The sequence below is a fragment of the Vigna unguiculata genome, chromosome 10 (assembly GCF_004118075.2).
Source record: "Vigna unguiculata cultivar IT97K-499-35 chromosome 10, ASM411807v1, whole genome shotgun sequence".
NCBI classification, from domain to species: domain Eukaryota; kingdom Viridiplantae; phylum Streptophyta; class Magnoliopsida; order Fabales; family Fabaceae; genus Vigna; species Vigna unguiculata.
The window spans coordinates 36,159,285-36,303,463 of record NC_040288.1 but is presented as its reverse complement, the minus strand read 5'-3'; the positions used below and the strand labels follow the sequence as shown (position 1 = coordinate 36,303,463).

The window sequence follows — 144,179 nt, the reverse complement described above, 5'->3', positions numbered from 1 at the left end:
CAAGCGACGCACATGAAACCTAATGCATTCTTTGTGAATAGTTCACGAGAAAATGATGTAACCTCCACATCCTAAACCCTAAATTTTAACAATAGTTAGAATCTATAATTGTCTTCATTTTTAAATTTTTTAACGATGGTACAAAATCGTCGTAGATTCCTAACTTTTTAATGACGTCTAATATAACAATGGTTAAAAACATACTTTAAAAATCTTGTTTAATTGTTGTTAAAAACGTTTTACTTAGTAGTGTCTCATTTTATCCAAAATTACTATAGTTCTTATAGTATCATCTAAAATTGGATTCAATACTCTAAATTAATTCTAAAATTATTCATGGAAATAGTAAGTTTGCAAAAAGTTAACACCAACCCAACTTGTTATCTAAAACGAACCTTTTACATTTTCATCAAACACTGAACTCGACCAAACAATTACTATTTCACCTTCGTCACCACCATGATACCATGATGTTAGATATGTTTGAAATTGTTGTTATTAATTACAAAAGGGAGAAATTTTTCAAGCATTTGAATTTTCTTTCATTTCCTTTTCCTTTAATAAGATATTATCCTTTAGACATTACAATACTCCATAATACTTAAGGCATCAATACACATTGTCTTATACATATCCACCTCTTAAGGCATCCATAATACTCCACATTCTCTTTATTCTTATATATTCTTATATATAATGTGTGCTTTCATACAATATCTTGTTTATGACTAACCAAACTTTGATTTCTTATATCTCGTTAAGATAAAATAATCAATTCAAAACTTATAGTATTTGAAAAAAAAGAAGGAAATTGTTAAAATTCAAACAATTTAATACATAAATAGTCTAAAAGTATTAAACGACCGTATGTTAATAGTTTTAATGATAGTAAAAAAAATATAACAAATCATTAAACTAATTGGGGTTAAATATGTTTTTTGTCTCTCAAGTTTGAGTGAAATTTGAAATTAGTCTCTCTTCGAAACTTTTGTCCAATTTAGTCCTTTATTTTTAAAAATGCATGAATTTAGTCCTTTTAACCAAATTTTGTTAAATTTATTTGACGTTTCAAACGTGTTTTGTGATAATATTTGAGTTAACATTGAAGAAAAAATGTGTCAAACAGGGTAAACAATTCAAATACTATCATGAAATGCGCTTGAAACGTGAGATAAACTTAACAAAATCTGGTTACAAGGACTAGATTCACTCATTTATAAAGATAAAAGACTAAATTGGTTAAAAGTTTCAAAAAAAGATTAATTTCAAATTTCTCTTCAACTTAAAATACTAAAAACATATTTAACCGAACTAATTATTTACCACTGTCTTAATGGACCTATATTGTTGTGCTTCTATCACTAATAAATAACTAGTCAAGTGTTAATAATAAATAAATATAAGATGCAGACTCGTGTAGGAGAATATATAATTACTACAATTTTCATACACGTTCAAGTCTAATTAGTTTATTTTTCAGTGTCTCGGTGTTTATATAAGTAAGAAGTGTGAAAATTTGTTTATATTATCCATCTTCTGAAGTAAACAACTTCGAAAGGAAATTTCTTGTTATATATTCTCTCTACGAGAATTACCCTTTTTGTGTTCAACTTTATTTTATTTTAATTATAACCAAAAATGAAAAATAAAAATAATTCAAATTCTTAATATTAAAAAATAACTAATGTATTAATATAGTTAATAACAACGTATATATTTTATTTATAATTAATTTTTAGTTAGTTAATTTTAAAAAAAAAATTAAAGACAAAATGAATGTAATTCAGAATCAATAAAAATTCTTTATACTCTTGTCACTCTTTTAGATTATTCATGTTACATACACCCATATTAATAAGCGAGACAACAAAACAAATAGTATAAATAAAAAAAAAAAGTGTGTTTTATCAAATACAAATAATAATATTTGATTGCCTGTTCGTAGCGTATATCTGATGTGGATATCACATATCATAAATGTTGTATCTTCAAATTGCATCAGCTATTTAAAAAAAAAAAAACGTTGAAAGAAAAAGTATATTATCAAAGATAATTTCAGGCTTTAATGTTATTAAATTTATCTTAATAATGTATCCATTAAATGTCAAAGGAGCACATGAATTATTAAAATAAAACTATAATTTTAGAACAATTAATAAATTTATATATGATATTGCGCTTAAGCTTTATTATTTTAATACTACACGAAATATGACAAACTATTTGAAAATCCGCATTTGAATTTTCTGGTAATTTTTTTATTTTATTTTTTATATTATATTAATTAAGTGTTTTAAAATATATTACAAAAATTGTAATATATTAATATCATTGTATTTCTAATGTTCAGAGAAAAAAAACAATACTAAAATTCAATAAAAAAAATTTGGACTTGTATATCACTTATATTAGTGAAATAAAATATACTTGAAAACATCATAATATTATTTTAGAAATTTAGACGAAATTGAAAAACAATAATTATAAACAAAAAAAGAAAAGGTTTAACCCAACAAAAATCTACTTTATCAATGTTTTTTGGTTGAAAGTATGAACAGATGTTGTTTAAAGACATTAAGGCTTGAGTAAATTGTGTTCACTACTTTCTCCTAACATCAGCATCACATATGTTTAAAAGTAGACATATTAGATTCACAAAACCATGGGCATGAGCAAAAAACCAACACCAACCAATTTTCAGCCACTTAAAATGAAAACAGTTTAAACAATTATAGAAAAATAGTTTCTGGTAATTCTGGAGAAGAAGGACATGTAACAGTAGCAGCTAATGTTATCTTAAATATCACGTAAACTCAAGTAGAAAAAATGGACCGACCCAGAAAACAAAATCATTGGAATTTTGCTGCTAATGGATAAGCACAGGGTGTGCTACCTCAGCTTCCAAAACCTCATTAATCACTTTGAGATAACCTTCTTTTTATTATTATTCTTTGCTCAATAAACGTAAAAGTAAATTTCTTCACGACATGGTACTATATAAAACCTTTCGTACTTTTCTGATTCAATCAGGTTCCGTGACTCAATGTCAAAACCTACTTCACCGCATCACTGGAATATTCCATACCTCTCTTTAGGTGAATTATATAGATTTTTGAATTTTTTTTATTAAATATGTTTTTTTCCTTAACTTTCATTAAATTTTGAAATTAGTTTATTTCAAAACTTTGAACTAATTTAGTTCTTCATCTTTCGAAATACGTGAATTTAGTCCTTTTAATCAAATTTTGTTAGGTTTATTCAATGTTTCGTACGCATTGTAAAATTATATTTGAGTTGCTTATATTGTTTGACACATTTTTACTTTAATATTAAGTTAAATACTAGTATGAAATGCGCTTGAAATATCAAATAAACTTAACAAAATTGGATTAAAAGGACTAAATTCACGTATTTTGAAAGATGAATGACTAAATTGGTCTAAAATTTCGAAATGGACTAATTCCAAAATTCACTGAAAATTAAGAGACCAAAAACATATTTAAACTTTTTTTTCATCAATAAATTTTAGTTGTTAGTTTTGTTAATGAGAAAAGTTGAATCAACAACCTCTTCCATTCCACCCTCCCTTTTAAATCCTCTAAATATGTCAGTATCTAATAAAACACAAGTAAGAGAAAGTTAGAAGAGAAATACTTTATTGAAAGTATGAGAATTAGAGTTTGCATACTAATTCATTAGAAACTTGTCCATCTGATATATAAAGTATAATGTCCCATGATATAAGAAGAAAAATAAAACCTAATATGAATTATCATAAAATAGAATATCTAGAATATATGATAATGATAAAAGAGAATAAATTATATAATATCTTTATCAATCAAATTAAAACTAAAAGATACATCATATCTTTATCAAAACCCTCTAAATTAATCTTATTTTTTCAAATCGTTAGTAGAAATATCGAACTCACGACCTTTTCTTCTTTTTTCTTTCATATCAACCTTTTCTTTTTCTATTTAAGGTAATACTTAAACTCACACTTAAATTCGTAATAAAATATGTTAATTAACATATTCTAAAGATGATTATCATAATTGAGGGATGAAAACCCTAAGCAGAGTAATGGTTTGAAGAGAAAAAAGGGTAATAAAGAAGAAGAAAAGGGCAAATGAGAAAGAAGAATGAGTTAATCTTATTGAGGAAAGATTGGGAGAGAGAGAGAGAAGCAACATGGTTGTGTTGGTGGTGATGTGGAACATAGGTGTTAGAGGGAGAAGAGATTTGAGACATGAAATTAAAGTTGTGTTTTGGTGCACATGGGTGAGAGTATGGGTTGTGGTGGCAATAGAAGAAGGTATATATTTTAGTTTTGGAAGAGCAAGAGGAACCTAACTTTAGTTTAAACTTATTAGGGAAATTATTGGAAGGACCACAATGTATCAATTTCTATCACCTTTCTTCATTGTGTCTTCATCCTTTGTGCTTTTGTAACCACTTGGATCCCAGAAGACAACTGCTGGACACACTTTGGCTCTTTTGCTTCCTCTATTGGGCCCTCGTCTCCAAACCCAACAAATTAATTAATGCTAAATTTCTCTTCCCTTCGATTTTACCTTTAATTCTATTTTTCATACACACTCTTAATTCCTTAAATGTGTAATTTTATTCCATTTTTTTGTTATAAAAAATGTTAAATTATATTTAGTCCTAATAAATGAACTTTAAAATTAATTTAACTTTACAAAATCGATTTGTAAGATAAAGTTTACACTGATTAAACATTCAATAACATGTTTATGTAATCATTAACTTTTACAATTCTATACTATAAAAAAAAATTGAATATGTGCAAGTTTTTTTTCAATTTCTTAATATCATGTCCAAAATGATAAAACATTATGGAGTAAATAATACTTCTTATGATAAAAAAATTGTAGGAATGAAAAGAAATTCATAGATCAAAATTATGGGTAGTTAAAAAAAAAAGCAAGAAACTAAACTTGTATACAAAGTGAGAAATAAAGTTACAAATTTGGTAAATATAGAAAGTAAGATTATAATTAGATCGAATTTTGAATATGTACTTCAACGTTTTTTTTTAAGTAGGGAAGTCGTCGTAATGTATTGATCTTTAAATGGTGCTATTTTTAATGTGAGTTGATAATCATGAGGTCACTCACGTTTCCTTAAATTGAATTCAAATTTATCGATAAATTCAAACTACTGGATAGAGATACAGAAAATAGGTTTGAAAAAGTTCACTAAAATTTACGGGTCAAATTTTGAGAAGAATAAAAATTAGGTAATTAATTAAGGCCTTATTATATATTTTTTTTCTAAGTTCACCTTTAGAGACCATTACATAGTTACCACAGGATAGTGATAATTATTGTCTAAAATTCAAGAGAAAACAAAAAGATATAGTATCATGTTTGGTAATAAGAATGCAAAATTAAAATCAATGGTTATATAATTAGTAGTAATTCATTAGAATAAAAGTAGAAACTTTAATGATATTTAGATAATAAGGATTAATTATATATTTTTACATGATAAAGGAAAACAATGAGTTCTGAAAGCATGTGAATGTTTGAGATGGAACTTTGGATCTTCATTTGAACCCATCAAGCACTTGCGTATGACATTTTCCAACCTTTGAAACTATACAAACATTGCACACATTTATACCCAAATTCCTAAGATAAATTTATTATATATCAGTTTAACTAAAATCACTACAGAAAAAAAATCATTAATAATGATGATTTTAATAGTAAATAATATCCTTTTTTCACGATATATTATATAAATTTGAAATAAATATATAGGCCAACTCTCATGCCATGCATGTAATTAATTCACTACAAAAAATGTTGTTAAATACAGCAGTTATTTGAATTATAAAATGACGGTTATAACTATCATATTTTGCGCGTATGGCAGGTATGAGTACCCCCATATATCCTGTCGTCACAATGCATAATATGGCAGTCTTCGACGAAATGCCGTAACGCCCGTCATTTAGTGCACTGTGCAAATAATGGCAGTTCAGACCGTCATATTTTTTGCGCAAATAATGACAGTTAAAATCGTCCTAATTTATTTATTTTAAAAGAATTCTAATGCAAATACGACACTTAGAAATGTCATTATTTATACTATACTGACGCGTTACACGACGTTTCAATTGTCATAATTTGAATGTGAAATTATTATTATTTTATTTCATTATTTATTTAACCTATTTTTTCCATTAATATTTAACCTACTCTCCATAAAATTAGAAAAAGTAAAATCCAACATATATAAATAAATCCAAAATATATAACCAAAATCTTGAAGTATCTTTCAATTGCTCATTAAAATACTTAGTTATTATAAAGCTTCGAAAAGTAACAAATAATTATTAACACAATAAAAGACAAGAATTTGAATGGAGAGAATATGAAGGATTGTGGGGTCTTTCCACTGTTCACAGCCACATGCAACACAATCAATTAATTAACAAAAGAAGAAACTTTGTGTGAATATTAATGTCCATGCAAAAAGAGTTGCACCATCATATAAATAGAAACTAAATTGTGGGTCATATTGTTAATTAAATATTACTTAAAAAAGTGTTTATTCTTTAATATTAAGTACTCTCTATGATTCATGGTATTGAGGCAAAAAGGGTGATTTATATATTATTATGTTGTAGATACGATGAGTTAAATTATGATATTCCTTTGTAAAGAGGTGCACTTTAGAAAATATCCTAATGTCCACTTTCATATATAGTTTTCAATATATTAGTAGTGTAGTGTGTGTTCAATTCATGGTATATAGAAAGGGACATGTACTTTGGTGTAATCAACATATGATATCATAGCTAAACTTTCTTATTGCATGATCAAGTTAGGTACCAAAAAATTAAAAAAAAATGGGGTTTTAACTTTTAGGGTTTTTAAGTATTATTTTTGAGGTAAGTGATTAGGGTATTTGGATGCTAAACCTACCCATAACTAATTTTATTTTGTACTATATTTAGTGAGATGTTAAAAAAATGGTTCCCCAATTGAACCCTATTAAATTCATATTTAAAGATAGAAACTTTATTATTAGTTCTAATATAATAATATTCTATGTCCATTATTTTTTCAATTTGTATATATTAACCCTAACTAAATATCAATAAACACGACGAAAGTAATATATAGTAAAAGTTATTAATATTTTTTTTTTTCAAAGTTAAATGAAGTGGGCCTTAGGGTATGCACCCTATGTTGAGTCTCTTAGAATGTTTTGGTAAGTGAATTTCTTGCAAAAGGCCTACATTTTGCAATAGCCCAGCCCATTCCTACACTAAGCCATTTGAAGAGTAATTGTGATTATATATATATATATATATATATATATATATATATATATATATATATATATATATAATTAGAATTGTAGTGTATAATTTTGAAGACTGAGTTTATATACTAGTTCAGAAACTTCTTTAACGATAATAGAGTAGATTTTAAAAACTGACAATTCTTAAAATATAGTTTCTAAATCAGTTTATATATATATAAGAGTTAATTTTATTTTTACCTCTAATTTTGTTTCTATTTAATAAAAGTATTTTCAAAAGCATCTAAATACTATACTATCACATCATTTGTGTCCTATTACACCATGTACCACATTACAAGACACCATGACCAACTTTAATAATTGATCCTAAATAAAGTTAGAAACTTTAAATTATTTTTCATATTTGTGCCAAAGTACAATTACTTTTAACAATTATTCATTTAAGTTTATGGCTATTACTAACCTAAATTAACCCCTTCAACATATAAAATATGATTTTGCTTATTTTTAAAATAAACAAATTAAGCAAACACATACTATTTTATTAAAAAAATTCAAATAAACATGCCCATGTTACATTGTTTTTTTTTTCAATTTTCTAAATTTGGAATTTGTCTTTGACTCAAATTTTGATATAAATTGATCTTTAAACTTATAGTTCCTTCAACCCAACAATGATAACTTTTTTTTATGGGTTTATGTTAGGTATTATCACTTTCAACTCAAAACCTGAAGATAATGAGTTTATGGGTCTAAGTCGGTTTTAACCATCGGTTCTGATACCACTTGATGGGTCTATAGGAGGTTTTATTGAGGAGATACAATACCAATGAGATCTGAGCACAACCACACAAGGTATTGGCACCATTTTCAATCCAAAACCTTAAAACAATAAATTTATGGGTCTTTATCTTTATATGGTGCTCGACTTTCTCATTTGTAGCTAACGTGAGATTTAGACTTACACTTAGATTCCTAACAAATTTAAACGGATCAAATAATATAAACGAGTCAAACCTTAACTTAAAATATCGGTTAACACGTCAAATTGTTTTTACACAATTGGGTTATAATTGAGTTGCTCTAAACTAATATTGCAAATGACAAATCACTAGAAGAATTAACCCTAGTTTTAGTTTAGTACCTAACTGGAAGTAATCTCCATAAATTAATTGGATGATTCACCAAAAACAACCAAACTTGTCGATTAAATAATTTGTTGTTGAAACAAAATTTGGGGGCAACACAACCATATTCAATTCATGATAAACGCTCGCACAGATAATATAAGATCATTGTTGCAAGCAAAAGGGTTGTAGCACATATAAATTTGCTGTCAATTCATGCTACACAGTGGACACCATGAAGGTTGAAGATTAAAAAAATGAAGTTTCAGAATTAGAAATGAAAAACACCATGTCCACTCACAAGCATGATAATTGGACCCAGATATAATGGAATTTGATTGAATGATGAAGACATTATTCAACCTTTTCACGAACATCTATGGTCGGAATATTATGAGAAAAAAAGCCCTTGCTTTTGTTTAACTTAGTGAGGTTTTCCTTTTTATTTTGTTGTTATTATGCCTTTCTTTTTTTCCATCACTGTTCCATTTTTTATGTAAAGAACAAACACTCTACTGAACTTGACTTATATAAACATTTAAGACTTATATGCTTTTATTTGACAGATTCTGGTACAAAACTTAACTAATGAATCTTTTGCGTAAAAGTTGGACAAATGTTTATATTAAACTAACTTAAACGACCTTTATATAAAAAATAGCTCTTTAATGTGTTTCTTTTTTCTATTTATTTGTTTATCTTTACAAGTGGAGTTGTTAGTGAGAATGATTTGGAAAAGAAGAGCATGTCAAGAAGATGTTAAGAAGAGTCCTGCATCTTATTTTATCAAAGGTTAAATATGTTTTTAGTTCCTTAATTTTTAAAATTGGAATTAGTTCCTCTTCGAAACTTTAGACCAATTAGTTCCTCATATTTAAAAATTGGGTAAATTTAGTTTTTTTAACAAAATTTTATTAAGTTTATTTGATGTTTTATACGCGTTTCTCAGTCATCATTGAAGCAAAAATGAATTAAACAATATAAACAAATCAAATATTATCATGAAATGAGTTTGAAACGTCAAATAAACTTAACAAAAATTGGTTAAAAAGACTAAATATACACATTTAAAAGTTGAGGGAGTAAATTAGTTCAAAGTTTCGAGGAAGGACTATTTTTAATTTTCACTGTAAGTTAACGGACCAAAAACATATGTAACCCTTTTATCAAAGCATGCATTTAGTAGAAATTTTAGTTATTTTATAAAAATCATTAAATCACAAAGTGCAACTCGCCAAATATATACATTTACTATTATATATATATATATATATATATATATATATATATATATATATATTACCAATTGATATTAGGAAACATAATGTTCAATATTTAAACTTTAAGAAAATTTCATAATATAGAAGTTGTATTTCTAGTTTTGTTTATGACCGACCATTCCTTTAACTTACCACATCGTTTGCTTTTACATTAAATATTATCATAATATAGTAACAATGCCTTATATTGTAATACAATCTCAACTTTTCCATGCTAAGGTGGTTGTTGCACTTACTCCATAAAACTTAATGCAAGAAACTTCGGTTGTTTATCATCGGAGACTATTTATCAAAACAATATTAATAATTCAATATCAACTTCAGTGCTAGGGTTATTGTACCTAGTCATCAAAGAATATAAGAATTTTCATTAATTTTTCATTATCTTAATCTATACTACAAAAATAATTAACCACGTCGACACCTATGATAGACGTGATAGTTACTTATTTTTCATGTTTGTTAGAATCCATTATATGTTTTTATATCATACATTCTGTGTTATTTTCATGGAAAAATTTATGATATAAATATTTTTTTTAAGATATATGTAATTACTTTGTTTTGAACTATTTTATAGAAAAGTGAAAAATAGAGAAGAATGAAGAATGACCAATCTAGGATCTGATCGCTTAGTTGAAAGATGACTCGTCCAACTAAAAGAATACTCATTTGTCCAACGACTCATATCCTCACTTAATAAGAAGATCATATACTCGCTCAAAGAGTAAGATATTTGCCCAACAAGAGAAGATAGTTAGCTCTGACACAAATACAACCTCTCACCCATAAAGTGGTTATGCTTACGATTTAATTTCATCTTTTGTAAAATTTGTATAAATTCATGTTTACATTCATAGCTTGAATAAATAAATATACACAGTCAACCAAACAAACACAAATCCCTTTAAAAAATGATATTTGAACTTTTCGTTTTACTATTTTGTAAAATCTAGTACGCATGTCGTAATTAGGTAAAAGTCACTATATTCATATATTTTTAAAGTTTAGGAACCAAAATGTATCGAAGTTTCGGACATGGACAAATTCCAATTTTTGATCAAAATTCAAGGACTAAAAACATACTTAACATAAGTTTATATATTTAATCATTGTCACTGATATATCAAGAGTATATATAATTTAGTATTGAAATCTCTTTATATGTTTCTATTTAAAAAAATGATAATTTTGAAGTTGTATTTGATATGAAATCCATTTCAAATAAGCCTTTTCTAATTTAATCTCTTCCCCCTCATTGCATATTCCTATATTTCAGAACATTTTCTTTATACCTATTTAAAAAATAATATGACTTAAAAATATTTTATCAAAATCAAGAATTGAGAGACGTAATTACTAAAAGAAAAATACATACTAAAAAATGGTTATGCAAAAACATATAGGACATAACTTTTTCTTCTATATCCATACAAAAATAAATATACAAAGAACTCATGAGATGAATAAAATATTAAATATCACACTAATATTTTATTATCAATAGACAATAGAGAATTATCTTTTCTATCTTAAAAAATGGAAGAGAACTGAAATGAGAGCACAAAAAATGAATTTGTGTGTAACTTTCTATTTTTTTTTTCAAAAACAAAAGATATGCAAAAGTAGAAGATGAATACAATATGTGAGAAACTTAGAAATAATAAGAGAGAACAAGAAAAATATCTCAATATAATTTATTATTCTTATATATTTAATTTTATATTTTTATTTATTATATTAAATATTATATTTTATTAAAAACATAAAATTCTGTCTACAAAATTTAAAAATTTATTTAAAAAAAATTAACATATATTCTTAAAAAAATTTAAAAATTTTGGGGGCCATGCCCCTCCCATGCTTCTAAGACCCGTCCCTGCTAATTCTCATGCCATATGTTCATACTAGACTTATAGAGTTATTATTTTCTTATATCTTATATAGTATTAGAAAATTTTGAGTTATGAATGTCTTTCCATTATGACAAAGTTTATTGGTTTGATTATAAATTATATTGAAGTCATATTTTGTAAATTGTGGGTTGTGATGAATTTTGGTCCAATGGAGGTTTGATTAAACTAAGTTAATCAACACAAAATAGAACTTCAATTAAAGAAAAAAAGTAAAAAATGACAATGATTATTTAGAGAATTATTGTCATGTGTACACCTTCGACTATAGTTATGGTGGTAATTATCATCATGTTATTGCATATGATTGAATAATTATATACAACGAAAATTCAATACTCAAACTTTGGTCACATGGAACATAAGTATCATCGATTATATTATAATTGTCATCATAAGTGTCACATATAACCAAAAATATGCTCAATTTGGACTAAAACTCAACATTTTATGGTCAAAACATTTCTTATTAAAATCCAAATTGGTTTTAGTCTAAATTGATTTTCAATTCTCATATTAATCATCAAATATAGATATTGTATTTCAAGCTAGTTTTTATAGTTGAAAATTACATTTAAATGATAATCACAATTCCCAAACATCTATATATAATCTCAATATACATTTTAACTCAAATATAAAATATAATTTTACTTGTATTAGTTTAACATCTTTGCGGTTTATCATCATCAACTAACATTCAAATAATAAATTTTAAAATTTAAATCTACAATTCAACCCAAAATTCAATAATGTAAACAAAATTAATATAAAGTTCAAAATTCTTAATTCCTCTTAGCTCACATGGTCACTTGTAAACTAAGACTTTTTAAGGATACTCTAAATTAATATTAAAAGACCAAACAACAAACAACCATGTTATCAAAGATTTATTTTTTTCTCAATATATCATACATGTGGGGATTAAAGGATCACATGCATTGAACAAAAGAGAAAGAGACATGAAAAATAAAGAGAATTTAAAAATTCACTCTAATGAAGATTATGTTCATTTGAAATAGGTCTAATCTCAACCTTCTAGTGACAAAGAAAAAATGAAAATGATCATTCAAAGTTTTAAATAGAAATTAGAAAACTTTGGTTTTAGAAAAATAGAAAATTTGAAGAAATGAAGAATTAAATTATTTTAGTTTCTATATATAACCTTTTAAAATTAAAACTCAATTATCCTTTATTAATTGAGTTCTATTTTCTAATACTCCAAAAAGAATAGTTAGTTACACTCCTCGAGTAAATAATTTAAAAATATACTTATTTTGATAAATATTAAATGAATAATCTGTTTATTATATATCTTAATTTTTATGAAGAATTCTTACATTATCAAGTATAAATACGAATGATTATAGGTAATATCTATTTTTTTAAATAAATTATAAAAATAAAATAATTATGTAAATATTCTTTTCGTCTCTATCTTATCCTTATATTTATATATGTTTTTAATCGTTAAAGCATTTATAATTTATCAGGAACTTCACAAGTTTATCCTCATTGTTCATTCGTAATCTTTTCTTTAACAGCACATTTTGTATTTTTTTTTTCTCAACTATTGTTTCACTAGTTCAATATTTACAAAGGTCATTCAAATAGATATTTTTTTTATCACAAACTTAATTATATATTTTTTCTTGATTTTATTAAATCAAATAATTTTAAAATACGCATTTAATTATTTTTATCTTTTTTAATATTTTTATTTATTATTTTTTTCATTTCAAAATATCTCAATTTCAATTGAGCTGCAATAAAATATTATAATGTGGGATGTTCTGAAATATAAATCCCATAATCATTATTGATAACACATTGTCCATATGAAATGTCACTTTAATTATAACTTTAATAACTACACTCTTTATAAAAAAAAAAGTAACTTCCTTGCATGTGATAATAATTTAATGTCAATTAAGATGTTCTTTTAAACATAACTTCTGTAGTTATTATAAAACTTACCAACTTTTATTTATTGTATTTTTCTTATTAGATGGCAATGAATTCAATGAAGTTAAGATGCAATTACACAACAAAAATAATTAATTTAGTTGACTTTGTGAATTTTTGAAAACTGTTACCAGTACATGAAACTTATTATTGATGACTTTTAAAGTTCTCTTATAAAAATATTAATATTCATAATATTTAAAAAAAGTAAAATAAATGATATTATATAAAGAAAAAATCTTATAAAAGTAATAACTAAATTATTTGAAATTGCGTCTTATATTAAAATCAGAAGAAGAAATAATTATTAATTAATTATATGAACTTATATAAAACTGATTTTATAATAAATAAAATATCTTTTTGATTAGAAGACAACACACAAGAAATATCAGTATTTATTCATAATTATATTACATTTCAAACACAAACAAAAAGATATATATATATATATATATATATATATATATATATATATATATATGCACACACAAAACAATAAAGTAAAATTACCTTTCATTTTCATAATAGTCTATTACTACTAATAATATATTCAGTATGAGTAATAGCTATTTTGGTGAAAAGATGGAATTATTTTTATCATATAATTATAACACTATAAGAATTAATAAAAATATTTTTTATAACTATTTTTAATGTATACGTTTTTTTATTACTTTAACATCAATTTTAGTAACAGCTTATTTTAATAATTATCATAATAATCCATTTTTTAATTATATTTTTATAATAAAAAACATACATGACATCAAATAGTTATAATAAAAAATAAAATTATAACATAGCCCTATGTATAAAAAGCTTCAAGTGCAAGACACACAATTTTCATATTTTACAAAAAAAGGTAAATATTTTTATATATTTGCAATAATTTTTGTAACACCAAGTACTTTTCCTTCTTAAGTGCTAAAAGTACTATCTAGGCATGATTTCAAATGAAGAATGAATGGAGAAAAAAGTTATCAAATGAAGAATGAATGGAGAAAAAAGTTAGTATTATGGACTGCAAAAGTATAAAGGAAACTACCCCACAAAACAAAACACAACAATTTGTGACTCATGACTCATGACCTTCTGTTACATATAATGTAACATATATATATATATATATATATATATATATATATATATATATATTACTTCTCTTTTTCACTTTTCATATGTTATGTGTTACAACTTCCTTTGTCTGAGGCTCGGTGTTGCATGTTCTTCTTCTTCAAGCACCAAACCTTTCATTTTTTTTTCTGGGTTTTCTGCAACAATTCTTCTCTCTGTAAGTATTTGTTCTCTTTAAGTTTACTTGTTGTTATATTTTTCAATTCCATAGATAATACATGTGTAGGAATGCATAATGTGTGTTTTCCACCACCCTTTCTTCATGCTTATGTCTCTTTCTTTTCTTCACTTGTTTATTTTCTGTCCATAAAAGTTCATCACCGGGAAAATGATCATGCATCCTTTGAATTTGTAAAAGCTCTGTAAGAGAGAAAAAAGAAGAAGGAAGAAGGTGAAGAAAAAGGAATGGAAATTATAAATAAAACAGATTTTAGACATTTTAGATGTTAGTGAAGAGAGAATAAAATATAGGTTTCATCATTAATTAGTGATATGATGTAATTTGAAAGGAAAAAGAATTGAGATGAGTTTATATGTGGTGTTTTAAAGAGAAGTACCTAAAAATCTATACTCAAATGATAAAATTTATGGTTATACATCGACACAGAAAGAGAAAAAAGTTTGTGTATAAATTATATATTAAATTCATGTTTTTGATATTGTCTAATTTACCTATCAGACATTTTATAATAATAAGATAATAAAATTCAATTATCTATATTACATGAAAAATAGTTAGTAACACTACAAGAAAATTACTCTTTACCTACGGGATCATTACTGACGGATTAAGAGTATGAATATGTTTTTAGTTTTTAAACTTTGACACAAAATTAGAATATGTTTCTATCTCAAATTATGACTGACGTGTCTTCAATAATTCAGATTGACGTTGAATTGTTTATATTGTTTGATACATTCAACTCTAATGTTATTATGAAAAACCATTTAACACAAAAAAAGTAACAGATTAAAAAAATTATATCCATTCAATTTTAAAGTTTGATGTCAAAATATATCAAAATTTGCTAAAAAAAACAAATTCTAATTTTGTGTTCAAGTTTAAACTACAAAATCATTTAACCATTTTTAAAATAAAAACAAAGATTAAACTAAGGAAGTTGAAAATATGTTCTAAAATATAATTTTTTATTGGATGTATTACTAACATTAGAGTGATTGAGTTTTGTGTTTAAACTGTTTCCCTGTATATGAATAGTGCAGAAACTACTGAAATGAATGAATCAATTCATTGAAAAATCATGTTTCACATAATACACACTACCAACTTTACATTCCTATGTTAATAATTTTCCTTTAGAGATGTGAAATCAAAGCATCTTTTTCAGGGACACGTGTGAATGAAAAATATGCATTCATAACTATTAATATTCTCTTTAAATTGGTCAGTTAATGTGAAATGAAAACCTCTTTCTATTACTTTAATGCATCTATTAATGTGAAATAATGTTTTTTCAAGACATTAATGCAATATTTTAGTGTTTGATTTAGCTGTTCATTGATTCAGATGCTTTAATATATACTTTTTCTATGCTACAGGGTTATTATAAATTAAAGCCACTCATGTATTAGTTAATGTTTCGTATGGTGATTAAAACTATTTATTTCAAAGCACATGCATGATAATTAAGAATAATATTCATTTGATAAATATTTTAAGTAATTTATTTATGTTGATAATTGAGTTGACATTTGCAAATATACCATGGATTTAAAAGATGTGTAAGCAATGTTAATGATGCTAAATTCTAATTATTTATGTGATTACCATTTTAAGAATATACTAAATAATAATGCATCTCTTCACACTATCAATTTAAAATTTTCACATATAACATTTTTGTTTGATTTTTTAAACTATTATTAAAACCGTATCGACTATAGTTTTTAATTGATCGAGAATATTATTTTCTTATTGTTTCGGTTCATGAAAATTAAAAAATGACCCAATACATGTTCTTTGTTTGACTTATAAAAGAGTATTTATTTTTCTTACATATAAATATATTAAGAAGTAAACATATTTATCTTTCACAACACTTATACTTCTTAATTTTTTATTTTAAAAAGTCAAGGTGATTGATGAAATGCCATATATGGTCCACTTCCTTAATTATTTCCCAAATTAATTAATGTGTTTACACTATTTCCAGAATCCCACAATTTTATTAAGAATGATCCCTTTCACACTTATTACTCAATTGTTTATTAAGAATAATTGATTTTTTAGGAAAAACTATTTTTATTTTATAGAGGCAATTACTATCGTTTTTCCAACGGTAGACTATCGTATTAATCATGTTAAAAATAATATATATATATATATATATATATATAAATAATTTATTTATTTTTCATTACTTTTAAAAATGTGCCATTTTATTCAAATCGTTTGTCATCTAAAAACATTGAAGTGTTCCTTGGTGTGTTCTATTATTGTTAGTAGTATTTAGTTAATAAGTTCTCTCAAACCTCAAAACAAAAAATATTATTTAACAATGGTTAATTGTAAACTTAATATATAAAAAAATTATTTAATTAAATGCTTCATCATTGTATATACCATCACCACTTTTTATATCTTTTTTATTTTCTGAAGTGGATGAATAATTATAGATAATATAGGTACAGCCAAAACAGAACCAATTTTTATTTGTATACAAAGATCACATGATCTTCGTAAGAAATATATTATATTTAATATTAAGGGCATCACAACCTTTAGACAGAAAAGATGCATTTGTGGCTGTAATTTTCTTTTATTTTTTCTCTCTCCATAGTGGAAAACATGACTCATTGTTTGTTCATAAGATCTTATTGACAACTTTTACATTAATTGACAAATTTTATTTTATTTTATGTATTACCTAGAAAACAAAAAACTATAGCTACGTTATTTTTTATTTTCAAAAAGTAATTATGAATATCCTTCCCTTTTACTTTTTTTCCTTATACTTTTATATTTAGGGTAAGAATTCTGTATTTACTATTTACAAAACGTTAAGCAATGTTGACACGGAGAATAAAAATGAAATTACAAAAAAAAAAAAGAATATTCGTCTCAGAGTGATTTCTAATAGAAAATTATTTATTGATTCCTCAAAAAATCTTTTTAAGGTACTAACTAGTTAGCAAGATTCTTATACCATTTTTATTATTTCGATTAATTATAATAGTCTAGTAGATAATACTAAGTGTTTTCATTTTTTTTTCTCTGTATCAAAACAAATTTACAACATACAAAAGAAAACATAGTTTCAGAACACTTTTTGTTGCAGAACACATACGAAAGTAGTATCAATAATGCAGTTGTAAAGTTTATGCTAAAAAAATGGACAAATATTTAAATCTTCGGTTGTTGCATTCACTTATATATATATATATATATATATATATATATATATATATATATGTAAATTTGACTTTATTTTTATTTCTGATTGCGGGATTTCGAACAACAATGCATGTGAATCATGCATAACATCACTTATTATTGTAAATTAAATACTATACCTTTTGCTTCTCTTTATGCTCTATATATTCATCTCTGCAATCCATGGCATTCCTTCTTCATCTATTTTCCATATACCTCTTGTGATTCCATAATTGGTTAACTTTATCCCTCAACTTTGTCACAACGAATTTGTAGCCACAAAAAGAACATGGGTTTTTTCTATTCATTGAATTCTCCGAGTTCATGATGTGGAAACTTCTGCAAAAATAAGGAGCTCTTTTTCTTCTGAAAAGATAAGGGTATGTCACATGGTTTTCACTTTCTTTGCACAATTGCACTTCGTGAACAATAAGAAAGTTCAAAGCCAAAGGTAGCCTTTAAAAACAAAAGCCTTGTGATAACTTTCTATATTCTTCTTTTTAACGGTCAACTAACACAAACTGCATATACCTGTTTTTGTCTCATTTTCTTTGGTTTTTAAGACTCAGATTAATTACCCTTTACTGTAATTAACACCTTTTTAAACTTTTATTAAACAAATTGAATGTAAAATTTATTGCTTGGATGCATATTAAAAGCAAGACATTATTTCCACCATTAATTCTCTCACTAACACTTGAATGCAGGTAGCAAAGATCAGTTTCTGCTTGACTATATTTTACAGTATCTCAGATGGGATACTTATCACAACCATCAGAACATTCAAACATGAAACCAATCTCACTTGCAAAGATGGATGAAAATGAAGAATTATGTTCTTATGCTTCTTGGCTAGTAAGCTTCAAACTTTCATTTTCATACCAGTAAAATTTACTCAATATACTTAGTGATGGTTAAACTTATTCTCATATTCTGTAACTTATACATACATGGTGTATCTGCAAGATTTCAACCAATTATGCTTTGGTGTATCATGATCTATATGAATGGCTCAATAGTGCTGGCATTGATGTATATATATTGACCTCTCTTTCTGTGGTTGTTGTTCTCAATTATTATTGTTGTGGCTGAAAGGAAAAACATCCTTCTGTGTTGGACAATTTTGAGAAAGTGATGAGCGTTGCTGAAGGGAAAGAGATTGTTGTGTTTTTGGACTATGATGGAACACTTTCACCGATTGTAGATGACCCTGATAAAGCTTACATGAGTGATGTTGTAAGTGCTTTCTATAGGAAAATCAACACCACAAGAAAAACTTGTGGTGGCTTTTTGAGTCCTAACAAGTTCTGTAGTTTTTGCTTTCATTTTCTCAGAACTTAGTTGTCAATGTTGTATGGTTTGCATTTTGCAGATGCGTGCAGCTGTGCGTGAAATTGCTTATTGTTTTCCCACTGCCATTGTTAGTGGAAGGTGTAAGGATAAGGTAATCCACTCACACTCAACAGAACAGTGAACTATGCAGACATGAGACAACATCCTTATTTTGAGGATGCATTGTTTTTCAGTGCCTTGCATTTTCATTTTCTTCTTGACATGCAGGTGTATGAATTTGTGAAGTTAAGGAATGTTTACTATGCTGGAAGTCATGGTATGGATATATCAACTCCATCAGGGTCTTCAAAATGTGAAGATCAGAAGCATCAGATAAAGGGTGTTGATGAAAAGGTTTTTATATATGTTTCTCTTCTCTCTGTACAATAATTTTGTTGTTGTGCCTACTGTTTGGACAAAACCACACCACAGTTGAAAAAGATAATGAGAGTTAATGATGCTTGTGACAATTTGATTTCGTCATTCATGTCTCATACTGTGTTACCTTTGTAGGGTAATCATGTTGTTCACTTTCATCCTGCAAAAGAATTTTTGCCAACCATTCAAGAGGTAACTCCTTTTCTGCTCAAAATGAAACAGTCATTTCTATAGCAGTTTCTTCTAACTTGCATTTAGAGTTACATATGAATAACTTGTCAATAAATATTGCAGAAGAAAAAATTAAATGAGAGTTTAATTCCAATATACAGCCATTTTAGAGGGTCTATTAATCATAAATCATTATTAATATCAATTTGAAAACAGTTATTGCAATATCAGTGTAAAAAAATATATAGACTGTTAAATTATTAATTAAAGAAGGAAAATAAGTCAAACATTTTTGCATAAAAAATTGTTCAACTTATACACTTCAATTTTTTTCCATGAATAAACATTAATGAAGTTTCACAGTTGAAAGACTCTTATAAATTTTATTATATTGTGCCTTAAATTTCTCTCTTGCACATGTGAAGAGAATTGAATATGTCCATTAAATTTTCTTTTGCTCATGTTATGCGATGCAGATAATTAAGGTTTTGAAAGAAAATATAAGAAGAATAAAAGGCTCTATGATTGAGGATAACATGTTTTGTGTCACTGTACACTACCGGTGTGTGAAAAATGAAGAGGTATTATGACAAACACAAGATAGGCATATACAATATAAAACCATGAGGCTCATAATCTAAGCTTATGCAGTTGTGTTGCTTCACAAAATTGTAGGATATTAGTGTTCTGAGAGAAATGGTGGAGTCCACAATGAAATCTTACCCCAGTTTCCACATATCAAGTGGAAGAAAGGTACCAAAAAAAGATTGGCATTGATGAATACAAAAATGTTGGATTCTTAAACTTGACCTTCATCTTTGATCAGGTTATGGAGATACGTCCAAATGTAAACTGGGACAAAGGGTGTGCTCTTATGTATTTGCTTGACACTCTTGGCTTTGACAACTTTAACAATGTTCTTCCAATCTACCTCGGAGATGACAGAACTGATGAAGATGCTTTTAAGGTACGGTTTGATAAAAGGAAAATTATACTATGATTTCTATTTTGACTTTCATCCTTTATTTTCTGATGTGATTTAGTGTTAATGATTGATTCTTTTAAAAGAAAAGACAATAGTACATTAATCAATGACTTACATTAAATCACGTCAAGGAAAGAATAAATGGTGAAAGTCAATAAATGAAGTCATAGTATCATTGTCCGAAAATATAAGATAGATAAAATGATAATGGAGGTTTTTTGTGGATGAAATGCATGTAGGTTATAAGACACATTGGACAAGGTTTTCCCATTGTTGTTTCTTCAATTGCAAAGGAGACTCAGGCTTCATATTCTCTGCGTGATCCTTCTGATGTGCTCGCTTTCTTGATTCGTTTAGCAAGATGGAAGAAGAACATGTTACACAAAACTAAGTAAACAACCTCAGAAGGGAAAAAAAATAGTGTAGGCTAATTTGGTGGTTTTAAATTTGACAAATTGGCCTATTTTTTTCATTTTTTATTTTGTAAAGGATAGAAGCATATAAAGATGATACTAACAAAATCATTTAGAAGATACAAAATTTAGTTTCATCTGTTTAGATTTCTATAAAGTGCAACTGATTCATATTTCTGTTTTCACTTTTGCTTTCTTCAACTCAAGTGCTCATTAAAGGAAACCTTTTACAGTAATTGTGTTAAAACTTTTGAAGCATAAGTTGAAAGTCTTACTTCAAATAAAAATATAAAATTATATGGTATATAAGAAAAACAAAAATTATGAACATTATATATGTCGCAAGTGGTGTTAAGTTTCTTATTTTCAATAATTCATACTCTAGACGTGATTAACCTCTTTTATCTGTATCATTTAACCAATGTTGTTTTACTTACTTGAATATTTTTGGGTTCGTAGTAAAATTAAAATAATGTGCGTTAAAGTCGATTTAAAAGGTAAAATAAGTAAAATACTTGTTCTAGACTCCAAAATAATAAAAACAAATTTAGTACTAATATTTATTTATTAAATTAGTTATAAATTATGTTTAAGAAAAAGATATTTCAATTTTTTTAGTATTAATATATTTTTATTAAATTAATTATAAAATTATGTTTAAAAATATGTATCAATTTTTTGTATTAGTATATCTTTATTAAATTAATTATATTTTTATATTTAAAAATTAAATTTAATAAAATTATCACCTGTGTTTTTTAATTTTTATTCGTATTAAACATGATATTTAAGAAGTTAAAATATTTTTTCAATAAATTATAATTTGTATAGAAAAGATAGAATGATTGGTTATTATAGTCATTATATTATCTTATCATCAATTCTAATTTCTATTTTTTTTATCTTTCTACAATTTTTTTTATATATATATTAATTTCTTTTGAAATTTTGACAAATTTGATCCTTTAAATTTTATATGTTATATTTGTATATTAATTTTTTTATCCTTCTTTATTTTTAACGTGTTTTTCTCTATATTTGTGTTGTTATTGTTTTTATTTGATTTAATGAATTTGTATTAAGATTAGAGATACCATTTCATCCTCCGATAGACAAGAGATTATGAAATATGTTATGAACATGAATTTAAATGAAAAAAAAAATGAAAATTAAATAAACTTAATTACAAAAATTTAATAGATGACTTTATATAAAAAATTTTAATGAATAAATTTTAATTAAAAGACTTCTTTAAATCGCCCTTGTTTTGGTCTATGAGTTAAAAAGTGCATTGAAATAAAAATTTAGAACAATGAACGAATGTGTGACTACAATTAGCAATCAAATAAGTAATTAAAAAATATAATAAAAGAAAAAAAATATAAATAACAAGAATAAGTTGAAGTTAACTTTTTCTATAAAAGTTTTGGTAATTTTATACGATATCTTTTATCATATTACTATATTAGTCATATAAAAAAGTACTACGTATAAGAGTTAATATATTGAGCTCCAATCCTTAATGATTATACAATTTATAATATACATTAGAAATAGTATATCAGAAATAATATGTTATGTTATTAGACTTAATTTCTTGTGACAAATAAATAACTATGCAACTATTTAAATATATAAGATATTTAAAAAAGTAACATGATAGATAAAATTATTAATTGTCTTACATAAATGCCATTATTTTTTATTAATTGTCTTAAAAATATTAAATAATAAATCTTATCAATAATTATTTGAATTGAGTTTTTAATTATTAATAATTGGACTTGAATGAAAAACCAAGTTGGATGATACAAAGTACGTTTAAAATTTTCCCTTTAAGATTTTAAATTTTTAATAATTACGTATAGTAATCGTTTAAAATTAAGGAGGGTTGGTAAAGGAAATTTAGTATTTGAATAAACAATGTAACTTTGTGTATTCAATCACCATTGGTCAGAAATATCATTATTCATTATTCAAAATAAATTTATATGTTAAAAACATTATTGGAAATATTATTTTAAGTATTAAAATGCGGAATAAATTATATAATTTATAAAGTTAAATAAATATTCACTTTGATAATTTTAACATTTGAGTGAATTTTCGGTTGAATGTCTAAATTTATGTAATAATGTAAATCATACAAAATTAGCATAAACAATTATTACCAATTCAAAACCTATTGAATATTTATTGTAGGTCTTAATGAATATATTTTTTTTCAAACAAAGACAACAGAGAAAGAAAAACACATTTGAGTCCTATTTTCATATTCTGTTATTTATTTCTACGAATGTCAAAAGACTCCATGATTGAATACATGTTTTCGTATTTAAATTAATTGTATTAATTCCACTTTTGCACAGTAATTTATTTTTTTCCATGAATGTTTTTTTTGGTTGAACGTACTTCAAAATGCGATTCTTTTTTAAGAAAACAAATTATATTTTCAATTACTATTTGTATTATTTTTTTAAAATATTGGAATATAATTTTTCATTTAAATTTGTTTCAATCTTTACATTTCTAGCTCTATAAATTATAAGTCTACATTTTCATATCTCATAAACACCTCCAATTAAAAGGAAAATAGTCGATTTTCACATTTCCTTATCATAATTTTTAAAATTTAGTACGAAACATTACGAACTTTCATATATTAAGACATTCTTCAAATTCTGAAGAAAAACAAGGGTGTTCAAAAAGAAAATCTAAATCCTTAAACCCTAATTCCCTGCACAAAACCCTCGTTGGTTCTAACTTCGAAACGCACCCACACAAACACACACTCTATCTATATCTTTTTCTGCTGCCATGCATACAAAGCTGTTAACCCAAATTCGTCTTCTTCATCCCCTTATTCCCATGAAGCCTCGCACTCTTCCTCTTCTCTCACGCGCCTTTTTCTTCCCTCCCTCCAAGTTTCTCCGAAGCGCACCGTTTAAAGCTCGCGCCTTTTCCTCCCGGGTCCACGCTCACGCCCGCGACAAGCTTCCGGTTCGCCCCTCCAAGAGCCTCGTCGACGACGAGGCTGACCTCAGCGATTGGGTCGATGATTTGCGGACCGGCCGGGTCGACCGCTTCTCCAAGCGGTTCAGCAGCGACGACGATGAGGACCGAAAATTCCCGCCGCCGCGGAGGAACAACAATAGGGCTTCCACCAATTTGGGGAAGAGGAGGGGCGAGGATTTGCGGAGGGGAAGGCAGAATGTGGGCGCGAGGAGAAAGTTTCAACCGAGGAGTGACGACGATGAGGAAGTGGTGGAGAGTGGAAGGAAGCTCAAGGGAGGTGGCGTTGGAGCGTTTCTCAGCGAAGATGAAAGTGAAGATGAAGAGAGTGATGGGAGTGAGGAGGAGGAGATATTGAACAAGAGTAGAACCGCTTTGTTTGGTCAACAAAACGGTCTGAACCGGAGGACGGTTGAACCGACTCCTAGACCATCTTCTCCTGGAGGTTCTGATTCTTATCTGAGTGAATCAAGGTGTGTTCATTATACCATTAATGTTTCTGTTATGCTACTTGGAGTAGTTTTGGAGTATGTTTGAACAAATTCCTCCGTTAAACATTTTTAGAAGAGAAAGAATGATAATAAAAAGTATAATTACAAGTTAAGATATGTTTATGTGAAGCTTGTCTGAACATGCTCTAGGTGTTTATTTCTTTGCTTATATGAATGTATCGAGTCTGTTGGTTATTGTTGCACAGTATACTTGTTTGGCTAGCTGATACGGGGTTACTTTAGTTGGTAGTACATGTTTGAAAAGTGTATGTAGACTTGAGTTGACAAAATGAACCCAGTTTGCTGGAATTTATTAATGTAGGCCTTGAGTTAAGCTGAATTAAGTGTGGCCTCTTTAGCGTGTTCTGATGATGCTCTGGTCCAGGATTAACTCTCCCCCTCTTCCAAACCTGCAAAGCCCTAGGAAAGCTGGGCTTTCATTGGGGTTGGGCTTCAGTTTGATTATCCAAATTGAATTTGGATTTTTTGACTTGACCACTGACTGCTCTCAACGCGTATTGGACTGAGTTGCCTGTCTTGCTATCTTTCAAATTGTGAGCTTTGAGAACTGGAACAAAGTTAAAAAGAAAGGGAGGAGAGGGTGTCTATTTTTCAATACAGTTTTTTTCTAGATTGAATGGATATTGTCTTCTTTGTGTAATTGGTGGGATTATGCAATTGTACTTACTGGGTAGTTGTTGTTCCATACCTTCCATGCATGAATTTGGAAATTGGTTATGGATACTCTCATGTTGGGCACATGTTAAATGTCAGTTATCTTGTATTTATAGAGGGATAGGAATGAAATTGATACAAAGAGAAAGGTGAGCCTTTTGCTTTTGTATATTTGTGATGTTTATCGAATGTACACTGGCATATACTTTAATCTTATTATGTTACGCTGCCTTTGAGTTATGAATGTTTGATTTTTGAGGTATGATGCCACAGATTTGACCAATGTTCAGTCTCCCAGCTGTCACTTAAAGGAGTAAAGGATGCTGGATATGAGAAAATGACAGTCGTGCAAGAGGCTACTCTTCCAGTAATTCTAAAAGGTTGGTCTTTTTTGCTTGGCCATGGAGAATGGAACAATAAGAAAACAATTTTAAGATATAATGTTTTTTTTTATGGGTATGTTTTGCCTGTTTGTAAGAGATGTCATGTCATATGATTCTGTCAAACCCTCTGACCTTTTCTTCTCTTCCTTTTTGTGTGGGGGTTATGATTTTTGTTGCAAATATCATTCTATGTTAAGAATCTATATTTAAATTATTAGACTATTCCTAATATATAATATTAAACAAGAAAGGAATTTATTCCAGCTTTGGTCCACATTGTTCTCATATTTCTTGAGTTTATTTATTATTGGGGCACTTATTCCAATTAACATTTTTAGGTAAGGATGTCCTTGCCAAGGCCAGGACAGGCACCGGAAAAACAGTAGCATTTTTGGTAAGTCTCTTGATTTGTGTTTGCCAGAGTGAATTGGTGGTTAATTGCCTCTTTGTTATTGGAATGTTTCTTCATATTCCTTTATGGGTGACAATTAATGTAAGAAATATTTGACACAAGGGATACATTTTGAAATTTGTAAAGTACTTCATTGGATCACTCTGCTTAATTTCGTGGGCTTTTGAATCAGAGCTGGATATTTTATCATGACAATTGGGCAATTCTTGCTTCTATTTTCTTTTCAATTGTTTTTTTAAGCATGGTGGCTGCTCTAACTTTTTTTAAGTGGTCTGCGGTGGGAATATTAAAGAATATTCTATGTTGATCAACAGATGCCTTTAAAGATTTTAAAATACTGATTTTAGTGTCTAATAAAAGAAAACACAAAATGGTCTACTTGAGCTTCAACAAAATAGCACAATCGTTGAGCTAGAGTTATGGATAATTTTTTACTTGATAAATAGTAATTTTTTACTATGCTTAATTTTTGAAGTGTTTTTATTCAGCTTCCATCAATTGAAGTTGTGGCGAAGTCACCTCCAAGTGATCGTGATCACAGGCGGCCACCAATTTCTGTTCTTGTCATATGCCCAACTCGAGAACTTGCAAGTCAGGCTGCTGCAGAGGCCAATAAACTGCTGAAGTATCATCCTACCATTGGTGTTCAAGTTGTGATTGGAGGCACAAGACTTGCTTTAGAACAGAAACGAATGCAAGCAAACCCTTGCCAGGTAAACTCTTCTCATTGCTACCAAAGTTTATTTTATGCTGTTATTAGTTACTGTACGCCTCCATATGACCCATGGTCAAATAAATGAAAATAGTCTGAAATATCCCTACGCTACTAAACAGTTTTGATATAAATACGCTGAGCATATTCTTGTTGGCACATTTATGTTCCAGCCGTCACAAATTATAGGATCTTTTGTTCTTTTTTCAACTGAACATATTAGATTATAACTTATTTTTATCATCATCATAAGTTTCTTTACTAATTTCTGTTAAACATTAAGAGACAAAGAGAAACAAATTTATGTTGGTGATAAGTGTTTTAGCAAAAGATTTTATGAGTATCACCTGAGGGTAGCCTAAAACTAGTCATCTTGATATTTTAATATGATTGAAGGCTTTTGATCTATTATTTATTTGCTTCCTCAACCTTATGTAGCTAACTACTAACTAGTTTTCTAGACTTTGTTGATGGAGTATTTAGTTGTGATAATAAGGCCACATGTTCTGTTCGCGTACATTGTTAAGTTCCATTTGCATGCTGTACAGATCCTTGTTGCTACTCCTGGAAGGCTTAGAGATCATATTGAAAATACTGCTGGTTTTGCAACTAGGCTTATGGGTGTGAAGGTTTTGGTGCTTGATGAAGCTGATCATTTACTTGACATGGGATTTCGCAAAGACATTGAGAGGATAATTTCTGCTGTCCCTAAACAACGACAAACTCTTATGTTTTCTGCCACAGTTCCAGAAGAGGTATGTCTTTTTTACCTTTTTATTTTATGGTTGTTTCTTGTTTAGAAAATATAGAAGTATTCAGCTTATTCTGGTATTAATATTTTTGCAAAGGTGCGTCAAGTTTGTCACATTGCTTTGAGAAGGGATCATGAATTTATCAATACAGTTCAAGAGGGTTCTGAGGAGACACATTCACAGGTAATTGTTTACAATTCACCTAAATAACTACCGAGGTACTTGCATAATGAATGTGCATTTGCATGAACCAGCATATAATATCTTTTTATGATATTTATTTAGAGTTTTTAATCATTTCAGGTCCTCCAGAAGCATTTAGTTGCCCCATTGGACAAGCATTTCCCTTTACTGTATGTTCTTCTGAAGGACCACATTGCAGATGATGTTGATTACAAGGTATGTTTTCCAATATACACCTGTATTACCTTTTTTTTGGTACTTTTGCTTCAGCGCATATAACATGGTTAACAAGCAAGATAATAATTTTTTATTGCTCTATTTCTAGTTAAATTCTATGTGATTAGACAACAAAAGATTTTACATTTTCAATCACATTTCATATATTTTACGAAGATATGTAATGTAGCTATTGGTTTATCAGGTTCTTGTTTTCTGCACAACTGCTATGGTCACTAGACTTGTTGCTGAACTTCTTGGTGAGTTGAACTTGAATGTGAGAGAAATCCATTCAAGAAAGCCTCAGAGTTATAGAACCAGAGTCTCTGAGGAATTTCGGAAGTCAAAGGGTCTCATCCTGGTTACTTCAGATGTATCTGCTCGTGGAGTTGATTATCCAGATGTCACTCTTGTTATACAGGTAATACATACAGAACATTGGGTCATTACACATTTGTATGGCGTCTTGTGCTGCTCTGCTTGCAATACACATTCCAAATATTATTCTGATAATTGTAGCTATCACCCCTTACAAACCATAATAACAGGCATCCTAGAATGCTTTATGGATTATATTTTCTATGTTTTAACTTTTTATCATGAAAACCAATGAATATTTGAAAGAATGCTCACTACATTATACGTTTGCTGAAAGACGACACCTGTTGGCATTGTTGAGAAGTTAAAACACAGGCTTAATATGATAAAAGTAATTATTTTGTTTCCTGGTTCTTACATTTGTCAAATGGGCAGGTTGGTTTGCCAACAGATAGAGAACAATATATACATCGCCTGGGTAGAACGGGCCGAAGAGGGAAAGAAGGGCAGGGCATACTGCTGCTGGCTCCTTGGGAAGAGTTCTTTTTATCTACTGTAAAAGATTTGCCTATCGAGAAAGTTCCCGTGGTACCTTCAGTTGATCCTGATACTAAGAGAAAGGTATATTACTATTCAGTGGAGACATATTTTCAAATCAAAACCTTATTTTAGAATTGTAGTCCCTTTGATGGTAAGCCCTTGCGCTTGCATATCTGTTCCTAAGTTGATAAAATCTTCGCTTCAGTCTCCAATTTTAGGTGGTGTTCACCGTGGCCCTTTTCTACTATTTTTCCACTTTTGTTCCTTTGGTGGTTGGCGCTTGTCATTTTAGGTCCTAACTTATAAATTAAAACCTCATTTTAGAATTTTAATCCATTTGATAGTAAGCGCTTGTCATATCAGTTCCTAACTTTTGATAAATCCTTCGTGTCAGTCTCCAATTTTAAGTGTTGTTCATTGTAGTCCTTTTCTACTATTTTTCCACTTTTGTTCCTTTGATGGTTGGCGAATGTCATTTTAGTTCCTAACTTATAAAATCTTCTCTTTACTCTTCAATTTTTCAAAGTCTTATGCAATAAATGACAAGACTACAATAAATGTCTTGTTGAAAAAGAACTGTTAGAATTAGTGTGCAAGCCATTAGTTCAAGAGTGTAGCAGTGTTAGAGGGCATGCTTTTAATGGTCTGTTCGTGCAAAACTACCACTTACGATTCACGACTCTTGCTTACACGCTTGACCTTGTTTTCACCCGCCAATGTGAGACTCATTATCCAACATTAGCTTGGACTTCTGTTCCTTTTCTCAAGTTCTATAAAGTTCGTATTAATTTTATTTCCATTCCATCTCGTGTTTTGGCATGTTTATCAACGAATCAATTTTGGTGTTTACAGGTAGAAAAAGCTCTATCCCATGTGGATATGAAGAACAAAGAAGCAGCATATCAGGCATGGCTTGGTTACTACAATTCGAACAAGAAAGTGGGGCGTGACAAGTTTAGGCTAGTGGAGCTTGCAAACGAGTTTAGTCGAAGCATGGGGCTTGATAACCCTCCAGCCATTGCTAAGCTGGTTCTTGGCAAGATGGGCCTCAGGAATATCCCTGGTTTACGTGCCAAATAACTTATTCTTTCCATTCAATTTCTGATAACTCATGTGAAATATGTATTTTTTTTAGTTAAAATGCTCTTTCATATCATAATTAATTGTAAGTCTGGAGACATCAAAATTTCAATCACATATACATCGTCCATTATGTGTTTATCTTGGCTATTGTACTTCTTAATGACTCGGATTTGCTTCTTTTTCTACTTTGATATGATAATCCTTAACTTTTCAATTAATCTCTAAATACATTATTCCCATTTTAAATGAATCAAACCCCTTGATGTTGCATTAGGGAGAAGGGAGAAATCAATTTTCCAAGTAAAATGCTTAAAGCGTTTTATTTTTTTTGTTTTGCAGGGTTATCTTGGTTGAACCCAACTTCAGCCATCTAACTTTGAATTCCTTGTTTGAAGGCTGTTTTTACTACTTTGATATGCTAAAGCTTTGTTTTGTTTGTTTGAATGGAAGTAGGAGACAGCAAAGTGGGAAGAAAAATGGAGAATCCCATTGTCTGAGGCAAAAGTGGAAAGATGAGAAGAGAATAAGCTGAGATTTACAGAATATGAAAGTGATTGGTGAACCTTCTCCACTTATTTCACACTTCTTTAGACAATATGTTACTATAATATTGATAGAGTGATATATGATATAATAAGAATAAATAAATAGACAAAAATTACAACTAATAAAGTGTTTGTATATTATGATTTTATTTTATAACAAAGTAATAGAATTCTCTTGACACTTCCCTTTTTTACAGTAACAAGACAAATAGTGTTTTATTTTATATAAGGATTAAAACCTTTATTTTTATTTTTCTTTTCTTTTTATTTCAGTGCAAACAACTTAAAATAGAAGCTATTTTGTTATGTTTTACTTTTTCTCTTTTATTTATTTTTTGTTACTTCTTACATCCAAAAAAACAAAAATACAGAAACTACAATCAAATATTTGGAGTTCTAGTTTGACTACCTAAAAAAATCTATTTAGTTCTAAAATTTAGGCTAAGCTTATTTATATTTAAATTATAGAAGGCTATTATATCCTTAAATTCATTTATAGAAGGCTATATTTATAGTATTTGTATACAAAAAAAGAAGAAGCAGTAAATGTACTGAAGTTCAAATTTAAGTTGTTCACAGTATTATGAGTCTAATCTTTTACTAAGTTTTGCTTGCCTCGTGAAGGAGCTAGATTAGTTTTAAGGTAAAGTTTTGATATAACGTGGAAAATGCCCATGAAAATTAAAAAAAAAAAATATACTTTGCATTTGAGTTCAAAGTTAGAGTAATGCACTTTGTTAGGAAGTTGAATTTACAAGTATTTTCTTTAAAAAAAATCTTTGATATAGTATCTAATTTTTATATATAAGTTTTGTTTTAAAATTAATTTGAGTCTGAAAATATGAAACTTATAATTATTTTCTAACTGTTTTTCTTAAAATAATCTTTCCTCAAATTTCTAACGTGGAAAATTCCATGTTCTTTTCTTCCGTTTATTACCCTGACATCTTATCTTTTTTTTGGTAATTGGCTACACGATTTCTGTATTGTATTCAAGAAAAATTAGTTACTTTAAAATACATTATTAGCAATAACAAGTGATTGATATAAACGAAAAATTCACTTCCAAACGTTATAAAATTTTTCTATCTAATAGCTCTTTAAATACTTTTTCATTTCTCAATATTTCTTCAGTAATCTATATATAAGTATGGTTGATTTCAAGACTTATAGTATTAATACCATTCACAAATACATGTAAGATTTTTTTTCTAAATTCGCAAATATCAACCATGACTAATGTTGAATAACAAAATTAAACATCAATTGTAAACTCTTAAAAGAAGCGGACTATTACAATTAATTGAAAAACAAGAAGTCTTGCCTGATTAGATTATCATTTCAAGTTAATATAAAAATTCGGGAAATTCATTATCATTCAGTTTTACATAATTATCTTCAAATTTTATTTATCATAATTTTTTACGACAAAATACTTTTTTCACGACACATAAAAAACAATATCTACAATAACTTAAAAAATGTCTCAAATACATGAAAATTACTTATTTTCAATTTAACATATGTAAATTGACAAAAGATACCCAAACTTCAATGTAATAGTTATTTAACAAACAAAATTTTGATATAACTTTCCAATTAGTTATAATGGATTCCCATCACTTCTTAGAAGACTATAATCTTTTATCCCTTTGTTGACGATTTGAGGAAGATAAACACATAATATCTCAGCACAATTTTATTCATACTAAGCTATAACAATGTTCAAAAGCTCAACACAGATCTTCTGCATATTCTAAAACAAGTACCCAATTACATTCATTGTATAAAAGAGAATCTGCCAATTCTATAACACGGTAAAATTTCTAAAACTCTGAACCTAAGCCAGTTTTCTAAATTTTGTTGGGTTACAAAATGTGTCTAAACTTTCAATAGAATTCTAATCCATCCTTCTTTTTTTTCCTTTTGGTAGACTGGGAGGAGAGTCCTGCATCCTCTCTGTCACCATGTTCATCCTCAAAACATGGTCTTGGATGGACAAACTTAACCAAAGTTGGTTAATCACCTATAAGTGTACATGCAAGAGTCTGGCCAAAAACAAGGGACATCTTTTCATTTTAAGAACAGTAATGCCATGAAATGGTCACTGTATTCCCCAGTTACATGCCCTGCCGGATCCTGCTACGAAAAAGGAGGAAATGGACACTGTATCCAGCAACACAGATTTTAAGAACAGTAAGTCCTCCTCTTTCAACTGTTAACTCCTCCTGGCCACAGATCTGACAGTAGAATCAGGGGCCCCTGTTGACAACCATAAAAATAAGACATAATGAAACAATCCAAGTGAATAATTTACGAGTTTAAAATCTATGAACCAACTGTGTAAAGGATTTTTACAATGTCAACCAATTAGAAATTGTCAGATATGGTAATTTTGCTACTTTAACAATAATTATGACAATGTAATTGGTCTTTACACTGTCAACTCTAATAAAAGATCATGTCAGGGACTACTTTTAAGGTAATTATTGTTAAAGTTGACTGAATAAGATGCTTGCTTCATGAATCAAGGGAAAATTAGAAGAGGTAGATTACGAACAACTACCTCGAGACATGAGGTGAGGAGGGTTGATCTGGTGAAGATCGTTGGGTGTGACCACCACGAAACCTTTGTTCTTCATGTGCACCACTAGATTGACTTCCCTCATTTACCTGTGACAGTTCATTGACACCTGAGAACCCCATTGGTCCCAAAGTCCCAAACTCAAGCTGCTCTGCTGGTACGAAGCCAGCATTATGATCAAAAGGATAAAACATTACAACAGATTGCATTGGACCATTTGATGAGACACCACTTGGGTTCATGGCCGGTATAGGATACATTCCATAAGTTGCATTGGAAGAATTACTCTGTGAGGAATTTGAGCGGACTGGACCATTCTGGTGAGGAATGAAGGTGTCATGCCTATGTGAACTCCATGGTCTCTCCGCGCGGCTCTCATTTGTAGACAACCGCTCTGGCTTTGAGTTGGACTTTTCCATTTGGTTGCGATTATGGCCACGTCCAGTTCCTCGCAATTTTGAGTTAGTATTCCAATTCCCTTCTCTATCACCATGATGGTCACTTCTATCATAATTGTAATTTCCCCTTCTGGTAGTTGTTGAATGTCGATCCCGAGGAGACACCTTCTGAAATAAATTGAAAGGGAAGGTATAATAGTATAAAGAAAATAGATTTTGAAATGAAAACTTTCATTTGGTATATGCATGCATGTAGGGAAGAAACACAACTGCAGGAAAAGTACCAAGCTTCTTAGAATTTATCATACCGGATTTGGTAGGTAGGTTCCAGTACCACTTCTATAACGTGGCATATCATCTACATAACGTTGGTAAATATTGGTAGGTCTATTAGAAACTGACTGGAGAGGAGCAACAGGAACCAAACGTGGCCCATAGCTCATAAGCTGACTAAAAATATTCATGTTACCAGAAATAGGTCTTCCAGGACCATCCCAAGGATATCGACCCTGCAAATAAACAGGAGGCACCATAACAGGTGAAGGATAGATCATTGAAGGCGGATGACGCGTGTTTTGACAAAATCGGCCATATTGCAAATTTTGCCAGTGACTAACAAAGTCACTATTAAGAATGTCAGGTTTGTGCTCTGATGACTCCATAGCCACCCTTGCCATAGAATTGGAAGGGCTTGACACCTCAGGGTGTTCATATCCTTCAGATGAATCAAAATTCTGACTTGAATCACTGTTATCTGCCCCTTCTTCCACATTGAAGTTGCTTGTTGAAGTGTCAGAAGACTCGGTTGGAAAATTATATAAAGGAAGCATGGTGACAAAGGGAACAGGTGGCCCAGTAGGATAGAATGTAAACGGAAGAACCCCAGAATTATCAACTGCTCTTTGGCGAGAACCAGGACCTATAACCACTGGAGCTATAGGTATTGGAGAATCTGGTCCACTAGTCTGAGCAGTTTCAAAACTAGATATTTGATTCCTTGGAACTTGTATGGAAGTACCAGATGTGGGCCAAGTGCCTCTTTCTGGCATGTCAGATGCCACCGTTGACAAAGGAGTCCACTCTCTGCTTTCATCATCCACTCGGTTAGATGAATTTTCCGAAACATTCTTACCCTTCCCATAAACAGGATTTTGAGATGGCACTGAGGGAGCGTTTTTCCTCCCCCTTCTCTCCCTCGTTGATTTTGAGGATTTGACTGATGATCCATCCCAGGAGCTTTCAGAAGGGGTCCTACTCCTGAAGGAGCTCGAAGGAGGTGCACCGGATAACTCCGAAATTGCTGTTCTATCATCAAAATAAACCTCATTTCTTCGGCCATCTTGGAAATGAAAATTGTCAATATGCTCTTCTCTGGTTGACCCTCGGTTTTCTTTAGTAAACTTCTGCTGAACTCCAGCAGAACTGTTACTGTTGGAGCTGCCTACCCGAGATGGCAGGGCAGAGTTGTAACTACCTGAAGTAGACTGTTGCCTATCTTCTTGGGGCATTTCAAGATTTCCATTATCAACTTCAACCTCACTTGCAGAACTCCTTTCCTGTTCATGCCAATAATCATCAGCTTCTGTTACATTCGCCTCAACTGAATTGAAATTTTCATGGTTAGTTTCAAGTAAATCTTGAGGATTTGAGGCCATTCCTATGCCGGGAAAATAAGGAGTCAAAGGGGGGATGAAACCTTGAGGAAATTGCATATTTGCACCCCAAGGAGCCTCGATAAAGGGAATGTTACCCGTGTTTCTCTGAGTATATCCCATCGACGCAAGAATGGAAGGTGGAAAGTGAAATGGTAGGTGACCAGGTGCAATATTCATAGGCACATGATTCTGACCGCTGAAACCCTGAGCTGTGGGAGATGCCATCATATTCAAAAAGTCCTGCTCCTCTTGTTGCATCATCTGCATTCCACCTGCACCAGAAATAGGTGCAAACTCTTCTCCCATTACACCTGAGCTTGACTCATCATGATTACTGTTTGAATCAGCGGCATTTTCAAGAACTCGATGAGATGAGATGTGCCTTACAGATGACTCATCCATTCTAACAGCTGCATCAGGTTCAACATTCTTCCTTCGACTATTTTCCAACTTCACAAAGGAACTCTGGCCTTTATTACTTTCTGTTGCTTTTGTATGTCTTCCTTGGATAGGAACATCACCATATGAGTCTGTTAGCTCAGGGCTAGAACGTGTCCTGGCAAACAGGAACCTTCCCTGAACATCACCCACTAGGTTATCAGCTTTAACATTTCTCTGACCTTTATCAAAATGAGTACCTTGATTAGAATTAGTTTCCCGCCTAACCTGATCAAAGGTCCTTGAATTATTTTGGCTTCCATAACTCTTTTCATTCTGAGTATGTGACACTGCAGAAACAACACTTCCAGATGTCTTTCCAGATAATAAATTACTATACTGAGATAGAACACTTTGTGAAACATGTTCGCCTTCAGTAGATTCATGATTAGAGGCATTATCAATTTTATGGTTATTGTTCCGGAGATTGTCAGACCTCTGTAATTGGTCATGACTGGATAAACTCAAACGCTGTAAGTCAACGGTTGGAACATCAGGCCTTTCCCCACTTCCATGTCTGTCCCAAGTGTTCAAAAAGAACTGATTCACCTCAGAAAATAATTCCTCCTCGGGGCAATCAAGTAATCTAGCTAGCCTTTTTGCCCCAAATGCAAAGGCACTGCGTATCCTAAAGAAATTACCTGGTTCATTTGTACCATGCATGCAAAATTAGCAAGAAGACAAACAGATAAGAAATAGTTAAGGGGAACTAAGAGCAAACAAATGAAATGCACATTTAACTACAGCAGGACCAGGATGCATAAAGTTGCCATACTCTCATTGTTGGTTACAATTAGATAAACACAACAAAGGTTTATTTTTTCCAATTCTAAAATCCAAATGTGTGCCAAAAGTATTGGAAGCTACAAGCAAATACAGCACCAATTGTCTATAGTATGCCCAGATTTCTATTTACCATATATGGGAAAGAAGCCATAAGAATGACTCCCAATGAATATAGAATTAAATCGCCATGGACATGTAGGGAAAAATGCTAGTCATTGAGAAAATGATAAGACATGTATACATATATCTGCTTGAGTTTTATGCACTTTGCATTACACATATATTGCATAAAATATACATAGAAAAACAAGAAAAAGGTAAGGATCTCCAAGATATCAGGAAAGACAACAACAAAAAGGTAAGGATACTACACTACATCAGAAGAGACATTCATGTTCATCCATAGACAGTAACCACACTCCATCCTTCCATATGTCTTAACTCTTCCAAATTCACAAAGTTCATATTGAATATATTGTTGCATTAATAACTAGCAGCAGGGACATATCAATAAGAAATGAACTTGGCCAAAACTATAATCAGATAAACAGATATAAATGTATGAAATGAGCCAAACCCAAATTTCTAGAAACCAACACACCTTTGCTGACACTACGACCAAGGTTATTGTTGACACGCAAAGGATCAATAACATTGAAATGCTTGGAGACAAATGGTTGCCCCTGATTTTCTTGGCCACCAGGGAAAACAGCATAAACTGAGCTACAGGCATCGAGAAATAACTTGCTGAGTAGTAAATCTCCACCATCTTTTCGAGGAGGTTCAGCTATGGATGATGTTAGTGAAGGAATAAGAAAACAATCAATACGTGAAACAAACCTAAATCAATATATGGACAAAAGGGTCTTTAATGGGAATGCAACTACCTGTCACATCTGGGAGTGAACCAATAGGTACTGGGCCCCATAGACTTACACAGAAATTATCCCAGTCAAACTTACTAAAGAATTCCAAAAATCGATACAACACCTATGTAAGAAAAAACGATACCATGTCAAATTAATCATCAAAAACACAAATAAAATAAAGCCATGTAATTTCTGTTACCTCAAGTGGTCCAGCAAAAGAATTGTTGTAAACATGAAAAATGTAAAGAACCAAGGTCTCTAAAGCATAAGTTGAGATAAGTCCATGGTGGGCACCAAGTATTCGACTCTCGTAGTAACACCAAGCCTTTATCAGGATAATACTACGCTTGAATAAATGATTTTGATTAATCAGATTATCAACCTACAACAACAAACTCATTCTTGTAAATCCAAGAAAAATATAATACTGCTGATGTCACATTTTCAAATGATACATTGTTAAGCCTATGAGATGCACCAAATTACCTCCTCAAGAAAACACAGGGTACACAAACCTCCAAGCTGGTTAAATGAAATGTCTACTACAATATTCTCAACAAGACACTTTATAATTTTTACCTGCAAATAAAGGGCACAACAAAAAAAATCTTCAAAATCTAAAGCAAGCCAGACAATTAGCAAAATTAATAACAGTTAGACACAAATAACTAGTAACTTGTCATTTTCAATTAAAAGTATTTAAAAATGCCTAATCATACTTCACAGTAAATGTAAAGTGTGAAAAATTAATTCAGGAATTAATAGTATAAAATAAGTGTTTCTCAAGCTAGCAATCTATCCCTTATTATACATACTCAATCATCTATGATCATGAGCTTTTGATAAAATCTCACATAAAGAAAGTCTCCGACTTGGTAATGGATAACATGGACTCCCCTTACTCTGATAATATGAGATGACTCATTTTACAATATGTCTTAAACCTTGTATTTATCGTTATTATAGTACCATAACCAGGCCTAGTGTCCAAGGACCTTAAGCTTCTGCAACATCCCACACCACTTCAAATATATGCAAATGACCACAAAGGTTTTATCCTTGGTGAATGTGAATGCAGAGTAGCACAAGACTTTAAATTGAAAATAAATCCAACAAAAATCCAAACTTATACACGTCACAAATTTCTCAACCAGATTGAGAAAGCAACTATATTAACAAACCATATGATTAATCAAAGCACAGAGTGACATGAAAGTTCAACAATTCTGAAGATTTTCTGTATTAGAGAACCTACTTCGGCCTGGATGTACTGAACTTCCTTGACATGAAACTCTGCATTCTCATTCTTCTCCTCATTCTCCAGCATGTCACGAACTTGATGTGCCCATGTCTCCTTCAGATTTTGATTCTTACTGAATGCTGTTAAGTCAATATCTCCATCAGGCAAATAAGTTTTGAGGGGAACCGACCCAAAAGTGAACACCTGTAATTGTAAACAATCATTTAGATAATAATGTGTAAGTACAACTTCAAGTTAGCATCAATAATACTACTGGTCTTCCACTGGATGAAACAAAGAAAACCATGATACAAAATACTCCTCAATCACCAAATTAAATTTTGAAAAGGCACGATGCAGAGTTATTCCCTAAGTGGGAGAATACACTTGCACTACCAGAACAAAGATTTCTAACCACAAATTGGAATTTCTGACCTAGCACCGCTCCATTTAAGACTTGCAACAGCAGGATACTGCTATTAAGTACTTTCATCATGCAATAATGATATCAAGATTGATCACAGCATCCTTTCACAATTTAAATATCATAGGATAGTCATAGCCAAAACAGTGGATGACTTACTACTAATCATAAGATGCAACAGATAAACCACAATAAACCAACCTGGCAAGGGAAGCACTTCATGATCAGCCGTTGGACATAGTCAGCAACCGCATTTCGGCGCTCCTCAGAGGGTGGATTAGGCTGAATGCAGGCAATAAGCTCTGCAGTCCTTTGCTCGGCTTTCAACCACCGCTCCGAGTCAAGCACCTGTATCACGGAGGCAGCTTCATTGGGCAACAAACCATTTGGCAATAGCCCACTTGGTGGCTGTGCCCACCCTTCATGTTCTCCCATGCAAGCCTATGTTTCAACACTCCCAACAAAACCTACCAACCCAAACCAACTCGCCACCACCACCACAGTTCCTTCTAGATAACCCCAAAACAACCAATATTCAAAGTCACAAAAACCCAATAAAGCTTGCAGCGATAGTTATTATCTCAGGGTTCTCCCGCAGACTTCGGAAGGGGAAATAAATATTTTCCCCTTGCACAACAAACAGACCAAGACGGAACTTAATTCCCTCAGTAGTCAAAACGCATTAAACAGTAAAAATAAGGAAAAAAAAAAAACTGTGAAATTCAACAAACCAATTCTGGGTATTACCCAAAAATAACACAGACAGATGGAACGGCACAATCTCAGAGAACCCCACCAAGCACCAAACGAATACCCAAAAGTTACCAAAACCAGATTTTGCAAAACACCCGAATGAATCAAACAATAAGAGAGTTGCTTGGCTGCAACAAGAGAAGAGTTTAGATGGTTAAAACCCTAACGGAAAAGGTTGAATCCCAACACAGTGGAAGTGTAGGGGCGAAACAATAGCGTAGTGTTCAAACCCAGAAATGCGTAGAGGAGATGGTGGGCATCAAAATATTAGGTGGAAGAAAAGTTGGAGTGCGATCAAAAACGGGCCTTGGTGCAGATAGAGAAAAGGGTGCAAAACGAGGGGTGGTTGTTGTCTGTGAAATATGAATGATGAATATTAGGGATTGAAGAAGTAGGCTACAAAAGGGGTTCGGCGTTGAGAGAGGAGAGTGTTGGTGTTGTGAATGTTGTGCATTTAAGGGGTTTTTGTTTTCGTTTTTTGGTTTACAAAAAATTTATTGGCAAACTGAGTCTGTGAGGGTGATAATAGAATCTTGTGAGATAGACAATGAAAAAAGCAGCACAGAGAAAAGGAAAAAAAAAGGAAAGAAATAAGTAAAAATATTCAGTTATTCATTCATTCCCCTATTTTCAATAATTTGCACCATATTATTCCTTTTTATCTAAATGGGAATTGTTTTTGTCACCTGAAAACAATGTTCTTTATAAGGTCACCAGACCCGTTACCCAAAGCCTAGCCCGTTGTGGGTTTCTGTTTCGTGCTTTGGGCTGCACTACTCTAACTTCAAAGTTATCAGCATTCACTACTCTAAGTTCATCATTCTTAATTCACACAGTGTAAACAAACTCATTGAGGAAAAGGAATTAGGTTTGTGATGTGAATGTTGTAAATTATAAACATCAATTTCAGAAAACCGCATCCAAAACAAGGAATAAACACATTGCTATTATTAGATAGTTTATGGCAATTTGGTTTTTGAAAAATTTAAATTTAAACTGGCAAAAAAGTTTAATCTACAGAAACTAATGCCTTTTTATTTTATCATTACTACTAATTATTCATTTGATTATGGAATTATTTGAAAAGGAAAATAATTACTGATTTCTGCAAATAAGAAACAACTGGAGCAAATTGGGAAAGTAAGGAAGGAAAGCTTTTTTTAGAGTATAAGAATAGAACACAAGAGACATTTGGTAGAAAATGTGTAGTTTTCTGGATATTTTTACCTTTGAAACTAAATTGTCTAGTTTCTTTTAGCTTCAAACTACTACATCCAAAATATTTAGGTTTTAAGATTACCAGAATGTTTAAAAAGTATCTTAGGTGTCTAATTTTTACTGGGTGTGCGAGAAAATTAGATTTTGAATTTATTCGTGATAAAGTTTAAACATAATTGGTTTGTTGAAAGAAGAATTTGTTGAAGAGAGAAGATAGCACTGATACTTCGATTTAGGTTATCTATTCGTGTTCAACACGTTTTGTATATGATACTTTAAGATATTTTACTGATATTTATTAATGAAGTATTTGATTTATAAGTGAACAATAATTTTATAATGACATTAATTTATAACTTTTTATGTAGACAACTTTAATATTTATGATTTTAATTTGGATGCACATGATAACAATAATATATTTTATCATGTATTTAAAATTTATTCTACATTTTTCAATATGCATATATCACGTATCATATCCTATTATTTTTAAAATAAACATATCGGCGTGTCGGATATGTATCGTATCCAATCTCCGTACATATCTGTGCATAATAGATTCTGAACAAGTCGATTTATAACTTATGTTAACAAGTGGATTTAAAGTATAATTCAGTTTTATAAAATTTACTATAAAATTCACTTATAACAGTTTTATAAAATTTACTATAAAATTCACTTATAAGATAATGTTTACACTTACTTATATATTATATATAAAATCGTCTTATCTGTAATCGATGTGTTTGTGAACTTCAATTCAATGGTATTCTATGTTTATTATTATGACATTCATCTTACTGTGAATGATGTGTGTATTAATGGTGAATGGAACTTTCTAGCAATGGCCACCCAACTTTCACCTTAGTTGAAATTGATTTTGGGAGAATTTCTTTGTGATGATGATATGGAGATTAAACCATTTGGGCACCAACATCTAACTGTATTTAAGACAGACATTTTTACATACATGGAAAATTTGTCCAATGGTAGTAATGTTTTTCCAATTTAGGAAAAGCCTTTTTCAAGTACCATTTATCTTCACTCTTTTTTTCATACTTGACCACTTGTTCCCCCTTTTTATAAGTTTAAAATATTTGTTTTGATATTTTGTCAGTATATTTGCTTTGATAAGTGACTTGATTGGGATTTAACATGTGTTCCCATCATTTATTTAGCTTATATAGACTTGTGTTGTTTTATTATTGCTGCATAATGGAATCTGAGATGTGTTCAAAAGTGAATTTTAAGATACTCTATCTAAAAATATCTCTATTAGAATAACTTCAATTTAGCACTAGAGTTTGATAGATTACCTTTTATAAGTATTTAAAAGGAAATTCTCTTTTTTTTTTATTCTTCATATATTAGATGTATAAGTAAGTTGAGAGTGATTATCATATTTTTGTATTTCTTTTTATCTATAGTTATGCAAGAAATTGTTTTTTCTAACTTTTGTAAATTTTATTATACTTTGGAAGTCAAATCATATACTAAAATAGGTTATTATCTATTTATTTTTCATTGTTTTTAGAGAAATTGAAATTGAGAGACTTCAGAAGAGACAAGTCACTCCTGAGAATTCTAATTAATGAATGACACTTGAAGAAGATAATTCAAAATTTTGAATTTTATTGGAAAGTTGATAGTTTCAATGAGATAAGACTTTAAAATACTTTTAATTATCATGTCATGTTATGAATGTTGACTTTATGTTCATGCTTTTTCTCCCACCTCTATACTTCATGTTTGTATGATTTAGTCATTTATGCTTCTTCAAAGTTTCATGTCATTGGAAGAAGTTTTGAGAACTATAGACCTAATGTTGAATAATGAAGAATTTCATCTTGTACATAGTATTTGTTGTCTTAATCATCATTATTATATCACTTATTTTTCATGCGAATCTTGCACTAAAAACACATGGGGATTAGAGTTTTATATTAAGGTGTTTTATTATTAAAAAAATAGGCTTTGAGATAATTTTAATGTTTTAATGAAAAAGATACGATAGAAATTCTGAATTCTTAATAACTATTGAATTGATTTTATAAAATTTAATTTTAATAATTTTTGTTAGGGTTAAATATGTTTTTAACCTATTAACTTACAATAAAAATGAAAATGAATCTAGCTTAAAAATTTTAGTGTCTAAGCTTAAGAAATATATGTGAATTTAATTCTTTTGATCAAAGTTTGTTAAGTTTTAAGTTTATTTGACGTCTCAAGTTCGCATTACATGATAATATTTAAATTATTTATACAACACATCTCTTCTTTAATGAAAGTTAAAAGTCAAAAACATATATATATATATATATATATATTTTTTTTTTTTTTTTGTTATCATCCATTTTATATACTTATATGTTATCTAAAGTATTATATCTATCCTTGTGCATTATTATATAAAGAAGATTTTTTCTTTTGGTGTATATACTAGTATATAATAATATTATTATATTATATTTGCAACTATCTATAATGAGATTCTCTCATTCATGTTCATAATTATTTAATCATACTTTACCCTTTACAACATAATGTTTTTAAAGACTTACTTTAACATGTCTTTTATAAAATTACTCTAACAATTTTTTTTTTCTTATATTCATTAATAGTTATTTTATCTTATTTTCTTCATTTATTCTACTTTATCTTTAATAAATATATATTTACTTTGTAAATTAACTTAGTGATATTATAGTATTATCACCTATAGTAGACATTCGCTAAAGTTCACAATCATTTCAAAAGGGAAAATTCTCAGATAAATGATTTTGTAACTTTATTTTTAGACAAAATCATGAAAAGTCATTTGACGATTATTTTCGATTCGTTCACTATAAGTCGATTGACGATTTTGTAAAATGCAACAAAGGGTGAAGAACTCACCTTGAGATCAATTTAACTGATCATATAATAAATAAGAGGAATTTTTCAACTAGCTCATATTGATAGATATCACTTTATAATGATTTGAAGATAACATCACATGTTGGTCAACTTCAACTTCGTTCAGACAAGTTTCAAATTCTATAGCATCGGATTCGATACTAAACTTAAGGCGATCTCATTCATGATTTGTTTGATATCTTGTAGAGTTTATTATATGACTAATTGTTGATAATATTTACTTTATCTTTTTTATTTAAATTAGTTTTTAGGAAATATTTATGTTTTAAAAACAATATTTCATTTTCAGAATTAGAAAATCAAGATTGAGATGTTATAAGTATTTTATTATTTATATTCTGTTACATTATATATATATATATATATATATATATATATATATATATATATATATATACTAAATTTTATTTTATCTATAGTTATATTTTTAATTTTTCATCTTTATCCTTTTAATTAAAACTCTTAAAATTTACACACGTACGAGTTGATGTCTATGCTTATGCTGATATTATGGTGATGTATAATATAATAAATCAATTATAACAATAATAAGAAATCACTAATGAATGTCATTTTTGTGTTAATGAAAAATTAAAGTTCATTAAATAAATAAAGTATTCATCCAACTCCAAAGAAATATTGTTAATCCATCTTAAAATAAATATTAGGAACTAAAAATAGTAATTTAAATAATGATGAAAATAGAGAAAAATTTTTTACTTGAAACTAACTTAAAATCCATAACGTTTTATAAGCATTATTTGTAAACATTACTTGTTACTTTATTTATTTGTATAGTCATAATGCTAAGAATCATATATTTCTAGTATATATATATATATATATATATATATATATATATATATATTAACATATCATCATATATTACAAAGTAATATTGGATGCACAAATATGATTTCTTTTTCCAAAGGTACTTTCACGTGCGACATTAATCGTTCCAATGTTAATTTTAGAATTACGTAACGTTATTAAAAAAAAACCAATAATAATATCACTTCTAATTTCTCAATTAATTCAGATGCGTCTCTTCGGTCTCTTTGGCCTATCAGTAGCTAAGATCACTTCCTACTTCCTCTCTTATTTATGTCTTCTTTTGTGCATATCACTAACATCACACACTGGTAAAATATATTTTGTGATATGCCAAAATAAATTAGTTCAACTATTTTTTAAATTGTAAGTTGAAATTAAGCTTGTCAATGTGAAACTAGTTTGCATTTCACCATATATATATATATATATATATATATATATATATATATATATATATATATATATATATATATATATATATATATTATGTGAAAAACATTAATAAGCATTAACACGTGAAATGATACAAATGTCTTAAGTATGTAAAGTTTGATAAGGAGGAAACACCTAAACCCTGAACACCTTTACAACCATTCTCATTTGGAATTTAAATTTTCATTTATTTCCTTTCATTTTTCAGAATAGTAAATTGAATGCTTAAGTATATATTTGGTTCTTTTATTTAATTTTGTCATCATTTTTGTGTTTGATTAGATTCTCATTTTTGACAAATTTTGGTCAATCTAATCCTTTTTATATTTTATTAACTTTATTTAAATAGTTAACTTTTGTGAACAGTACATGCCACGCGTCAATCACCTAATATAAGTAATAAGGGTTGATTTTTGTAATTTATAATCAAACTCGTGGAACATAGGAAATGCATCCTTTTGGATGATAAAAAAAATTGATTAGTGAATTTTAAATAATTGGACGAAAAGTAATACGCAGCTTCCCACTTATTTGTTTATTATGTCCCACTAACTTGCCTATCTGATTTGACCTATTTTTTTTTTCAAGCCAGTCACCTAGTGCAAATAATAAGGGTTGATTTTTGTGACTTATAATCAAACTTGTGCTACATAGGAAAGACATACCTTTGGATGATAAAAAAAATAGATGATTAGTAAATTTTAATAAATATTAAATTGTACGAAAAGTAATACGCAACTCTCCTTCTATTGTTATTATGCTCGACTTATTTGTCTATCTAGTTTGACCTATTTTTTTTCAACCACCTAATGCAAGCAATATGGATTGATTTTTGTAACTTATAATCAAATTCGGGGTACATAAGAGGTACATCCCATCCCATTGGATAATAAAAAAAAGGATTGATTAGTAAATTTTAAAAATTGTACGAAAAACAATACACAACTCCCCACATATTAGTTCTTTGTGCCCCATTTATTTGCCTATCTGGTTTGGCTTATTTATATTTTCTTTAAGCGAGTCAACTACTGCAAGTAATAAGGTTGATTTTTGTAACAATAATCAAACTTGTGATACATAGGAAATGTATCCTTTTGGATGATAAAAAATTTGATTAGTGAATTTTAAATAATTGTACGTAAAGTAATACGCAGCTTTCCATTTATTTGTTTATGATGCCCCTCTAATTTTCTTAACCAATTTGGCCTATTTTTTTCTTCAAGCCAGCCACCTAGTGCAAGTAATAAGGGTTGATTTTTGTAACTTATAATCAAACTTGTGGTACATAGGAAATGCATCCCTTGGATGATAAAAAAAAGATGATTAGTAAATTTTAATAAATTGTACGAAAGTAATACGCAACTCTCCTTTTATTGTTATTATGCCCCACTTATTTGTCTATCTAGTTTGGCCTATTTTTTTTCAAGCCAGTCACCTAGTGCAAGCAATAAGGGTTGATTTTTGTAACTCATAATCAAACTTGTGGTACATAGGAAATGCATCCCTTTGGATGATAAAAAAAAAGATTGACTAGTAAATTTTAAAATATTGTATGAAAAGTAATATGCATCTCCCTAATTATTTATTTATTATGCCCCACTTATTTGCCTATCTGGTTTGACATATTTTTTTCTTCAAGCCAACCACCTAGTGCAAGTAATAAGGGTTTGTTTTTGAAACTTATGATCAAATTCGGGGGTACATAAGAAGTACATCCATTCGGATGATAAAAAGAAAAGATTGACTAGAAAATTTTAAAAAATTGTACGAAAAGTAATACGCAGCTCCCTACTTATTTGTTTCTTATGCTCCACTAATTTGCCTATCTGATTTGACCTATTTTTTCTTCAAGACTGCCACCTAATGCAAGTAATAAGGGTTAATTCTTGTAACTCATAATCAAACTTGTGGTACATAGGAAATGTATCCCTTTGGATGATAAAAAGAAATTGATTAGTGAATTTTAAATAATTGTACATCAAATAATACGCAACTTTCCACTTATTTGTTTATTATACCCCTCTAATTTTTCTATTTGGTTTGGTCTATTTTTTTCTTCAAGCCAGAGCCACCTAGTCCAAGTAATAAGGGTTGATTTTTGTAACTCATAATCAAACTTGTAGTACATAGGAAATGCATCCTTTGATGATAAAAAAAGATTGATTAGTAAATTTTAAAATATTATACGAAAAGTAATATGCAACTCCCTACTTATTTGTTTATTATGCTCCATTTATTTATTTGGTTTGACCTATTTTTTTCTTCAAGCCAGTCACCTAGTGTAAGTAATAAGGGTTATTTTTTGAAACTTATGATCAAATTTGGGGTTACATGGGAAATGCATCCCTTTGGATGACAAAATAAAATTGATTAGTGAATTTTAAATCATTGTACGTCAAATAATACGCAGTTTTTTACTTATTTGTTTATTATGCCCCTCTTATTTTTTAATCCAGTTTGGCTTATTTTTTTCTTCAAGTTAGCCACCTGGTGCATGTAATAAGTGTTGATTTTTGTAACTTATAATCAAAATAGGAAATTCATCCCTTTGGATGATACAAAAAAAAGATGATTAGTAAATTTTAATAAATTGTGCAAAAAGTAATACGCAGCTCTCCTTTTATTCTTATTATGCCTCCACTTATTTGCCTATCTGGTTTGGCTTATTTTTCTTCAAGTCAGCCACCTCGTGCAAGTAATAAGGATTTATTTTTGTAACTCATAATCATACTTGTGGTACATAGGAAATGCATCCCTTTGGATGATAAAAAGAAATTGGTTAGTGAATTTTAAATAATTGTACGTCAAATAATAGGCAGCTTTCCACTTATTTGTTTATTATGCCCCTCTAATCTTCCTATTTATTTTGACCTATTTTTTCTTCAAGCCAGCCACATAGTGCAAGTAATAAGGGTTGATTTTTGTAACTCATAATCAAACTTGTGGTACATAAAAAATGCATCCTTTGGATGATAAAAAGAAATTGATTAGTGAATTTTAAATAATTGTACGTCAAATAATATACAACTTTCCACTTATTTGTTTATTATGCCCCTTTAATTTTTTCTATCTGGTTTGACCTATTTTTTCTTCAAGCCAGTCACCTAGTGCAAGTAATATGGGTTGATTTTTGTAACTTATAATCAAACTTGTGGTACATAGGAAATTCATCCCTTTGGATGATAAAGAAAAGATGATTAGTAAATTTCAATAAATTATACAAAAATTAATACACAAGTCTCCTTTTAATTTTATTATGCCCCACTTATTTGGCTTTCTGGTTTGACCTATTTTTCTTCAAGCCAGCCACCTAGTACAAGTAATAAGGGTTTATTTTTGTAACTCATAATCAAACTTGTGGTACATAGGAAATGCATTCTTTGGATGATAAAAAGAAATTGATTAGTGAATTTTAAATAACTGTACGTCAAATAATACGCAGCTTTCCACTTATTTGTTTATTATGCCCCTCTAATTTTTCAATCTGGTTTGGCCTATTTTTTTCTTCAAGTCAGCCACCTAGTGCAAGTAATAAGGGTTAATTTTTGTAACTCATAATCAAACTTGTGGTATATAGGAAATCCATCCCTTTGGATGATAAAAAAAGATTGATTAGTAAATTTTAAAATATTGTACGAAAAGTAATACGCAGCTCCCTACATATTTATTTATTTATTATGCCCCACTTATTTGCCTATCTTGTTTGGCCTATTTTTTTATTCAAGCCAGCCACCTAGTGCAAGTAATAATGTTTGTTTATTGTAACTTATGATCAAATTCGGGGGTACATAAGAAGTACATCCAATTGGATGATAAAAAGAAAAGATTGACTATAAAATATTAAAAAATTGTACGAAAAGTAATACACAACTCCCTACTTATTTGTTTATTTTGCCCCACTAATTTGTCTTTCTGGTTTGACCTATTTTTTTCTTCAAGCCCGCCACCTAATGCAAGTAATAAGGGTTGATTTTTCTAACTTATAATCAAACTTGTAGTCCATAGGAAATGTATCCCTTTGAATAATAATACAAAAGATTGATTAGTGAATTTTAAATAATTGTATGAAACGTAATACACAGTGTCCTACTTATTTGTTTATTATGCTCCTCTAATTTGCCAATTTGGTTTGACCTATTTTTTTTCTTCAAGCCAGCCACTTAGTGCAAATAATAAGGGTTGATTTTTGTATGTTATAAACAAACTTGTGCTACATGGGAAATCCATCACTTTATATGATAAAAAAAGATTGATTAGTAAATTTTAAAAAACTTGTACAAAAAGTAATATGCAACTCTCCTTTTATTGTTATTATGCCCCACTTATTTGACTTTCTGGTTTTGCCTATTTTTGTTCAAGCTAGCCACCTAGTGCACGTAATAAGGGTTGATTTTTGTAACTCATAATTAAACTTGTGGTACATAGGAAATGCATCCCTTTGGATGATAAAAAGAAATTGATTAGTGAATTTTAAATAATTGTACGTCAAATAATACGCAACTTTCCACTTACTTGTTTATTAAGCCCCTCTAATTTTTCTATCTGGATTGGCCTATTTTTTTCTTCAAGTCAGCCACCTAGTGCAAGTAATAAATGTTGTTTTTTGTAACTCACAATCAAACTTGTGGTACATAGGAAATGCATCCCTTTGGATGATAAAAAGAAATTAATTAGTGAATTTTAAATAATTGTACGTCAAATAATACACAACTTTTCACTTAATTTGTTTATTCTGCCCCTCTATTTTTCCTATTTGGTTTGACCTATTTTTTTCTTCAAGTCAGCCACTTAGTGCAAGTAATAAGGGTTGATTTTTGTAACTTATAATCAAACTTGTGGTACATAGGAAATTCATCCCTTTGGATGATAAAGAAAAGATGATTAGTAAATTTTAATAAATTGTACAAAAATTAATATGCAACTCTCCGTTTATTTTTATTATGCCCCACTTATTTGGCTTTCAGGTTTGGCCTATTTTTCTTCAAGCCAGCCACCTAGTGCAAGCAATAAGGGTTGATTTCTGTAACTCATAATCAAACTTGGTACCAAAAGGGTATACTTCTTATATACCCCAAAATATTATAATAGGTTAAAAAAATCAACCCGTATTGATTGTTCTAGGTGGCTGGCTTGAAGAAAAAAAAATAGGCCAAACCACATAAGAAAATAAGTGGAACAAATAAGAAATAAGTGGGAAGCTGCGTATTACTCTTCGTACCAAATTTTAAAATTTACTAATCAATCTTTTATTATCATCCAAATCGATATACTTCTTATATACCCCAAAATATTATGATAGGTTACAAAAATCAACCCTTATTGATTGTTCTAGGTGGCTAGCTTGAAGAAAAAAATAGGCCAAACCAGATAGGAAAATAAGTGGAACAAATAAGAAATATGTAGGAAGCTGCGATTTTCTCTTCGTATCAAATTTTAAAATTTACTAATCAATCTTTTTTTTATCATCCAAATCGATATACTTCTTATATACCCTAAATTTGATTATAAGTTACAAAAAACAACCCTTATTAATAGCACTAAGTGGGGCTGCCTTGAAGAAGAAAATAAGCCAAACCAGATACGCAAATAAGTGGAGCATAATAAAAAAAAAGAAATAAGAGGGAAGCTGCGTATTACTTTTCATACAAAATATTCAAGTTTACTAATCAATTTTGCAATTCGTGTTTTATTTGGTCCTTTTCTGTGACGCCGTTTAAGTCAGTAACGGAGCATTGTAAAGGTGACGCTGGTTGTATTACATTGCATTGAGGTGTGTTACGTGTACTGTACATGTGTGATAATTTAGAAATAATGCAGAACATCACAATAATCCAAGCACAAACAAACCCCAAAATACAATTAAGAAAACCCTAATCCACAAACAAACACAACGTAGAAAACCCTAAACTCACTTACTTCGTTGATGATGATTAACTGGAAAGTTGAAATGAAGATAGCGACTGCAATCCAACGATGAAATGAAATGACAAGTATTAGTTGCTTCCTCTATAAATTCGAGCTCAAGAAAGACGAAAATGAAGAAATCACCTCCAACGATGAAGGGCGTGACTGCAATCCAACTCAAGCCCTAATTGCACAATTTCCCCAAAATTGAAAAGTTAACGTTAATTAGCCATCTGTACAGTACACGTAACACACCCAAATACAATGTAATACAAACAATGCCACCTATATAGTGCTCTGTTACTAATTTAAACAGCGTCACATAAAAGGACCAAATAAAACACGAATTGCGAAAATGATGACCATTTTAAACATTCGATAAAAATGAGGACCATTTTAAACATTTTATCAAAATGAGGACCATTCGCAAAAAACAATACGAAAATAAGGACGAAAAAGGTATTTAAGCCTAAAATTTACTAATCAATTCTTTTTCTTATCATCCAAATGGGTATACTTCTTATATACCCAAAATATTATGATACCTTAAAAAAATAAACCTTTATTGATTGCTTTAGGTGGCTGGCTTGAAGAAAAAAATAGGCCAAACCACATAAGAAAATAAATGGAACAAATAAGAAATAAGTGGGAAGCTGTGTATTACATTACTCTTCGTACCAAATTTTAAAATTTACTAATCAATCTTTTATTTATCATCCAAATCGATATACTTCTTATATACCCTAAAATTGATTATGTTCTTTGTATCATTTTGACCAAATGATGTATTATAACTTTTATTAGTGTATAAAAAAGAGATTTATTAGAACTTAAAAGATTGAAGTAAACAAACATTTTAAATATCAATTATGTTCTTTGTATCATTTTGATCAAATGATATATTATAACTTTTATTAGTGTATAAAAAAGAGATTTATTAGAATTTAAAAGATTGAAGTAAACAAATATTTAAAATATATTTTAATTTGAATATTTGTTTTTCTTTTATATTTTTAAAAAATATTTTTAAATTTTATCAATTATGTTTTATTAATATTTGCAAATTTAATAATTGTTTTAGTTCTCATAAAGTTTTATTTAGTATTATAATATAAAATCTAAACAATTATAATTTATTTTAAAAGATTTGATATCGAAGAAACAACCATCATTCTAATATTTAATACTTGATAATATTATGTTTCCTTTATCATATTTTTTATTATTTTATAAAAATTAATTAAAATTAATATTGAAGTAGTAAGAGAATGGGTATGGGTATGGGTACGAGATTATACCCGTTACCCAGTAGGGATGGGGATAGGTCAAAAGTTTAATACCCGTTGGGTTTGAGTATGGGGATGGGGATGAATTTTTGTTACGGGGATGGGTATGGGATAACGAAACCCGTGCCCGCTTCGCTCCGTTGCCATCCCTAAATATACCCTAAATTTGATTATAAGTTACCAAAATCAACCCCTATTAATCTCCCTAGGTAGCTTCCTTGAAGAAAAAAAAACAAAAATTGGACAAACCAAATCGGTAAATAAGTGGAATATAATAAATAAATAAGAAATAAGTAGGAAGCTGCGTATTACTTTTCGTACAAAATATTAAAATTTACTAATCAATCTCTTTCTTATGATCCAAATGGGTTCTTAAATACCAAAATATTATGATAGCTTATCAACCCTTATTAAGTTCTCTAGGTGGCTGGCGTGAAGAAAAAAAAAAAGGCCTAATTAGGAAAATAAGTGGAACAAATAAGAAATAAGTGAGAAGTTGGATTTACTCTTCGTACCAAATTTTCAAATTGACTAATCAATTTTTTTGTTATCATCCAAATCGATATACTTCTTATATACCCTAAACTTGATTATAAGTTACAAAAATCAACCCTTATTAATTACACTAGGTGACTGCCTTGAAAAACAAAATACGTCAAACCAGATAGGCAAATAAGTGGGGCATAATAAACAAATAAAAAATAAGTGAGAAGCTGCGTAAGACTTTTGGTACAAAATATTAAAATTTACTAATCAAATCTTTTTCTTATCATCCAAATGGGTATACGTCTTATAAACCCCAACATATTATGATAGCTTAAAAAAATCAACCATTATTGATTGCTCTAGGTGGCTCTGGCTTGAAGAAAAAAATATGCCAAACCACATAGGAAAATAAGTGAAAAATTTAAGAAATAGGTGGGAAGCGGCATATTACTCTTCGTACCAAATTTTAAAATTTACTAATCAATCTTTTATTTATCATCCAAATCGATACACTTCTAATATACCCTAAATTTGATTATAAGTTACACAAATCAACCCTTATTAATCTCTCTAGGTGGCTGTCTTGAAGAAAAAAAAACAAAAACGGGTCAAATCAGATAGGCAAATAAGTGGGACATAATAAACAAATAAGACATAAGTTGCGTATTACTTTTCGTACAAAATATTAAAATTTACTAATCAATTTTTTTCTTATAATCCAAATGGGTATACTTCTTATATACCCCAAAATACTATGATAGCTTAAAAAAATCAACTTTTATTGATTGCTCTAGGTGGCTGGCTTGACGAAAAAAATAGGTCAAACCACATAGGAAAATAAGGGAAACAAATGTTGTGTATTACCCTTTGTACCAAATTTTAAAATTTACTAATCAATCTTTTATTTATCATCCAAATCGATATACTTCTAATATACCCTAAATTTGATTATAAGTTACAAAAATCAACCAATATTATATATATATATATATATATATATATAAGTTGTCTCCTATTTCTTAGATGTACAATTTGGAATTACAAATTTAATTTTTACAATATTAACATGAATGAAAGAATTATCATACGAGTGTTATTATTCCAATAAGATAGACTATCAATATAACTTTGACATCATATCTATACTCTAAAGTACTTTAATTATTTGTCATCACATAAAAATTTACTAAAAAATAAAACAAAAAATACATATGCACAAGGAATCACACTAAACTCATAATAAAAATTACACTTTAGGAAACAAAGACAAACTATATCTATTATAAAAAATATATAAAAAAGTAGATGGAGATAAAATATTAAATAACTTATATTATTATCTATGAATTAAAAGTAAATTAGTTAATTTATCAATATAATGATTTTCTTTACAAAAAATACGAAAAACTTTTAAGTGCATATGCTTAAGAAAAGACAAGGACGAATGTCATCTTCCTCTAAGACTCTAAAAAATCACTCGTTGATCCAAAAAATTATGACAGACTACAGAAGAATCACTCTCTAATCAAATTTTTTGAAAAACCCTCCCTCTAAACATGCTCGAAAGCATAAATAATCATCATAAACTTAGTATAAATAGAATTTTAAGTGTTATTATTCATCAAAAAAAATGTTTATCAGATTATTTAGATGGAGTGTTTATACAAATTTGAGGTTGAACCAAAACAAATATATTAGTCTAATTGAGTTGGATTAGGACAAAGAAATTAATTAAAAAAATAATAAGGTATAAATACACATTTGGTACCCAAATTTTTTCGGAAAGTTCAATGTGGTACCCGAACTTTAGGAATGTTCAATTTGGTACCCCAATTTTCTAAAGAGGTTCAATTTGGTCCTCTCCGTTAAGTTGGAGTTAACACCGTGTCCGTACAGGACACGTGTCAAGCCATGAATTTTTTTTTTTAATTTTTTTTCAAAAAATTAATTTTTTTTTTCAAAAAATTTAAAAAACTGTCACGTGAGTTTATCATCGAGCCACGTGGCAGCTTACAAGCATGACACGTGGCAGTATAATAGTTGTTTTCAATTTAGTACCCAATTTAAATTTTTGGTTCAATTTAGTACCCAAATTTTTTAAAATGATCTAATTTCGTCCTTTCCTATTTGAGACTAAATTAGTAAATAAGCTTAATTATAATTTATATAAACATGTTAAAATAATTGTTTTGAATTTATACATCAAATCACTACACCTAAATATTCAAATTATTTTATTTTTTACAAGTGTAAAAAATTTCATGTATAAAAAATTACAAAGGTTAAAATGAAAAAAATAAAATAATTTAAGTATTTAGGTGAAATGATTTGATGTATATATATTATAAAAAGTTATTGTAACATGTATATATAGGTTGTAATTAAGCTTATTTACTAATTTGGTCTCAAATGGAAGATGACGAAATTGAATGATTTTAAAAAATTGGGGTACTAAATTGAACCAAAAATTTAAATTGGGGTACTAAATTGAAAATAACTATTACACTGCCACGTGTCATGCTTGTAAGCTGCCATGTGGCACGATGATAAACTGACACGTGGCAGTTTTTTAAATTTTTTGAAAAAAAAAATTAATTTTTTGAAAAAAAATTAAAAAAAAATAAAAATTTCATGGCTTGACACGTGTCCTGTACGGACACGGTGTTAACTCCAACTTAACGGAGAGGACCAAATTGAACCTCTTTAGAAAATTTGGGTACTAAATTGAACATTCCTAAAGTTCGGGTACCACATTGAACTTTCTGAAAAAGTTTGGGTACCAAATGTATATTTGTACCAAATAATAAAGATACTATTAATATTTATTTTAAAAATTAAAGAAAAAATTATTTCGGATCCAAATTTCATATCGAAAAGTCTATCACATCCTAAAACTTATATTTATTTTATATTTTAATTTAATTAATTTTACGATAGCTAAATTGAAAATACATCTATCGAAAATACTTAAATAATTAAATTTCAAAGCAGCTTTAATTAATTTTTGTATGACTAACAAAGATTGAAGTTATTTAAATTAATTTTGTATATACTTGTAACAACCATCATATTGAAATGCACCTGACATAGCTATTACTAGATATTTATTTAATAAATTATAAATATTTTTATAATTTAGATATACGATGTTTTATAAGTTATTATTTGAATATTATACAAAATGAAAAAAATTGGTTAAGAAATGAAAATGACATCATCTTGTTGGGTAGCATCTGTATACAATAAATCAATTAAAATTGCAAAAGGCCGAGAGAACATGCTGCCCCGTACGCTTCACAGATTAGGAATCAAGGCCCAAATTCTAGAAAAAAGAAACTTTCTTTTGTGTACCTCATAACTTTTAACTGTTTTTTATGAGTTTTAAAATGATTATTTTATCATTTATAAAGGTGAATTTTGGATTATCTCCCATTATACTTTTTTACTTTTATATATATATATATATATATATATATATATATATATATATATATATAATCAAGTATAACAGTCATGTTGTTTAATGACAAGTTGTTTATATATTTTTCTCTCTTGATTTTCTGTTCCTATATCATATGGTATCAGGGGTTATTTCAAGACTCTGAGAATAAAATATATATATACCAATCTTTCTAATCTTATATTGAGTGTTGCAAAATTGCGAGTCAGCCGAGAATGATTTTTCATATTGTGGTGTGATTTCTTGAGTGAAACAAGAAGATACAAGAACCTCTAAGTATGATAAAAAGAAATGGCTGGAATGGGTGGAATGATATAGAAAAAAGATATTTGATGATTGGAGGATTAAGATGCTAGCCATCTTTGGCTTCCAAGATTCTGCAGAAGTGGTTGCCGATGAGCTGTCAGAACTGGGGTCGAAGATCACTGATGAAGAAAAGAAAAATTACAAGGTTCAGCAGAAGCTTGATAGCAAGGAACAGTTCCTCATATATCAATGTGAGTCCCAAATCTTTAACAAAATCTTAAAAGCAACCATCGCCAAAGACGAATGGGGAATTTTGGTCAAGACCTATGATGATGGTAATAAAATCAAGAAGGTAAGACTCCAAATTCTACTACGATTGTTTGAATTTCTGACTATGGAAGACAGTGAAACCACATCAGATTATTTTGATAAAATTCAAGAATGTGTTCTTTGGCGATCTTGGGATCTTGTTGAGATAACATCTCATATCAGCATCTCAGATCAGCATGTTATGGACAAGATTATGAGAACTTTACCTCCAAGATTTGATCATGTAGTTGTTGCAATTGAAGAAACAAAAGATCTATAGACCATGGAGATCGAAGAGTTGCAACATTTGCTTGAAGCGCATGATTACAGGATAAATGAAAGAAGACACATCAAAGGACAAGCTCTCCAAGCAAGGTCTGGTTATAAAGGGAAGAATAAAGGGCGAAAGAAAAGGCATAAAAAAAAACTTGATCACAAGTCTAATGATTCTGGTGACTCTACAAAGGCTAAAGATTAGAAGGTGAATGCTTCTTCCAGCGGAAGGAAGGAGTGGAAGTTTGATAAAAAGGTTGTGTTATAATTGCTAAAACTTTGGCCATTTTGCTCGACTTTTCTAAGATGGATAGGGAGTAAAGAATTTTTTTTTCAAAGACACTCAAAGAGTTACCTTTCATAGTCATCCTTAACCCTTTCTGCAATAGTTGACCCAAGTTTAAGAGATTTGTGTTCAAACCCGGTACATGCAACACATCTTCAATAATGATATCTCTGTTATCATAATCTTTTAACACCATATGTCCATTACCCGTAGCAATCAAGTTGTTATCATCTGCAAAGTGAATTCTTCCATGAGCTGCCTCATTTATACGAACAAAGAATAAACCGAAAAACGAAGCAAATCTAGCACAAGATGATAATTCTGATTTGGAAGCGATAAAGTTGATGGCTCAAACTGGCATTGATGTTGTGGATGAATCATCCTTGTATTTGGACTCAGGATGTTCAACACATATGACTAGTAGAAAAGACTAGTTTGTTCATATAAATGAGGTAGCTCATGGAAGGATTCACTTTGCAGATGATAACAACTTGATTGCTAAGGGTAATGGACAAATGGTGTTAAAAGATTATGATAACAGAGATATCATTATTGAAGATGTGTTGCATGTACCGGGTTTGAACACAAATCTCTTTGATGATTATGAAGGGTTAATGACATTGCATTATGAAGATTATGAAGCTCATTATGAAGATTATGATAGCCTGGGTCAACTATTGCAGAAAAGGGTTAATGATGATTATGAAGGGTAACTTTTTGAGTGTCTTTGATACGAACAAAAAGTTAGTGATACATGCTAACTTGTCTCAAAACATGACATTTCGGGTCAGAATGAGCATTTTGAAATATCAGTGTTTTGCCAGTGCAGTGAATAGAAATGAATGGCTTTTGCATCTTAAATCTAGAAATTTGAACTTCAGAGATTTACATCAGCTCAACCAACGAAATATAGTGTTTTGATTGCCTATTGTACTGCTTCTAGATGAATTGTGTAAGGAGTGTATTCAGTGCAAACAGACAAAGGGAAAATTTTGTAAATTTTTACCCTAAAAGGCAATTGAAAAGTTGAAAGTCATCCATTCAGATATTTATGGGCTAATATAGGTTGAAACCCCTGATGGAAATAGATATTTCATCACATTCATTGATGATGTGACTAGGAAAATGAGGGCTTATATGCTAAAAAGAAAGTGTGACTCTTTGGATGTGCTTAAAAGGTTTAAATGGCTTGCTAAGAAACAAAGTGGACACAATGTTCAAGTGTTGAGAACTGATGGAGAAGGAGAATACACATCAGTATAGATTTCCAAAGTCTCTGTGCAGATAAAGGGATATTAATACATGAGGTAACACCCTTATACATGCCATAACATAACGGTACTGCTGAAAGGAGAAATAAAAACTCTCCTAAACATGCTACACTACATGTGAAAAAGTAAAAGTCTTCCAAATTTCTTGTAGGGAGAAGTTGTCTCAACAACAACATATATTGTTAATAGGCATCCAACAAAGAGGCTTGAAAGGATAACCTCTGAGGAAGCTTGAATCGAGACCAAACCAGATGTCACACACATGAGAATAGTTGGCTCTCATTGTTTCTAGCATGTTCCAGATCAGCTGAGGAAGAAGTTGGATGATATAGAGATTCCATTAATCCTCATTGGATATCACTCAACAGGTGGTTATAAGTTGTTTGATCCTGTAAACTGCAAAGTCTTAAACAACATAGATGTTGTAGTTGATCAGACAACCTGTCGGAACTGAAAAAAGTCTAAAGTGTTCTCACAGCCCAGCATGGTGCTGGAAGTGAAGCCTATAGCGGAAAATATAGACTCAGAAAGTGTGCCAAGTAATTTTACAAATCAGACTGTTAGGAGATTGAGCAAAGCTTCCAGTGATCTTCTCATTTGTGTGATTATGATATGTTTGGTGATTCTGCAGTTACTTCTAAGGGAAACTTAGTGCATTTTGCAATAATGGCCGAGGCTGAACCCATAGAGTTCAATGATGCAATCATAGATGAAAAATGGTTGAAGGCAATGTGTGAAGAAATTGATTCAATAAAAAGGAATCACACTTGGGAATTGGTAGATCTTCCCTTGAACAAGAAACCTATAACATTGAAGTGGATTTACCAAGTAAAAGTGAATCCAAGAGGAGAAATTGTGAGGCACAAATCCAAACTTGTGGCAAAGGAATATCTACAGAAAGCTGGAATTGATTACAGTGAAATTTATGCTCCAGTAGCAAACAGTTCGCATTAGGTGTCACTTGCAACATGCAAAAATTTGTTTATGCACTAATTGGATGTAAAATCGACTTTCTTGAATGGTCCTCTAAAGGAGGATGTGTATGTGAAGTAGCCACAATTTTGTGAACAAAGGTCAAGAACACAAGGTGTACAAGTTAAAAAAGGCTTTGTATGGCCTTAAGCAAGCTCCAAGAGCTTAGAATCAAAGGATTGGTTTTCTAAGTCAAATAGGCTTTGAAAGGTGTGTGAATGAACATGGTGTATATGTTAAGTATGTTTACAACATGAGGCTAGAGAAGTTAATTGTGCGTTTATTCGTAGATGATCTGCTGCTTGTCACAGGAAGCAATGCAGAGTTGATAACTCAATTCAAATATCAAATGTTAAGTGAGTTTGAAATGAGTGATCTTGAAGAACTCAATTACTTCTTAGGCATTGAATTCACTCGTACAGAACATGGCACCATAATGCATCAAACAAAATATGCACACGATCTATTGTCCCGATTTGAAATGCATCACAACAATAATGTTGCCACACCAGTTAAAGTGGGTTTGAGATTGCTGAAAAAGACAAATGAAGAGCCTGTTGATCCTACCCTCTATCGTAAGATTGTGGGAAGCTTGAGATACTCATGTAGCACAAAACCAAACTTGAATTTTGGTGTTAGTCTCATTAGCAAATTTACGCAAAAGACAATCTCACATGAGTGTTGCAAAAAGGATATTAAGGTACCTACAAAGCACAACAATGTTTGGTACTTTGTTTCCCATGAGAAAATCTAGAGATGTGGTTGGAATGACTGGATACTCTGATTCAGATTGGTATGGTGACAAAGATGACAAAAAAAACACTACAGGGTACATATTTTTCTATGAAAGAGCACCAATCTCGTGGAGCTCAACAAAAAACCAGTTTTAGCGTTTTCATCATGTGAAGCAGAATATGTAGGAACCTCTAAAGTTGCATGTCAAGCAGCCTGGCTCGGTTCTTTAATGAAGGAACTCAATTTTGACTTATCTGTTGGATAATCAGCATGAAACATAAATTAGAAGGGTTTCCTGAGGCGTTTAAAATCACTATCCTTAAGGATTTATCTGTTGTATATGTGCAAATCCTCCATGGTACAATAGGAACATCTCAAATTTTTGGAAGATCTCAGGATCTAGCAAGATAAACTCTATAAACCCCAGGATCTCAAATGAAGAGAACATAAAATAATAAAAGAGAGAAGGAAAGAAGAGAGGAGAAGAAATAAAAGTCTGAAGGTGTGTCTTAGGAAGAAGCATAAAAGACTTATTTATAGGTGGAGAGAAGGGTTGAGAAGACAACAAAGGTAAAAAATATTGATGTTGATATAAATACCAAATCAAAACAGTTGCACCAATAATGGTCAAAAACAGAAAAGTAATGAGCAATGCAATGGTCATATATTTTGCAATATATTAAACCACCAATTTTACAACAATTCCCCACATATTGCAAAATATGAGAAATAGAAGAAAAGGAAAATCATGGGTCTCGTATAAGATGTAATGCATCAAAGCTGGTATAGCAAGCTATATAAACCAATCTTAGATTAAGAAACTTACATAATGTAGTTGGTATAGCAAGCTATATGAACCAAAAACACTTGATGTGTGTTAGCGATTTATCAATCACAAAACATCCCCACCCCACAATCCTTGTTGTTATTGTTATGTTGCGCTTAATAAGCCATGCGTGTGCCCGATATTCATGAGTGTTCTAGAGATCATGCCAAAATCTCATACAAGTGGCTCCACTTGACACTCATATAGGTGATTTCATCAAGTGTATGCTGCAAATCATACACCACCCGTAAGGGATATAAAAATCATTAAAAGCTTTGTTTGAACTAAAATTCTTACACCGCGTAGAATTTTAATTTACAAACTTTAACCTCTCAATAATGCAGTCTCTAGCACTTTCACACACATCATATGAATGAATATAATTGATTAATATCAATTTAGTGTTATCAGAACTAACAAGTGACTTGTTCTTACCCATATGAACCTTATTCATGGGATCTCCAATCACAAAGTTGGGTTACCATCACTTGTTTGTTTCAAGTGGCTTAAGTCTCTCTCCCCTCGATTTTTCTATAATCATATTTCTTCCTAGGGTTTTGTCAGAGGATTTGCAAAATTTCATTCTAACTTCATCCAATCAATGGAAAGTGTTCCACTCTTTAGCTATAGTTATTACGGATTGACAATCACAATGTCTTTTCATTCCTAGTGGAATGTTAGCTAAGGAGTTCGTCAACTACTCAACTTTACTATCAGCCATTTCAAGAACAACATACTTATATTTCATTGTTGATCTAACAATAATTGTTTGCCTGACAGATCTACATGAAATCACACTACCCCTAAGTGTGAATTTATTACCACTAATGGATTTTAGCATCATTTTACACTTCTAGTATAGTGGGAAATCCACTACACTCAATGGCATATTCCATTGAATTTCTTAAGCATCTCATAAGTCTCAACATTCCTAATTAGAATATTAAGATAAGTTTGAGAAAAATAATTCTCCTCTATTTTTCTTTAATTCAGAATTAGTATAAGGGATATTCACTCGTTTATAATTTTTAAACATCCTAAGAAGTTTCTCAAGAATGCTTTTGGATAGTAATACTATTACCCTTCCTTATGATTCTATCTTCCAAATTCACATTGGCTCCACATATAACCAACTTATGTTTGAAAGTTAGATTATTAATTCTAGAAACTATCTCATTGCATAACATGTCATCCACATGGAGGTGTTAATTTGGCCAAGTCCACAAAGGTTGGCCTTGACCCATGTGGGCTAGGACCAAAAAAGTGCCCATTTAAAAAAAGGCCGCATCAAAGAAGCCAACAAGACAAAAAATGTCACAAAGTCCTATGGGTCAGGGCCAGCCCATGGGCTTTCTTCTTAAAACTGAAAAATATATCATTTTTTAAAATAAATTATTAAACTTTCTGATGACCTAGACATGCCCGATGACCCGAATTGGTCGAGCGAATCCAACAACCTGAAAGGGTCGGGCGGGCCCGATGTCCTAGACGAGCACGACAACCCAAACGGGCTTGACGAACCGAACGACCTAACAACCCAGACTAGCCAGACAACTCAGACGGGCTCGATGATCTGAACGGGCACAACGACCAAGACAAGCCCAACAACCAGGACAGGCCCAACGATCAGGACGAGCTTGACGACCAAGATGGGCCCGACGATTCAGAAGAGCCTGACGACCTAAACGTTCTTCACGACCCAAACAATTCCGATGACCCAGATGACCCAGACGATTTTGGCGACCCGGACAGGATTGATGACTCGGACGATCCTGACGATAGAGACAGGCCCGACGACCCGAACAGGTCTTACGAGCCAGACGATCCCGACGACTCGAACAGTCCCAACGACCAAGTCGGACCCCACGACTTGACAGACCTGACGACCCAAACGGTCCCGACAATCCGAACGGGCACGACGATCCGGACAGACCCGATGACCTGGATGGGCCCAACATGCCAAACGGTCCTAACTATCTAAGCGATCCTAACGAGCTTGATGACTTGGACGGGCCCAACGACTGCGAACTAGTTCTTGTTGTCGGGCTCGTTCTGATCGTCAAGATTGTTCGGGTCGTCGGGTCCGTTCAAGTGGTTTGGCCCCTCTGGATCCTTGGATAGTATTGGAGGTCCGTGTCGTTAGTCCCATCGGGCATGTCCGAGTCTTCAGGTTCGTCTTCATTGTCGTGCCTGTCGGGGGCTTTGGGCCTGTCGGGGGGCTTTGGGCCTGTCAGGCCGGTCGATTGTTAGACCCGTCCGTGTAGTTTAACTTATATGGGTCGTCGTGCACGTTCGAGTCTTCAGGCACGTCTTGGTCGTTGGACTTGTCTTGGTCGTCAGGCTCGTCCGTAATGTTAGGCTCGACCGTTTCGTCGGGCCCGTCCAGGTCGTCATGCTTGCTGGAAACGTTTGAGTCTTCGAGTTTGTCGTGGTCTTTGGGCACGTCCTGTCGGTCCCATCCAGATGGTCAGGCCTATCCAGATCGTTTGGCTTGTTCAGGTCTTTGAGCCCGGTCGGGTCATCCTTGTAGTCTGGCTCGTCCGAGTCGTCGGGTCCGTTTGGGTCGTCATGCCCGTTAGAGTCTCTGGGTACGTTTTGGGCGTTGAGTCATCCTGGTCGTCGGTCCCATCGGGGTCTTCGGTCTCGTCGGGGTCTTCGGTCCCGTCGGGGTTGTTGGGCTCATCATGATCATCTTACCTGTCCAGGTCGTCGGCCCCGTCCAGGTTTTCGGGCCTATTTGTGTCATCCAAACCGTCTAGTGCTTCGAACCTATCCAAGTTATCTAGCCCGTCTTGCTCATCGAGCCTGTCTGGGTCTTCAAGTCCTTTCGGGTCGTTCAACTTGATCTTTGACTTTGGCTTAAGGTAGTAATTTTATGGGGGTCTAACTCACCTTAGCCCTAGCCCTAACCCACTGGAGAGGGAGCTTTAGGGCCTAGGGCTTTGTTTGGCCCCTTCATTTGTGGACCCCCTAAAAGGAGGCTTAATGAAGAGTGGACCAAGGTTGGCCTATGGGCTAGGGGCCAAATTGACACCTTTACATCCACATATATAATAACATATTTTCTATTTTTCATATTTAAGATACTATTAAATATCATTAGAGGTGTCAATTTAGCCCAGCCCACAGGGCTAGGCCCTGACCCATGTGGCTAGGGCCAAAAAAGCCCACATTGAAAAAAAGCCCCAATCAAAGAAGTCCACAGGGCCAAAAACCCTACAAAAGACTTGTGGGCCAGGGCCAACCCATGGGCTTTCATCTTTCAATGAAAAATATATTATTTTTTAAAATATATTACTATCTGTGGGACAGACCTAACGAACTGGACAAGCACGACAACTTGAATAGGATGAACGACCCGGACCTACCTGACAACCTCGACGGCTCAAACGGGCACGACGACCCAAATGAGCTCGACAACACGGACGACCCGACGACATGGACATGCCCAACGACTCAGACGGGCTCGACGACCTGGGCAGGCCCGACGACCCGGACGGGCTTGATATCTTGGACAGGCCCAAAGACTCGGACGGGCTTTATAACTCGGACGGGCCCGACGACCCTAACTAACTCGACAACTTGGACAGGCCCAAAGACCCGAACGGGCTCGATGAACCGGACTGTCGCTACGACACAAACGGCCGAAGACCCGGACGAACCCGATGATCCAGACAGGCCCAACGACCCAGACGGGCCTGACGACCCGAACGGGCCTGACAACCCGAACGGGCCCGACGACCCGGACGGGCCCGACTACCCTGACAGGCTTGACAACCCAGACAGGGCCGATGACCCGACAGGCCCAACGACTTGAAGACGCTTGACAACCCGGAAGTGCCTGACGATTGTGACGGTCTTGACCACTCGGACGGGCTCGGCGAGCCGGACGGGCCCTACAACACAGTCGGGTCCATCCAGGTCATCGAGCCCGTCCTAGTCGTTGGGTCCATCTCGGTCGTCTTGCCCGTCCATGTTGTCGGGCTTGTCTGTTTTGTGGGCCCATTCGGGTCGTCGGGCCCGTCCAGGTCGTCAGGTTTGTCCTTGTCTTCGGGCCCATCTGGGTCGTTGGGTTAGTCTGGGTAGTCGTGCACGTCTAGGTCTTCGGGCTCGTTAGTGTCTTCAGGCCCATGCGGGTCGTCGAGCCAGTGCGTTTCATCAGACCCATCCGTGTCGTCAAGGACGCTCTGGTCGACGGGCCCATCCTTATCATCGAGCACGACTTGGTTATCGGACCCGTCCAGGTCGTCGAGCCCGTCGCGGTCGTTGGGATTGTCGGGCCCGTCGTGCTCATCCTAGCCTTTGGGCCCGTTCAGGTTGTCACACTCGTTCGGGTCATCGGGCCCGTCCGGGTCGTCGAGCCCGTTTGATTCGTTGTGCCCGTCCGGGTCGTCGGGCCTGTCGGGCTTGTCCGGGTCGTCGGGCCCGTCCGGGTCGCTCGACTTAATCTTTGACTCTGGCTTAATGTAGTATTATCTAGGGGGCTAACCCACCTTAGCCCTATCCCTAACCCACTAGAGAGGGGGCTTTGGGGGCTGGGGCTTTTTTTTGGCCCCCTAAAAGGTGCTTTATGAAGAGTGGGTCAAGGCTAGCCCATGGTCTGTTAGCTCCTCCTTCTCGCCCTCCAAGGCGCGACATCGGGTTGACAGATCGCTCACCTGGACCTCGTAAGTTTGAACCTTAGGGGCTATTTCCTCCACTTTGACTTTAAGAGCTATTAATTCTATCTCCTTGTCTTTTAAAGCTTGTTGTGCCTTAGCAAAATCAGTCAATTGGGATCAGAGCTGAGTAATTTCTTTGTTAGCCTTTTCTAATTCTCTCATGGCTTTTAACTCTTTTTCCTCTAACGACTCTAAACGACTAACAAGGAAAAGCGATGAGCCCTCTACGTGGTGCAAACAACGCATAAGCCCTTCATGCACTGAAACCAGGCTACGATTCGAAAGAGCCTGATCATCCGCAACCGAGTAATTGTTAGCTCGCCCGTGCACCAGATATGCAAATCCCTCATCCCAAAAACTCCTTTACAAAGTAGCAGAATCTTCCACCCTAATGACTTCAGTAGAAGGAGGTTGGTCGTTAGAATATGAGGCTTCTAAGGCAACCTGATGACCTCCTTTGTGTCCCACTTTCCACTTTTTCAACTTCGGATCGCTTTGTGTGGTCTCATGACACTCTCTAAGATCATCTTCGAGGATGAGCTACGAGTTCGAGAACTCATCCTGACCTTCACGCCCTATTGCTTGATCCCACGAAGCAACTCCTTCTAGGATAGGGCCATCTGACTCTCTGCCATCAGGAAATTAAATGATCAATGCATCATATAAAATTAGTATGTAAAAAACAAGTAAGGTTAGTTATGTGTATACCAATGAACAACTTTAAGTCTACTTCCCAATACTCGAGCTCTAAGATCTTATGGATGTCGAAAATGGCCTCTAAATCTTCCAGAACATGATAGCTTTTCTGCTCGAGAATATTTAAATCTTCTATTAGTCGAGCACTCTGCGGGTTGTGTGTCTCGTCCAATACAAGGGAAAACCCTCTAGCAAAGTTGGATTATGGGCGAGTGCTAGGATTTTCACAAAAGCACCTTTAAGCCTTTCTAAGAGGATTGGAACAAGGTAAAGAAACCCCGACCACTAACACCACTCAAGGAGTCCCAAAGTTGCCGAGACAAGCTACTTTTTAGTTCAAAAAAATAGAGAAACATAGCACGAGTAGGTTAGATTCCCAGACCACAACACAAAATATGAAAGGCACGAATAAAGGTCAAACTATTAGGGTGAAGTTAGGTCGGGACCGTTTAACAAAATCAGTAATCCTTTCTCGAACGCATTAAACGGAAGTCGAAAACCAAGTTGCTCCAATAAAGTGGCATATATAAAGGTGAACGTTTGCAAAGGAGAGAGAGTATCATCCTTACACACAAGCTCATCCAGCTCACACGTCCCGACTTCCACATTCTTTTCATCATTTTTACACCAGGCTTGCCTACCCCTAAAAACTTTTATTCTTTTCTCGGTACACAAACTGGTGGTCTCCCTTTTCAGGTTTAAGGGAGCCCAAGGATACTAAGGGTCGTAAGAGGTCATCTCAATCGGACTGGTCAGTCAGTAAAGAGGAAGAGATCAGAAAATAGCAGATTCCTAGTCAGTTTACTAGCCAAGAAGTTCTAGCACTCAACGCAGGAAAGGAATGTTAGTACATCAGAAATAAGAAAAAGGAAACCCAAGGAAGAAACACTTCAACTTTTGAAAAACACTAGTTCACAAAACCACATTCACATCCAATCCAAGGAAAACAAGGTCAAGAATCACTCAATAAAACTCTCTGATTCTCCAAAGAACGTTAAAACCTTATTCAAACATTTCTGCCAAAATCCTCAATGAGAAATCAATCAAGCAATATCATAACCAAACTTGCGTCACATTCAAAAGGTCTTCAAAAACCCCCACACCCACAAGTGAATCAATGCCAGAAACCAGCAGTCAAGTGAAACATGATACAAACGGGAGGAAGCAAATAAAGTTGTATAATGAAAAAAAGCATCAAGGGCAAGATAAACAAAGACAAGAGCAAAGGCACAAGTAAAAGAACGAAAGAACGAAGGAAAATGGACCACAACAGACTCGTGATCGAGGAGAAAATGAGAAGTCGAAGCAATGCGAGAAAAGAGCAAGCCAATAGTAGCGCAATGTTCTTGTAAGAAAATGAGGAGTTTTTTGATAAACCAGCCTGGTATCTTCCAAGAGGAAGAGGAACGCTTACCCAGATTTCAAATAACAGTCGTTGATGATCAAAGTTTAGATACTTGATGGATGACGCGTAGAGGGGTTAGGCGCGACCTAATAAATGTTGTTAGGTGTGTCAAATCATCCAACAGACACGTGACATGTATCAAAAAAGCAAAAGGCATGACAACATAGCTGAGTTTGTAAGTCAGAGGTGACAACCCTTAGTTGTGCTAGCATAACAAAGGGTTGGAGGGTTGTGTACCATCCAGCGATAGAGGTTGGAATCCGACCTAATATTTGTGGATCGACCTTGGATAACTCCACTAGATCAGAATTGGTAACTAGCGTTAATGAAGTTCAAATACATTAGGATGCGGCCCATAGCGAGAGGCGGCCCATCAAGGAGTCAAAATCGAATAAAGCCCAAGGAAGGACAGGTCAAAGGAGAGGCTCTTAGATATACTCTGAGATATAAGGAGGATGGGGTGCAAAAGAATAGGGGCAGTTACTTGAAATCTGGAAAAACCAGAATCACGTAGACTGTGCTATATATACATGGAGAGGGGATCTCTTTTTTCTGGGTGATGAGAAACACTTCACTTTCTCATGTTTTCTGATTAAGCGAAGAAAGAAAAAGATTTTTTTTCTTGGCCTTGATTAAAGAGTTGAGGTCAGAAAAAAAATTATATATATATTGTACCCCTGGCGGATCCGGGTTATGCCCGACCCTTGTCACCGATCTTAGTTTAGAATAATAGACCATTTGATCGTAGGCCCATCATAGTCGGTTATGGAGACGAGTAAGTGACTGAGGCCTAGATATTTTGGCAAAGAGGTCGTTGTTATCCCGGATTGGTCGACACATCAGAGTACCACCCCCTTGAAACCCGCACCTCAACTGGAGGAATGGGGAATAAAAGGAAAGAGGGGGGAAAGGAAAAAGGGATTTGTTCTCGGGAGAAGATAAGATAACTAAGCTTTTCGGCACTGAGGGAGGTCATCATCTTTGATCGAGAACAGTTTGGCGCCCACCGTGGGGCCCTGGTAAAACTAACTCTCAGGCCTTATCTTTCCCATCTTAGTCATGGATAGAAGTTCAAATGCCAACGAGACTGATCTTTCAAATCGTTGTCCATCTAATGACACACCAACCCCAACCATCGCGGAGCTTTTGCAACATATAAACGAACTTAGACGCGAGAACGAGAGAATTCGTTTATGAGCCAAGGAAGCCCATAATCGCGCTGGCGATGTTCGAGAAGAGCACGCCACATCCTGCCAGGCCGCGAAGGACGTTAGACGACAGATAGAAGATACTCTTCGAGAGCAGGACACTATGCAACGATCCAATGGAGATCTCCTACATCGTCTTCAAGTCCGAGAAGATAGGATAAGAGGTCGCCATCTAGCAGAATTAACTGATGATGAGAGTCATCCTTTTTCCTCTACCATCATGGCCGAACAAGTTCCACATCAATTCATCATACCCAAGTTGCCTCCTTACACGGGTAACTCGGACCCAGAGGCCCACGTGAAGGCCTTCAATGCTCAAATGTTAATTTCTGGTGGAAGCGATGCGATAAGATGCAAGGTTTTTGTGGGCACACTGGCCAGCAGAGCCTTCAAGTGGTTTGGTGGGATCCCTAAAGCCACCATCACGTCTTTCCCGGTGTTCGCCTGATTATTCCTGGAACGATTCATAGTCAATAGAGCGAAACCTCCACGAATCGTCGACCTTTTTGACGTCAAACAAGGACCAAACGAGTCACTCCGGGAATACATCAACCGCTTTTGTGATGCAAGCACCAACATTTCAAACCCGGATGAGGAGATCCTGGTGGATGCCTTCCTCAAGGGGCTACGCGCCAACTCCTTCAATGATTCACTAGTTAGGAATCCCGCTGTTTCCTTGGCCGAGATTAGAGCTAGGGCCTCCATTCATGTCGAGGTCGATGACATAATGAGAAACATATCGAGCGCAAATCGGAGCCAGACACGAAGGCGAGAAATCCTAGACAAAGGTATGATGAGACCGGAGTAACCAGACAATCTGACAGAAGATACACGCCTTATGTGGCTCAAACCTCCATCGTCGATCGTATTGGACGAGTTGGTAAAGCTCGTCCTACTCCTTTACAGCTTAAATCTTCCAAATTGGAAATCTTGAAAGATGATGACATTCATCCTCACCTCCATTTCCCCTAGCCGACCTCAAGATTGCTGGGTCGTGATCAAAAGGCATGGTGTGAATTCCACTTAGCATGGCCCCATGACACAAAATGATGTTTCACACTCACGGAACAATTGCTTCGATTGAAAGATAAGGGATACCTCTCCAAACACACTCGAGATACATAAAAAGGCAGAGTGACTTTGGAAACCCAAAAACCACAAAAGATCCCAGTTCTGGGTGACCTGTTAACAATTGCAGGAGGTTTTTCCGGAGGGGGGACAACATCATCCAGCCAAAAGCGATACTGCAGAAGCGTAATGATAGCGGGTTTGGTCTTATCCTGGCCCTCCACTCCAGAGATAATGTTCTCCGACGATGATCGATTGGATGTCTTCCCCCATGAAGATGACCCAGTTTTAATATCCATGATCGCAATGGGGAGAAGGGTACATCGCGTCCTAGTTGACCAAGGAAGCTCAACTGACGTCATGTTCTGGTCAACTTTCACAGGATTAGGCATACCTTCTGATCAACTACGACCTTTTGATGGAGTCTTAGTCGGATTCTCCAGTGATCCCGTAGAAGTTAAGGGATATGTTGACCTTCGCACTACGTTTACTGATGGAGACGCGTCAAAAACCATAACGATTTGTTATGTAGTCGTCCAAGCACCATCATCATACAACGTTTTGGTAGGACGCCCATCACTTAATCAGCTTGAGGCGATTGTCTCTACCGTCTATTTAAAAGTAAAATTCCCCACTAAAGATGGAAAGGTCGCCACATTGAAGGTCGACCAAGCCACCGCCAGGAAGTGCTATGAGAATAGTTTGAAGATCAGAAGGACAGCTTACACCATCGCCGTTTCACCCGAAGAAAGTCCTCCTGAACCCGAACCTTAGGGATCCTAGAAGGAATTCAGACCTCAACCGGGGGGAGGAACTAAGCAAGTTGAAGTAAGTAAAGGATGTACAGTGAAAATTGGAGACGACCTGGACCATCACACCGAACAAGGTCTAGTCGATATCATCCGAGCTAACCTAACCTCGTTCACTTGGCGACCCAGTGACATGGTCGGCATTGATCCAAATTTCATAAGCCATAAGCTGAACGTGAATCCCTCCGCAAAACCCAAATTGCAACGTAGGAGAAAAAAGCTTGAGGTCGTCCGAGTAGAAACCAAGAAACTCTTATCGATAGGTCACATTCGAGAAATCCAGTATCCCGAGTGGTTGGCCAATGTCGTCATGGTGAAGAAAGCCAATGGTAAATGGCGTATGTGTGTAGACTTTACGGACCTCAACGATGCGTGTCCCAAAGACTCGTATCCTTTGCCCAGCATCGACACGCTGGTGGACTACGCCTCGGGTAGAGGTATGCTCAGCTTCCTGGACGCGTATTTCGGTTACAACCAGATAGCTATGCATCCCGGGGATGAGGACAAAACGACTTTCATGGGAGAGGCCGCCAACTACTGTTATAAGGTAATGCCTTTTGGGTTAAAGAACGCTGGCATAACTTATCAAAGGCTCATGGATAGGATATTACACCTGCTCATTGGCAGGAATGTTCAGGTATATGTGGACGACATGGTCGTTACATCTACTCAATCCTCCGATCACCATTCTGATCTGTCTGAACTTTTCACCACCATCAACAAATATGGTCTCAAGCTCAATTCAGATAAATGCGTATTTGGGGTAAAAGCAGGTAAATTCCTCGATTTTTTACTAACCGAAAGAGGAATCGAGGAAAATCCGGATAAATGTGCAGCCATTATATATATGAGAAGTCCCAGTAACATCAAGGAAGTCCAAGGACTCACAAGACGCATAGCCACCCTCTCACGGTTCTTACCCCGGGGAGGAGACCGAGGTCATCCCTATTTTTGTTGTCTATGCAAAAATGCGGGTTTTCAGTGGAACGATGAATGCGAAGAAGCCTTTCAGCAGCTAAAGGTATACCTGGCATCCCCGCCAGTCCTGCGCCGACCGGTACTGGGGGAACCCTTAATATTGTACTTTATTGTGACCGACCTCGCAGTCAGTATAGTGCTAGTACAACAACAGGAAGGCGAGCAGAGGCCAGTGTACTTCATCAGCAAAACGCTAAGAGGGGCCGAGACACGGTACCAGGGAATCGAGAAAGCTGCGTTGTCAATCGTCTTCACTTCACGAAGACTACGCCATTATTTTCAGGCACATCCCATCATAATTATGACAAACGAACCTTAAAAGCAAATCCTACAAAAACCATATATATCCGGATGCCTAGTCAAGTGGGCGATCGAACTCTCACAATACAACATCAGCTACGAGCCCAGGGGTCCTATCAAAGCACAAATACTTGCTGACTTTGTAGCCGAGCTAACACCGCCTGCTGACATGGCAAATCGTCCAGAACACAAAGGCACTTGGACCCTCTCACTTGACGGCGCATCCAGTACAAAGGGTAGTGGAGCTGGTGTAATCTTGGAAGACCCTAAGGGTGGCATGATAGAACAGGATTGAGATTCGCATTTCGGACCAGTAACAATCAGACCGAGTATGAAGCTCTCATCGCAGGGATGCTCCTAGCTAAAGAACTCGGGGCTCCTAAACTCGTGGCAAAAACTGATTCTCGACTTATCACGAGATAAGTGTCCGGAGAATACCAAGCCAGGGTTGCCTTGAAGAAAAAAATAGGTCAAACCAGATAGGCAAATAAGTAGGGCAAAATAAAAAAATAAGAAATAAGTGGGAAGCTGCGTATTACTTTTTGTACAAAATATTAAAATTTACTAATCAAATATTTTTCTTATCATCCAAATAGGTATACTTCTTATATACCCAGAAATATTATGATAGCTTAAAAAAAATCAACCCTTATTGATTGCTCTAGGTGGCTGGCTTGACGAAAAAAATAGGTCAAACCGCATAGAAAATAAGTGAAACAAATAAGAAATAGTTGGGAAGCTGCATATTACTCTTCGTACCAAATTTTAAAATTTACTAATCAATCTTTTATTTATCATCCAAATCGATATACTTCTAATATACCTTAAATTTGATTATAAATTCCAAAAATCAACCCTTATTAATTACACTAGGTGGCTGCCTTGAAGGAAAACCTAGGCCAAACCAGATAGGTAAATTAGTGGGGTATAATAAACAAATAAGAAATAAGTGGAAAACTGTGTATTACTTTTCGTACAAAATATTAAAATTTTCTAATCAATTCTTTTTCTTATCATCCAAATGGGTATACTTCTTATATAGCCCAAAATATTATGATAGCATAAAAAAATCAACCCTTGATTGCTCTAGGTGGCTGGCTTGAAGAAAAAAATACGCCAAACCAGATAGGCAAATAAGTGGGGCATAATAAACAAATAAGAAATAAGTGGGAAGCTGCGTATTACTTTCCAAACAAAATATTAAAATTTACTAATCAAACCTTTTCTTATCATGCAAAAGGGTATACTTCTTATATACCCAAAACAATAAGATATGTTTAAAAAATCAACACTTATTGATTGCTCTAGGCGGGCTGGCTTGAAAAAAAAAATAGGCAAAATCACATAGGCAAATAAGTGGGGCATAATAAACACATAAGAAATAAGTGGAAAGTTGTGTATTACTTTTCATACAAAATATTAAAATTTACTAATCAATCTTTTTCATATCATCCAAATGGGTATACTTCATATATACCCCAAAATATTATTATAGCTTAAAAAAAGCAACCCTTAATTATTTCTGAAGGTGGCTGGGTTGAAGAAAAAAATAGGTCAAACCACATAGGAAAATAAGTGAAACAAATAAGAAATAGGTGGGAAGATGCGTATTACTCTTGGTACCAAATTTTTAAATTTACTAATCATTTTTTTATTTGTCATCCAAATCGATATACTTCTAATATACTCTAAATTTGATTATAAGTTAGAAAAATCAACCCTTATTAATTGCACTAGGTGGCTGCCTTGAAGGAAAACCTAGGCCAAACCAAATAGGTAAATAAGTGGGGCATAATAAACAAATAAGAGAAATAAGTGGGAAGGTGCGTATTACTTTTCATACAAAATATTAAAATTTTCTAATCAACCTTTTTCTTATCATCCAAAAGGATATACTTCTTATATACCCAAAATATTGTGATAGGTTAAAAAAATCAAACCTTCTTGATTGCTCTAGGTGGCTGGCTTGAAGAGAAGAATAGGCCAAACCAGATAGGCAAATAAGTGGGGCATAATAAACAAATAAGAAATAAGTGGGAAGCTGCGAATTACTTTTCATACAAAATATTAAAATTTACTAATCAATCTTTTTCTTAACATCCAAATGGGTATACTTCTTATATACCCAAAATATTATGATAGCTTAAAAAAATCAACCCTTATTGATTGCTCTAGGTGGATGGCTTGAAGAAAAAAATAGGCCAAACCACATAGAAAAATAAGTGGGAAGTTTCGATTTACTGTTCGTACCAAATTTTAAAATTTACTAATCAATCTGTTTTTTACCATCCTAATTGATATACTTCTTATATCACCTAAATTTGATTATAAGTTACAAAAATCAACCCTTATTAATTGCACTAAGTGACTGCCTTGAAGAAAAAAATAAGTCAAACCAGATACGCAAATAAGTGGGGCATAATAAAAAAATAAGAAATTAGAGTGGAAGCTGCGTATAACTTTTCATAAAAATATTAAAATTTACTAATCAATCTTTTATATATCATCTAAATCGATATACTTCTTATATACCCTAAAATTGATCATCAGTTACAAAAATCAACCCTTATTAAATGCACTACGTCGCTGCCTTGAAGAACAAATTAGGCCAAACCAGATAGGAAAATAAGTGGGACATAATAAACAAATAAGAAATAAGTGGAAAACTGCATATTAATTTTCATACAAAATATTAAAATTTACTAATCAACCTTTTTCTTATCATCCAAATGGATATACTTCTTATATACCCAAAATATTATGATAGCTTGAAAAACCAACCCTTATTGATTGTTCTAGGTGGCTCTGGCTTGAAGAAAAAAATAGGTCAAACCACATAGGAAAATAAGTGAAACAAATAAGAAATAGGTGGGAAGTTGCACACTACTCTTCGTACCAGATTTAATAATTTACTAATCAATCTTTTATTTATCATCCAAATCGATATACTTTTAATATACCCTAAATTTGATTAAAGTTACACAAATCAACCCTTATTAATTGCCCAAGGTGGCTGCCTTAAAAAAAAAATAGGCCAAACCTGATAGGAAAATATGTGGGGCATAATAAACAAATAAGAAATAAGTGAGAAGTTGTGTATTTGTTTTCATACAAAATATTAAAATTTACTAATCAACATTTTCCTTATCGTCAAATGGGTAATGTGACGATAAAAAAAAATTCTATTTATTTATTTATTACAGTATACTTATAAATATTTAGAGGCAAAAATTTATACACTAATATATAATTATATTTAAAATATTCACATTTATATATATATTTACAATACTATATACTTCCTATATCCACATTGTTTAGTACATTTTATATTTCCTATACTGGAAGAGGAAGAAAGGTTATGTATTTACAGTTTCCCCCTCATATGCGGTTTATCAAACAGGTGGAGGGAAAAGGTTATGGATAGGATTCACTTGGACTGTTGGGGGTAAATAAAAGGTAACTCCGATTTGTCCTTCGATGACAATCGGTGCATTCGGAGCAGAGAGAAAAGTAATGGTAGAGTTTTCCGTTCCCTGAAATGTTACAGAATTATTCACTACATTGGTTTGCCATGCATTTCCCGGAAAAACAGCCACAATGTCGGCGAAGAAGGGATCAGGCGTGTTCGGAGCAGCCATCTATGATAATGTTATAAAATTTTGTTTTTCGCACACAATCAAAAGAAATAGGGAAGTGAGACAAATATCACAAAAAAAAATAACATATCATAATAAAATAAAATGAAATGAAAATTCTTCCAATTCCATAAAACGGGATCTTTATTATACTTTTATAAAGATATTGATTAATTTTGTAGTGACTAGTCAGGATAAATGAGTTCATGGCCAACAAAGTAACTCAAGAACATCTCATCTTGAGTGATACTAACTCGTTTAAATCCCCAAGGTCATACCTCCAACTACATTAATCAAATCTTTATTTATCATAATTTTTATTTCAATATTAAACCATATAATTATATAAATAAATAAATAGATAGGATCAATGAATAATTAAAATAGATATAAATGAATAAAAAGGGTCAATACGTAACTAGAGATAAATATAAATAAGTAAATGAGAATAAATATAAATTAAATAAATAGAACCAGTGCATAACTGGAAATAAATAAATAGGATTGGGAACTAAATATAAATTAGAATGAGGTTAGGGACACCTCACTTAGGGTAGATATCGAGATAAAAATTACAAATAGAAAAAAACAAATAATCGAAGTAAAAAGATAAAGTGATGGATGTCTCCTTCCCTTACCTTAATTACTATGGAAAACACACCAAGGTTGTATGGAGACTGTGATAAAAATTCTTTCTTCGTTGTCGTAACCTCTCTCTCTTTCACACAAAGCTTTTCTCTGATTTCTTTTGTCCAGCTTCTCTTTTGCGTTCTATTTCTCTTACCCCACCCTATTTATACTATATTAAGTAATCATTACTTCTAGTTTGATTTTAATTAACTTGGTTCCTATACTATTCTAGTTCCATTAGTTCTTAACATTCCATCCGAGATATTTTTCTTTTTTTCACAATGAACAGATAAAGGATAGAAACATATCTGCTAACATTAAATGCTTCTGATTACTTCCATACATATATACTCTTTTCTTTTAATCTTTTATTAAATATGATATTAACGTTCTCATCCATTTGTTATTCAGTATACTGCCACTTTGCTTTCCAAGGTTTCGCATCTGATTGTAATCCGCTTTCCACTTATTCAAACTTTTGCATATAATTCATATATATACGTATATTTATAATTTATTTTATTATTAGTTTCAATAATATATATATATATATATATATATATATATATATATATATATATATATATAATTTATAGAATATTGAACTATCGTATAATTTGTTGGTAATGAATTATTACCCATCAGTACAATTTATTTTGTAAATTTACAGCTAGCAGATATTATAAGTACTATCGACATTTTTTTTTATATATATCATATGTTCAAAATTTATTATACTAGTCACAATACCTAAAAAAATAATGTATCATAAAATTTTAGGTATTGATATACTGAAAACACCGGGGTACAAATTTTGAGATGTTACAATTCTCCCCTACTAAAAGAAATTTTGTCCTCGAAATTATTTATTTATTTATTTTTGAAATAAATAAGGGTAAAGGTTTGTTATTTTTTCTTCTAATTCCCATGTAATATCTCCATTAGTTTCATTCCACATGACCTTCACTAGAGGGATCTGTTTGCCCCTCAATTCTTTGACCTTCTTGTCCATAATCTGTACAAGTATTGCGTCAAATGTAAGGTTATTCTTTAATTGTACTGTATCAGGTCTTATCACATGAGTTGGATCAGAAATATATTTTCTTAATTGAGACACATGAAAGACATTATGGAGATTGGAAAGGAACGGAGGTAAGCAAATTTGATATGCAACATATAACCTATTTTTCTAAGAATTTGGTAAGGACCAATGAACCGGGGGGTGAGTTTCTTTGATTTCATCGCTCTACCAATTCCAGTGATTGGTGTTACTTTCAAGAATACATGATCACCTTCTTGAAATTCAAGAGGTCGTCTTTTCTTGTCAGCATAACTTTTCTGTCTACTTTGAGTTGCTCTCAATTTGTTCCGGATCATTATGATTTTCTCTGTTGTCTGTTGAATCATGTCAGGACCTAATACTAAATTCTCACCAGTCTCAAACCAACACAAAGGTGTTCTACATTTCCTCCCATATAATGCTTCATAAGGTGCCATACCTATGCTGGAATGGAAACTGTTGTTATAGGTGAACTCAATCAAAGGCAGGTATCGATCCCAACTATCAGAATTTTCTAACACACAAGCTCTCAGCAAATCTTCCAAAGATTGAATGGTTCGTTCAGATTATTTCTCTTACCCACCCTATTTATACTATATTAAGTAATCATTACTTCTAGTTTGATTTTAATTAACTTGGTTCCTATACTATTCTAGTTCCATTAGTTCTTAACATTCCATCCGAGATATTTTTCTTTTTTTCACAATGAACAGATAAAGGATAGAAACATATCTGCTAACATTAAATGCTTCTGATTACTTCCATATATATATATATAATCTTTTCTTTTAATCTTTTATTAAATATGATATTAACGTTCTCATCCATTGTTATTCAGTATACTGCCACTTTGCTTTCCAAGGTTTCGCATCTGATTGTAATCCGCTTTCCACTTATTCAAACTTTTGCATATAATTCATATATATACGTATATTCATAATTTATTTTATTATTAGTTTCAATAATATATATATATATATATACATAATTTATAGAATATTGAACTATCGTATAATTTGTTGGTAATGAATTATTACCCATCAGTACAATTTATTTTGTAAATTTACAGCTAGCAGATATTATAAGTACTATCGACATTTTTTTTATATATATCATATGTTCAAAATTTATTATACTAGTCACAATACCTAAAAAAATAATGTATCATAAAATTTTAGGTATTGATATACTGAAAACACCGAGGTACAAATTTTGAGATGTTACAGGTATACTTCTTATATACCCATAATTATGATAGGTTAAAAAAATCTTATTGATCGCTCTAGGTGACTTGGCTTGAAGAAAAAAAAATAGGTCAAACCACATAGGAAAGTAAGTGGAACAAATAAGAAATAAGTGGGAAGATGCGATTTACTCTTCGTACCAATTTTAAAATGTACTAATCAATCTTTTTTTATCTTCCAAATCGATATACTTCTTAATACCCTAAATTTGATTATAAGTTAGGTTTAATTACTCGGATCATACCCACTTTGGTTCGAAAATTTCAAAATGGTACCCACTTTGAACTTTGTCTCAATTTAGTACCCAATTTTGATTATTGCATCAATGTAGTACCCTCCGTTAAGTCTTCACAAACAACGTTAACTACCTTGCCACGTGTCAGCATCTGGATTTTTTAATTTTTTTAATTTTTTTTAAAATTTTAAATTATTTTTTTTGAATTTAAAAAAAAATAATTTGTCACGTGTCAAATCCTTGATGTGACACGTGGCATTGTCAGTGACACGTGGCAAGGAACTCGCCAGGTGTCATTGTCTTCATTTCAACTTAGTCCCCATATATGTCTATTTGTTTCAATTTAGTACCCATATATGTTTATTTGTTTCAATTTAGTACCCAATATATTTGTTTCAATTTTGTTTGAATATTTTTTTACAAAATAGAGAAATATTGTGTCTCCCTTAATACCAAATTTATTATTTATATAAATGTTATATTTATATTTGTTATTAAAAATGACTTACAAATATGTTATTCATGACTTTTACCATTAACTTTAATATAAATTTCAATACTTAATTTTATAACTCATTTTCAGTAACAAATATTAATATAACATTTATATAACAACATTTCTCCATTTAAAAAAAATATTTGAATAAAATTCAAACAAATAAATTGGGTACCAAATTGAAACAAATAAACATATATAGGTTCTAAATTGAAACAAATAGACATATATGGAGACTAAGTTGAAATGAAGACAATGACACTTGGCAAGTACCTTGCCACGTGGCAATACCTTGCCACGTGTCACATCAAGGATTTGACACGTGGCAATTTTTTTTAAAAAAAAAAAATTCAAAAAAAAAATTAAAAAATTAAAAAAAAATTAAAAAATCCAGAGACTGACACGTGGCAAGGTAGTTAACATCGTTTGTGAAGACTTAACGGAGGGTACTACATTGATGCAATAATCAAAATTAGATACTAAATTGAGACAAAGTTCAAAGTGGGTACCATTTTGAAATTTTCGAACCAAAGTGGGTATGATCCGAGTAATTAAGCCTAAAATTTACTAATCAAATTTTTTTCTTATCATTCAAAAGGGTATACTTCTTATATACCCAAAATATTGTGATAGCTTAAAAAAATCAACCCTTATTGCTCTAGGTGGCTGGCTTGAAGAAAAAAATAGATCAAACAACATAGGAAAATAAGTGTAAGAAATAGGTGGGAACTTCGTACCAAATTTTAAAATTTACTAATCAATCTTTTATTTATCATCCAAATCGATATACTTCTAATATACCCTAAACTTGATTATAAGTTACAAAAATCAACCCTTATTAATCTCCCTAAGTGACTGCCTTGAAGAAAAAAATAAAAACAAGCCAAACCAGATAGGCAAATAAGTGGATATAATAAACAAATAAGAAATAAGTGGGAAGCTACCTTAAATAGAACTCTTAGACTCAATTGAATATAACCCTTAGACTCAATTGTTAAATAGAATATTTCTAATTGTTATAAATATTAGTTTACTTTTCTTATTAAATATAAGAATTTTATTCAATTTATAATTAAATTTAATAATTTATAATTGAATTTAAAAAATAATTAATAAAAATGTCAACTTTAGAAAAAATATTAGTATAATTTTTATAAAAGATATTAAATTTGGTGTGAATTTAAAAGGGGCAAAATTGATTCATTTTAACCAAAATTGAGACTAAATTTAACAAAAATAACGAATATAAAGACTAAATTGAACAAAAAAACACAACCACAACTGACACGTGGCACTGACGTTGACATGTGGCACAATTATGACTTGACACATGGACAATTTTTTTTTAAATTAAAAAGAAATTAAAAAAAACTAAACAAAATTAAAAAAATCAGGAACTGACACTTGGCATGTACTGTTCAAAAACATTAATTATTTAAACACTGTTACTAAAAATGACCAAATTGACCCAAATTTGACGAAAATAGAACCCGGTTGAACACAAAACAAAAATGATAACCAAATTGACTAAAAACAATGAAAATAAGAACCAAATGTACGTATATTTAAGCCTAAAATGAATATTACAAGTTATTTAGTTTGCACAATTCACCCAAAGCATTTGTAAATTAACTTTCTATCATTTTCTAGGTGCAGATGGGGCTACAATTCCTATACCATTCTTTCTATACGAGTAAAAAGAATTTTAATATTTTCTATATGAAAAGAAATTTATCCCAAGATTATTTTCTCATCTTTCTCTTGAATATTTTTCGTTGTTGCCTTGATCTTCTTGTCCTGACAACAATCTTTGAATTTTGTGCTAAAACTCCATTCACTGCTATAAGATAGTTGTTACAATCATGGTCTCTTAAAACTGTGCCATCTGAGCCATAAGCTTTTGGATTGCTAAGTGTTTCAATGGGGTGTGGTTGATTGAGGAATGTTCTTAGAACAATTGGAGAGTATCCACATCTGCTACTGTCAACAACATAGAAACCACTTCCTGATGGCAGTAAGGGATGTGAAGGAGATGTTTTCTCATCTGGTTGCAGAATGAACATTTTACCCAATGGTGAGTACAATAGTTTCTGCAAAACAAAATAAGCAATATTGATAAAATTATCATATATTATAAGTTTGTTAAGTTTTACAGTGAGTAGCATATGATTGATTGACAAGGTAACTTTTTTTGCACTTTCAGTGAACATGCAAGTTTGTCATGAGTTATGGAAGAACTTACACAACAATGATGTTTACCTTTTCTATGAGACAAGGATGTGATACAAATGAGCCTTTTAAGCGCTTAAGAACAGTTATAACATGGTTAGGGAAACTGCATGAGAAGATCCTAGGAACAATGTCTCTGTGCATCATTACACAGTGAACGAAGCTATCATCCAGGCCAAGTTCATTCAGTAATTTTTGGCCTCCACATAACACAAATGGAGAACCAAAAGTCACTACTGGTTCAAGAGTTGAGGGACTCACAACTTTTCTGGTCAGTAGCATCAAATACACCAAAACTGAGAGACTGCCCCCTAGGGAATGTCCAGTGAATTGAAGCTTTGCACTTTCTCCATGTCTCTGCAAATGCTCCATTATTTCTGGCATGAATTGTTCATATATTCCCTTGGCAGCTTCATATATTCCACTGTGAACAAGAACATCTGTGTCCTATAAAAGAATACACATGAAGGACTTTTGGTAATTTTCTTGCTAAATCACCAAGTTATCATCATTTGAAGCTTGAGTATGCATTTAGTGAAGAAAGATCACTCCTTAACTTCAGAATGAATCTTACCTCAAATGTGGTAGGCTCAAATGAGAGGTTTGCTTGCCAAGATGCCACAGAATATGATCCCTGCAACCATAAACCAAATTGTATGGCAAAACTTTTATATGTGCTAGTTCTCAGCAGTAATCAGCTAAAAGTGAATGTCACATTATGCAGTTAGATGACACTTCATGTTACAGGTTTTTAGATTGTAATATAAAGCTATTCACAATTTTTTCTTCTATGAGCTAAGTTTTAAGATGGTTGGTTTGTGAGATTGTGTGAAGTAGTTTTACCTGAATGGCAAAGCATCGAGTGTGTGTCTTAGGATCATCACAAACAAACCATTCACAAGATGAAGAACGAAGCATCTGAAGATTCATTGCTGATCCTGCTGCAGCCACCACAGTCATTGTTAATGCTGCAACATTAACTCCACACTTGAACTTGTCCACCTGTGGAGTTTCATCAGCTTCCTCATGAGGTGAGTCTTTTCTTCCATTGAAGTCTTCATCACCACTATGCTGCTTTGGCTTAGAAGCAAGAGACAAAAGGTCCTTGGCACGTGATTGGACATAAGAGGCAGCTGAAGCAGTAATATCATATGCAATAAGCTTCATTTGATGCTTCTGTTGCTCACAATCATCACCCTTCTCTGAGCCATTTTCAGAGGCTACTGAGGCATTATCCATAGGCACACAAATAGAATCCTGATCAAGTTTTGCTTTAATCTCTGTCACATCTCCTTTCCTTTTCTTTTTCTTTTTCAAAGATGATGTAACGAATTGAAGACCATAGTATCTCCCCAAGTCCTTAGCCTAGACATTAACTCATAGGGGTTACTTTTGTGTATCACTTTTTAGATTATACAGAAAAGGAGAGGAATAAAAATCCAAAATCCCATTATCAAGGTTCTTCTGCTTCCCTTTCTAACATTTTGAATTCAAAAACTGTTATACAAAACAATACCACAGTACTCAGAAATCAGTTTCAAAATCTATTATTCTTTCAACATACTCAGAAATCAGTGACATCTGGGAGTGTTTTCTCATGTTTATCATTAGTTTTTATCTTATTCAATCCTTCAACTACTTAGGCAACTTATATAGCTGCACTTTGAAAGCTAAAACCAGTTTTTGAAACTAGAAATCAAATAGAAAAACACACCTTAAAATCTACATATATCGACAATGAGTTGATTAAGTACTCAACAATTCTCTGCATACCTTGATTTGTGGTATGACATAAGCCATGTGGCACAGGAAAACCAGCTTCGAGAATAGTTTGGTATCAGACCAAGGAACCGGGACCAGAAATTTTGAGAATGAGTCACGATAAAATGTCACTTCTTCTCCATCTTCCTCTTTTCCATTTCCTTCTTCATCACCTGCCACACAAACAGTATCCTCTGCATCACAATCACACTCATTATCATGTTCAGATACTGTATCTAAATCCATGTTCTCTTTAGGCCCTTTGCCTCTCCAATAAGTCTTAATTCCCCTTAATTTTTGTACCCAGTTGGATCTATGTATCGTCTCTTCTTCGGTGCTTTCCACTGTGTTTTCCTTAAAATTGATACCCTTCTGCCCCATCTTCATTTCCCTCTTCTTTTCTGGGCCAAAGAAGAAGGAGCGAAGTTGATTTGGAAGAATGGACACGGAAAGTTGAAGTGGAAAAACTACTATGGAGTTCATGTCTTTATGCTTTGGTTGCATTGATGCTGCTCTGAAGTTGTTGGAGGAACAACATAGAAGATTGCTAGAGTGAGACCTCGTGATCGGTGAATGGTTGCATAAGCCTTTGTTGGAGAAGAGTGAGTGGAGAAACACTTTTTTCTCTGTTGTGATGTCCATTGTTGCAGAGGATGTTACAGAAACTGCAGAATAAAACATGGCTTGTAATAAATAACTTCACTGCAATTGTCTCTGTAAAACATACATCATCATCATCATCATCACTATAAGCTTTGATGTTTTCTAAGGTTGGTTCTTGAGATTATAGTTTCATAGATTGATATGATTTTACAAGAAAAACGTATTAGAGTTGTTTCTTGTTTCATTTTTTCCACGAGAAACGTACTTGAAGATGTTACAAAGATTTCGTAGCTGAATTAGTATACCTGTTAAAGCAAGCAACTGCTACATGGTATAGACAAAAAAACACTCTTCGTTGCTTTTGTGTGTGTCAATGTCAAAGCCTATAACATGGTCACATTCGGGACCACGTTTGGAGAAAAAACAACACCATTAAAACCGTTGCGTAGGGATACTAACTAACTTTGATCTAGTGACTACAAGAGCATGACATTTTTACTTATATCATGCTATTTTAAAATTTTGTATGACATGTTTCTAATTGGTTTTCTTTTACATTTTCTATCGCTAGTATGTTAATAAAAAGGTTTTCAAAATTATTTTTTTTCAAAGTTATTTTTCTACGAGGACATCTTTCTTTCAATAACTATAATATTGGTACAAAAATATCTATTTCTTTTGTTGGTAACTAATTTCTATGTTGAAAAATCTATATGAATATTATTTATTTCCAATTATGTTTTTTTATTCATCAGGATTAATCTTTTATTTTCCAGAAACATTAAAAAAAAGTTTTCGTAAAAACAAAAACTTTTAAAAATGTGGGGTAATATAAATATATGGGTGCAAATAGAAATGCCCATATGATTTGATGGATTTTTCAGTCATTATAATAACCATATGAGTATGCAATTAGTAATTGTGGGGATGCAGAAAACAAAAATCATTTGTTTTATTTTGCAACACCATGGAACTACTTGGGTCTATTGAAGGCCCACTAAAATACTTGGGCTTACCTGTAACAAAGTTGTGTCTTTTGTGTCCTCTTACCCTTGTGATTTAAAAAAAAGAACGGTAGGATTGAATCTTCCATGTTATATCTGCTTTTCATTTACCAGATAAAGAATTGTTATACGAAGGAGTCAATTTCACAAATTGTATAAAAAATCAGTTATCCAGAGTATAATGAAGCTTCTTCAGGTCTATCCAATTACCATAATTATAGAAAATAAATGTCTTTTTTATTTTTTTCCCTTAGGTTTTAATTATACATAGACAATTAATATACACTTTGGAAAGCAAACACGTTATTATTTAGTGTTTAAAATCATAATTTCCTTTTTCCATTCCAATATGGCATCAGAGTTGAACTTTAAAGAGAACAAGTATGAATCGTAAGTGTGAACTCATTGTCAAAAAAACATAAGAATGTCTTCGATCGAGATTTAATATATATATATATATATATATATATATATATATATATATGGTATTTAATTAAGAATTTTCAATTATATAATTAATTTATTGTAGTATTTAATTAAGATTTTATGGAAGTAGAAAAAGTGAGATGATAATAAATTTTTAATTTATTACAATTTATAAAAGAATGTTTATTGATATTTAAAAGTGTAATTATGAAGGATTTTGACAAACTTAAGTTTTTATTAGATACATAAACCACAAGTCCATAAAAAAATCTCACCCTAAGTCCTCTAGACCTTTTTAGATTTTTTTTTTCAACTAGTTGTCAAACTTTTCTTTATTTGTTGAAAGCAATGTAGACATGTACAATATTTGATAATTTTCTAGATGAACTATGTCATTTTGATGAATTTTCAATTAAAGAAATAGAAAAGTACTTAACTTCAATATTATTATTAGATAGTGATACCATATTTTTATTTTATAGTTCAAATCCCAAAGTAAATATGATAAAATATCAATACACATAGAGGACTAGTATATGGCATTAAGTAATCAATCAACTATTACAAAATTGAAATATTTTGTAACAATTTTATTTTTTGTCATTTTTTATTTCGTTTACTATTTCAATTTTAAATGTTTTCTAAGAATTTACATAGTTTTATCAAATGTTGTAAATGTTCAAATTTATATATATATATATAAAAAAATTATCATACAATTGTATTAAAATTCAAACTACAAAAAAATTTCTTGAAAAAATTGATAACCTATATAACATTTTTACATGATTTTTTTTTTAATTCTACGAGGCTGGTTTTATATATAAACATAAAGTATTTTAAAAGTTTAAACCAATACTTGTGCTAAATAAATGTTTCCAAACGAATTGTAAGTAGAAATATATATATATATATATATATATATATATATATATATATATATATATATATATATATTTACAACGTGAATAAATGACATAAAGAAATTTGATACAGTGGGTGGGAGATATTCAATTACGAAAGAAAGAGTTTCAGATAGAGTTTTTATAATTTCAAATCTGGTTTTTGTATTTTATTTTAAAATACTTAATAATACTTTATTTGAATAAGGTAATTCAAATTTATTGAATTTGAAATTTTTTACTTAAATAAATTATTTTAATTACCACCCATTACAAAAGTACTAAATACAAATATTGGTATCAAATAGGTTTAAAGAAAAAAATGTTACTATAAAAAAATTACTAATTGTTAATTAATGGTTTTGTTGTAATAAATTAAGAAGAAGAAAAATTGGATAAAGTTTGAATTAGTAGATTAAGTTGTGTTATGGATTTCGATTCTGAAGCAAATCCAACGCAACTCAACGTATCTTTGAAGATAACACTTTAATTTAATTAATATATTGCTTTTAGTATATAACGTTAAGAATTAGATTTAAGATTTATTTAACTCTACAAAACAAATTTTTAAAATAAGGTATGTATTTAGTTATATACTTTAAATTGATCGTATTTGTAATTAATGTAAGATTTCTAATTTATTATTTACGTTGAGATATATACATTTCAAACGTTTAGACCATTATATTAATGAGTAGTCTGATAACAAATGAATAACAATTAAAATAATAAATTCAATAAACTTTAAAATTGTTACGTTCTTGTTCTTTCCTAAATGCTTATACGACTAAAAAATCCAATCAATCAATTGGCACAACACAAATCAAGCTTTGTCAATAAAAAAGTAAAAAGAAATTAATTCACATAGACTAACTTAATTAAAAATAAATAAATACTTATAAATATAGAAATATATTTATTAATTAATGATCAAGATGAAGGACTACACCAAATTCTAGAAAAGAATAAGTACTGAAACATAACATAAAACAAATGGTCTTCAATCATGGCTGCAAGAGGTGAGAAAGAAACAAGTTGGTGATGGTGACAAATTTGGTTTTTCTCCTTTTTATTTTGGTTCTCATTAGACTTTTTCAATTGGAGGAATTTGAGGTGTATTTTTGTTTCTTTATGATCGTTGTAGAAGAAGAGGTTGTGGTGCAGCATGATGCATAAGAAATGGATGTGAGTGTTCTAGGTAAATCAATGTGAGATAATTACTAATTTATAATTTACTATTTCATCACTAATTTTCTTTTTGTACTCACTTTTACTTGATAATAAAGTAAAAAATTTTAATTGAAGAACTAAAATAAATAACATTAGTGAAATATATTGCGTGAGATTTGAATCAAGTTTCGATGTTTCTTTATGGTCCCCAAAAGAATATTCGATGAGAAACACAAATGGTGGAAGAATGAGATGGGTAATGATGAGTTCTAAGAAAAATAGAACAACAATGTCATCAAACCAGTGATCACATGTTTATGCAATTGACGAAAAAGAATGAGACTTTAAGCCTTCAAAATAAGAAGTTAGCACAAGATAAGGAAATAATAAATTAAATTTTGTTCAGATATATAAATCTAATTAATACGAATGACTTGTTTTTTGTTTTTAATAGATTGATCTGATTTATATATATATTTTTTCTTTTTAACCTAAAGCAATCCAAATTAATAAAAAAACATCGATCCAATATCCAAAGTCAGTATTATCTTCTGTCAAAATAGTGTGTTACTACTAACCTTTTTCATTTGACTCATCTTTCTACTAAAAGTCACACAAAAATTTTTATATAGGTACCTACTTTGGATAAATATCAAACCCAAACCTAGTTAACTAAATATTTAAGTTGGATGGTACCCACTTTCGTTTAGATGTATCAATTTAATACCCGTTTTTAAGATGTCAACGGAGTCCCAACTTTTGAAAAAAAATGACTCAAGTAGGTTTTTTTCAGACAAAAACTATTAATGTCATTAACGATATTGATATTTAAATGACTTATAAAATTAAGTATTGATATTTATATTAAAATTTAGTGATAAAAGTCATGAATAAAGTTAACGGCATTAATAATTTTTTTTTGGAAGAGACTTAATTGAAATACTTTTTCAAAAGTTGAAACTCGATTGACACGTTTTTAGAAATAGGTACCAAACTGACACATTTGAACGAAAGTGATTATCATTTGACTAATTAAACTTTAACTAAACTACTAATATACCCTTTAAAGCATTTAGGTTATTACATTTCTAGGGCAAATGTTATAACAAGATAAAACAACAAACTCATGTACTAATTAGGTTATTCTAGGGTATCTATTTTTTTTTTTTTCAAATGGCATAAGAGAAAAGAACATGGTAGGGGAATCTGAAGAAGAATTACCCGTGATAGGTGAGTTTGTGCTAAAAAGAGTTGAAAGGAAGAGTTAATTTTGATGTGCAGCATCATGAGATCTACCTTATTATTGACTATGAATTTTGAAAAAAACATCCAATGAAAAACAAACACCTTTGAAGTTGTTACATTTGATGTGACCATATTGTTGCATGCCTTATAAATATCGATTGCAACTTTATGCATTAAAGCACAAAATAGGAGGTGGTCCAACAATCCGTTGCAGTTAAGATAAGGATTTGAGTTCTTACTAGCTAGACACTTATTAATGCAATGGGGTCCCTATCTAAATTTGTTCATAAATTATTGGTCTTCTCACTCTTTTTTTTTTTTCTTTTTTTCTAAAGGGTCTAAGGTAAAAAGTAGCTTTGGTATTTTATCACCACAAATTAAACCCTATTTGCCAATGATGATAACTTTTGATGTTAATCCCAAAAGGTTGATGGAGGAGTTGATAGAGTCTAAGTAGTTGGATTTTCTTATATACTCACATGCATGAGTTTGTCACCATGTAGTGCTTTCCTTTTCATTATTTTACTTAAACTACCAAAGTAATCTATAAATAAATTTATAGTATATAAGTGTATGTAATTAAATAGAAGTTCAATAGATTGGTTAAGACTGAACTATAAAAAATTATCACAATGTGATGAAATGAGTAAGTAAAAAATTGTTAGAACAATCAATTGAAGAAAATTTATAAATAATAACTAATTTTAGGGGCCAATAATGATTAGTAATTATAGTAACTAATTTATATATTAATCTATAAAATAAAAAATTATTGATTACTAAAATAGTTATTATTATGAATAAAAAGTTATAATTGTTCACTAAATTAGTCTTTAAAATTAGGAATCATGGTTTTGACTACTAAAATGACTTAGTTTCTAAATTGGTCTATAATTAATTAGTGACAAATTTAGTGACCAATTATAATTTTTTATTTATAATAATGACTATTTTAGTAATCAATAATTTTTAATTTTGTAAATTGGTATCTAAATTAGTGAATTTAAATTGGTTATTATAGTAAGTAACTATTTTTTGTTTTAAAATTATTATTTGTCTATATGAGTTAAAATATCCCAAGTGTTACTTGTATACATATTTTTGGTGTTGATATAAAAAAACCATTTTTATAAGTTTAAGTTGAGTTTAAAGCTTACTTCTTTCTTAAGAGAATATCAAAATAACTTGAAATTGATCCTAACAATATTTTTGTACTACTATATTGATCGTGTCACTACTATTTATTAATGTCTAATCATATATTTGAGATATAAATGTTTTAATATAAAAAATGTATTAAAAATTTTGTATTAACTAAAAAATAAGACAAATTTATAATATATAAAATAAGTATAAATATCAAATTAATTTTGTAAAATTAAATTACATATTAATCAAAGTTAAAACTATTAGAAAACTAGAGTGTAGAATTTGAGTGTGCATGGTACCGGTGGCCAATAACCTGAATTACCACTCACAAATTAGGGTTCAATTTCCATGATAGATTGCACTAAATTTCTTTTTATTATACCAACGAATACAATAATCAAATCCCTCGAACAATTTCAAAAGCAAGCTTCTGCCATTGTTAATATTCTCTCACGCTTCCCAATGCTGAAGTTTGGCTCATGCAAGCGATAATGTTCGATGGGGACCAATTTATTGAAAAACGTTATATTTGATTTTTCTTAGATTAGGTCAAATACTAGTATTTACATTTGAAGTCAAAATTATGTTAAATATATATCTTGTATCTTTTATACGTAGAGATCTCATACTTATAAAATGAACAGAAAAAAGAAATTATTGATTTTTCAATTAACAGTTGTCAACCATGTATCCTTCAAAAGTACAGCAAGCACTTGCATGGAACAAATTCATTATACATATTCTAATTGAATACATAGAATGTCTTTGATTGCTACAATAAGGACATCATCACACAGACTTTGTTTTCTTCGTTAAATTTCCTGTTTCGATTTCAGAGCATCTTTTCAGTCTAGTTTGGTCCTGTTCCAGAAAAAATTATTCTACTAAAAGAGCGTTTTGCCAAAAGACATTAGTGAGCCAATTGCTTTTTTTCTCTTCTGTTTATGGCAGCTGTAACGTCTAGGGTTGTGTGAAATTAACAGGGGAAAATTTAGTAGATACTACAAGTGCAAGCTAAGAAAAAAATATCAATGTATTATTTGATAGAGTAAAATGATGGTATCTCATAATTTTTGACTTTGATCCTGTCAAAATTATCGTTTTTGATTGTGTTATTATTTTTGCCATTTTACCTTACATTTAAGGGTAAAGTTATTGCTGGTCACATTATTAAAATTATGAAATCAGTAAATACTAACGTTATTATTAGAAGTGTTACGTGTGAAAATAATATTATTAGGACTAAAACCAAAAGTAACAGATTTTTAAAGATTAAAATCAAATATAGTCAGAAACCAGAATAGAAAAGTAATATAGTTATAAGGATAAAAGTTTCTACATATTAAAAATAAAGATAAAATATTTAAAAATACTAAAGCTAATCTATAATATTTTATAAAGACTACAAATAAAAATATCATATTTATAAGAACGGGAGTAGGAATATTAAAAAATTTGTATCTTGCGGGTATTCGCAATAAAAACTCGTAACGGGTAGAGAATGAATATTGTAAATGGATATCTAAGGATAACAGGTATGAGTATTTTTTTATACTCGCATATTAACGGGTACGAGTATCATAGTATCCGTATCCGTGGATACTCGTATCCACTAAACTCTAATTTAACTTAAAAATAAAATTAGAAAACATGATTAAAATATTAACACATTGATTTTGAAGGATTTGAATTCTGTGCTGAGTTTTTCTGTGTTACTCCTCTAGTGTGCCTCTATGATACATTGAATATCACTAATTTTGATGTTTTAAAATATATTAAAAAGATATTTAAAGTACCACTACAATGTATTTTTAATGTTCAGCAGAAGACAGTGCCCAAAAAATCAATAGAGAATCTGGACTCGATTTTGAATGGGTTATTTTTTATAAATTGATTTTAAAAAATCTTCATTTCTTAATAAATTGTCATTCAACATCATTTAAATGGGTTATTTGCAATTTGTTTAAAATTTATGAATGTTATGCATTGTATTTTTATTTGAATTTATGATTAAAATATGTTCTTAAATATTAAATTTATCTTTTGTAAATACAAGCGTATACCAGTGAATATTTGTGAATTTTTAAAAAATATATGGGTATTCGCATAATGAATACCCGCATGAATATAGATATGGGTACGAGACGGATATTTATCCAACGAAATTAATAGATAAATTTGATTAATATCAACAATACCCCTCCAACAACTAACCATTACTTCTCTATTTAGGGCAATTTAGCTCAAAACAAAAACAAAAATTCTATCCCATATTCAAACATTTTTGTACTTAATTTTTTTGAAGATTAATTATTATTGTTGGATACCTTAAATGTATTTGTTTAGCGTCCTAATCACTTGTTTAAAAATGACTAAATCAATCATTTTAAGTATTAACACATTTTTTTCATATCACTCAAATTTAATGATGCTTATCATTATCCAAAAGTTACAATAGTCAATTGAAGTCGTTTTTTTATTAAATTCTTGTTCATGAATCTAATTGAATTATTAGTTATAAGTATCAAATATTGATTGTTGGTAGGGATGATAAGTGACTTTGATCACCCCCATTCCACCTCCACTTTAAAACTTTATCAAGAATCGAGTATGTTCAACCACTCAATTATTATTCCAAATATTAACTAAATAAGTTTTTATTTAAAATAAAAATTACAAAAACAAAAATAATGATATTATTGAGTATTTAATGTAAAACAAATACATAGTTTCTTTTTTATAATATTAAACATCAACAGATAAATTAAAATATGAAATAAGAACGTCAAATAACAATCTGCATAAATGTCAAGCAATTATAAAAAAAAAAAAAGAGCAAAACATATTGATTTACAAGGAAAAACAGTGAATATGTACATATATTAAGCATGTCCGATTTAAAAAATTAAGAATTATCTATACTCATAATCATACTTAATCAATACATTTTTTTTTTCAAATTAGAATGAATTTTAATTATATTTATTCTTCCAAGATTTATCGAGCAATCTCAGAAGTTGGTTGATTTGTGAGTGAAAACAATATAGGATTATTATACTTCCAATGACATATATTTATAACTTTTTAGACTTATATATATATATATATATATATATATATATATATATATATATTAACAGATTAATATTACTAATTAATTTATTCAGCTTGCTAAAAATATAATTATATTAATATGGACTTGTAAAATATCCAAAAGATATTTAAACGAACAAGATTCATTTGTCATCTATTGTATAAAAATAAAGAGATTGTGCTGTGAATATATTATTTGTATCATACTCACATAAGCATGTTACTTTTTATTTTGAATTACTATAAATGTATTATTTTAGTCTTTTCTCGTTTTCAAGATATAAGATGATATAATATGCAATAAAGTTTTCACCAATACCTACGACGCAAAAACAATAATAAAATTTAAAAAAGAAACTAAGAGACTAAAAAACATGAACCAAAATCAAAATATCTCCGTCAACTAAAATACAAAGTGTAATGTAATTCAATCTAAGTGATATCACAAGATAAAAGTGAAAATAATTAATAAATGAAAAAGTTCTAAATAGCAATCAATATCCTCACATGCACTATAAATTAAAGATAAAAAAAAAAAAAAAAAGCATCCTCAAACAAGCACAAGAAAAGACATGCTCTTAAAAGAACCACTCTTTTATTTCTCGTAAATCGGTTCTAGAAACCGCGTCACCTCATCCATTTTTGTATAACGTCCAATAAAATTGTTCCACTTTGTTTCTGGTCAGTGGCATAAAACAACGTATTATAACATTATTTTGTCGGAAACTGAAGAAATGAAATTGTCCGGTGCGATTACATCATACCAAGATAAATATTGTATCTGTTTTCTCCGAGAATTGATTTATGTTATGTTTTGTAATAACAGGTGTCTGTTTTTGGTTGGATAAATTTTCGGCATATAATGGAATAAAAAGAGTAACTTTTGGTACTAAATTTTAAACTATTTCGTAATGGATATATATTGAAGAATATTAATTGATAATTGAGTGGGAACATAGTTTGGTTATGTGTAGGAGTTTGGTTTAACTCTTAATTTCTATTGGATACATGCCCACCTAACTTAGACATAGGTTAGCAAAAGGTTGGACCAAATTATTAACCCAATAAGTAAAGTTTGAAATGATAGAAAAACAATTAATCTTTATAGTTGAAAGTTGGAGTTGAGAGAATGGTAGTTGATAATGGACCCAATGGATAAGGCACTAATTTCTCTACATGTCACAATTGTTCTCTTTTGAGGAGCAAAGTGTGTGCTCTACTATAAGATATTATGATTGCTAAATTATTTTAACTATTTTTTTCGTATTTTATTGGTTTAATTTCATTAGCTATATACTTATTAAATAACCTTTTAGTAGTTTGTATCATTATTGTAATATTCGTAAAAGTTTTGTCATTTGTTTCTTAACATGGTTAAATTTGTTAATAAATTTTATTGGTTAAATGAATGTCAAAGTTTTTGTCATTTGTTTTGAGTTTTGACCATTTTGTGGTAATAATCATTGGTAAATTTCATTATTAATTGATTCGTCTGTAAAGTTGTTTTGTAAAATAGATGCCAAAATTTTTGTCATTTATTTTGGACTTTGACCATTTTGTGATAATCATTAGTCAAATTTGTTGATAATTGAATTTTCTAGCGGTCCGTTGGTAAAATGTGCATCAAATTGTCCACCACATCCAATGAAATATGTTTTGTTAAATCCATTGGAGATAAGTGAGAAGAAAGAAAAAGAAGAAGAACCAAATTGTCGAGAAGAAGAACCAAATATATGGTCTTCGATAATTATTGATGGACATATGTTATCAATGAATACTAATAGATTTCTCCTAGTTGTCGATAAAATTGACTGACAAACATTTTATTGACAAATTTTTTGCTATTGTTTTTTCGTTGCAAATTTAATTTTGTCAATGAAATTTTGCTATTATTGACATATTTTGTTTGTCGGCAATTCCATGTTTTATTATTATAAGAGAAGACATATCATTTGATAAAAGTTGCACCAATGTAATATAGTATATATATATATAGAGAGAGAGAGAAAGAGAGAGAGAGAGAGAGATAGAAGGATAGATAGATAGATAGAGAGGTTTTCCTACTCCAATAATAAGTGTCATGAGTTATTCTTTACTTTATGTGAGAATTTGAAACTTCATGATTGCAAAACATTTTCTTTTGCATTAGTGTTTTATAAAATATATTTGTCTTTATCCAGAAATAATGTTCAAGAGTAAGTTTTGTGAATGTTACGATCTACTTTGAAAAACATTAAACTTTGGTTCTCATTATATGTTCTTTCACGCGTCTGAGGATATATGCTTAGGAGGGCATTCATTGATTGCACAATCATTTAGTCTTGACATAGGTGTTTAACATTTGTCGCATCTTCATAACTTGTCTATTGTTCTCCTTGTTTAGAGCTTTAAACATATATGTTTGTTCTTTCTTTGAGCTTCTATGTGTCTGATATCTTCTGTGTCTATCACTTTTTAAGAATAATTTATACTTCTATTTGTCTAACATTTTAAGCATATGCATCTATTTTGTCTTTGAGCTTTTATGTCTCTGGTGACTTATTAAACAATGTCTACTTTTGGCCGTGCAAGCTTGAGAAACATTATATGATTTATACTTACTAAAATCATTAGATTGATCAAAACTTAGTACTAGTTATAACTATCAAAGTCATTTGTGATTTTTTAGGTCAACCTTCAAACTTTGACTTTCTAATAATCTTGAATAAACATTTATGTCTTAACAAAAAAAATATATATTCATTTCACACTCACTCACTTTTGTATCCTCTTTTATAAACTCACTTCATTTTCTTCTTGGCCTTTATCATAGACAACACTCATTCTTCCCATCTTTCTCTACCATCACTACTTCAATAACATTTCTTAACGATTCCCTTAATGTGGACTCTCTTGAGTCCAACTTTGACTTTAATAACAATTTCCTATTATTATATTTCCTTTTCCCTCATTTTTTTTTTCTTTATCCTTCATTTCATTTCATCTCTAACCAACATGATGTTTTTCTTTTGACAAACTATAAAGAAATGCAAACATTGGCACCATTAGTTTTGAACATTGAAATAACCGTGACACATTCCACTACAAGTCTTATGTGTTGTTTGGATCCGGGTTAGTATTGTTCACACATATGAAAAATCGAGTGTTTGTCTTTTTTGGTTTGACGAATTTGCAGCGATTTAAGAGCATTGATTTCGGGTAAGCCTCATAAGAGAGCACTCGTTGAAGTGAGGAGAACCAAAGGGAAAGTCACGTCACCACCCCCAAAATTACTTCTTTATGGAGGTTAGTGATGGAGGCTTGGGTTCTGTGGTTCAGTTTGGTTTGGAGATAGATTTAGAAAGAGAGAAGTGATGAAGATTAAGTGTGGGAATTGATTATGGAACAAGAAAATCAATTCTCTCATGTGAAACATTCAAAAATACACAACCCTCTCTCATCAAAAACAAGAAAATCGATTTTGGTCCTTCACACTGCATCCCATAATCGATTCAGCAGTATGAAAGTGTGTTCCTGTGTCTACATTGATGCTACTTTTGGTGGTCCACGAAGGTCATCATGGTGTCGTGTTCGCCTTTCCTTGAGAGTGATGGTGGTGACTTTGTCCTTGGTCCTATGGTGGTGGTGCTTAGTGTGTGATTTTGCAGCTTAGGTTTGTGATGGTGGTGATATGGTTCAAATGGAGGAGAATTGATTCTCACCTATTTAGGAATCCATTCTCCTCTTCCTACCTCGTAATACTTTTTATATGATTAAAAATTATAATAATAATAGTAATATTATTAATAATAATGTATTTGAAATTTAATCGTACAAATACTTTAGAATATTAATTTACTTTTTTCAACTTTAACTTCTTTAAATAACAACCTCATTTTCATCTTAACATAATTCTCACTAGTTACATTTATTCTCAGGGGTAAAGTTGTAATCAACTAATATTATTCATTAAAACATTTTTTTTAATCTTTCATATCCATACATCATACAAAAACTTTTATAAATTTTCATCTTAAATATACTCATATCACATAATCTTTCTCTTAATCCAAACAATCCTAACTTTACTTCTTTTTCCTTTCAAATTCACTATTCCGAATCAATCTTCAAATCCAACCACAAAGTGATTTGTATATGATACCATAAAAAGTTGGTATATATGATGATAAGTTTGAAGTTATGAATAATATGAGAAAGATGTTTAACGAAATGTAAAATAAGATTATACAAAAATTTATAACGTGCATTTTTACTTATATCAAGAATGAAAAATAGTAAGTAAAACTTATTATGTTAATTACTTGAAATTAATATATGAAATTCATATTTTATGTTATCTGACTTTATATTGATAATAAAACCAACACGAGTACAACTAATTAATTGATATAAAAAGTATTTCCGTAACCGTATATGAATGTTTTTCTTTTAGTTTTAAAATGAATATAAAAATGTCTTAAATTGAATTAAACAATTAGCACTATTTTATTGAATTGTGTTGCTAGAAAATGGATAATTATATTTTGACCCACTTTTAATTTACTATTTCAATCATTCTTCACTTATCTATTCTAATTTTTTTATTTTTTTAATGGTGTAATGTGATGACATAAGAATAATTGGAATGGTAAATTAAAAGTGAATTAAAAAAAATAGGTCAAAATATCATTATTCCTACCAAATAGCATTTAAGAGCCAAAGATTAAAATCCAAAAAGCATCCCAAGTATTTTGAACTTTTGATTTCAATCTAATGTGCAATATTCTTTATCAAAAGAAGTGAAATATCCAAGTTTTTATTACTAGCTGAAGTGTAGACGTGTAGGTCATCACTTAAAAAGTATACTTGCAAAGAGAAAGGAAGGAGGCATGAGGAGAAAATGAAAAAAAAAAGAGACATAGATAAATTGACATCCAAACACATTTTTATATGACACTATAATTCCTTTCGAAGTTCTATTTTTTTTTAAATAGATTAATTAAGTTTTAAGTTCCTAATAAATTTGAATTTCTTTAATTGAGTTTTTATTAAGCTTTATTGATCTAATTTAAGTACTAAATTGTTTTATATTCTCTAATTGAGTTTATGATATTTAATTTATATGTTAACCGAATAATGTGGTTGTTATATTATTATGTCATTTTGTTTTTTCATTTTCACATGCGAGATATATAAGATTTTGTGATTGATATAAAAATGATATTACACTTAATATAAAATGACAATTGACTTTTATTTTTTTTATTGAAAACATGTTGAACAATAAGAACGGTACAATGGTGGGTGACGAAAATAATTCTTTAGCCATTGTTGTAAATAATGAAAATGTGGACATTTTCTTTATTGGTGCAAACTATTCAACATATTTTTAATAAAAAACACACTTATTATTTATAACAATATATAAAGAGATATCCTCTTTTGTATCTACATTTCAATACTTTTGTTTTACCTTTAATTATTATTTTTAAAATTAATTATTATTTTAAAACCTCTTTTGTCTTTAACCGTTATGTTTAAAATTTCTTCTGTATACATTTTTTTTTTCAAATTTTACATTTAATTATATATTTCTTATTCATCTTAACTCAAATTTTTATGAAAATTAAGAAAATGCGAACATAAAAACACTACCACGTCTGTGTGTTCGCTAGTTTTATAGTAATATCAATTTTATATTGATTAAAAAAATACAACCTTATTTAAAATGATAAAAGAATTTAATACTCAACTTAATTTAAAGTACCAAAATTTATGATCAACCAACTTAATTGTTGCTAGATTCACATGCTATTTGGTTAAGTTAATCTTAACCTACATGTTTTTAGGTTAGGCAGATTCTTAGCCGTCCTTTTGTAGGAGGTGATGTTAGGTTTAGGACCCACCATTTATTATACCTATCTTTAGTGACTACCTTAAAATATTTCCTGAAATGCTATTATTGACTTTATCACTTTAACATTGTGGAACTGAAAAAAAAAAAAAGCTTTCTTAGGAGATAGGAAATGGGATTGGAACATTGAACATGACTGAAATATCTTGTAACCCACTGAGACAAAGACAACATGGTCCTCTGCATGTAGCTTCGGAACCCTAAGAAGCACCTACTAACCACACATTATTGGACCTTGCCCAGCTACAAATGTTTGCATTGGTGCCACAAAAGAATCTATGGTGTCCTTGCACTTTAGTTTTCCTCTACATCTTGGTCATTGTTCTCACAAGAATAAGGCACCTTCACGTGACTCTTCATCCCTACGACTCATTCTTTCGATCAAAAGTTAATGCTTTCCCATAGGGTAGCATCTCCAAATAAAGGGTAAAATTTTAAATGAAACACACACACATATAAATCTAAATACCATATATACATTAATTTGTATGGAAAATACATGAAGATGAAAGTTAATGTAAATTTGTTATCAGTTTTTTTTTTTAAAGGGTAAAATTTGATGGATTTTATTTTGTGTTTAATATATTTTTGGTTTTTTACCTTTCGGTGAAAATTAAAATTAGTCCATCTTCGAAATTTTGATCCACTTTAGTTCTCTAACTTCAGAAATGTCTGAATTTAGTCATTTTAACAAAATTTTGTTAAGTTTATTTGACGTTTCAAACGTGTTTCATGATAGAATTTGAGTTATTTATACCGTTTGACACATTTTTATTTCAATATTAGTTGAAAAACTCAAATTCTATCATAAAACGCGTTTGAAATGTTAAATAAATTTAACAAAATTTAGTTAAAATGACTAAATTTACAATTTTTTAAAATGTTGGACTGAATTAATCCAAAACTTTAAAGATAGAGTAATTCAAATTTTTACTTAAAATCAATGGATAAAAATATATTTAACTACTTTAACTATATAATTTTATAATTTATAATAACTTATCTAGGTGAAAATGATTTATATTTAGTTATATGGGTATTTTATACAAGGTAGTAGAGTATGTTAATCTAGGTGGAAATGAAAAATCATTTTATTATATTAATGATTTTAATTTTTTGTAATCATAGGCATTTGTACATCTCTACTCATATACTTTTTAAAATTTAAATTTAAAAATCATAAAAATATGAATAAATGTATTTTAATATACTAAACGAGAAGGTATTATTTATGAACTGGATCAATACCATGAATATAAGTGAAGTAAATTATACAGGCATTTGATTTAGTTGGGAAACCCTCAAGAAATTTTTACAGATTAAAAAACAATTTTATAGAATAATGCTAGCTGGTAACTAGAGTTAGGTAAATTGATCAATCCATCTTATTTAAATTTGATTGTGTTTTGCCTACAATTTTTATGAATTGGGTAGATATAGGCGTACATAATAAATGGTTTTTATTTCATAACTTGCTCTAGTTTCCACATAATTTAAAGGAGTTGACTTAAATAAAAAAAATAAACAAAATTAAAAAAATGTAAGAAAATTCAATTCTTTTTGAATTATTACTTGTTAATGATAAGATAAACATACTAAAGAACAAAATAAAAACTCTAACAGTTCAAATAAGAGATAAGAAGAAGATGATGATATTACCATTTACTTATAACTAATATAATCAAATACTTTTAGCATATCAACCAAATGTTATAAGTCCAACAATATCATTTTTTTTAATATAGTATTCTATGGAAAGCTCATCAACATACAATTCAAACCTACTTCCTATAAATTTAACTCTCTATAATAGCAAACCAATACTTTTTTCAACAGTTTCATTAATTTTGTTTACTTAACTTTTTTCAAATCATGTTTATCTTAACTCACCATAAAAGATGTTTTGAAAAAAATTTATTGATTAATATTTCTGTGGCTAACCGTTCTTTTGAGTACTAATTTTGAAAATAAAAGTCTTCTTCAATTAAGTAATTAAATAAGAGAGAAAATTTCATTAAATATATATCAATTATGAAAATTATATTATAATTGGAGAGCATGTGTGAAACTGAGTGGATCAATTTAACAGAATAAAGATAGAATTATGATGCTGTTTAAGAAATTTGAAGAGATGAATAAAAAGTTTTGAAAAAAAAAATTGTGAATGATGTATTGTACATTAAATATATTATAAATATTTATTGTATTAAAATAAAAAATAAATATTTTATTAAGTTTTCATTAATTATATTTTATCTTTTCTATTATATTATATTATTTTTTATAAATTATATATATATATATATATATATATATATATATATATAATTTTATTATATTTATACCACGTTTGAAAACAAACTATCTTAAATATATTTTAAAATTTACCGAAAAAATAAAGGGTAATTTCAAATCCAACATAACAAAGTAAACCAAATAAAGAAAAAAATTGTGTACATGTCTTATAGAACATGATAAAACCAATACCAGTAAAGTTTTCATTATCTATGTGTGATATGTATATGAAAGAAACAACAAAACACCATTTACTAAATTTGATTGTTAGTTAAACTTTATCAAAGTAATCATGAGTAAAATTTATTAAATGAAATGCAAATATATATATATATATATATATATATATATATATATATATATATATATATATATATATATATATATATTAAATGACATTTCAAACGTGAGAGAATCTACCTGTACCTGTGTTGTTTATAGAAGTTCTAAATGGCAAGTGCTCTCATTATTTTAAAGATCTTAGGGAACAGTAACAACAAGTTAATTATTAATTAATATTATGTATGATTTTTCTTTTATATATATATATATATATATATATATATATATATATATAATTTGTAAATTCTATGTTCATTTAATTTTGATTCTATTGAGTCGAGTGGAATCATCTAAGTGTCAACTTCGTCTTCTTTAATTAATTTTTGGACGTGTCTAATGAATTTTACTAACACGATGTATGAATTAATTCTATTTTGTCTTAAGAGACTTTACTGTATGTTTATATAATATTCCATAACCACTCTGTACTATATTGTACAACTATTAAACTTATATTTGGATTCACATATCTTTTGTGTCATACATATTTTATTCCTTGTATTAATAAAAAATGCTTAAATGATTGCATCACTATGTATAAGTGTGATAAAGTTAAATAATATTAAAATATTTAAAAGAGTCCATTTACACAATAAGTTTAAACTAGTATATTTATAGTTGTTTAACCTTGAAAAAAAAAATTAACCCTACAATTAAACCATTATTCTAATATACTAGATAATAAGATAAACTTTGATTCTAAAATAGTTCCATATATATATATATATATATATATATATATATATATATATATATATATATATATATATATATATATATATATATATATATATATATAAAATGAGAAAAACAGTTGAGTACGACATTGAAGTGCGTACCATATTCATATATTCATATTATTATTTTTTATCCTAAGTTTGTCGTGTTCTCTCCACTTGTTCCAATAGCTAGGGTTTGAACAAAAGTTGTCCCCCCAAGTGACTGATAAAAAAGGTCATCTCATTTTAGCAAAAATAGAAGAAAAGAATAAAATAATTAATTTCAAAGTCTTGGTCGGTGGGTTCTGCAAATTAATAAATGAACCTAACTTAAAAAATTTGTGAGCAAAATTAAAGTTCATGGTTCCATAATACGTGGCTTTATAAAATACGACATGCTTGTACTCTTGGTGGTTTCTTATCCTATATTTGATCGAAACGTAGCAATTTTATGTAGGGCTTTGTGCTTTATGGAATATGAAACAAGAAAACATGAAATATTATATTGAAATTCTTCTCACTTTTTCTTTTGAACTGAATTGGTAAGAGAACTACTATTTATGGATGAACATTATTTAATATGCATGCAAAGAATATAACACTGAAATGGCTGTGAAATGAATAATCTGAGAAAGAAAAAGGTTTTTCAATATTCTAACTTCAACTATCACCATTGTTCCTTTTTTTTTTCTTTCTTTTTTTATCACACGGATGGTCCTTTTCCCTAACACTGAATTGGATATAATTTTGTAGTTGGAAGGTACAAGATTTGAGTCAAATGTTCAGTCTAAGATTTTTGTTAGAAAGATAAATATGGTGGAAAATAGATACAATTTCAATTAAATGTTTTGGAATGTTGACTGGGAGTCTTATCAAAAGCTAATTACTGAAATATTGTTTTAATTTCAACTTTACCTAAAATAACAAATTGAAATTTCACTTTCAAATACACTGTGATATATAATAAGAAGAAAGTGTTTTCTCTACAATATAATAACATGACTGCATTTAAAAGATTAAAGGTTAAATATACTATACACTACTAAAAATATTTATATTTTCTGTCAATTTTATTTTAACAATTTTTTTCGTAAAAAATACTTATAAATTTTATTGTGAAAAAAAATTACAAGAAATTGCTGTTAATTTTTTTGCAAAATATTCTGTATAAACACTTTTCGCAACAAATTTTGTAGAAAATAGTTATAAATTTTATAATTTTGTAGGAAATAATTATCCAAAAAGGAATTACCTGCCAATTAAAACTTTTAAAAAAAATTACAGAAAAAAGTCTTGCAAATTTTTTTAACAAATTTGTAAGAAAAATTTCATGTAATATGAAAATTTCTAGTAGTAATATGATTTGTATAAAATAACATAAAGTACATTAAATAATTTAAAATACATTCTTTTAATTAATAATTCTCTTTATTAAACTTTTAATAACATAATAATAATAATGTTTTGGTACACCTAATACATCTCACATCGTTTAAAAGTCGAGATCAAACACGGTTTAAATATTCATTCTTTTCTATATTCTTTGAAGCCCCTTTTCAGGACAAAACATAGACAAAACTTCAATGTGATGATTGTTCTTGCCATTATATTAATTTTTATATTACATTTATACTTTTTAAAAAATAAGAAACTATATATTAAGTATAAAAAATAGTGAAAAAATATTAAATTATCGTTACAAATAGATCAAAAGTTTTATTGAGCTGAAGATTATCTCATAGTGAAATTTGAAATTTATATTTAATAAAAATTGAAACATCTCTTTCTAAAATATTTAAATATTATAATTTAAAAGTTTAAATATATATATATATATATATATATATATATATATATATATGTGTGTGTGTGTGTGTGTGTGTAGGATGGTGTCGGAAGTCAATCTAACACAATTAAAATCTAAAATTTGACAATATATATGATTAGTTATATAAGTGTTATGGTATTTAGTTAATTGAAAGTGAACATATTTAGCTATGATATATCTTTTTCCTTCTAAAATGTTCTAAGAGATGCCATGAAAAAGATTTAAGAAAAAAAGATTGATTGGTACAAGTTTGTCTTTTTGTGAAAGGACACATCTCGCCCACACATGTTTGGGAAAGAAAGATGCTGCAGGATATACCATGAAGAAACATGCGTGAATATTAAACAGTGCCCAAAACATGCTGACAAAACCAAACCATTCTCAAAAATTACAAATAATGTGAATCTCATTAAAATTAGCCCACTTTTATCTGTTCATGCCTTTTTCTTAAAAAGTAAAATATGGACTTTAAATTAACTTATTCCAAGATAATGTATTGCATTTATTGCACACCCAAGTGGATATACAGTGGTCACACCCAATTTCAATAATTAGTTATATGTCATCATCTCATTCGATATCTATACTATTGGATGTTTTTTCAATTATTTTATCTTCAAAAGGTAATCAAACTTTCGAGTACTAATACACTCTTATTTATAGTGTTTGATTAAGTACTCAAGGTTAATTTCCATACATTTAGTTAATTTATTTTTCATCTGTGTGAGGTAAACAATAATTTTAAAAGATATTTTTTATCCATGTTTGTGTGTTATTTTTGTAGTTGTGATAATTCTTCTTTAACACATGAAATAATAATGATGCAAATGAGAGATAATCTTTTAGATTATAGTAGAAAACTTTATAGAAAATTTCTTTTTTACTGTACATATTGTTTTGATTACTTAGAAAAAAGATTGTAAATATGTTTACATTCAAAATTTTGAATTGCAATAAATAATAATAAATTTATGTCCATATATATATATATATATATATATATATATATTAAGTGGATATTCACTAAAGTTTTACACATTAAAAAAGTAAAAGGTTGTTGTTGGAGTTGTCATCACAATTCGATAGATCTCTCGTATATTTGAGAGACTTGGATAAGTTGTGTGTTACTGAAAAATTTACAATTTTGTCCAAATTATTTGCACTAGAAGGTTCACAAATTGCACAAAAAGGGTTTAAACCCTTATTAACCTTGAGGAGGAAAAGTAGCGAACGAGAGGTGGGGGTGGGGGGGGGGGGGGGGAATGTTGGCCAATAGAACCATAACGACGATGAACAAGGTTAGTGGCAGATTTTTAAAAAATATTTTAGGGACGTTAAAATCTTTAAATAGATGTATAAAATCTTTTGGAATGCCAAATATATAAAATATATATTAAATTTTTTAAAAATAGAAGATATGTCACAATGAAGGACTGCCCCTTAATAGGGTGGTCGCGAACGCCGACAACAGAGGTGAGGAAGGTGGTCGTGAATGATGAGAAGGAAAGACATACGCGAGCCAGGCAAGAGAGCCCAACTACACTCTTGAATAATTGTTTTAACAAAGGGAGTGACCTGCAAATGACAGTGGCAAAGGTGTGGAAGGTGGTAGCAAACGATACAAGCGACGGAGGAGAAGATGTATGCGAACCTAGCAAGAACTTGACTCTTGAATGGTTGTCTTAATGGTGGGAGTGACTTGCGGTGACAGAGGCTTGACGCTGGCAGAGACAAAGAATGACGACAACGAATGTCTTCAACGACAAATAACTAAACAACACCAAGGGTAAGTGGCAGGTAGCTACAAGGAAGCAGTGTAAAACTAGGGCACAAAATGTGAATGCCATGGAAAAGTGAAAATTAAATGGTCAAACAACAACGGTTCTGCTCTTAATCGTTGTTATTTTCAACAACGACAATAGTTGTTACCCTCAATTGTCATTATTTGTCCAACATTTGCAAAACAATGACAAATTTGCAATTAACCGTTGTTATTTTATTTTTAATAATGGTGCTTTGATAACTGGCTTTATTTGAAGTCGTCAAAGGTCATTCACTATAGGAAAAATGCTAATTATCGACAGCATTTTCTTGACGGATTTAGATCTGTCGATAATGGTTAATTACCAATGAATGTCGCGGTGAATTTATTGACAAATATTGTCCATCTCTACTGCCCACCGGAGGTTCGTGGCCTGAGTGTCCCTATTCGTGACGCTTGAGTGTTCCTGTTTGTGATGTATTCTTCTTCGTGGGTAGGGGGAGCTTACCGTCGAGTCATTAAGGGACATTGTCGTGGTTTTTGCCGCACCGACCGTCGAGGGGCCCTTCCGCCTTCACTGCCACACCGACAATTGAGGTAAGTTGTGATTTCATTGTTGTGGGTTTGGTTGAGCTTGCCTCTTTATATGTGGTTGCATGTCTGCGCTGCTGCTATACTTTAATTGATTTAGAGTACAATTGGTTTGACAAATTGATTTGAATTGTGTTTGTCTTTTGTGTTCTTTTTCATTCATGGCTTAAAACCAACACCGAGACACTTCTAATTGCAAATAGGTTCCTGTATTAAATTGTGATGTGAACATTAAACAATGATACTCAATATTCTCTGGTTGTGACTATGAAAGATTGTGCATAGCAAGAAGATCTTGTAAAAGTATATGTTGAAGTGAACTTGCTCTTTTTAGTTTTGTGCATAATCACACATTTCATTTTCTGTGTTGCTCAAGCTCCTCTTTTTTTACTCCCACCACTTTACCAACCATTTTCCTTACTTAATTAGCATGAAATTAGGCATTCTTTGTACTTGGAAAAGTTTTGCTACCCCATGTTTTCACAATCAAAATCAGTTACCATAATAAGAGTAAGCTTTTGATTAGAATTGACCTTGGATAGATTATTTTAATTACTTAGTTTCATCATTTTTTATGAAACATTATCATAACGAGAGATGAAATTTACCAACTATATAAATATGTATACTTAGACAATTTTTTATCAAAAACTATCACATTTTACCCATAATAGACTTTATGTAATGTATGATCTTTGAAATTCGGACCTAATGAATTAAAGTGAAAAGGACTAAGTGATCATACCATTAAATCCTCCAGATCAATCTTCACAAAATCAACATCTCAGAATGTGGCAATAAACGCTTGGATAACTAGGTACATGAGTATGCAAGGTCTACACCATGAAGCAGTGAAATCAACAACCATCTGTATCAATAAAAAATCATCTGAGTAAAACCTTTATAGTTTTGGGGTGAAAAGTAAAGCAAAACATTTCACCACTTCAATATGATACACTAATTAACCAAAAGATAGTTTCTGAACAAACCAGTTTCTTAGTTTTTTTGCAGGCATCAAAGTGCTCATTCCATTTAGTAGAGGAGTGGAAGGTGAGGACTTGAGATGGGAGTGAAGTTGTTCTACCACCATACACCATGGACATGTCAGATAAGTATGATCCCACGTAGGTTAATGCTTCCTTTCTTCTAAACCAAAATTAATTTATGACCTTGTATCAATCAAAGTTAATAAGTTGAAAAAAGAGAGAGTATAATTAGTCTAGTTTGATGATATGAGTAAAAAAGTAGTGGGAAATTATGATATGAGTATAGTTAGTCTAATTTGATGATTTTAAGGTTGTGTGAATAAATACTTTTCCGTTACATAATATTTCAAGTAGATAACACCCGTAGTTGTAGTTTCTAGTTCAATTATACTAATTTTAGTGTTCTAAATTTTAGTCACATAGGCATATTTTGATTCCCTAGTGAATTTTAGTAGGTTGTTCAATTTTTTATAGTCCTTTAGCATTTAAAACTTGCTTAGATACTTGCATTACAATTTTATTCTCATATTTAGTGAAGTTTCTAGTTTTTGTTAGTTTAGCATACATTCTTAGGTTCTATTATGTGAATTTTTGCAGATCTTGTTATTGATAGTTGTTAGCCTACTTATTGACACTCTTTTATCATCTAGAATATGTTTAGAACAAGAGTTTGTTGTTTAGGTAGCTTAGGTATTAATTTCTAGTCATTGTAACATAGTGTTAGCACTAATGTTAGTTTTAATTTGTAATTAGTCAAATTTTAATTTTCTTGTTCATTTTGAATTTTGACTTGATTTTTATCTTTCTTTTAACATTCAAAACTTGTCTAGATAGTGGTTTAGTAGTTCAAATAATTAGATTAGCACAATTTTCATATTTTACCATTTATTCTATTCTATTCTACTGTAACCTTAACTCTTTTTTTTGCAGGTATTGCTATTAGGCTCTTTTCAGTTGCAATTGCTTTGACTCAACCTTAACTATTTTTTGTTGTTTTTTGGTATGTAGCCTTCTTTTGAACTTTCTTTTTTTCTTTTTAATCTTCTTTGTTTGTAAATTATGTTGTTGTAATGTGTGCAAATATGATATTATATCAAATCAGATTTTTAACCTTCTTTTAATATTAGATAATGCGTTTTAGAGCATATAATGTGTAAATTATGTTGCTATAATGTTGGAGTTGAATATTACGTTGGATATATTTGCTAGAATAAATGAATCAAATGACTTGTAATTGGCAGGTTTGTTTGTGGTTTATAATGCAGGTCTATTACCGTTGTGTGGTAAGCATATAAATAAGACTTTTACTGACGAACTTATCGATGATGCGATCCGTCAGTAAAGGTCACCTTCGCTTTAATGATGGATCATGCGTCTGTCAGTAAACTATACAGACAAGTAAGTTATTGACAAAAATTTGCCCATCGAAAATTCGTCGAAAGTTACTATTTATCGACATATATTGTCGTTAGTAATACACAATTTCTTGTAGTGATTTTTCCATTAATGTTTGCAGTTTGTCCATAAAAAAATGCACGAAAAAAACTTGTAGTTGTGAAGGTATGCAACTTTTACCAAGAAATTGCATGTTGCATAATAACACTTTTTGTTGAGTATTTGTGGATGTAGACTTTAAAGTGTCAAACTACATTAAATTTATTGTATGTTTTTATTTATATTTTTTCTCTTATTTGTGGGTGTACTCTCACTTGAAGAAATTATTCTTCTATTGTGTGATTCCCAAATATATATATATATATATATATATATATATATATATATATATATATTATGATTTGTATTTATTTTAATTTAGTGGAAACTCAAACAATGACCTATAGAACAATGATCTAACACATCCAAAAAGAGAGCAACCTCTTCCGATAGACCTAGAATGAAGGGTAAAGTATATTTTATGAATGGAGTATAGAAGCTTTGAAGCCATATAGCTTGGTATAAGGTTTGTGTTAATAAATATTTAGGAGTATTATACAATTTTTAGAAATGAATGAATGTAGTTTTCGTCATCAAATGATGTTAAGGATTTGTTTACATTTTAAACGATGTTATGATAATACCTTTAACTAGTCAACAAATTCTTAATGCCAAATAATGATGAAGACTATATTTATTCACTTTTATAATTTGAAGACTAAACGCTATCAAAATTTGAGATAAAACAAAATTCAATTTCACATTACAATATAATTTATTTAAAAATTAAAAATATATTTCATCATTACATTTAACATAATGACATTAAGTTTTATTTATTTATAAATGATATATTTATTTTGTATATATTAAATACAAATTACTGGCTTGGATTTCTCTCTAATAGCTTGTTTTTTATATTACTATTATATTACGCGTATAAATAATAAATAAATTATAAAATTACTTACTACAATAAAGTTAATTGAAAATATTAAGAAAAGTTATGTGAAAGGTATTAAATAACCTTAAATTTTTTTATTAGTTTACTATATAATTATATAATAAAAGTATTTTAAACTTTTATTAAAATAAAGAGTAATCTTTCAATAAATATACATAAAAAGTAATTATAATTTTTTTTAAATTTTTATTAGTTGTTATTATAATTTTATGGGTAACTTTGTTAGATAATAAAAAGTCAAAGATTAGGTAATAAATATAGGAATAGAAAAAGACAAACAAAAATTAAAATGAAAAGAAGTGTTTACAATATAATTTGTTAATTAAATGATGATAAAATTTTAATACAAAACAATATATATATATATATATATATATATATATATATTTTCCAGAGTAAGAGAAATAATAAGTAAAATATATATAATAAAAGATGTGTTTAGAAAAGCAAATAAAAACATATTTTTAATATATATATATATATATATATTTAAAAATGAAAAATAAATTACTAATTTAATATTTTATTTTTATTATAATAAAAAATAAAAATATTGATTGCAAGAAATTTATTTTAAGACACAACTTAATATGAAAAAGTAATATTTTTACATAAATTTTTGTTCTTTTGAACAGTTTTTTTATCTGAATTTTATAATTGTTAAAAATATTTTTTATACTTTTTTTATTCCAGCGGTGACATTATTTTGTTTTTATGTATTTATTCTCTCTCCCGGTGTGTACTTAACCTGTAATACACCTAAATATTAGTAGTACATGCAATATAGTTCTTAATTACAAGTTTTTAATTTATAAATTTTAAATAATAGTTTTCATATAGTGATTTTATGCTTTCAAAAATATTTTGTATTCTAAGTTTTAATTCCAAAATAAAGAAATTTATTTTTTCATTATAATAAAGTTAAATATATATATATATATATATATATATATATATATATATATATATGTGTGTGTGTTTTTTTTGTGAGAGAGATAATAATAATAAGGATGAATATAATATTAATTATAATAAAAATAAATATATATTTTATGATAATGATAAATAAAAGAATTCTTATCAAAATTAATAAAATTAGGTTTTCAAAAATAAATATATATTAATTTTAAAAATAAATAAAGTGTTCCAAAAATAAAATAAAAAGTATTTAAATTTGTTTTCATGAAATAGTTATGTTTTGAAAATGAATTTAAAAAATTATAGAATGGTGATGATTCAAATTAAATGTTAATAAAATAAATAAAATCTACTATTTTACTAAACAATTTCATTAATCTTTCTTAAAAAAACATTAGAAAGTATAATTTTGGGTTGGTTATTCTATTCTTCAAGATCCATTCGAGTTAATCCAATAGAAATGCTTTGAAATTTTAACCATTGTCGAGTTTCAAAATTTTTGTGAAAGTTAAGTCAATCGACTGTGTCGTTTGACTTTAACTCATCCAAAATAGAAAGCTAAGATTGGTTGCGACTCGAAAGAAAGAACTCATACAATTGGTGACTTGTCTGCACCTGTACTTTCGCTTCTTTTCCTCGAGTTTTTTAACCAATCAAAGCATATATACAACAAAGTACTTCATTAGCCCTATCATTCACATCGATTATCATATTATATATAAATATTAACCACTCTCCATTATTATATTATTGTACAATGCATCAAAACATTGATCTCACTGCTTTGAATTGTACCTTGGTTAACATCAAAGTACTAATTTTCCTAAATATAATTAAAAAACTTAACCTTTCCAAATAAATACCTTCTTAATGAAATACCCTTTATCTCATTTCTTTGTTTAATCAGTTTCGCAGCTTCTTTAATGATCTTCCTTCTCATCTCTTGTAGTTTTTAGTATAATAAAAATTAGGTTAGAAAACATGTTTTTTTACAGTAAGAAAATGATCAGTGAAACATGGTATTAACGGTTTATGTTTCCTATGTGTACAAGGTTTGTTTTTTTTCTTTGAATAGTATAAAGGGGTAATAATAAGGGTAAAGAGGAAGAGAGTGTTGAAGAACATGAGATAAATAAAGTAATAAGACCCACTCATAATATGCTTAATGTTTTTGATATTGATGTATGCTAAGCATTGTTGAAGAAAAACAATATAATAAAACATTGTCGGTGGATTCATGGATTTTTGATGTACTGCCAAGCTAAGCTAAGGTTGACACTTTTTTACACCAACTCTTCTCTCTCTCTATCTCTCTGTACAGCCTAAGCTCAGGCTTATCTCTCCCCACCCCACTTGTTGCCTCTGCCCTATGTTATAGCCAAAAGGGTGAGAGAGAAAGAAACACAAACAACAAGCATCGAGAGAGAAACTAGAGAGAGAAAGAAGTTGAGTGAGTTTAGAGAGATAGAAAGAGAAGAAGATGATGAACGGTGACTCTCGCAGTGCTCTTGAGGCACAGTACATAAGGAGGCATCACAAACATGAACCAAGGGAAAACCAGTGCACTTCTGCTCTTGTTAAACACATCAAAGCCCCTGTTCACCTTGTTAGTTTGCCTTTTCCACCTTACCTTGTTCCATGTTCCATGTTCCACCGTTTGTGTTCTAAATTCAGTGTCTTTGGTTGGTGGGTCTGATTTGCTTGATGGGGGTGTCATGAATTTCTTTCCTTTTTCTTTTTCCTTTTCATTTTTTGGAGATCTGTGAGGCTGTGCTTGTTCTGGGGTGTTTCCTTTGAGTTTCTAATTTTGTATACTTATCTGGGTGTGTTTACCATGGCATTTCTCTTTTGTTTTTTGTCTTTTTTCTTGAAGATGGGTGGTTTACTGGCTGTTCTAGATTTTGAGTTCTGCAGATGTTGTCAAAGTTGGATTTTTCACCTTTGATGAAGATGCTGGTTTTTCTGTTGGGTTTTGACAAGATTTTAAATTGCAGTCCTAGTTGCATGTGATCGCAATAGCTGTGGCGATGATCATCGGCAATTGCAGTTGTGATGCAGTTGCATGCAGTGACTCCACAAATCTTGACACTGCAGTTTTCACTGCAATTGCAGTTACTGCCATGCAGTGACTCCAAAAAATAACAGCTTTGAAGTTGCAGGCAAAACTGAAGTTTTTTCAAAATCATGAGTTTTGGTTATGAAATCAGTTTTTGGGAAGGGTATTTTTCATTTTTAACAAGATGTTTCCCTTGAGATTTATCTCTCACACTCACCTAATTGACTATTTTTTGTGTTTGTGCATTTGTTATTCAAGTCTTCAATAAGTTGGATTTTTCACCTCACTAGATGAGTTTTTTGTTTGGTTTTTTGACAAGATTTTGAAAACAGTGCAGCTTTGTCACCATTTTTGCAGTTGTGAAAAATTGTGAAAAATATGACCAATGCTGCAGCAATTGCATTGGGTGATGGGGTTGCGATGATTTCAAGAATCTGTGGCATAGAGTGGGATTATAGTTGCATGTGGTTGCCATGTCTCAAAAATCTTGATGCGGTGCCATCACTGTAGTTGCATGTGGTTGCAATAACTCCAAAATCCTTGATGCTGCGGTGTTAGTCACAATTGCGGTGGAGATGTGGCCAAAACTGTAGTGTTTTTAAAACCTTATATTTTTGTTGTAAAATCAGTTTTGGGGGAAGGGTAAATCTTCCTCAAATCTGATCTTGATTGAGTTTTTCCTATCATGTTTAGTTTTTGAAGATGATGTTTTCTGTGTGTGGATTTGTTTCTCAAGATTTACAGTACTTGGATTTTTCATCTCAAAACTGTGGCTGCTGGTGCTGCTGCTTTGTCACCTTCCTTGTTGCTGTGAAAAATTGCAGACAAATATTTTTTCTGCTGCTGAAATTGTAATGGTGATGCAGTTGTTGTGAATTAAAAAATCTTGATGCTGTGACAGGAGAATACAGTAACTCCAAAAACCTTGACACTACTGCAGTGTCAGCCGCAATTTCAGTCACAATGCGGTTGTAGTGACTCCAAAAGCCATCACACTGAGGCTGAAAGCTGAAATTGCGGCTTTTTTGAAACCTTGTGTTTTGGATAAGCCTTTTGGGAGAAGGGTAATCATCATTTTATTAGGAGGTGCCGTTTGAGGTTTTCCTGTCACAGTTGTTTCTGAAGATAAAAAAACACAGTAACCTATTTGAAGGTTTTTCTTTTTGTGTCTGTGATTTTGTTTGTCAAGTTTTGCGAATCAATCCTTCTGGTCAATAACTGGAAAAAGAAGGAAACTTGAAAATTTTGGATGGGGTGCATTTTACTCTGCATGTGATGAGAGATCTTTGCCCGTTAGAGATGACATAATGCCCTTTAATTGTTTGTTTTATTGCAGACTTGTTTTCATACATCGAGTAATGTGTAAAGTTCTTAACTTTTACCAGATTATCAACCAATTTTGTTCTTTTTATGGACTTTCGGTGAAGTTTCAGTGTCATGAAATTAAAGAAATAAGTATATGTGATGATGGCATGTATAGGAAAAAAACTATTTTCTGAAATATAAACACCAGTTGTTTCCCTTCCCAGGTGTGGTCGCTGGTTAGAAGATTTGATCAACCCCAGAAGTATAAACCATTTGTTAGCAGATGCATCATGCAAGGAGACCTTGGCATTGGAAGTGTTAGAGAAGTGAATGTGAAATCTGGCCTTCCTGCCACAACAAGTACTGAGAGGTTGGAACAACTTGATGATGAGGAGCACATCCTTGGCATCAGAATTGTTGGAGGTGACCACAGGCTGAGGGTATGATCCTTTTTTCTTCCTTAATCTATTAGGTTGTTCCTTAATTTCTTTTTCCAGAGTCTCCTGTCTGTTCTGTGTTTTTAATCTGTTTATTCTATAATTTCTAATCCTTTCCCTCTTACTTTAGTCATAAGAAATATTTCACTATGGTAATTGTGACCACCAGTTTCAGTCCCTGAGAAGAAAGCAATTCTTAGTTACCAAGATGAAATGCCACTATTTGTTTGAGTTTGGATGGTGTGTGGCAGGATTATGGAGTTTGATTTAGTCTCATCTCGTTTATTATTGTGAGATGTTTTTCTCTATTTTGCTACATAAGCGACTCTATGTAAGTTTATTATTGTGAGATGTTTTTCTCTATTTTGCTATATAAGCAACTCTATGTAAAGCCTGAAATACACATGGAAATAAAATACTTCGTAGTGTAGTCATGATCATAGGTATACACTTTGTATACCGAATCATGTTAAATTCTTGTGTCATTTATTTTTCTCTCCTCTTCTGATGGTTTGCACAACTTAACTAAGAAGTTTGTCACTTCATTTCTGTGTTGTTATGGTGTCACTAAGAGATTCATATGGTAACAATGATGTGTTTGTGGAATTTGCAGAACTATTCTTCCATAATAACAGTGCATCCAGAGGTGATTGAGGGAAGACCTGGAACAATGGTGATTGAATCATTTGTGGTGGATGTGCCTGATGGAAACACCAAGGATGAAACTTGCTACTTTGTGGAGGCTTTGATCAGGTGTAACCTAAGCTCTCTTGCTGATGTCTCAGAGAGAATGGCAGTTCAAGGCCGAACCGATCCCATCAACCATTAAGCATGTCTGGGGGAGAATGAAGTTGGTTTCATGATCCATTGCTCTCTGATCCTAGTTCCAGTGTGAACACTGGTTGGAGTGTTCCTACCATGTTCCCAGAAGTTTTGGAAGTTTTTTACCTCTGTATCATGGATACAATTCCCCTACCATCCCCCACAAGTTTTGTAAGATGAGATTCTGAGCCTCATATGGAGATGGTTGGGGAAGGTTTTTTTCCTGCTCTTTTCTTCCTGGATTTTGTGAATGGTGGTTTGTTACTACAGTTGTCTGTAAATATTTTTGTCGAGACAAAACCAGTTTCTGCACTCTTTCAATTTCATGTTTAGTTGCAACTTTTGCCAGTTTTATGTGCTGGTGCAAGAGAATTCCAAATAGTGTTATTTTCTTCCAAGTAGTGTAGTTTTTCAAGTTATTTCTTCCACCTTCTCCCTGTTTAGTTCTCTGTTTTCACAATCAATCAAGTTTTTTTTGCATCTTGCTCTCTGTCGGTATCGTGTATCTTACTTTGAGGAATTTCAAACTTCATGCACTTACTTTGAGGACCTTCTAAGACACACTTTTAGGAACTTTTAGTACATGCACCTTGCTTTGAGGAACTTCAAAGAATACTGTTTATTCGTTGCAAGTGTTTGCTTTCCAATTCAACTTAAAATTTGAACTTTATGGGGGAGAGAAAGATATGTTATTTATAAGAAAAAGGGTTTAAAGCAATAGTTAGACCCTGTAGCTTCTATAATCTTACTTGAGCAAATAGGACACATAAAAAGGACTAAAGATTGTGGAGAAAAGGGTTGAATTTGCAAGGAAATGAAGTTCTGTTGGTACAATTATTTATGAATGTCATTTTCATCATGAGATAAGATTGCATTAAATACGCTGTGAAGTTTAACTGAATCAAGTTTAGAAGTGTTGTGGCTGAACCTTGACGTTGAGGTAAGACACAAACAATCAATAGTTTAGATGTTTTCTGTTGAGTAGGGAAGGTGGTGGAGGTATCAAGGAAGGTATTTTAATGGTGAAGTCATTGTTAATGTTGGTGAAGTAGTAGATTGCATAATTGATGAGGTTTTAGTGGCCAAGGTGAGAGCATGTAGTTGTCAATTACATAACCAGTTATAGAATACAGGGTGTTGTACTGAGCCAAGAGACAAATTCTGCACATTAAATGGTCATACAAGTAGTTTGCAGAAGCATTAATCCATGGTTACCTGCTATACCTATATATTTTCCTTCATTGACTATGTATTCCCAACTACAAATATAGAAAAAAAGGGGTAATGAGGTTAACAAAGATTCCTCAAAGAAAAAAGAAGTTTACATAGATAACGAAACGTGTATATGAGTTTGTGAGGTGGTGATTCAGTGGATGGAAACATTTAAACCAGTGAGAGTCTATGATTTGCATTAAGCTTCACAAGCACATGCAACTTTATTGAGGAAAGTGTTCTGTCGGTCCATTAGCCATCAAGAGTTCATTTTCCCTTTCTTTTTCTCTCCTTTTGCATTATATTTATGACTTCTAATTGAATGGCTTGATGACAAAATTTGTGGATACAAAATTAAATATAAGAAGGAAAGATATATGTATTATGTGTGATGTATATGTATGGTGTCCATCTTCGGGAAAAAAAAAAGTATAATTTTAACTTCATATTTATCACAAGATATAATTTTAAAATCATTTCAATTTGGTACGACTTCAATTTATTATATGCTTGGTTCAATTTTAATATATTATTATATAAACCGAAATCATACTAGATTGATACAACTTTAGTTACAACTTTAGTTGATTATAATATAAAAGCTTAATACACTTTAATTCTTTGTATTCTTTTTTTAATTTTAATTGAAATTGTCTCAATTTAAAATGACTTTAATAAAATTATACTAACAACTTCAAAATTACATATTTTAGTAATTTTGAAGTCAAAAGTACACATTTTTCTTTATTTTAAGAGTTAAATTAAAAAGCTTAAGTTTGTATAATCAAGTGTTTACTTGTCCCACGACCTGCTGCATAATTTTAGGAGTTAAAATCGCGAATGATTTGATGATAAACACTTTTGAATACAAATATAAATACATATTATGTATATGTATGTGATGTTACTTTGAGTTAGCAATTACAATAATTAAAAAAAAAAAAAGTCATTTGCATGTTTCACAATGATCAATATATATCCCTTTTTATTCCATTTCATTCTATTTCATTTTCTTCTTGACTTTTTTATCTCTTCCTTTTCTTTATCACATATGTCATATTTTATCTCTACTTTTGCTCCTTGTTTTTTCTTATCACTCCACAAGAAATTATATTAAGATTTTTCAAAATATTTTTTTTATTATCAACTGAAATTTGTTGAAAATTACATTTGTTTGGTTATACACACAACTCAAACTTGATTCTGCACTCAATTTTCAGTGACTATGTACATCACTTGCAAACTTGAGCGACTCTGAATAATTTATGCCATAATCTGCTCTGAAATTTCCTGCATATATATTAGTTACTGGTGCACGCTAATAAGATAGTGTTTCTGACATCGAACTTTACGTGAAATATGGAGAAGAGGATGTGAAGTAAAATGATGTAACAGCCATGGACAAGATTTCTATGTAATATATGATTTTTTTTCTCATGCTGGATTGCTAGTTGCTTGAATTTGAATAATATATTTCATAAACAATTTCGACTTTACTTTTTCATATGCTAATGAAGCCAACTGATGCTACTCTTGCAAATGGTGAAACCTGGTAGTACTATAAATTTTTGAAGTACACAAGGCTCCAGAATCAATCAACATACCACTCTTCAGCACCTTGCATGCTATTTTTCACCGCATTGCGTGTTCTATCCATTCTTCAAACTCTTTTCATACGGTGGCTTGCAAAAAAGATAAACTATTTCAGGTGAAGATTGCAACTTTAATAAAGGGTATTCAATGGTTCCTAAGAAACTTTGTCATTCGTTAATTTAGCATAAAGTTCCCTCATGAACACACTCCCTGTGTTGATATACAAGACCACAATAGCTAGAGAAGAAAATGCTTCATGCTTCTGATCTTGTATCTTGTTACCAACGATCATGGCATGAGCATTCTCCATTCATGAAATGGTGGAAACGGCCACCGTCTCTGAGGAAAATCTCGCGGTTCCGAGCCAGAGAAATGTACTTTGCTGCTGTGTGACAGTCTTGGCAAATTCTTGTGTTCTTCACTACCCTGATGGGAGATCCATCGCTAGTTTTAATCAGTCCATAAGTCATTGCCAACTTCTCTGTGTGACTGAGCAAAACCTTTTCCTTCTCCTTCTCATCAATGTTCTGAAGTACACAATGTGTATCAGGTACATATCCCAGCTTTCTTATCTCAGAAACTAACTGATATAACTCAAAATATATTTCTCCTTCTTCTGGATGTGGTTCCCCTTCTGTGGAGAACACATGAATATTTTGTCCAACTTGTGTCCAACTCCAAACATTTGGAATTTTCACCCCCATGGAAGTCATTGAGTCTTTAAGACGCTCCACGTCTCCCCATCTGTCAAAACTGGAATATATGTTCATCATCAGAACATAGTTACCAGAGTTATATGGCTCCAACCTGAAAAGATTCCTTGCTGCAATCTCTGCTATCTTAAGGTCTTTGTGAATTCTGCAGGCTGAAAGAAGAGCACCCCAAATACTTGCATCTGCCTTTTGAGGCATGGCGTGGATGAAGTCCAAAGCTTCATCAAGAAAGCCAGCTTTTCCAAGAAGATCTACCATGCAAGAGTAGTGCTCAATTGTTGGAGTAATATTGTAGTATGTCTTCATGCTGTCAAAGTGCTTCCACCCTTCCATGACTAAACCTGAATTCTTGCAGGCAGATAGAAGAATGGTGAAGGTTATAGCATCAGGTATGATACCTGTTTTGCACATGCTGTCAAAAAGAGTGAATACCTCTTCACCACGGCCATAAGTAGCATATCCCATCATCATGCAATTCCAACATGGTAGTGTTTTCTCCTTTATTTTCCTGAAAACCTCATGGGCTACTCTTAATTTTCCTCCCTTACTATACATGTCAATAAGGGCTGTGGCTACATATATGTCATCCACAAACCCATGTCTCATGCAAAAGCAGTGTATCTCTTCACCTTTCTTCAACAGTGATGGTCCCGCACATGCTCGGAGTAAGCTGCAAATGGTTGTGGAGTTAGGTTTTACATTTTCTTCTTGCATTTGGATGAAAAACTGCAGGGCATCCATGTAATTCTCATTCTGACAGCACCCTGATATCATAGCAGTCCAGGACACCACATTAGGGGTTAATCCTAAACTCTTGATCCTATTCATCAAGGCCAGAGCTTCCTCACTGTGGCCCCACATTGAATAACCTGAAATCAAACTATTCCATGTCACCAAATCTGGTTTTATTCCTTCTCCCTGCATCTGGGTCAATAGATTTTCCGCATTGTTAAACAAGCCCTTGTAGGTGTAACCTGATATCAATGAATTCCAAGCACAGATATTTTTGTTCTTTGAATGATGAAAGACTACTTCAGCTTTATCTAAGGAAATATTCTTAATATACATATCCACTAAAGAAGTACAAACATAGGCATCATAGTCAAGGTTACTTCTCATTATGTAGCCATGGATTTCTTTCCCAAGATTAAAGCAACCCAATTCAATAACTGCTTGCAGAGCACTAGTTATTGAACATGAATCTGGCTTGAAATTGGCCTTTTGCAGATTCCGGAAACTGGTGAGAACCATTTCATATGATCCTTGAAGAAGATGGCCAGACAAAATAGAATTCCAAGTTATAATGTCTGGTATGAAGCTGGAAGACTGCATTTTTTGGAGGATATCCCACGCACCATTCAAACGGCCATTGACTGCATAACTCGAAATTATTGAGTTCCAAGAGGCCAGGTTATGATCCTCCATTGAATCAAAAACTGCTCTAGCTAGGTCAAGTCTATTGTTCCTAGAGTACATGCTAACTACAGAATTGCAAATTGAAGTATTTGACAATCTTCCAAATTTTATAACATACCCATGAAGCTGCTTCCCTTCGTTGAGAGCTCTCAACTTTCCACATGCTTGCAGCAGTTTGACCATGATGCCATCAGTGGCTTGGGCAGAAGCAGATTGCATTCGACGGAACAGTTCTAAGGCCTTCTCCCACCTCTCACTCCTCAAGTTTGCCATAACAATTGTATTCCACAAGAAATCTTCTTGAAGTGGTGTCTCATCAAACACTTGGTTTGCCCTATCTATTCCCAAGCACTTCTCATAGAGATTGATCAATGCACAACTCAAGTGTACATCAACATGGAAGCCTCTCTTAACCAAACAAGCATGAACTTCCATCCCAAGCCACAACTCCATCAAAGACAAACAAATTTTCAGAACAACAGTGAGAGCTTTGCTGTCAAATTCTACTCCTTTATTATGCAATTCCTTGAACACCTCCAGAATCTCATGTGAGTCACCTCCAAAACTGGCAAACTCCTCCAGAAAAGAATTCCATAAAAGGTAATTCCTTGAAAAACCCACAAAGAAAACCTTTGTCGCTGACACAAAGTCTCCAAACTCCAAGTAGTTTTTCATCATCCTTCCATCCATTGTGACTGAACTCCCTCTTTTGGGCATTTTGACCATCTGGGCATGCAATTCCCTCACAGAATTCAAAGTCTTCAACTCACCCAAGTTATCCAAAGGGTGAAAGAATGGAGAGAATTTCGGTGAGGAAAATTGAGGAGAAGAAACCAGCTGGGGTTCTGACATTCCGAGAGAAACTGAGGTGGGTGAATGGCTTCTGGGTTGCATGTGGGTTTGTGAGTTCTGAACATAATAAGGATTGAGATGGTGAAAAGGTTGTACTAGATTATCCATAAAACTATGGCTATGGAAGGCGATGCAAAGTGTCATTGGAGTGCAATTTCAGTGATGAATGGAAGGGACTGTAACATTCTAAGAGAGCTCTAGCTGAAGCATAAACTCCAATTATCTATTTACAAGTGTTTCATCTCATGATGTCGGAAAGTTTTGTGAACACGTGGGATGCCAAATGAAAATTGTTGATAAGGTTTATCCCCTTATAAATGAATTTTTGGAAGCGTAATGTGTTACCCTCATTCGAAATAGTTGGTGCCAGTGTGCCAGCTATCAAAGATAGTTTTCCCAGCACCCAGCCTTTTGGGCTCCCACTAAACTGCTTACTTTGGGCCATTAAATGATTCGGGCCTGTTGAATTTTGGGTTATTCTTTTCTATGGGCTTTCAGCAGCCCCATTATTACCAACTGAACCCCATACTAATAGAAAATGATTAAAATACTTTATTTAACTACTCCACGCCATTACCACTTATGAGGAAGAAGAGAGAGAATACATTTTGGAAAAAATAAAAAAATAAAACTGAGCATATTTTGTGTTTTGGAAAGTTGAGGCCGAAAAACTCAATTTAGAAGATATTACATATATTCTAGACATTTTGTTTCTGAAAGGTAATGTATTCCAAGCAACTTGTTTTAAAATATTTCTAGAACAAATAATTCAAAAATTACTTTTACGAAGGATAAAATGGTTATTTTAAAATTATAGACCGTAGGAAGAAAGAGCCTTCTTATATTTCCAACTTAACTATACTCATTAGATCTTGGATTACCTTATTTGATACCAATTCATAAGTAATGTAATAAAACTATAATTTATATTAGAAGCTAGCTGCCTCTTTCAAATTTGAAATTATACCTAGCCAGCGACTTACAAAGGTAAAAAAATTTATGCCACATTTCATCTTATATACAAGAAATAAACAATTAATGTATCGATATTAATCAAAATTGTTAAGCAATGTACATGACTAACATCATGGACTTGTACATAAAAAACACTAAACTTTTAAAAATAAATTAAAAGTACATAAGCATCTTTAATCCTAAGGTGAATTAATTGAATTTTGTATGACTTGTGAATGAAATCTTAAATGCAGAAGTGATTTGTATCACATTGTAAGTAGTACCTCTTAAGTTAGTTTAGGATGATATTACAAGAAGATCATCTAAACAAACCAATCTTCCATCATATCTATCTAAGTGAGTATCAAGATTCCATTCCTAACCTAAAGTCTTCACATTTAACATACAACTTTTTTTCCTGTGAAAAATTGTCAACTAGATAATCAGTGTCTAATGAGCCACGTACTATCATTAGGCAGTTAAATTTCCTAAATGGAGAGAAGCAATGGCAAAAGAATTAGAAACCATGGATATCAACAACACACGGAAAATAGTTCCTTTACAAAAAATAAGAAAAAAAAACTATAAGTTGAAAGTGGATCTGTAAGGTAAAATACAATGTTGTTGTGGGCACTCTAGCCAAAAGAAAAGTCCAACTTGTTTGATTTACAAGTAAATCTAGCCATTTAGAACACCTCTGGTCACCTGTTTACTGACCTATTAACACAAGTTTAGGGCAGGTACCAGTGAGAGAAGTTGCACACATGGCCCCTGAATGCAAGATATTCAGGCACTATTATCTTTTTCTTTCCTTTTAAGGTGAGGCATGGATATGGATGCAAGAATTTCTTCCATTTATGCAAGTACACAGATACAAAGATAACAATGATAAATTATTGTCTTTCATTTCATAATAACATCAGTTATTTTATTTGGGTTCAGGCGACAACTGAGAAAAAACACAGCCAAATGGATAATTAGATAGATATAAACAATGTCTTTCTTAATGATTTGCATGTGGATTCTTCAGCCTTAAACCTGAAGTCAACCCTTTTACATTTCTAATAACATACACAATCATTATCTTATCTCCTGGATAAATCAGCAGCACAACGCCTAATAACACCACAATCCACCAGAAAGCTGGCTTAACATGCTTAATATTATTATTTAAACAAGATTTTTCTGAAATTTTTGATTAAATCTAGAATTACCAAAAATAGGCACTTATAATTTTGCAATCAATTTTTTTTTTCTGTTAACGCATTCTGCCTAGCAAATGACATGCATAAATTGTAAATATACACATATGTCAAGAAATAAAGTTGTGATGGAAAAACAATTCATATAAATTATGTAAACTTGAAATAAAACATGAGAAAAAAGGCTATAACTTAAACTGCTAATACAGAAGAAAACATTACTAACAGGAACAGGAACATTTTGAATGGTTCATGTTACCTGCGAACTGGCTCAGCATTTAAAATATTATAGACTGGGTACTAGTCCTTACAATAATCTATGTTACCAAAAACATAGGCAATAGAGAAATTGATGTAGTTCTTAGAGTTCATACATGGATGAATCCAACAGATAATATCTCCATTTCTACACCTTCTTGCACATTTTTCTACCTTTTTCACGTGCCAAATAAGATAAACACAGTTTCAGAAAACCTTTTCTTCACCAGAAGAACAAATAGTAAATCATCGCTTGAGTTGTCTTCTAGCCAAAGCAGGGACTTTCTTAGGAATATAGACCTTATAGCTAACCTGCACGTATTGACAAAATACTAGTAATAAAAAAGACAAGCAAAGGAAAGGATTACGTACGATAATCTAGGGCTATCATTATGTCAGAAACATTCAAAATATTGGTATGTTAGTCACACACTCACCTGTACCATTTCACCATCGCGCATCACATTCATTGTTTTCTTCTCAAACTGAGAGTCCTGGTTGGATTCAGCTTGCAATTTGTTTGATTTGTTCTCTACTGATGAAACATCAGCATCCCTAATGTTATTAATACTTTGGATTGCAGCTTGGGGAGTTTTAGCTGCATTCCTTTCGGTCACCAGTAACTTTTTTGCATTGGTAGACTCATGTGAAGCAGGGGTTTGAAATGAATCAAGACATGGATTTTGTGTTTGTTTGGTCAATTCTACATTAGTTGCATTGAAGTTAGTGGGCTCAGTGATTGTTCCACTATGGTGGTCAATCACTTTCTTGGGTGCACTGGCTATATCACACATTGCATAAATAGATATATCTTTATTCGAGTCTAAAATCACTTCATTGTCTCTTAGGCAAGCAACTAAATTTCTCTTCCCAACCAATAAATTAGTTTCTTCTCCAGGGGTTTGCTTATCAAATTTTGTTCCTACAACTGCATTATTGACAACAGACTTACCTTGAACCAGTTCAAGTTTATCAGCAATTGGTTGTTTCACCTGGCTAATAATTTTACTTTTCTGATCAGGAGCTTTTCCGCTTGACTGCATCTCACTGCGAAATTTTCTCAAGTTTTCCAACGCTCTTTGTCTTAGAATTTTCTCCAAGTCATCATCATTCACATTAGCATCAAAAGTCTCGCTTGTTTCCTTAGCAGATTCACCTGTCCCGGCACTATATGCTTTAAAGTTACTGTTGTCATTGTAGCTCATATCTCTAACTCCGGGCTCTACAAAGTTAAGATCAACATTCATATCTCCTGCCTCATTATCAAGACTTAATTTCTCTTCTGAAACAAGATGCGTATGAAGTTCCAACTGTCTTCTTGTGCCCCCATCATTATTGTCGTCACTTCCACATGGGTAATCAAGATCGTTAGCAATCTCCTCTCTGGTTTCATTTCTACACAATTCCTCATATTCTTCCGCTGCTTTTGTGACAGTAATAACTGATCGGAGCTGCCTGGAATTCTTCTCACCAGCATATTTCTGCTTAGTAGCTTCATTACTATTTTCACTACTACAAGAAGAAGAACTTCTAGCCCTGTATCTACTACTTCTTTCACTTCCACTTCTTCTCAATCTTCTGTCTTTCTCTTTCCTTTCCGATCTTCCCCTCTGCTTCTTATATCGATTGTCATCACTGCTAGCAATCCCATCCTGGCATGTGGAGCAACTTTGTGATGTGTCACTCATCAAATCTACACTTGCTTCTCTCCTAATATTTTTCTTCTGGGAAAGTTTCTTCTTCACCTCATCACGTTCATGTTTCCTCTTTACCTTTTTTTTCTTCCTAACATAATGAGAATCCTCACTGCTGTCACGGTTGTAAGATCGTTCCTGAGCCTTCCTCTTACGACCCTTCACATGCTTTCTTGTACGAGACCTATCCCTTTTTCTTCTGTAACTATCTTCAGAACTAGAGGATGCTGCTGTGTCCAAACTTCTGGAATCATCAGAGTCATAACTCGAAAGAGAAACCTCGCGACGGTGAACCTTCTTGGATTTATTTTTCCTACTCTTCTTAATTCTACTGCTTGCCTTGGCCTAAACCATCAAATTAGGCACAAAATCAAGAAAAGATTTGTTATGACAAAAAATAGAAAAATTATACTCTTCTTCAATCAATCCACTCAACAACCAAATCACTTCAATGAAGGAAAAGAAAACTATAACCACAAGAAAAAGAAAACATTCTAGTCAGTTTCATGATTCACACAAATTGACAAATTTCAGTTCACAGACACAAGTAATAACAGAAACAAAATATTCGTTTATGTTTCCTAAAAATTATATTAATGAGATTGTCTTGAAATAAATCCGAAACACACAATTAAATAGCTTAAAATCCAAACAATAATAAGAAATGTGAGAATACCTTGGATAATTTCTTAGAACGTTTCCTCTTGCGCGAGGAGGAGGATTTCTCCATCGCAGCGACCTGCAGAATGAAACTTCTACAGAAAGGAAAGAGATTGGGGAAGAAGAAAGAGTGGGAGAGAAAAGAGTGTTAACAAAAAAAGATGAATTTATAAAGGGAAACGTAGAAAAAGCAAAAGATGTATGCAAGATTGATGCTTTTTTGTTAACCACCAAACCCAATTGCTCAATCTCTCTTGCAATCCGAACTAAACTGTAAATCTGTGCCCCCTTAGATAAAACCAACCCTTTCGCCAAATGGGGTTTCTTCGCTTTATATGAGAAGATTCATCTTCGTATTTATATTTATAATTTAAACTCTACAAAATAAAAAGATTTAGATTAAGAGAAACAATCTTTTATAATTTGTGTAAAGATAAGAGAATTAAGTATTAGTACTTTTATGTTGTGGAGAATACCTTTGTAAAAATAATTTAGATATTTCATTAAAATATTTTCTACAAGAATGATTGTGTAAAGAATATTTAGAAAGTTTTTCTTTTTTTTTAAATAACAAGTAAATATAATAATTTGGTAGAGGCTACAGGTAATTAAAAAATAATTATAGTAATCTCTTACTATTATTGAAATTAGGAGGTTCTTCAAGAATAAATAAATAAATATAATTTTAATGGTTGGGAGCAGGATCTCAACGGAATGCGTACGCTACGCTACGCCAGTAGCTTTCCGTATTTTATAGGTGGAATAAATATCGGTTTCGTACTTTTATTTATATTTGTGTAGATATCCGTTATGCAGCATCCACATATTTTTTAAAATATCTATAAGTACTCACATATATTTACAAAAAAAATAAATTTAATAAAAAAATTAATCATAAATTCAAATAAAAGTACAATGCATAACCTTTGTAAAGTTCAAACAAAGTGAAAATAACTCATTTAAATAGTGTTGAATGACAGTTAATAAATAAATGAATATTTTTTTAAATTAATTTTTAAAAAAATAACCCATTTAAAATCAATGTGTTGATGTTTTAATAACTTTTTATTTTTAAATTAGAGTATAGCGAGTATAAGTATTAACGTGCATGGATATTGGATACTATGATATCCGTACCCGTCCTGGTAATATGCGGCTATAAAAAATACGCGTATCTATTACTCGTGGATATCCATTTTCAATATTCATTTTCTATCCGTTGCAAATTATATCTGCGAATATCTACGGATGCATATTTTTTGACATCCCTGTTTGAAAATTAAATATAAAAGTCTTTGGAGTATCGTTTATCATTTTCATTCTTCGATCTAAATTTGTTCAACAAAGATCATTTATCATTTTGTAAAGTCTGATGATAATTTAAACAGACTTTTCTCTTCTAATTTTCTAACATACTTTTACATACACAGCTATGGTGGAAGAGAATAATATACATAATAAATAATGTACCAATAATATGAAAAATAGCAAAGCTTAATACATCTATCACAAATTCAATTATTGGTTAAAATAGTTAATTATAATTTTTTGCAAGTTTTATTCAATTTTAAATTAATAATCTACTTTTTTTTAAGTGGCAAATAACTATTAATTATTAACCGATATATATTATAAGAATTTGATGAGCATACATGTGTGTTTTTTATTTACGGATCTGATATGGTTTATATTCCTGGTTAAAATTGGATTTCCAGAAAAATAAATTGTAAGTGTTAATGTTTTTTTTTTTTAAAAAAGTGGAACATAGTATAAAATAAAAATAAATTTAGCAATTACTAAAAAATGAGATATATTTTTTAAATATAATAATAAAACAAAAGTTGCAATTAAAAGAAAAATTCATTTAATATTTGTTTAAATAGTTAGGTGAGATGCATGATGATAAATAATTTTTTAAATTATGAAAAACTTTATAAAAACATAAAATATTGATAATTAATTTAAAATAACAATTAAAGAAATAGTTTCATGTCATAAATTTGTCAATACATAACAATGAAAACACATTATGGTTAAATATGGTTGTTGTCTGTTTAATTAGATAGTCATAAATCATGTATAATGAAATTTAGATCGTGGTACATACTAAAGAAAAAGAAATGTTTAAATACTTGTTTCGTTCCTATTTTTGTAGTATTTGTTATAGATGATCCTCATTTTTATTAAATGTTTAAAATGATCCTATTTTTGTAATTCGTGTTTAATTTAGTCCTTTTGTATGACGCCGTTTAAATCAGTAACGAAGCACTATACATGTGACACTGTTTGTATTACGTTGAACTGTAGTGTATTACGTGTACAACTAGATTATTAACGTTAAATTTGAATTTAGGGCAAAATGTTGAATTAGGGATTGTCGTGGGAGGGAGACGATTTTTGGATTTCAGCATCTCCGATTTGCAGAGGAAACATTTGGACGTGGCGATTTCTTGGTTCGATTTCAAACTTTTCAGATAATTATTATCGACGAGGTAAGTGCTTTGCTCGTGCATTTAGAGTTTTTGGGATTGTGCATATTTTAATCAGTTGGGGTTAGAGTTTTCATGATTATGGTTTGGGATTTGTTTGTGGTTCGACAACAATTTTTCACAAGTTTTACTCCCACAACAATTCCCAATTGAAGTGTGAATCCTTAATTCAACATTTTGCCCCAAATTCGAATTTTAACGTTAATAATTTAGCTATTATTAATTTAAACGATATCACACAAAAGAACTAATTTAAACACAAATTATGAAAATAAAGACAATTTTAAATATTTGATAAAATTAAAGATCATTCATAACAAAGACTATAAAAATAAGTACGAAAATGTACTTAAGCAAAAAAAAAAAAAATACATGTAACCGATGTGGGACAAATTCTCGTTCCCCACGGGATATTTTCCAGAAACAACCATCCTTTAGTGGTAGTAGAACACATTGGCCATTATCATCAATAGCATTCTGGAACTGAAACTGTGAACACTACTCAAATCACTGCATATTCAATACCTCAGAATCAGATGTTGCATTCTCAGTATCACCACTTTCTCTTCCCACTCCCACTCACACCCACACTCACACACCATAAACCCCCTCACTCTCTTCTTCCACCCCTTCATCGCAAACCCACCATTCTCCACTCTGTTTCAGTTTCAGCCCTTCCTCAATGGCTAGCGCAACTCGCTGATGCAGCAGCAGACGTTAACACAGAGGGACCAATTGAACTCCCCCTGTCTTCCACCCCTTCCATCTTCGCCACCACCGACGAGCCTTCTCCCATTCAAATCGCTTCCAGTATTCTCCTTACCGGCGCCATCACCGTCTTCCTCTTTCGCGCCCTCCGCCGCAGGGCTCAACGCGTCAAACAAGCCGTAAGCGCACCCTTCTCTCTTCTTTCTTTTTTCTTCTTCATTTCAAGTTTCTGGGTAAGAAAAAGTTTTTTTTAAGGATAATATGTTTTGTATAGCTGTCTGTTGTCGGTTGAGTTTCTATTTGACTTCGGAGCATGTGGTATGCAAAGTTTCCATTTGTTTTTCGCTTGAAAAAATTTAAAAATGTAAATTTGACTATTTATAAAGTAGTTATTATAATTTATAATTGTATGACAATGGAAGTGTGCATTTCAATTAAATTATAGATATTGAAGATTTTCTGGCCAAAATAAAGCATATAACATTTGATGCATAATGGGAATTGTGTTTGTTCTTGGGATTGAGTTAACAAAGTTTAAATTCTTAGATAGTATCAGAATATATTTGAGTGGTTGCTGTTGGGCATATCGGACCATGCCCAGTTTTACAAATTTCATGTTATAAGGAATGTTCAGTTTTTTTGTATGAAGGGGTGTGTTAGAGATTCTAAATTAATTAGTGATATGGTTAAAAAAAATGTATATAAGTGGTGAATATGTGAGTTAGTCTTTTAGGTTGATTTAGGCTCAAGCCCAAATTCTAATACTAGAATGAAAAAAATGATCTTTGAATAAAAGGTTATTTGATTTTTGCATAATGGTCACTTACTCATGGCATTTTCAATGTCTGTAGGATAATGTGCAAAGTTTTGCTTTTCTTCATAAATTTTTTGGTGAAAAGTGATTTCAAATAAGATATTAAGTTTTAATTTTTAAAACATGATATTGGATGTGTTGGGTTGTTTTTGTTGTTATGCAAAGTTGAATTTTGGAGTGATATTACTTATTTGTGATGTTATGTTGCTGTATGTGTAAATGGGTTTTGTGGTTTTAGCAATTCAGGTCTTCAGGAGTGAAGTCAATCAAGGAAGAAGCATTGGATAGCTTGAAGGCCTTTGGTTCAGCTTCTATAGATGCTAAGGGTCCACCTTCACCTGTTCAGACATTGCTTGGGGGAATATCTGCTGGTGTTATTGCTCTTATTCTCTATAAGTTTGCCACTACCATAGAGGGAGCTCTAAACCGACAAACAATTTCAGATAACTACTCTGTATGTCTCCCTTCCCTGTATTTGTTCTTCTTGTTGCGCAGCTTGTTAGTTGAAAACTTGGAATTATATAATACTGTGTCTTTTTACTAATCTAACCAAAGAAAGGTCGGAGTTTGAACACTTTATTTCATATATATTGTATATTTGAAGTTATATTTTGTCTTTAAATATTGAAATTTTATACAAATTATAGCTTACAATTCTAAAATCAGCTTTGCCATTACAATTTGAATATCAACTTGATAACCTTGGATCTGACAAATAAGAATTTGAATCTTGTTACTATTCTTAACTGTGATTATTGTATACTTAGAATGGAAGGGTGCTTCGTCTCTTGATAGTTTTCTTGGCTATTAGGCTTGAGTAACTATTCTGAACAAATTGTTCATTGGATGGCTTATCATTCTACTTTAGCTACAATTCTGGAGGCTCCAAAACACTAATAGAAAAAGATTGAAAAGTAAGCATTTCAGTTGAAGAAAAAAATAGTTGCTTCGGTAACAAGAATCCAACTTTCACCGGAATATGCATGTACTTTGATTGATGGAATGTCCTTCAGGGGCAGAAGTCTTCAAATAACTAGCTGTGTTTCTTTCACCGATTAAGAACGCTTCAAGTTTCCTATAACTTCTAAAGTTTTAATATTTCTATTATCTTAGAACTTCTAATGTTTTGTCCTCTAATATATTGTATAAGAATATGTATAGGTTAAGTCATTATGGCCTGATGTTATGACACAGTTTTATTGAAGTTTGCAACATTGTTTATACTTACATGGATATTTCGTGTTGATTCACATTACTTCATAATTATTCTGTGTCATTGATGAACCTATTGAATATACCTAAAGTTATGGCTTCTGGGTGTATTGAGAGTTTGATTGAAGTTTTCAACATTGTTTATCCTCTACTTACATGGCTATTCAATGTTGATTTATATTAATTCATGGTTATTTTGTATCATTGATGAACATGTATTGAATTCTTGACTGTGATGATTGGAACACTCCATTGTAGTGAAGTTGAATAATCATTGGAGATTAGAACGGGAACATATTCCCAGCTTGAAACTAGAGATTCTGATAAATATGCTTGAATCTACTTTTAATGAGTCTTGGAACTGGATTATGAGCATTTTACTTATATGCTTGAATCTACATAATAAGCATTTTACCTTGTGTCATATTCATTCATAGAATTACTGTCACAAATTAATCATACAATTGATGCTAAAGCATGTTCTTGAATTAGTAGATAGATAATAATGACAACAGAACAGACGTTCAAGTTACTTATACTTTGAAATTGTATTCTTTTCAGGTCCGCCAGATAACTATCACTATAAGGTAGCTTCAGTCGTCACCTTTATAATTCGGACCCTTCTGCTCTTTTTTTTAAAGCACCTGACCTAATAATCATATGCCAATTTTTTACAGGACAATAGTGAATGGCTTAACATATCTTGCAACATTTGTTTTTGGCCTGAATTCCCTTGGTTTATTCCTATATTCTGGCCAGCTTGCCATCAAATCCCTTATGGGAGGAGATTCAACTGAAAAGGAAACTGAAAGTAAAAGTACAGAACAGTCAAATTCATCAAAGTTGTCCATTGAGAATATCACAGATAGCACTGAATTGAGCGGCAGTAAGGAAGAACAAAGTTCAAATGATGCACAGTAGTTATTAGGTGTGAATATAGTGAATATAAAATGGAGGTCAACAAATTTTATCCACTTGTAAAAGTATACATCCTGTTACTTCTGAGAATAATTGAGGTGGCAATGGCAAGTGATCTTCAATGCAATTGCTAGTCTTAAATGTGGAATTTTTTGATAGATTTATGGAAGCCATGTTATGTTCTACTGTCCTCTTCTTTATCCTTTACATTTGCCAAAATTTTCAGTTTTCTTTTTATAAGAAGAAGCTGAGAACTTGAGGCGACTCAATCCATTCAATGCAACATCAGACAAATATACCATTTCCATTTGCTGCATCTATGTTTCTGTGGCCTTTACTAAAAGATTAAGCTTTACTATCATCAACAAAAGCCACTGTTGCTATTTTTCTCTGTGCTCCTGCAAATGTAATAGTTCACTGTGCATTGTAATATCTTAGTGAAACTAAGAACTGCAATCCAACACTCTTCTCTGCCTTGAACCTGTAGTGAAGAGCCACTTGTTGTGAACTTGGAAGATCAGCTTTGAGTACACCTAGTTAGAGATGCTTATGTTTGTGATTCATAATTGTGAACAATCATAAAAGTGAGTGAAGTTTTGAATGGTGAATATCAAATGAATAATACTTGGTGTAGACAATCCTGAAGGAGGTAAAATCAACGAGTGAAAATGGTGCAGATGTGGGTAATTTTTATGTGTTTTCGGAATTAATTCTGCTGCATGTTAGTGGCCCAAAACACATCAACATAAATATCTTGGCTTCATATAGAGAAGATAGGGTGAGTTTTGTTTTTTTATTTTTACATAGTGTTGGAAGCTTGCTATTTGGATTATTTGTGGATACTTTGAAGTTTGAGAGGTCAATTACTTCCCTGAGATTTTTTGTAACATTCCTCAAGATTGATATAAAATTTGCTTTCATTCTAATGACCATTACAGTAATACATAATAAATATTTAAGAATATCTACTTTACAAAATAAAACATAACACCATATGTCATCATGATCAATAATAATACAATATGATAAACATATTTGTGTATAAATGTTAATGAACAATTCGCTTTAGTAATGCATGATATCATGACTAAATATAAATTGTCTTTGAAACAATCTAAATCATTCCCATTTTTCATACAAAATATTAAAATTATTCAACACCTAAGATCTAATTCTATTAAAAAACCGGAGAGAATCGTCTTCCTTATAAGAAGAAATATCTAGAGGGATATAATAATCTATTGAAACTTAATGCACCCACATATACAGTGGAGATCAAATTATTCCGAAAAATAACTTAAATAATTCCATATATTATGTGAATTGATGTATTAATTATAATTTTAATAATCAATCTTTTAAATATTTTCGCAATACTTTATCCATGATGCACATCAAGTTTTAGATCAATCAGACATTAATAGTTAGATAATCTTATCATGCATATGTATTTATATTTTAAACCAATAAATATTCATGAAAAATCAAATTGTTAAAAAAAAAGACATTCTGCAACTCATTCTATATAACTTTTATAAATCCAACCCTTGCACTAAAAGTTATTGTAAAATAGTCTAAATTTTTCTATAAATTGTTTTAAAAAAAGTTATTCAATACTTTATTGAACAATAACATACAACATTTTCAAAATATGATTAAATATTAATTACATTATTACATATTTATCTAACCGTTGCGGTATATCCGATAAATCCTATCAATATTAAATGAAATTTAAATATTTTTATCTTTCTTTATCTTTTGAAGTGTCTTTTAAAATTACTATCATGACGAAGTTTCATACTACTTTAAAATGAATAATACCTAAGAAATACGGTATGAACTATATAATTAAAATAAGAACTAATTAAAAATATCTCAAAATTTTCGTAAAAGAAGCTACACACAAGTAGAAAATTGTACTACACTCTTTCTAGAATAGTACTCCCTTTGTTGTGGTAGTTTCTGTAAAATCTTGAGGACGTTTCTTAGCCACACAATTTCAGACCATGAAACCTTAACTCAATCCTCATCAGCTGAGTCTCATCTTCATTCTCCACGTGTCATGCTCTCATTGGTAGTGTTCTCATATCCTCACCACGTCAGCACCTCCACCAAATTGCACCTACCAACAACACCACAGAGTTTCCACTCAAACCAGATAGATCAACACTCAACACCTTCTTCACCAGGAAACAAAACCACCACCATCAACCAACCCTTTTGAGCTTCAACCTCTCATGGTAGCACTACTTCACACTCTCTTCCTCTGAGTGTCTCACTGCAGAGTTTGTGATACCATGGAGGCTCTCAATGCTGCAGCTTTGACCCCTCTGTCTGTGCTTTCTGATACAAAAACAACAAGAAAACAAGCTCCACTTTCTACCTGCAAAGGTTCAAGCTTTTCCACCTTTACCGACAAGAAACCAACGTTGCTCCAGAGTTGCTTGTCAAAAAGCCTGCATGGGGGGTTGTTTCTTGCAGCTTCAATTGTGAGTGGTGATGTTGCCTCAGCTTTGACGTACGAGGAGGCACTGGGACAACCTTTGAGTCTCCCCGGTGCTGGAGACTTTGATGTGAACGGTTTTGTGGAGAGTGCTACTGGCTTTGCAACTGAGAACCCTGCAATTGTTGCTGGGGGTGTGGCTATTCTGGCGCTGCCATTGGTTTTGTCTCAGGTTTTTAAGAAGCCTAAGGCGTGGGGTGTTGAGTCTGCTAAGAATGCATATGCAAAACTTGGGGCTGATGAGAATGCTCAGTTGCTTGATATAAGAGCTCCGGTGGAGATTAGGCAAGTGGGGTCCCCAGATGTTGGGGGTCTGAGGAAGAAGGCAGTGTCAATAGCTTACAAGGGTGATGATAAGCCAGGGTTCCTCAAGAAGCTTGCATTGAAGTTTAAGGAACCGGAGAATACCACATTGTTTATTCTGGACAAGTAAGAGTAACACAGAACAATTTCATCTCCAATTTTTCTCTGTTTGTTGTTACAGTCAATGTTCATTATATGGCCTGTTAATTAATGAGAAAAACCCAAGTTTCTCTTTGCTATAGATGGTACATGATAAGAGACTATAATGTAGAGCTTATAAGTCACCAATTATGTTATAAGTTAATCTTGTGAGGATAAGTTGGGTCCAAAATGTATGATTAGGTTATCTCATTTTTTGAAGAAATCTGATCATCATTCAACGGTTGTTGCATTATTTTATCTTGAGTATTGGATATTCCTTATTGCACTTTGCAAAAATGTGTTTTGTGAGGAGGAATTAGACACAAAATCTAAGGTTAGATCATCTCAATTTTGCTATTAATGGTGCGGGGATTGAAATTCCTACTAACATTCAAAGGTTGTTGTGTTATTTTACCTAGAATGTTTGCCTTTTCCTATTACACTTTTGGAGAAAAATTTCTTGAAGCTGATTGAGTGAACTTGTGATGGAAGCCAGATTTGATGGGAACTCTGAACTGGTTGCAGAGTTGGTTACCGTTAATGGATTTAAAGCTGCTTATGCAATTAAGGATGGTGCAGAAGGACCGAGAGGATGGAAGGTAGTTTTTGCTGTATTATAGTTATAATTTTTTTGCATTTAAAATATCAATTGTTTTCTACTAATTAGTGTTCTGACACGGAATGGAATTCTGCAGAGTAGTGGTCTTCCTTGGTTAGCACCAAAGAAGACATTGGGTTTGGATAATCTAACGGATGCTATATCTGAAGTAATTGGAGTAAGTATCTTGGTTTTATCTAATTTGTAATTGTTATTTCTCTGTTTAATTTAATTATACAGATAGGGTATTTAAATTGTTTTTGGGAGAAGTAAAAGTTTGATCTCTCAGATTGAGAATTTTACTTTGCAAGAATGAAACTGACCAATCAGGAAAAATGAAGAATGAATTATTAACTGGACTTGCTGATAAGAAAAAAAAGATGAGAATGAGATATTGTTTTTCAAGAATATAGTGATCGATCCATTTATATGTGCTTGATTTTAAAATAAATATATTTTTGTTTATGATCTTGTTTGAGTATTTCAATGTGTTTCTAATTAATGGAGGATCACTGCAGGATTCATCTGATGGTGTTACTGTTACTCTTGGGATTGCTGCAGCAGCTACTGGACTGAGCCTGTTAGCTTTTTCTGAGGTTAATCCTATGAGTTATCACTCACAATTTATTCTCTTTTCTCAAAAACAAATAATCCATTCTGTTGTGACTTTACTAACATAACTTGTTTATGATGTTCTTCTGTTTGTAGATAGAATCAATTCTCCAAGTTGTAGGTTCTGCTGCACTCATTCAATTTGCAAGCAAGAAACTTTTATTTGCTGAGGTAAGTATGTTTTTCAAAGCAGAATGCAATTTTTTTCCCTCTACGTTTCTTTTATTAATTATCATCATCAGTTTTTTGAACAATTCACCTTTGATTATTGGAAGCAAGCATTGTTTTTTGCATATCCCTGCTTCAACTCTGTAATTCCTCCTTCTCATGACCTTATTGTGACGTTATATCAAATATCAACATCAGATATTTCCCTTCAAGGAATGAGGCTTTTTTATAACGATGTCGTAAAAATGTGAGAATTTATACAGGGTAAATAAGTAAAAGAAATAATCATCAACTATAAGGCCTTGGTTCTCCCAACACTGTTATAATCTCAATTATAACAGTATTAAGATTTGTAACATTTAGGTTCTCCCAACGTTGTTATCATATTTGTGTTCCTGGTGTCAGGAAACCTATGTTCAAAATCCAATTTTGATGAACATTTTCCCTCTTAGCTGCATTGGATTTGAAAATTGTTGCTAGAGCATGCAAAGCTGTAGAATGTGGCATTGTTCTTTTGGGCAATTTTCTGTTCACATAACATTGCTGTATACTGTGAATTTCCACTAAAGTGGAAAATGATGATCAAAGAGGATTAGAACATAACAAAATACATTTTTCTTCCTTGAGGATGCTTAAATTACACTGCCTTCCCCTCTTATCTAAATAATTGCATCCATTTTCCTTAAGAGATCAATGTGACAGTTTTTTAGTTTCTCTAATGAAAACTAGTCTATCAATGATGTTGAGATGAGCAAAAGAAACTAATGATGGTGAGAAACTATGAACAAGCTTGTGAGTATTTTTCTTTTCTATTTAAGTCACGAACTACTTCTCAACATTGTATTATCAATATTTGGACTTCAATAGATGCAATGATGTTTCACCACACACTAGTACTGTCAACTTTGAAATTTCACTCAAAATCATTATTTGTCTTCTGAAGTCATTATTTCAAAACTGGTGGTTGATAATGTTGGAAGTCACAAGAAGGGGAGGGGAGTATAATACATACAATAATATATATTATGAGTTTAGTTGCAGTCAGGAATTTGTAAATTCTGGCTTTGGTTGAAAATTGAGGCTTAACATTGCATACCAATCAAACCAGTTTCATTGGTCATCATGGTCTTCTTTTCTGGTTTCTTGTCAATTATATGGATAAAATCTCAAGCTTGTTTTCCTCTATATTAATATCAATTTATTCGATGGCAGGACCGAAAGCAAACCGTGAAACAACTTGATGAGTTCTTGAACACAAAAGTTGCCCCTAAAGAACTTGTTGATGAAATAAAGGTACTTTAGGTTTATAGATCTGTATAACAATAAACTAGCTGTAATTATGCTGTGATGGATATTGGAGCATGGATTTTTAATTGAGAAATATTATATCTGTTCCTGAAAGTATATCTTGCATGATTTGTGAACCATTTTATCCCTCTTCCTCTGACCTTGTTCTCTTTGAATTGAATTACTGTGGACACTAGGACATTGGAAAGGCTCTTCTACCAACCTCTACCAGTAAGGCTCTTCCTGCTCCAGCAGACACAACTTCAGAGCTTGCTACAGCTGATAGCACTGCACCGACAGCAGTAGCTACTCCAGTGACCAATGCAAATGCAGTAGCTCCTGCAGTAAACTCAGTGCCCAAAGCTGAAATCAAGGAAGAATCACTTCCTGTGCCACCAAGGCCACTTTCACCATACCCATATGTGATGTCTTAGATCCCTTCTCTACTAGTTTTTCACTTTCTGTGCTGATTACTCATGCTTGTGGTTGCCAATTTTCCTAGAACTTTTTTTTCCATGTATATTCTCTTCTTTGAAAGTTGCTTGTAACAATTTTTCCTCACACTCTTTTGAACATACTATTATTGGTGGAAATCTTTTGGAAAATCACAAAAATTTTGCTTGTCTCATTCTACAAGTAATTTAAGAGTGTTGGAAGTCCCACATTGGATAAAATGGGAACAGTGACTAGTATATAAGTAAAAGGATCCACTCATTGTCTTACGGTTTTGAATTGAAAGTGGTGTCCTATTCTCTTATGTAGACTTATTCATAACTCATTGGTACTGAATCGAATCTTCTGATATTTCCCCTTATGAAAAACCTCACACAAGCCTCATTCATGATTTCATAGTTTCTAATACATCCGAATACAGCAGGCATTGCTTTTTTTTTTATAGAAGTAGGTGTTGGAGTCAAGTAATTGCATTATAATCAAATGTCACTGCACATTTTTAGTTAGAAATAAACCTCATTTGGAACATAGATGATGAATTTTCTGTATACTGCATGCTTCTGACACAGTTTTCTCTCTGTTTTTCTTGAAATGCAGTATCCAGATTTCAAGCCTCCAACATCTCCTACCCCATCACAGCCCTAGAACTCCACTTGTTTTAATCTTGAACAGAATTCCATAGAAGGCAAATCAATTGTCCAGCATGTATGAAGAGGTGAACAATAAATACTACAGTCTATAATCTTATCAGAAAGTCATGCATCTTAATTTGCAGATAAGATCCATCACATAAGTTGCATAATTTTTTCAGTCTGTTATGATTATCCTTCCACTTGTGCTACTCGGAACACTTTTTTGTAATTGATGAATGTGTTGTAGAGGTAGCTGCCAAAGTAAACATTGTAGTATTTTAAGATTTAGTATAACATTCACTTTAGATGTAAGCAAATAAGATTTCATGTTCTCAATTCTCCCTTTGAACTGATTCATCTGTTGTCATTATTGTAAAGAGTTTCATCCATCTTCAACTTTAGAACTCATTGGATCATGAACAAAATTAGTCTTTAATAAGCAAATCTTTCGTAGTGTAACAAATTTAACGTAAAAAGAGATAGAAAAAATTATGGCAGAGAGAATTTAATTTCATGATTTTTTTATATGAAACCAAGTGAAAATATTCTATCAACAAAATCATGTCTAAATAAAAAGTTTGTTTTCATAACCATTATATTGAGTTTAAGTATTTCCTAAATTTAATAAGTGTAAAAACCAAAGGATCAATAAAGTGTATAATATTATCAATATAAATATAAAATAAATTTAATGCACTAACACTGAGTAAAGCTTTCACAGTCTTTGTCAAATATTAAACCCTTTACATGTGATATTTTAGAGCAGTTTTGTCCGAAATTAATATACGACAAAATCGAACTCGGATTTAAGAGATTTTATTATGGCATAATGCTCAACAAAAATATCAAAATTTAAATATCATAATATGTCTATGTGTATTTAAAGTAAGTGTTTATAAAAATAAACTTAAAAAAGGTAGTTACTTCTTATATTAAGTAGCTGTAAATTACCAAATATAAAAATATTAACAACTCTGTTTTTCAAATTATTCTTCCTGTAAATTTGATTCCATGTTTTTCGATATTCGTTTTCATCTTCATCCTCTATAAAAATTCTCATTAAGTTATATATGAATGAAGTTATAAACTATGCATTTAATGTATTCATTTCTACCGGTGCAATAAACAGAATTTTTTTAAAATAAAATATATTTACTACTTTTTAACTGATATAAATATTTTATTAAACAAAATAATAATACTTTATTATTTATATACCTTTTTCACTCAAATGTGTCTTGTTTTAAAATTATTTTAAATATTTGATAGACTCATTTGTTAGATTTATATATTGAACTCATGGACTGGTCTATTGAATTTGCTTGTCAGAATTCATTGGTCGAACTTGTTTGTATGTTTTAAATGTATATCATAGATTATAGATTTATTTTAGATTTTTTCTTTGCAGGACACATGTAAAAAGTTATATGTTATTATAGAATATATAATATATTATAGATTTCATTTGTACGTATTATATACTACGTACAAATGTAAAAATAGATTATAAATAGGTATTATAGATTACACATGTAAAATTACTACCCTTTTCAAATTCTCATATTATATAATTAAAGCAATTAAAAAATTTTCCTCATCTAATCATCCATGAATTTGGCTTTCATAGATTCTATACCTGCTGTGTAAACTGACTAATTATTTATGATGAATTTTTTTAATTATTTTTTGTTCGTGTATATAAACATGTTGTATAATTTAAGTTTATAATAATAATATCAATAATATTTAAAATAGCATTCATCCCACGTAGAGATGTCAAAATGGGTAACTCGGTCCGACCCGGTTCAACCCACCACAGATTGATGATTTAGTGAGTCAACCTAACCCGGCTCACTTTTTAGCGAGCCAAAAAAATTTGAACCCGGCCCGGCCCACCACGGGTTGGTGGGTTAAACGGGTTGGATCATGGGTTCATTTAATTAAAAAAAATATTTTTTTTCAGTCAATACTAAATTGTAATTCTAATTAAATCTAAATAAACTTTAATACAATCCAAATACAAAACAAAATAAAAAAAATACAAATTATTTATGTGTTGGATAAAAAAACAACTTAACATCACCCAAATGTAAAACTCAACTTAATAAAAAAAAATAAAAACACTTGTGTGTCCCTTTTATTAGCAGGTTGATGAGCCAACTCAGCTTACCACGAGTTCAATCCGGATAAGCCGGGTTCTAAATTATTCGGGTCAAAAATCAACTTGTATTGAAATTTGTAAAAAAATTTCAACCCAACCCGGTCCAAACCTGTAGTGAGTCGAATTGGTTCGCGGGTTCCAATCCATTTTGACAGTTCGCTCTAATCCCACATAGACCCACATAGAGTTGGTCACGTGTTGTCATCAAAGATCGATCACATTCCCGTTTAAAAACAAAAATGCATTATGAATTGAAAACCGATACTATTCATAATCATTCAACTTCTATGTTTAGTTTTCATCTTTTTAATAAAGAAATTTAGTTTGACATGCAACACAAATATAGAAGTGTTGACAACGAATGATAATGTATGATTTGATGTCAATATAAAATATTTTAATTAATTATTTTAATTACACCATAAAATGATTTTTCTTAACAAAAAAAAAAAAACACTTAATAAAGTAACAAATATTTTCTCAATAAGTCCCAGTCTTCGTTTCCCGCAAAATCTAAGAAATAGAGGTTCAAACATTGATGGTCCAACAATGCTTCTAATGTTTGATGTAATGTCTAACTAATTAGATGTCCACGCTAATGGTTTCGTATCAAATAACTAAAGCAATAATAGTACACAATATAGACAAGATATTAATTAAATTAATGATAGAAATTTAGTTGTAGATATAAACGCCATTTTTCATTTCTGTATTAGCAAATTATAAAAAATACATTATGTTTAAAATACTTATACTTTTTTTTTCTCTCAATAAAATAGCAATTCGTAGCAACAATCTTCCAAATTTTCTATCAATATTGAGCTCGATAATTGGATGTTAATATTGCATCGAATGGAATCCAAGGACATCGTAAATTTTGAATAAAAAGATGTTCTGGAATATTTAGAAAACCTTAAAGCTTAATGGGCAAGTTTCGTAAACATGTTTCATGATGAAATTAAGCTAAAATGCATGCATCTTCCTTCTAAGGAAAATAGCATGAGAACTTCTACGACTTCAAATTCATATTTATTATAATCATTGACTTTAACTCATTCCGTAGCAAAGGTGTTTCCTTATCTTTCACAGAGTCCATACTTAAAATATGATAGACCTAAAATGTGGTTATCATGCTCCTTCTTATCAAATCAATATCGTGGTCCATTTTCAAATGAATACACTAAGGTTGTATTTGAATCATTTTATGTCATATTCAATGAAGATCATAAACTTAATAAAATCTTACCATTATGAATATGATGTAAAATATAATACTTATAAGTTATATCCTATAAAAGCAAAATTTAAAAAAGAAAAATTTAAAACGTAATAATACAATAAGACTCAAAACGATAAATTAAAATTTATATAATAGTTCTTAAAATAGAAATGACCTATAGTGTATCTTTTAAAGCAAGGGGTTATCTTTTTCTTAAAAATAAAACCATAAATTAGAGTTTACATATACTTGTGGAAAAAAAGTATATTAAGCTTGTGTTATATTGTAAAATATAGTGCCATTAGTAACGTAATCTATAACAAAATATAAAGAGATATCCTCTTTTATATTCACATTTCATTATTCCAATTTTATCCTTAATTATTTTTAAAATTAATTATTTTATAAATAATTTGCTTTTAACTATTATTCTAAAACTCTTTTTTGTCTTAAATCATTATTTTAATTTTTTTTGTATATATATTATTTTTTAAATTTTATATTTAACAACTATTTTAATTTTTTTTTACATGTTTTTGAAAATTAAAAAATGCGGACACACATGCACAAGAGGCGTTGTCACGCCTGTGTGTTCACTGGTAACATTAATATGAATTGGATGCTATAAAATAAAAAATGTAACATATTTTTAGTATTTCTCTCTCTCTCTCAAATATGTCATTATATAATTTTTTAGGGTTAAATATGAATTTAGTCATTTTAATCAAATTTTATTAAGTTTATGTGATGTTTCCTATACATTTGAGGATTGTATTTGAGTTGTTGATATTGTTTGACACATTTTTGTTTTAATGTTAAGTCAAATACTATTATGAAACATGTTTGAAATATCAAATAAATTTAACAAAATTTGATTAAAAGGACTAAATTAACGTATTTTGAAAGATGAAGGACTAAATTAGTTCAAAGTTTCAAAATTGACTAATTTCAAAATTCACTGAAAATTAAGGGATGAAAAACATATTTAATTTTTTTTTATTTACAAAAAATGAACGCATTTAGTTTCTTTTGTTTGTTTATTTATTTATTTTAAAAAATACACGTTATCTAACAAAATAGACTTCGACAAATTCTTGATAAAAGAATGCTGGTCTATATAATAGATATCTTTTGTTTTTTTTCACATGCAAATCCATTTATCGATAAATATTTGTGAATAATACGTGAGAACAAATTTCCATGATTTATTAGCCGATAGAGAAGTGTAAAATTTAAAAATTTAAAGAAATTGAAGGAAGTGACTAATAATTAATTTGAACCTTTCATCACTTCTTTCTTCACCAATCTCTTGAAAGTTTCGACTGCTTGGACTATGGCCTGTGTTCACACTTCACACACGTGCCCATTTGTCTTTTTCTATGTGTACAAAGAAGCATGCTTATCATTCATAAAAAAAAAAATATTCTGATGTTGAATATAAAAGAAAATAGCTTAATTGTTCATCACAAATTAAAATAAAGTTCAACCAATCTTATATCATTTAATGAGATTATTTCGAAAAAGTCTTTAACTTAATTATTTTAATTAAAAATAAAATATTTCAACTAAAAATAAATAAATAAATATGGATTGCTTTGTAGTCTACCAAAGATTTTCAATTTAAATGTATTAAACTAATTGAATAATAGAAGAAAACCAAATTCGTAACATAGATTGATTCTATCGAAAACAATTTCATTGCTATTTTTGAGA

General features: G+C 31.1%; 9 protein-coding genes and 1 pseudogene across 17 annotated transcripts; 5 read left to right on the top strand and 5 right to left on the bottom strand.

Moving 5' to 3' along the window:
• Nucleotides 1–14,794: 14,794 nt before the first annotated feature.
• On the top strand, nucleotides 14,795–21,588 carry LOC114167285 (probable trehalose-phosphate phosphatase 3). Of its 5 annotated transcripts, none has more exons than XM_028052328.1 (10): nucleotides 14,795–14,887; nucleotides 18,832–18,979; nucleotides 19,220–19,360; nucleotides 19,497–19,568; nucleotides 19,685–19,810; nucleotides 19,970–20,026; nucleotides 20,482–20,586; nucleotides 20,681–20,758; nucleotides 20,832–20,972; nucleotides 21,230–21,588. In XM_028052328.1, exons 2-10 carry the CDS (start codon nucleotides 18,878–18,880, stop codon nucleotides 21,383–21,385), a joined length of 978 nt encoding a protein of 325 aa, XP_027908129.1. In that variant the 5' UTR covers nucleotides 14,795–14,887; nucleotides 18,832–18,877; the 3' UTR covers nucleotides 21,386–21,588. The 5 variants fall into 5 exon arrangements, with proteins under 5 accessions (XP_027908129.1, XP_027908128.1, XP_027908131.1 ...); XM_028052327.1 differs by lacking the exon at nucleotides 14,795–14,887 and adding an exon at nucleotides 18,315–18,504; XM_028052329.1 differs by lacking the exon at nucleotides 14,795–14,887 and adding an exon at nucleotides 18,505–18,575.
• A 2,525-nt stretch (nucleotides 21,589–24,113) lies between these two features.
• On the top strand, nucleotides 24,114–30,327 carry LOC114167243 (DEAD-box ATP-dependent RNA helicase 31-like). Its single transcript, XM_028052265.1, has 10 exons — nucleotides 24,114–24,888; nucleotides 25,855–25,961; nucleotides 26,303–26,358; nucleotides 26,865–27,089; nucleotides 27,637–27,843; nucleotides 27,937–28,023; nucleotides 28,144–28,239; nucleotides 28,445–28,660; nucleotides 28,993–29,178; nucleotides 29,950–30,327. The coding sequence occupies exons 1-10, from the start codon at nucleotides 24,221–24,223 to the stop codon at nucleotides 30,175–30,177; spliced, it is 2,076 nt and encodes a 691-aa protein (XP_027908066.1). The 5' UTR covers nucleotides 24,114–24,220; the 3' UTR covers nucleotides 30,178–30,327.
• Nucleotides 30,328–32,398: 2,071 nt separating this feature from the next.
• Nucleotides 32,399–40,400, bottom strand: LOC114167155. 4 transcript variants are annotated; one of them, XM_028052141.1, is made up of 10 exons: nucleotides 39,321–40,400; nucleotides 38,711–38,899; nucleotides 37,942–38,034; nucleotides 37,655–37,837; nucleotides 37,474–37,576; nucleotides 37,188–37,373; nucleotides 34,177–36,441; nucleotides 34,016–34,065; nucleotides 33,292–33,872; nucleotides 32,701–32,987 (listed from the first exon to the last, which is right to left on the bottom strand). In XM_028052141.1, the coding sequence occupies exons 1-10, from the start codon at nucleotides 39,552–39,554 to the stop codon at nucleotides 32,978–32,980; spliced, it is 3,894 nt and encodes a 1,297-aa protein (XP_027907942.1). In that variant the 5' UTR covers nucleotides 39,555–40,400; the 3' UTR covers nucleotides 32,701–32,977. The 4 variants fall into 4 exon arrangements, with proteins under 4 accessions (XP_027907939.1, XP_027907942.1, XP_027907941.1 ...); XM_028052140.1 differs by having other exon boundaries at nucleotides 33,292–33,875; nucleotides 39,321–40,399; XM_028052138.1 differs by having other exon boundaries at nucleotides 32,399–32,987; nucleotides 33,292–33,875; nucleotides 34,016–36,441; nucleotides 39,321–40,396.
• A 40,900-nt stretch (nucleotides 40,401–81,300) lies between these two features.
• Nucleotides 81,301–84,642, bottom strand: LOC114166332 (phospholipase A1 PLIP1, chloroplastic-like). The gene is made up of 5 exons (XM_028051044.1): nucleotides 83,760–84,642; nucleotides 82,830–83,351; nucleotides 82,561–82,620; nucleotides 82,017–82,433; nucleotides 81,301–81,847 (listed from the first exon to the last, which is right to left on the bottom strand). Exons 1-5 carry the CDS (start codon nucleotides 84,426–84,428, stop codon nucleotides 81,500–81,502), a joined length of 2,016 nt encoding a protein of 671 aa, XP_027906845.1. The 5' UTR covers nucleotides 84,429–84,642; the 3' UTR covers nucleotides 81,301–81,499.
• A 22,482-nt stretch (nucleotides 84,643–107,124) lies between these two features.
• On the bottom strand, nucleotides 107,125–107,872 carry LOC114165623 (annotated as a pseudogene).
• A 4,472-nt stretch (nucleotides 107,873–112,344) lies between these two features.
• Nucleotides 112,345–116,171, top strand: LOC114167363 (abscisic acid receptor PYL9-like). Its single transcript, XM_028052436.1, has 3 exons — nucleotides 112,345–112,677; nucleotides 114,657–114,872; nucleotides 115,483–116,171. Exons 1-3 carry the CDS (start codon nucleotides 112,552–112,554, stop codon nucleotides 115,696–115,698), a joined length of 558 nt encoding a protein of 185 aa, XP_027908237.1. The 5' UTR covers nucleotides 112,345–112,551; the 3' UTR covers nucleotides 115,699–116,171.
• A 2,434-nt stretch (nucleotides 116,172–118,605) lies between these two features.
• On the bottom strand, nucleotides 118,606–121,852 carry LOC114167362 (pentatricopeptide repeat-containing protein At4g01030, mitochondrial). Its single transcript, XM_028052434.1, has one exon. It carries the CDS (start codon nucleotides 121,619–121,621, stop codon nucleotides 118,775–118,777), a length of 2,847 nt encoding a protein of 948 aa, XP_027908235.1. The 5' UTR covers nucleotides 121,622–121,852; the 3' UTR covers nucleotides 118,606–118,774.
• Nucleotides 121,853–123,806: 1,954 nt separating this feature from the next.
• Nucleotides 123,807–126,585, bottom strand: LOC114166826. The gene is made up of 3 exons (XM_028051678.1): nucleotides 126,262–126,585; nucleotides 124,329–125,930; nucleotides 123,807–124,203 (listed from the first exon to the last, which is right to left on the bottom strand). Exons 1-3 carry the CDS (start codon nucleotides 126,313–126,315, stop codon nucleotides 124,138–124,140), a joined length of 1,722 nt encoding a protein of 573 aa, XP_027907479.1. The 5' UTR covers nucleotides 126,316–126,585; the 3' UTR covers nucleotides 123,807–124,137.
• A 2,524-nt stretch (nucleotides 126,586–129,109) lies between these two features.
• On the top strand, nucleotides 129,110–132,655 carry LOC114166134. 2 transcript variants are annotated; one of them, XM_028050804.1, is made up of 4 exons: nucleotides 129,110–129,621; nucleotides 130,503–130,710; nucleotides 132,030–132,055; nucleotides 132,146–132,655. In XM_028050804.1, the coding sequence occupies exons 1-4, from the start codon at nucleotides 129,437–129,439 to the stop codon at nucleotides 132,387–132,389; spliced, it is 663 nt and encodes a 220-aa protein (XP_027906605.1). In that variant the 5' UTR covers nucleotides 129,110–129,436; the 3' UTR covers nucleotides 132,390–132,655. The 2 variants fall into 2 exon arrangements, with proteins under 2 accessions (XP_027906605.1, XP_027906604.1); XM_028050803.1 differs by having other exon boundaries at nucleotides 130,495–130,710; nucleotides 132,146–132,571.
• A 1,867-nt stretch (nucleotides 132,656–134,522) lies between these two features.
• LOC114167404 (rhodanese-like domain-containing protein 4, chloroplastic) lies at nucleotides 134,523–139,473 on the top strand. Its single transcript, XM_028052493.1, has 8 exons — nucleotides 134,523–135,321; nucleotides 135,833–135,935; nucleotides 136,032–136,112; nucleotides 136,453–136,530; nucleotides 136,643–136,717; nucleotides 137,927–138,007; nucleotides 138,199–138,423; nucleotides 139,052–139,473. The coding sequence occupies exons 1-8, from the start codon at nucleotides 134,687–134,689 to the stop codon at nucleotides 139,097–139,099; spliced, it is 1,326 nt and encodes a 441-aa protein (XP_027908294.1). The 5' UTR covers nucleotides 134,523–134,686; the 3' UTR covers nucleotides 139,100–139,473.
• Nucleotides 139,474–144,179: the final 4,706 nt, after the last annotated feature.

Excerpts from the sequence above, each read along its gene's own strand:
- LOC114167285 (XM_028052328.1), top strand. The coding sequence starts at position 18,878 with ATGGGATACTTATCACAACCATCAGAACATTCAAACATGAAACCAATC. Across the intron at positions 18,980-19,219 it reads GTTCTTATGCTTCTTGGCTA|GAAAAACATCCTTCTGTGTT; the intron begins GTAAGCTTCAAA and ends TGTGGCTGAAAG. Across the intron at positions 20,973-21,229 it reads CTGATGAAGATGCTTTTAAG|GTTATAAGACACATTGGACA; the intron begins GTACGGTTTGAT and ends AAATGCATGTAG.
- LOC114167243 (XM_028052265.1), top strand. The coding sequence starts at position 24,221 with ATGCATACAAAGCTGTTAACCCAAATTCGTCTTCTTCATCCCCTTATT. Across the intron at positions 26,359-26,864 it reads GAAAAACAGTAGCATTTTTG|CTTCCATCAATTGAAGTTGT; the intron begins GTAAGTCTCTTG and ends GTTTTTATTCAG. Across the intron at positions 28,240-28,444 it reads CAGATGATGTTGATTACAAG|GTTCTTGTTTTCTGCACAAC; the intron begins GTATGTTTTCCA and ends TTGGTTTATCAG.
- LOC114167155 (XM_028052138.1), bottom strand. The coding sequence starts at position 39,554 with ATGGGAGAACATGAAGGGTGGGCACAGCCACCAAGTGGGCTATTGCCA. Across the intron at positions 38,035-38,710 it reads TTCAGTACATCCAGGCCGAA|GTAAAAATTATAAAGTGTCT; the intron begins GTAGGTTCTCTA and ends CTTTATTTGCAG. Across the intron at positions 37,838-37,941 it reads CCCTGTGTTTTCTTGAGGAG|GTTGATAATCTGATTAATCA; the intron begins GTAATTTGGTGC and ends TTGTTGTTGTAG.
- LOC114166332 (XM_028051044.1), bottom strand. The coding sequence starts at position 84,428 with ATGTTTTATTCTGCAGTTTCTGTAACATCCTCTGCAACAATGGACATC. Across the intron at positions 82,621-82,829 it reads CTCGATGCTTTGCCATTCAG|GGATCATATTCTGTGGCATC; the intron begins GTAAAACTACTT and ends TTATGGTTGCAG. Across the intron at positions 81,848-82,016 it reads ATCCTTGTCTCATAGAAAAG|AAACTATTGTACTCACCATT; the intron begins GTAAACATCATT and ends TTTGTTTTGCAG.
- LOC114167363 (XM_028052436.1), top strand. The coding sequence starts at position 112,552 with ATGATGAACGGTGACTCTCGCAGTGCTCTTGAGGCACAGTACATAAGG. Across the intron at positions 112,678-114,656 it reads TCAAAGCCCCTGTTCACCTT|GTGTGGTCGCTGGTTAGAAG; the intron begins GTTAGTTTGCCT and ends TTCCCTTCCCAG. Across the intron at positions 114,873-115,482 it reads GAGGTGACCACAGGCTGAGG|AACTATTCTTCCATAATAAC; the intron begins GTATGATCCTTT and ends TGGAATTTGCAG.
- LOC114167362 (XM_028052434.1), bottom strand. The coding sequence starts at position 121,621 with ATGACACTTTGCATCGCCTTCCATAGCCATAGTTTTATGGATAATCTA.
- LOC114166826 (XM_028051678.1), bottom strand. The coding sequence starts at position 126,315 with ATGGAGAAATCCTCCTCCTCGCGCAAGAGGAAACGTTCTAAGAAATTA. Across the intron at positions 125,931-126,261 it reads GTTCTAAGAAATTATCCAAG|GCCAAGGCAAGCAGTAGAAT; the intron begins GTATTCTCACAT and ends TTGATGGTTTAG. Across the intron at positions 124,204-124,328 it reads GCGATGGTGAAATGGTACAG|GTTAGCTATAAGGTCTATAT; the intron begins GTGAGTGTGTGA and ends CAATACGTGCAG.
- LOC114166134 (XM_028050803.1), top strand. The coding sequence starts at position 129,271 with ATGTTGCATTCTCAGTATCACCACTTTCTCTTCCCACTCCCACTCACA. Across the intron at positions 129,622-130,494 it reads CTCAACGCGTCAAACAAGCC|CAATTCAGGTCTTCAGGAGT; the intron begins GTAAGCGCACCC and ends TTGTGGTTTTAG. Across the intron at positions 132,056-132,145 it reads CAGATAACTATCACTATAAG|GACAATAGTGAATGGCTTAA; the intron begins GTAGCTTCAGTC and ends AATTTTTTACAG.
- LOC114167404 (XM_028052493.1), top strand. The coding sequence starts at position 134,687 with ATGGAGGCTCTCAATGCTGCAGCTTTGACCCCTCTGTCTGTGCTTTCT. Across the intron at positions 136,718-137,926 it reads AGAAACTTTTATTTGCTGAG|GACCGAAAGCAAACCGTGAA; the intron begins GTAAGTATGTTT and ends ATTCGATGGCAG. Across the intron at positions 138,008-138,198 it reads AACTTGTTGATGAAATAAAG|GACATTGGAAAGGCTCTTCT; the intron begins GTACTTTAGGTT and ends TGTGGACACTAG.